At 41.2% G+C, this 144,179-nt stretch overlaps 1 protein-coding gene across 3 annotated transcripts; it reads left to right on the forward strand.

Annotated features, from left to right (window-relative positions):
* Nucleotides 1-5,628: 5,628 nt before the first annotated feature.
* MET (MET proto-oncogene, receptor tyrosine kinase) lies at nt 5,629-120,543 on the forward strand. 3 transcript variants are annotated; one of them, XM_067564245.1, is made up of 21 exons: nt 5,629-5,777; nt 28,025-29,239; nt 47,417-47,608; nt 63,100-63,234; nt 64,492-64,665; nt 71,299-71,459; nt 72,713-72,815; nt 73,057-73,193; nt 75,578-75,742; nt 76,716-76,815; nt 90,418-90,636; nt 102,941-103,087; nt 104,404-104,560; nt 105,148-105,288; nt 107,676-107,906; nt 110,459-110,539; nt 111,457-111,638; nt 114,278-114,387; nt 116,750-116,915; nt 117,843-117,979; nt 118,091-120,543. In XM_067564245.1, the coding sequence occupies exons 2-21, from the start codon at nt 28,040-28,042 to the stop codon at nt 118,299-118,301; spliced, it is 4,149 nt and encodes a 1,382-aa protein (XP_067420346.1). In that variant the 5' UTR covers nt 5,629-5,777; nt 28,025-28,039; the 3' UTR covers nt 118,302-120,543. The 3 variants fall into 3 exon arrangements, with proteins under 3 accessions (XP_067420346.1, XP_067420347.1, XP_067420348.1); XM_067564246.1 differs by lacking the exon at nt 5,629-5,777 and adding an exon at nt 6,237-6,569; XM_067564247.1 differs by lacking the exon at nt 5,629-5,777 and adding an exon at nt 15,419-15,456.
* The last annotated feature ends 23,636 nt before the right edge of the window (nt 120,544-144,179 follow it).

The raw sequence follows: 144,179 nt of genomic DNA on the forward strand, positions 1-144,179 counted from the left end.
ACTTTTTTGCCAGCAGCATTTTAAAACTGCCGTCTTGCTAGCTTTTAACTGGAGAATTTATGTGCCTGTGCTGTTCAGCTCTAATTCTCCCAGTTCTGACTTATTTATTGTTCCCTTTTCTTTCTTTTTCGTTTTCTTGTAGACAATTAAATTGATGATATTGGTAAAAAAGCAAGTGTTACAAAAACAGAAATTTTAACATGGTATTTTGCCTCCAGGCTATTGGCATGTTAGTTCGAAGTCCGAACACCTTAACATGACAGACATAAAAAAGTGAAAACATAAAATTACATTGCAAGATTAACAACCAATAATCTGGCTTTAATATTATCTAGAAAGGGTTAAACATTTTCCATAATACTGTTTGACTTGAAAAAGTTCACATGCACGAAGTTAAACAATAAACCTTTCTGAGCCCCAACTAGTTTGTTAAGCCTAGGTCTTTAATGAACACTATGCTGCAATGTTTTTGACTGCAAGACAGACTAGCACAAGTGAAATGTTAACAAACAGAACTAAGGCAACTATCTTTGAAACTATCTTAATGTGTAAAAAAATATATTGCTATTAGTATGTTAAGGGAACAAATGCTTCCTGCATGCCAGTTCTACAATATGGGTGTGATCTTGGCTCATTGAAATCAATGGGAGTTCACTCGCAGAATTACATCCATTATCAGCGCGTCTAATAAAACTATGCAAGTTATTGAAAGGAAAAGTTTCCAACCAAGATTCCTATGACTAGTTTATATCCTAAACCTGCCTGATGAAAGAAAGCTTTTGGCAAATATTCTGTAGATCCATCTGTGCAGAATCAATAATGTTGTTTTAAAGGTTAATCCAAATGGTGTAGACACTTAAAAGATAATGAGCCAAAACCAGCCTCACACTTCATTGGCTTCATTCTGAATATGTCTCTTTATCTTTTAAACTGAATCAAAATAGGTAATGTAAAGAACACACTCTGAATTACATTTGGGAAATATGTAGTATTTATGATGTAAAGTAAAAAGCTAGTAACCTTCAGAGTTGTTTTCTTCTGACATGCATGAATGTGTTGAAATATATTTTATATACAGATTAGTATCTCAAGAGTCAGATTTTACAGACAAACAAAGAACTTTTTGATGCAAGAGCATAAAAGTGAAAAAAGTCTGTGAAACTTCTTTACGGCTCCCAAAAACTGGGTATGCCAGGCAGGTCCTCAGCATAAATTTGAGCAGCCCAAAGGCTGCTTCAATCTATGCTGGTTGCCTTCAGGGGCCACATTAATAGCTAGGGATTACTTGGAGATAAGGTCCTGATCATGTAAACACATATGCATGTGCTTAACTTTACTAGGAGTATTCCCATACCTTTTCTCCATCATCTAGTCTAGTGGGTGGAGTACTCACCCAGGATATGGGACACCCTGATTCAAGTCCTACTTCTCACCCTCCTCAGTGAGTGCCCTGAGCACTAAGCTACAGAGTCATTCTAACTCTTTCACTCTTCCAATTAATATTTAATTATTCAATTATTTAATTAAAATGGAACAACTTCAATAGAAGAGATTAAGGGAGTCACCGACTCTGCCGTGGACTTGCTGTGTGATCTTTGGCAAGTCACATAAACACATGCTAGTACCTTAGTCCCCTTTACATCCACTTTGCACAGGTGTAAATGATGGTACAGAGGCTCAGGCCCTCTATCTGTCAGAGATACAGCATGATATGTTCTTATACAAATGTTCGTAACCAATTTCTAATACTGCATACCAAATTAGGCAAGAAAAACCCTCAGGACCCAATTCTGCCAGCTATGCTTATGTTAAATAATACCTTATTCTGTGACTACCACTCAGAATGAATAAGGGTGGCTGATTTGGGCCCTTATATGTGTTATGGGTACAGTAGTAGTAACTCACAGAAATACGTTTTTGCATTTTCATTCTCCATCTTTGACACTAGAGGGATCAGCTTGAAAACTCATATTTTGTGAGTCATTCATCTAATCATAAAATCCTGTTCTTTGGTCAGTGTTTGTGCTTATTCATCCTACCTCTGTCCTGAAACAAGTAAGAGTGGAAAGCATGTAGCCAGGACACTCGGTACAATTGGTACATTCCACTTCTTCTATTTGAACTGTTTTTCAGCTGAGGCCTGCTTCCAAAATGCTCCACACCATCGTATCTATGCCAGCCTTCTTTACAAAGTGCAGCTGTGGACAGATGGCAAAAGTGAAGTCATGAGAAGAACTTGAAATAAATAGAAATCAAGCTCAGGTCCTGCTTAGCCAATGTTTGCTGCTGAAAGAGGTTTCAACCTCCAGCTGAAGTGTTTATAAATCATCTCTCTGCTTTTAGGATCAATAACATATCTGAGGACTGCTGATATCCTACTATTCTGCAGCTTGTCTCATACTGCTAACCTAAAATAACCTGGCATCAGCATGATCAAAAATGGAAAGGAAACATCTGTTTCTCCTTTTTATGTTGGATGACAATCCATTTGTTAACTTTAGAATAGCACTGACTATAACATTGATGACAGTTTTGGTGCTGGCTATTATTCAGCCAAAGCAGGGGCATCAGGAACTAGAGAGCAGATGAAGAGAGTATGACTTGCTTTCTTGATCAGGGCTATCCTTACATGGGAATGATTGGTAGATTGAACCCTTTTTCTTTACCATTTCCTTTTAAAAATAATAATCAGGATGTATCCAAGCCTGCTGTAGCTATTCATACTTCTGCATGGGAGCACAAGGGTAATTGTGAGAGGGGAAGAGCCTTTCACACTGGTTGTCAGAGAGGCACACATACTACACCTGCACAAAGGAGTAGAGGGCACCTCTGAACATGTTCTCCACTACTTCTGGAAGCATTGTGTCTGCCTGGGAGTATTACAGAATGCCTCTGGGGACTGGTACTTGTGTGTTTTACCTCCATATCCTCTTTTGAAGGCTGTCCCCTGTACTGAGGCAATAGAGCCTTTCATTTGTATTAATATTTTGATGACTAATGAACGGCCTTATGAGATTCTTTTTACAATATAAAGGCCTGATAGAAGCCCATTGAAATCAATGGAAAGATTCCCACTGACTGCAAAACAAATTATATCCGGCCCTAACTCAATCAAAATAGTATTTTTAATGTTGATTTTGTTTTGCGGGGCAGAGGCTGTTTTTATTTTTGTTTTACACAACACCACACTTTGTCAGCCACACACTTTGTCAGCACTTATCAAATAACGAGACAACAAATAAAAATTCTTTAGTTGTCCTGTAGCCATAGTACTATATATTTTCCTCATTAAAATAATACAATTCCTTTATGTTAATTTGTGGAAGTGTGAGACTTTAGAGTATGTGATTCCACCAATTAAGCAGATTTTTAAAAAGGGTAAAATTCTGGTTTAATGATACATTTGCTTTTGGCAATGAATCATTTTCCAACTAGGTTAGATGTCTCTATCACTAAAGCCAACAAGTTAGTATGAAACACGGATACACAAACAAATCTGTGAAAGTGCTGTTGATGCATATTAGTGGCAGGTTGGCTGACTGCTTTTTAAAAATGAGTAATAATCACTGGGCTAAAGGTTATGAGGGAGTGCTTCTAGGCTTTGTGAATCAGAATGTTATTCCAGTGATTTTGTAGGCACCTAAAAGTTAGATGCCGGAAGGGAACGTTTAAGTCCCTTTGCAAAGCTGGACCTTAATTTCTCAGGGTATGTCTACACCACTATGTAAGCTCAGGACTAGTAGAACTCAAGTTAACAGATCCTGAGTTTATTAACAGAGGGCTCGAGCATCCACAACCATTCATAACTCCAGGTTAGGAATTGTTAAACCCTGGATCCCTATTTGGGACTACAGCACTATGCAGGCCTCAGTCCAACCACCCATACCTCAGACTTTCTAGTGCCTTCCCAAACTGTGGTCACTCTAGCTCTTTATTCGTAGTGCAATATGGGAAAACTTGACCGTCCACCAAACGTGACTGTCAAGAGGACAAAGAAAGTCAGCCCACAGGAGTGTGGAATGCTTTTGGTGGACTCCCAGAGCACAAGTCCAGTAGGGCTATGTTTATACTGCAAAGCAATAAAGCTTGGGTCCTGGCTTGACTCAAGCTCAGACCCTCCACTCCTGTGAGGTTCTGGGACCCAGGGTCTGAGCCCTGTGTTAGTGCAATGTGTGTGTAGATGAAAAGGGGGCTTAGGCTTGAGACTGAGTTTGAATCCTAGGCTTACGTTGTTGTGTAGACATACCCTCATTGCCTCAGCATCTGTAAAAATGGAGAAGATACCTATTTTACAGAGATGTTGTGAAGATAAATCCCCACTGAGCACTTAATATCCCTTGTGATTCACAAAGGCACCTTTACTGATAGATGGCTATTTGATTACCTATACAGCATGATTTAAGTCCATTTCCCAGGGGACAGATGTTCATAATACAATTCACACTTTTGACACTCTCAGCAGAGAAACTATGGACTGATTCTGTTCTCAGGACTATCTCGTTTATGCTATTGGTGTGGCTGCATGCCAGGAGCACTGAGTTGACAGATGAGATGTTAACATTTTTTCAGGAACCAATACTCTCAGGTAGTAACAGAGGGAAGGGGATGTGCTTTTAAGTCTGGTGTTTTTTTAAAGGCAGCATAAATAGCACATCTCTGTCTGAACACATTTTACCTTCCGGCCTTAGAGGGACCATCTAAGGGCTGGATCCTTCAAGGTTCTCAGGATGGGCCTACAGGATCCAGATCAATGAGTTCAGTGGGGATCTGTGGGTGCCGGGGTCCACTAGCCCGGAGCTCATTGGGATGAGGAGAAGGGGATGCAGTTTTGCTCTTTCCGGTGTATTTGGTGCAGTGCCTGGCACTTGGGGGAAATCAGGGTCTCTTGGGTTTGTTTGGGGGCAGTAACACAACAGGGGAGAGACACAGCAGAAAGGGCGGGTGGGAAATCGAGATGGGTCTGGTGCTTGGGAGGAAGCAGATGAAACTACTTTTAACTCTCTCCTGGTTTGTTTGTTTTTTTAAACCAGACCAATTCAACGTGGCCGTGGCCCTTTAACTCACCGGCTCAGCCCCAAAAGGCCACTGGGGGCAGTGGGGCTGGCCACTTTGGCTCCCCTCTGTCTGCTCCCCGAGCCGGGGTCTTGTCCCAGCTGAGTCACGCTCGTCCCTGCCCGGCTCAGCAGCCCAGCCAGCGGGAACCTGCTCTCCACTGGGCCGAGCGATCAGCCCGCTGCTTCGGCCCGTCCCCCGGACGCAGCTGCGGTCCCTCCCTGGTAGTAGCCGGGGCTCGCGGGGCCTGAGTCCCCAGGCGGTTGGGGGAGAGGGTCCCCAGGAAATCCCCCCCTCACCGGGAAAGTTGGGGTGGGGGTCACCCCTCTGCGCGCGGGGACATGGGGATGGAGCGGGGGGGGGGTGGAGGAGAAGGGGGTCTCCACGTGGGCAGTGCAGCCCGCCCCGCCGGGGAGGAGGGGAGCCGCCCCCTCCGCTCTCCGCGTTCCCAGCCCCTGCGAGGCCGTGAGTCACGGGCAGGTCAGGCCCGCGCGGCGCGAGGCTGGGCGGGGCCGGCGGGAGCCGCGGCCACCAGCTGATTTACCGCTGGGAGCCGCCACGGGCGCAGGAGAGGCGCCGGCGCTTCTACCTCCAGGTGATTCGGGGAGCGGGGCTGCACCCACCGCCTCCCCCTCGGCAGCGGCGTTGCCCCAGGCGGCGGGAGTGAGGGACCCCGCTGCGGAGCGCCCGCGGAACAGCTGCCTCGGCTTCCCCGCCCGCGCAAGGTAGGAGCCGAGCGGGGCCCCCGCCTGCGCCTGCTGCGCGCCCGCGCAGGGTCCGGCTTCTCCTGCCACCCGGAGCCTGGCTCAGTGTGAGAAGGGAGCGGGCTTTCCCCCTGCCCGGCTCTGCGCACTGGACCCGCAGCGCCCTCAAGGCGTGGGGGCTTGGAAGGGGCCAGACCCGGCAGTTCTCCGGCGGGGGCGGGGGCTTTGGCCGGAGTGAGGACTGGAGGATCTGGCCCCAAACCAGTGCGAAATCGAAGGGATCCCGTTCGCTGTGGCACTGGAACCGAGCCGGCGGCGGGCGGGTGGTCAGTGCACTTGTAGCTGTCAGTAAGCCCTGGGATCGGTGCAGGAGGACGGGCAGCACGCTGCCGGGCTGAGGTCAGGGTGAGAGGCAGGGAAAGAAAGGCTGGTCTGAGCCCGCATGATTCAGGAGCCGCGCTCCGCCGAGGGCGGAAGGTGAAAGAAAGGGAGGGAGGCACAATCGAGTCTGTAATAACCGCGATCTGACTCAGCCTGACGGCAGCAACGGGGAAGCATCCAAGTGCCCCGCCGCGCGCAGTGGCCGCGAGGAATGGAGCCCCCGCGGAAGGGGCATTGCCTCACCCTGCCTGCAGGTGCAATGCACGTGCATCTCTGCTGGTGTCCTTAGCGCCGCGCTTCCTGGGCGGCTTCTGTCCTCGCTCATGCCTAATGAGATGACCCCGCTGGGGAATGGAGCGGGAGGCGCTGGTGGCCTGCTAGGAACCCCTACAGCAGCCCCTTGCTGGAGTACCGCCTTGTTGGCTTTAGCAGGTGAGAGAGGTACCGTATGCATGTTGCACCGCCATGGCTTGGGAGTCAGCTAACAGGCTCAGATGAATTCCGACCAAGGGAAACGTTAACTCCGCTCTAGTGTTTTCTGCATTCCTGATCCTGCTTTATTTTAAAGCAATCGGTGATTGAGCAGGTGGAAACTTTCTGGGTGTGAGATGTAATAATACCACCCTTTACCATCCTCTTGTGAGTGAGGAGTGTCGTAGTGTGATTTTGACAGAATCATGTCAGTTATTCTAAACTTTGGTCGCATGATAATCTACATCCTTTTCCATTTTAAGGTATCATAGTCCGTTACTACTAGAGTAATTGTTCCAAATGACATTAGAAAGAAAATGCCACACGTATGATGCACTCTCTCCAGAAATGCTGGAAGAATCATCATGTTGTAAAACACTGTATTCAGGTTTGTATTTCAGTTCCTAGCAGCCAGCCACCTACCGTACATACGTTGCTATTGAAATGCATCTTGTAGTGTATTTTTCTTGTCAGTTATTACACTTTCTCATTGTGACTATTTTGTATGAGCATATGGATCCTTATTTGTGCTGTCTGGGCACTAGTAGTGCAGAAATGCAAATAAGGTCAAAGGCTTCTGGTTATTCAGACAGTTTTGTCAAATTTAGCTTGAAAGTTCAATTTAGAAAAAATGTGTTTTAAATATTTGGCTATTGATAAATTCTTGCATAGTCTATCAGGCACATCAAGTTAAATGCTTTTATTTAAAAAACAATTTATACTATCTTCTAATTCACCAGATTATGTACTTTACAGATCTGCAGTATTTAAAATATTTCTTACTTTTGTATTGTAACTTTATTATATTAAAGATGAAATTTGTCCAAAATTAGGAGTAATTTATACTGTGTAATGAAACTCTATTAGTGTGCCTATATTAACGTTAAATTAGATATCTAAATATTTATAAAGAAGAGGCTATATTCTAAAAATTGTAAGTATTTAGGTTATTCCTTACCCCCCAAAATGTTGAATAATATTTAAATAATACAAACATTTCAATAACGATGCAGTTCTATGGGATTTGTTGCATTTATAATCTACAGGATTTGCTTTGAAAAACTGCAGTGTATGGTTGCTTTGAGTTTTCCCAAGAACCCTTTTTATAGCGTGATAATTCATTTGCTTTTGATATACCTCATGCAAAATGTCCTTTTGCATTGCTGGCAAGTAGGAAATAGGTGGGAATCACTTTTGAGATTTGAAAGGCACAAAATCATATTTAGGCAAGGTACAAAATGTCGCACTTCTCTATAAGAGCTGCTTAAATGTTTGTAGCTAATATTTACACTGTGTGTTAAGAGTCACACATTAAAAACAAAATAACCTGAGAGAATAACTACCTCATTGTCCTTTGCACCCATTACCTCTCTAAACTGTCTATAGCCAGAGATAATTCTTTTAATACACAATTGATAATTTGAAGAAAAGTAAATCCACCAAATTAGTTATGTAAAACAATTCCTTTTAAATTCACATCAAAATCTATTTCCAGAGGGTTGCAGAAGTTTTGTCTTGTTTGGGGTATTTTGTCTTAGTGTTTTTCAGAATTTGTGACCATTCCATAGCACTCTTTTTCTTGACACACAACTGCAGATGTTCTTGTTTTACAAAGGTGCTCTGTAGCCAGCCTAGGAGCCCAAAATTTAGCACAGGTTCATTGAGAGGTTCATGAACAAAGAATTGATGGCAAATTTTGGCCCCTTTCCTCACCAAGTCTACAAGTCCCTGGTGTCCCCCTACCATATCCCTACTGGTTTTGAGACCCCTCTCTCCTTTATAATCTTCTGGGAGTTTGCCCCTCTTCTGCTGTGTCCAGTGCTGTTGGGGGCCCAGGGAGACTTATCCTCATCCTTCTGTGATCTGCCAAGTGGCTGCTGCATATTGTTTGTCTCAGAGGGGAAGGGGATGGCCTTTTTGGCCTGCTGGACCCCGGATTTGGGTAAAGACATTCTGGACATCACTCCACCCACCTGGCAGCAGTGTAAACACTTTTGAATCCACAGCAGCAGAGGGAACTTGGTGCCTGAAAGATACCTCAGAAATCTGGGCTTCTCTAGCTACAATTCAAGCTCCAGGGCAGTGCCCAACAAGGAATATTGAGGTCTCTCTCAGGACCAGCACCCCTTTGTAGTAGACAGCTATCTTAACTCTGCTGACTTAAACGAGCACGTTGGGACAGACACCGTGTCTCCAAATGTTTGTACAGTGCCTAGCACAATGGGATCCTGACTGCGATCTCTGAAATACACATCATAAATACTAATAATGCCAATGATAAAATGGGGAGATGAAAGACCAGTCACCTGGTATCCTCTGAAGATCCCAGGGTCAAGACTGAAAACACTGAATCCATGAAGACTTAAGAATCCCAGTTCCAAGGTCTGTTGGTGGGGATGGGGTGGAAGAGCAGGGAATTCTCAGGTATATTTGCCTCCTGATGCTCTGAACAAATGCATATGGGTTTGTAGTCTGTAAACCAGCTCTCCTAGCTTTCGTTCATGAAACCCATGTGACCAGGTTTCCCACACTTGTGGTTGTTACCTCCTTGGGCTGCATTTGAAGCACTGGCACAGAAACTGAAAGTTTCACAGCCCATGACCAGTTGGTGTGGACCTATCATCTTGCGTATCATGTCTGTAATTGCTATAGTCTATGATTGCCTCCCTCATGGAGTTTGTAGTAGACATTGAATCCACCCAATTTGCAGACTTTAGCCATGCTCTTGCCCAGTTCCCTAGTCTACCCAAGCCCCTCCACTCCCACATACTCCCGTGAAGCGAGCGGCTGTGGAGACAAGCTGATCACAGTGTTTGTCTATCTGCATGGCCTGCCCATCCCCCACTGTTCAGCCAAACCATCAGGATTCTGTTGTGTGGGGCTTTCCTTCTAAAGAATGTATTTATCTTTTTGTCTTAGCAATGGTTTTAACAAATCTCTACCTCATCCACAGCAGCTGACACAAGCATGTTGGTAGAAACCATTTTTTAAAGCAGTTTCCTCACCCAGGGGAAATGTAGTATAGACAAGGCCTTAAAGAAAGGAATAATTAGGTGACCTCTTTTCCCCAGAAAAATTGGATCTGTTTTATGTAGAGCTGTTGAAATCCCAGAAATTCTCATTACTCTTAGAATCTCTAATCTTGTGTTGCTTTCCTTGTTTCAAATACCTTTTAGGAAATCAAATCAGTGTTGCAATCTAATTTCTAAAGGCATTCACACACATGGTATGTGTGCTAACTTGTTTCCTTGAGCATTAACAAATTTCCCAAATTGCCAAGCTATTTGCCTTCAGGAATGCTATTATGTTTCACAGGAAGATAGAGTATTTTTCCTGCAATTTTAAATATGAAAGAAATAAAGAATAGGTAAAGTTATTGGGCCAGATTCATCCAGGGTGTAACACCTGTGAAGAAAAAGGTGTTGCTTTAAGGATGTATATTGCTGAAGGAGATGGATGGCCAGTTCTTGTTTTGTTTTTAAACTACACTATGATATTGTTGTGCCACCTGATGTGATCAGGTAGAGCCTGATCCAAAGCCCATTGCAGTCTATTCTGTTGACTCCAATGGGCTTTGAATCAGACGGGAACTTGTTGCACCAAATATTTGAGTTGAGATATGGAACTGAAGCGAGAAAATTTGGGACACTTGGTAGTGTATAATTTTGCAAGAAGATTTCAGTAACAATGGTTTTCATAACATACAGATATATAATAGTCACAGAACAACTTCAACAAAGAGCCTTTGCAGCATGTTTTACAGTTGCATGATACAGCTTCTTCTACTAGTCCTAGGGAAATCAACATGAAATAGATTGATGAATTCAAGGATTGCCTCCCCTACCAAAAAAATCAAATTCAAATGAAACCTTATGTGAAATGAAAAATACTTAAATGCTTTGCCTTCAAATAATTCTATTCAGGTTCTTATACCATGTCCATCACTGTGGTATTTGATTCCCAGAAGCATCCTGTTCTGTATGCCATAGCTGCAATTCTTGTCTTATGAGCTATGTCTACATACTTTTTCTTCCTATATGGTAAGAACCTCATGGTAAGGTACAAATAAGGGTTCATATCTTAGTCACTCTTCTCTACAATAGTCCCTTCATATTAATGCCTATCCTACTAAACAGTATCCAACTCCTTTTGACATGTGCTGGCATACTTTCTGTTAAGGAGCAATGATCTAGCATGATAAATTTAAAAAATAAGGCATATAACTAAATATATGACATTTATTGAAATTCATTTTTTGCCACAGAGCTACTTCCTTTAAAAAATACTGAGAATAGTAAAGGATTGCAGATGTAATTTGATTAAATCTGCAGTTGTTACCATTTGCCTTCTGAAAATTGATTTCCCCCCCCCCCCAAAGCTTGACATGCTTTGTGATTAAAAACCATGCACAGACTAAGACAGGTTACCTTTGTTTGTATTTGTATGCCATCCATGCAAGTTCTAACAGGTTTGGAAATGTAAGTCTGGCATACTCATAACCTAATGGAAAGGGTGAACTTACTAAGCAATAGCTGTTTTTGTTTTAAACTACATGATGACACATCTTTAAATTCTATTGTGTAAAGAAAAACACCTTGCTGTGCAGAGATTTCCTGTTTGTGTGTGTGTTTGCTGGAACTAAACCTTCCCTTGTGTGTTGACCAAACTTTTCTTCTAATCCAAAATGGTAGTTATAAACTATCCCATGAGCTTACTTTTTTGGACAGGATATAGTACTTATTTTTACAGAATAACTGTGCATTTGGAGCTGATGACAAAGCATAGGGGCCAAATTATGCTCTGGGTTACAATCCTGCAACCTGACTGAGCTCACTGAGGTTGCACACGTATATGAAGACAGATTTAGGTGACTATCTTTTATTGCTATAATAACACAATGTAAGTTTCTCATTTCCCACACATGTAGCTTTTGCATGAAAACAAATGCTAATGATCCATAGTGTGTTCTTCCAGTGTTTCACTACGGTTGCCAATATTGTAATTGTTCAAAAAAAATAAATAGCTGTAACCATAACTTTTGCTGTGACTAGAAAGTTGCTTGAAAAAAATAGAGAAACCGTTCACTTTTTTCATATATATTATACTTCTTTTTATTTATTAAATACATTTCATGGGCATTTGGTTTCCTTCAAACAACTAACTGTCTGGTAGTGGGAGAACCAAGACTGATGGATGGGTTCTGTGCTCATTGTGCACCATGACTGTTTATAAAAGCTAATGGTCATATTATCCAAAGTGGGAGGTTCCTGTGCATGGCTGAGTCCAGAGTAGAGCCCTGCAGTGGGACTGGGATCCCACCTGTCCTGCAGGACCTGCTGCCATAGTAGTGGGAGTGGATAAAATGTACTTTGTTGGGTGGGATTGGGTGGTCAAAATAAACCAGACTGTGGTAATTTGCAGGAAAACATTAAATCTCTTGTCAGTTTGTCAGATATAGAATTTCAGCAATGTAAAGCAAGTTTTTTTTTCTTGTTTTTTTTTTAAATAAAGGTTTTAATATTTAAATTTAAGCAATGGATAGAAAGAGATTTGATGTCTTATACCAGGAGTCAAGGTATATTTTTATATGGGTTAAGAAAGATTTGTTTTATTCTTTTAGTGGTAAAAATTGTGTCTGAATTCTATCTATCTAATAACCAATCGTTGTTGTGTTATTTTTTTAGTAGCACAGGGGAATCTGTCTCTCTTGCGGGATTTGTGGGATCCAAGGTTTTTGCAAGTGGAAGTGGGGTAAAAATGCAAGAAACAATGCAGGAATGGAGGGGAGTGGGTTTTGCAGTGCAGGAGAGGAGCAGAAGTAGAAAAATAGTCCCGTGCAGGGCTCCAATCCAGAGTCTGTCGTCTTGGTCTGCTTTCTCCTCACCACAGTTCTACCCTAATGATGCGTTGACTCTGTTAGATCACGAAGGTTGAAACTTGACTTTTACTCATTGATTTTTGCTCACTAGGAAGTGGTTTGCAGGATTGGGCCCATCTGTAACATGGCCACGGGGACTTACTTCCCCTTGCGGCCCTATGTGGCCCCTATTAGGAGCCAAGCACAATCTTACCTTGTATTGTAACTTTGTGGCACAGGAGTCATGAGTGAAATTGGGCCCCATTGAAGTCAATGTGAGCCTTGCCATTGACTTGAATGGACTCTGGCTTTTCCCCCAAGGCTTTGTGCGTGTTTGTACAGTACCTAGAACAATGGGGCTGCAATTCTGCAGTATAAATAGCAGAGCTGGATGAATTTTTTTTCATTTGGAATACTTCTCTGATGAGAAGGGAAAAAAATCATCTTTTTTTTGTTGTCAAAATGGAAACTTCCATGGGAAATGGCTGTTTTCTCAAAAAAGTTTGTGGAAACAAAACATTTTCTGCACAGATCTAATAAACAGTCAATAATAACATACTTTGTTACAATCAGCATTCCAGATTGATCTCTGTGGATATTTGAAAAGATTTTATTTTTTTCTCTTTTGGTTTGAGCCAGATGCTCTATTTTGGCCCTACATGCACTGTCTAAAATGTAAGTTAAAGTATTCTGGAAATCATGACTTTAGACCCAGTATAGACAAGGCCCTTACACAGTATAAATTACTTTAGGCAGTATTGTTTATTATTTTGATTGTCTTTAGCTTCATGCCATGAATGATTTTACCAATGATTGGCCCAAAACAAATCACCAGAATTTGCCTGAACTTCAGGAATACTCGGAGATGAATCAGGATCAGAAGTCTGATATTGACATTTATTTTTATGGTGAAACTATGGAAAAGCCTAAGTCTAAATATCCTCCTCTGGATCTGAAGTTTGTGGCTCGGCCTAATTGTACATTTTACAATAAGTATAATAAAATCCTATCATTGTACAGGAACAAATTTTGCACTCGCACTAGGGTAAATCTGGAGTAATTTCACAATCTTCAGTTCATTCCAGATTTATGCTGTTGTAGATGAGAGCAGAATTTACCCCCATCTATTTAACACTTGATATTTATCTGAAGCAGAACTAGAATTTCTGCTTTTAATCACTGTTACCATATATATTTTTAAATCACCTGTATTCCCCTGTCCCCCCAAAAAATCAGTTTCTGTAAATCAGTTTAGAGAAAGTATGATAAAAACCAGAGGGAGAGTTTAATTAAAGACAATAAAAGGTGGCAGTCCTTGAATACATGTCATAAACTGATTAATTGCCTCTCCGGAATGTTATTGAAAATGATAAAATTCCTGGCAACTTCTAAATGGATTTTAATTATAAATACTACATAATACTGTGATGTGAATGCCTTGTTTAAAATCTTTAGGTTCTTTGCATTTTTCCTGAAAGCCAGAGCTCCGTATCTTGTTGGAAAAATGTTGCTTGTAGTTAATGCTTTGTGTTTGATTGGTGCCCTAAGAATCATCCTTGCAGATGTCTCAAGAACTGGTTTAAAAGTCACACAATCACACACCAATATTCTTTATGTAGGTTTAGTGCTTCCAAAATTGGGCCCTAATCTTTTAATGGGCCCTTCAAGGGATTTCCCAAAGATGCCCGGGGTCTTTCTATCTAAAGCTCAGTGCAACATTGGGGCCTTTCAAATCCAATAGACTTCCTACTACCAGAGAATATAAGGCCAAGTTTTGCCTTGGACATGTGCTTAGCTCCCACTGAAATCACTGGGAAATGTCTGTGTGCATTTAAGGACAGAACTTGGCCCAGTTATCTTGACTATTGGTTAGCCCCTCTGATGAAGGCAAATTTGCTTACGTGTTCTGCCACTATCTTTGGGCAAATGCGCAAGGACAGAGTGTTGCATCAGAATACATTTTGTTCTTGTTTGCATATGCACTGCTCCAGTTTACTAAATCCTCATGCTCAGCTTACTGTATATGGGCTACATCTGCCCAATTTAGGACCCCATCTGCACTCCAAACTCAGGTAAAACTCCCACCAACTGCAATGGGGAGTGGGTGCATGTGTACTGAGAACAAGCTGGAGCCCTCATTTACCCTTTGACTCCATTTACCATGGTTTTTTCTAATCCCAGTGTTTAGTGTTTACCATGCAGTTTCAAATCTGAATACAAATGTCCCTGTGACACTTTTGCCTAGTGTTGCTGGCATTTGCCCTACAAGTAAGATGGGCAGGGGAATGCAGCACAGTGACATTGGAGCTTGGTTGTACCCTCCACTTCTGTGAGCAGGGGGTATAAGGCTCAAGCAGCTCCTTGCCCGAGGAGGCCCAGCTCTGCAACATGGCTCCTCCCTTTTTCTGACCCCACCAAAGTCCCTCTTTGAGATCTCCCACCAGGTTCCCTTATGCAAAAATCCTATAAAGTTTACTATTAAATGCAAACCTTTCTATAGGTGTTTTGAGTGGTCCTTATAGAACTTAATAGGAAATTATGTTTTTGCTATAGAATTCTGTAGATTAAAAAACAAAAAAACAAACAGACCAAAAAAACCAAAACAAAACAAACAAAAACAAACAAACAAACAAACAAAAAAAATGCTCACTATACTATGGTTAACATTTCCTATTCGATTCCATGGAACCGTAAGGGTTTCATGTTTCTCAAACTCTATAGAATTACTCCATCAGGGTCGGGATCTTCTGTGCGCGAAGGTGGCAGATTGCTGGGTATGTGTCAGGGTGAGGAGAGGGAAGACTATGGAAGCAGCGTTGTTCCCACCTCCCCAATCAACCCCTTGGAACTTTTATGGGGGTAAGTTAATTCAGCCCCTGCCGGCAGTAACTTACTCTGTTTTCTCCTCCATTCTGTAGAACCCTAAGTAGGAGGAGGTTCTGTAGGAGTCATACAGAGAGGAATCTGGAAAGCTGGAAGTCAGCATGGAAGGTATATAACCATCACCCTGATCTCCACAAATCACATGTAAATCCAAATTCTTCAGAGATTCTGCTCCTTTGTGGGGCTGACCCCTGTTTTTTCTGCAGGGTGGAAAAGTGATAATAGAGTGCTTGGTCATCATCTGTCTGAAGGACTACTAACTCCTCGTGAATCTTTTTTTGTTTTGTTTTTGTAATTTTAGTTTTTCTGAGAACGCATTTAGAAAATTAAGCACATGATTTTGTTTCATAATCCTTAAGATGTTATGATAAAATCTGCTTGTGAGTAGTTCAGTGTCACGTTTGCTGCTTCCAGAGAAAATAACTCTTTTTTAAAAATTGAGTGGTTTTTTGCTTACCTTGCTTTCAACAATGTATTTTTCTGAAAGTAACACCACATTCCTTTCAAGCTAAATATAAGTTGGGTCAAACTGTCTTCAGATAAGCACACACAATTTCCATTGGCTTCAGTGGGAGTTCTTCCTGCTTATCTGAGAGCCATGTTTCGCTTGAAGTTCCTTCTGGCTACAACAGAAGTTAATACAACCAGTGAATTGTATCTACAGTACAAAACCTCTTTCAAGAAACAACATTGAACAGTAAGAGAGAGCTGAAGAATAAGAGATGTGTTTCCCTACTAGATTATTGGTGGATCTTTAGCATTTGTTATATTAAATTCTGAACATAAGTTATTGATTGAGAAATACATGCATGTTATTAATGGTGCTAAAAGCCAATCAGTCAAGTCTCTGACCAGTCAATGTATTTATAGGGAATTCAAAGATATCTGAAAAGATAATGCCTGTGTCCATTAATTAATGTTACCTGGAAATGCAGTATGTTTTTCACTCATTCTTTAGAGAATAATGATTTTCTTCATTAAACAATATGTAAGATTTTTTTTCAAGATTTATTCTTCCACGCTCTGTCATCCTTTTAATTTATGCCCTGTACATCTCATTGTTTGCCATGTATCGTGTCTTGTTCGTTTTAATGATGCAATATTGAGATTTTATTATCTTAAAAGTTCTTCTGCCTCTTAGGATCTTGAGGGCCCAATTTTCCAGTCCTTACTCAACTAAATTCTCAGTGGAATCAATGAGAATGAGTAAGGACTGCAGGACGGGGCTTTTATTCCTTGAAAAAAATGGCACATTCACAAGAAAGGCATGTCACTTGCCCAGACAGGCATGTTGTTTACTCACTTCCAAACCCAGGCTTTTGTACAAATATCCAGGTGCGTAGTAACTTCGACCTGGCTCCCAGGTAGCTGTATGCTGTGCAAGTTAAAGGCCAATTTCTGAACCCTTATTCTAGTGAGTAATTCTTAGTCACACAAGCAGCACACCTTGGGATCAGGATCTGATACATGGGAATGCAGGCAAGAAACTTCAGTTTGACTTCCTGAGCCCAGTTACACGATCTGGGTATGGGATCTAAAAGTCAGTACTCTTGTTAGGATACCAGGGGCTGCTATTTAAGCCTTGAATTTAGTGACGTTATTGAATTTGAGGAAGCATTACTTATGGGAGTAAGCATTGCAGGATCAGGCCTAAATGATGCACATATACCAAATAAGCATCTGCCAGTTCTACCCCTGCCACTTTATTTTGCTTTCAAGTTAGCTGGTCAAGTTAAAGACTAAGGGCTGAAAACTTACATCTCTCTTACATGTGTCTCTGCAGACAGTGCTAGGTTGACCAAAGAATTCTTCTATCAACCCAGCTATCACCTCTCAGGGAGGAGAATTAACTAAAGAGATGAGGGAGCCCATCTCATCGCTGTAGTGAGTGTCTACACTGAAGCACTACAGCAGTGCTGCTGCAACTATGCTGCTGTGGCATTTTAAGTATCTTGATTTCATTAGGATTTTGCTTTCAAGTTAGTTAAACCCTTTTTTTTTTTTCCGCATAGTAAAGATGCAGCTATAGAGACTGACCTTATTTTATGAAAGCTGGAGCACAAGTTAGCAGTCTGTGGTAGGTGCTATTATGCTGGCATGTCACGTACTAACCCATTCCAAGCCCTGTTTGTTTTCCTTATTTGGGACTCACCTCTACTTTTTTGTAATCTGTTTATATAAATGCAAAATCATGGCAGATTCCTGTGGTTTGTAGTACTCTGTCAATCAATAACCACTTGTATGCCTGTGGCAGGTTTGAAGCATGCATTAGTTCATTGTTTGTTTGTTGTTCCCAGATAGAGAACAGACTACATAATTAATGAATTTATGTAAATAGCCTCCTCATCAAGACTAACAGCAACAGAAAAACATCACACACATATCTAAGTGCAATCCACGCCCGGTATAAATTAGGTCCTTACCGCTTAAGAGAATACCTCTTGTTCTGTCCCAGCAGCTGAGAAGCAGCCCCTTGCTGAAAGTAGGGCACTCTTGGTAGAAAGCCAAAGCCCTCATCCTTGGAATGTTTCCTTCCTTAATTCAGCAGGGCCAGAGTTTATTAGACCTTCAGCCAACACTGCAAGTCATACCTGTTCATGCTTGTAGGGATGTGTAGAATCAAGGCCTTGATGAGCAAGTTTTTAAATTGATTGTACATGCAATTTTTTTTATATATAGAAACCATACTTAAGGCCAATCTCTGCCATCTGATCCAAGTCTACTCTCTGGTTTTTACTTTTTATGGTAATTCTTAGCATGATATATTTTCAGAGCACTTTGCAAGCATGAACTAACTTATCCTCATGTCACCCTTGTGAGAAAGATAAAATATCTGAAGTCTCCTTATCTTACAAACTCCAGGCATGTTTTGTCCTAAGGAGTCAGTCTGAAATTAAGTGAAAATCATTTTGCAAATGACCCTTAGGACTATTGGTTGTGCATTTTAGCCTTCCCAGATGTAGGGTGACCAGATGTCCCGATTTTATAGGGACAGTCCCAATCTTTGGGGCTTTTTCTTATATGGGTGCCTGTTACCTCTCACCCTCTGTCCTGATTTTTCACACTTGCTATCTGGTCACCCTATCCAGATGTCTAGCCAATGGACCTCTCTGGCTTCAAGTCTTACTGATTGAGCTGTGAAGAATCAGGGGCAAGTATTTTATTTATTTCAGTTTTGCTACTTATCCCTAATGCTAGACACTCAGACAGGCGCTTTAAACTGATCCAAAATGGAGGGGAAAGCATAAACAAAATGGCAGTAGATCCTATCCAACACAAAGCCAGCCAGTTAGCATGAAAACAAACCCATCCCTGCACTCCAACCACTCAGCATCCCACAACCCTGCCCCAAAGATATGGGCTTTTAGGCATGTTTTGAAGGTCAGCGGAGGATGGGTCTTTCAGAATAAGAGTGGGAATGAATTCTGTAATTGACAGACCCTCGAGAGAAAGCCCTGCCAACAAGAGCCAAGTTAGCTCCAGCTCAGCCATCTCCACTGATTGCAACAGGAGAGAGCTGGCCCATCAGATAGGCTGGTCCCAGGCAAGTCAGGGATTTATAGGTCATCAGCAATACTGTACATTCCTGCAAAACAGATCAGTCAGCACCTGTGTCATGCTCACAGCGAGTTACTTTGCTTAACAAATGGGTCTGCAGTAGCTCAGCTTCTAAACTGAGTTAAGGTATGTGGCCCTGTCTAGAGTACTTTGTAATAATCTAATCTTGTTGTGAGAAAGGGAAGGTTAGCATTCAGAAAAGATCACAACCCCTAACCTAAACACAGATGGAAAAATCTCACCCTGGTCATTGCACCTATTTGATCATCCAAAAACTGCTGGGAATCTACCTGGACACTCAAATTATTAATTTTGGTAACATATGATGAGTGTACACTGCCAATCAAAGATGCGCAGAAGACGATAGTTCCGTTTTCATGAAGGATTTAGCGATTTCAGCATTTGGCTTTATTCTGAATCAAAACAAAAACTGAAAATTTTGAAGTTTTCTGAAGGAAAATTTTTGGGGGGGGGGGGGGGAATCGTATTGGGTCAAAAAGGTTTTGTTTCCACAAAGTGTTTTTTTATTTCAATTTTGTTTTGTATTATACAAAATTGAAATATATTCAAAACAGAAAGTTGTTTCCAAGTGAAAAATTGAAATATTTAATTAAAAAAATGTCAAAATGAGATGTTTCACCATTGTCAGAACTCTTTTTCCTGCTTATCTTCCCCCCCCCCCCCCCCCAAAAAAAATCTGGCAAAATCAACCCAATTTCACAAATCATTTTGATTTCAATGGAACTGCATATTCTGACAGAATATGAGCTATCAGCATTTCTCCAGCCAGCTCTAGTACTAACACAGGCATTGCCATTTCCTCTGCTTGCTTCCCCCAGCCCACCATTATTACCTTAGGCCTTGTTTACACTGGCCGCAGATTTTGGCGGCAGTCGGTGGGAGATACGCAAGCTATGTACAGTAATTTGTGTATCTCCCATTGACTTCCTAACGTCTACTTACCGCAGCATCTCCACTGAGCTGCGCTGATGGGAAATGCTCTCCCATCAATGCAGCGCTATGCTACTTGCCGGGGTGGATTTACAGAGTTGACTTCCGGGTTTGATTGAGCGAGTCTTTACTGCCAAAGCAAGCCATAAGCCTGCATGCTTGCGCAGACAACTTCCTGGGGCACTCCTCAGGGTTAAATAGTAAATATGGACCAATCAGAAGAACACAGGGTGTTGTTGCTCTGGCCCCTTGGAGTGGTACTTCTTGTGCCACTTAATCACCAATCTCTCCTTGAAGGTGACTTTGCATAGCCTCACGTTGGTGATGTGGGAACATCAGCTGCCCTATTCTCTGCAGAGATGGGTTCTAGTCCTGGGGGTCCTTATGCTCACCTAGGTAACTGGCTCTAATGCTTAACTCTCCTTATAATTAGTTTTTCCTCATATCTAATCTTAATCTCCCTTGCTGCAAACTCATATGATTACTTCTTGTCCTACCTTCAGTGGACATGGAGAACTAATGATCACCGTCTTTTTTAGTGACCACCTTTTACATATTGGAAGGCTGTTATCATGTCCCCATTCAGCCTTAGCTTTATCTTCTCTAGACTAAACATGCCCAGTTCTTTCAACCTTTCCTCACAGGTCACATTTTCTAAACCTGTTGTTACATTCTTGTTGTCTCCTCTGGACTCTGTCCAGTTTGTTCACATCTTTCTACAAGTGTGGTGTAACACATCTGGGAGGTAGGTAGACAAGTAGTATCATTTTTATTTTATAGACAGAGAAAAAAGAAACACAGAGAGGTGAAGGGTTGCAATACTAAGGTTGACCTCACCCCCACACCAAGCTCCTAGTGCAGTTTTTAGGACATAGGGCCCAGAATGAAACCCTTAGTTGAATAACGCTGACCTATCTGTGTTGTCCCACTGAATTATTTGCTGCAGAGGCTGGTCTTGAGCCTGTGGTATAATTGGATTAATTTCAGTGTTCCTGGTGGTGAAGAGTTACAGGAGCACCGCAGGTTCTCTCATAACAAACCTCTGCAAACGCTGACTTGTATATTCCAAATTAATGTTGTCCAAAGTCTACATTCTATTTTCCTGCTGTGGTTAGCTAATAACAGCTTTAAAAAGAAAAGCTATGCCCTTGTACATCTGGATGTGGAAAACACTACTGTATTGACAAATCCCAATCCATCTGAAAATGTTAGTGGTACCACAGATTAACAATATGGACTAGGCATTCTTGTGTATTTGTCTTGCTTTTCAAGTATTGTTTTAATACTTTCAGCATCGTTCTGGTCTTTTCTCATTATAGGTTTGGCTTTGTGCAGCCCTTACACTGAGTAGCACTTCCTCACGTGAGTAGTCCCACTAAACCTCGGCAAACGCTGAATTCCAAATTAGTCCTTTTTGAACAACGTAACACTATTGATCTGCTCCATTCACTTGCAGTGTACCAATCAGTTTCCCCTAGGGTTCATTATGAGAGCACCTGTACTGCCATTGTAGACTGTCACTAGCAGACCAATTAAAAAAACCCACAATTGTGCCACAGACTCAAGACCTGCCTTGTCTTTAGGATGTTAAGCACTGCGGGAGGTTTCAAAAGAAATGCCGGAATTTGTATTGCACTGCAATATACTTACAGTAAATTAATGTAAAACAAGTAAAAGACTCTTTTTTTTTCTCAGCAAAGGATAAATTGATTGTCTTCTGTTCTAATGCATGTTAAAAGAAACCTGGCAAAACAATGAACACTCTTTACTGTAAACAACTGTAAATTACAATAATATATTGGACCTGTTAATGGACAGTGCATATTAATGAATATATTTTATGCACCGAGTTTATACATTTTTCTGATTTCTCCTGTACTAGTCTTTTCATGTTAGAATGAATACAGTAAAAAGCTTTCAGATCAGCTCAACAGGCTAATGAATTCATCTCTTGGAAAGCCATTACACATACTGTCAGCATTGTTCAGATTAGCCTTTCATTTTTAACATAAAGCAGGACACTGATTGATTCCCTATACTTTTATTTTCTTTCAATGTATATAATGTGCCTATCCAGTGTTCTGGACACTTGCTCATCAACTATATAAGCAATAGTTGTCCAATGTCCAGCAAACTAAGCCTTTCCAAATCTTTGCAATGAAATAAAACTAGCTAATGGTTTTCTATGCCTCAAAAGTAGCCAGTAGAAAACCCTGGTCCCAATTTTGCCTGCTTCTGACCAATTATTTATGAAAAAAATCACAAGCAATTTGTTCCCACAGTCTGAAACGGAAGCAAATGCCATACCTGTGTCAATATAGACAGGAGCGGCAGAACACATCTTCATTTTATTGCCTTCACTTGAGTCTACACTTGCTTCATTTATGAAGCAAGATTTGACAAAAGTGGGACCTCACTAATTTGCACTGATTACTCAGACACGTTGAAAACTATTTCATTTTGAAAATTGGTGAGTAAGGAGTGAAGTCCAAAACCATCTCCCATTAAAGTCAATGGAGAGTTGCATCGGGCCATAGTGTCTCATTCAAGCAGCTTGGGCCGGAAGCTGTATAGATATGCAGTGGGAAAGGGGGAAGCATCCTCCTCCTTCCCTAAGTTCAAGAAGTTCCACAGCCGTACCCGGTAGACTACGTCACTCTAATGAGGGAAGTAAACCTGCACTTTTCTAATGTGCTCTCCCTGCCACATACACCCCAGGGGAGGACTAGATGATTCATTTAGCAGGCCCATCCTCTGCCCAGTGCACCTTTGCTCCATCACCCCATTTATTCTGCCATTTATGGAGCTTGCACACACAAAAACCTGCCCTAACCAGCTCCCACCTTACCACAGAACCAGTTCCATTGGTAACTGATGCCCACCGTTGGGGTAGAAGGGCTGTATTTGTCCTGAGAGCAGGGCTACATTGGAAAAATGTATCATGTTAGAAAGCAGGTTACCACACCTGCCTAACACATTCCTTAATGACTGTGCTTAGCCACGTCAGGCATGTATGTCCTCACTATACTTTTATACTTCAAATTAATTGGCAATCAAGGTACAGAAGTCAGTGAAGATGAGCCCACTGAAAGCTAAGTCCCGTTTAACATTCTGTTGGTTAACATATGTTCTAGCACAGTGTACTTTCCCCATGTGAATAAACAATATAAAAAGCAAGAACGTTGCAGCACAAAACATTCTTTGTAACTTGCCAGGGTGTATCTCAATCATTTCTCTGCTATTCCAGAGACCTCTAGCACGGGTGCATCTCGGTCCCTCCTATTCTCTGCCTGTGGTACAGAATTGTCTAATCTGTGGGCCATAGTGCTTTGGTCTAATTTTAATTGTTTGGTTTGGCGTGCAGGTCCTGGGTGATGTTAGTGGCCTTTGATGTGCAGGGAGATGGACTGAATGATCCAGTGGCTGCAAACTCTTATGACTGTATGTCTCTAATTTATTTGCCAAGTGCAGTTTTGCTGTGATTAGTTATGACAGGACTTTACCATGCTTTCTATCAACTGCCCTGCACTGTATTTTGTAGAAATCATGGTGTCTTAGTAATGTGAGATACAACTAAGACCTACAATCTCATAATTAATAACTGTAGTGCTCTGCTATTAAATCTTTGCTACATATGGGAAGAAGCCATCATTTTTGTGTGCTAATCATAGGGTTTGCAGATTAGTGAAGTGTGAATTACCATAGCCCTGCTATACACAACCTGAAAGGATGTATTTTAAGAGTGTGTTTTCTTGTATAAACTTGCCATTAACAGCATAAGAACGGCCATACTGGGTCAGACCAATGGTCCATCTAGCCCAGGATCCTGTCTTTTGGCAATGGCTGGGACCAGTTGTTTCAGAGGGAATGAACAGAACAGAACAGTGATCCATCCCCTGTCATCCAGTTCCAACTTGTGTACTACTATGTTTGCATATGACACACACAGGCCCCTATTATTTCTTCTCATGTAATAAAGCAATGAAAATTGAGAGAGGTGCCAAATTACAGGTAAAAACCTGGAATTGTAAGTTAAACAGTATCATTCTCTCAGAGGTTTCATGAAGTGCACTGTGACCAAACCAAAAAGGAAAAAATTTATTAACATTAATGCCAGAAGACCAAACACAGCTATGGCTTTTGACTTCCTCCAATGCTGCAGACTTGACATTACCTAGCAACCAGCATAGGTTTGGAATATGACTGCAATAAAAGCAACAGCCGCATGACAACCAGGAAAAGGTATTTGTACTCTTACAAATGATGACACAGTGTGAATGAGGCTTGTCAATGGGAAAAAAGCTATTATGATCCCACTGATGGATGTTAGTCAGTAGCACACAAACTCCTCATACCAAATATGAATGGGAAGCATCAACCACAGCACTTATATTGCCAGCACCACTGACTGACCAAAACTCAATTTCTCATGGGTTATATGAGCTAGTGTCTGCTGAGAAATGGAAAAATGGGGGCATTGTGATACAAGATTTGAAAATATCCACTCACAAAAGACAGAATCCATCCACAGAATTAGTTTAATAGGAAGCACCACAGGTCAAAAAAAGTTACAAGATTCATCTATTCTAAACAGATGACACAGATGGGAATAAACTGATCAAAGGGAGGTCACAAAAATACAACATAGAAACGAACAGATTAGGTTTTCCCCTTAGCAACAGAAAGGTACTAATTAATACCTTGACCTGCACCAAAAAGAGAAAATCTAGCAAGTCCATAGCCTGGGTATTATGGCACTGATTCAACAAAGCACCTAAGCATGTGCTAAAAAGTCCCATTGAAATCAAGTTAAAGTTAGGCACGTGTTTAAGTGCTTTGTTGAATTATGGTGCACATGGTCAAACAGCTCAACTTCTCAAGAGATGAGCTGCTGCATTTTTTGCTAGCTGGAGATACCCTTGGAAAGTATTTGAGAGCTTCAAGTAAAGCATTTTGCAGTCTTGGGGTCACGACAAGATGTCTCATTGTGCTGAAGTCTGCAAAAGAGGACTAGTGACAATCTCCAGGCCAAACATTCGATGAAAAGAGGCATAGCTTGCCATCAGTGACTCCTTGAGATCCAAACCGCAACGGAGAGGATGTAACCCAAGACTGAAATGCCAGATATGCACCTCCTACACCCATTCCTGTAGATGTGTCCCCCTGCCTATCAGCATCACTCCTGTCTTAGCAAAGTTGAGTGTACGGCACTTTGCTTCTGCCTCCCACTCTTAGAAACTGTGATGCAGGGAATCCATAGTGCGTGGGTTTGTCAAAAAGCCAATGCGCATTGTGGGGAGCCATCTCCTTTAGCAGCTGTACACATGTATTGACCTTGAGGGTTGTATGGATGGAATTCTGCAGGAGTTTGCATCTGAGACTTCTTGGTACATGTCACAACCACACAGAAAGGCAAGGTATTAACTTGAGGGTAGGGCTCAGACCACAAAGCCTGGATGAAGTTTGGTTCTTGTGTTGTTCATGTTTTCCTTCCTTGCTCATGTAATTGAGTGTTGTACATATTATTAGTGACGTCTGTTGCATGACACTGAATTAAGGGAGCTTTTTAGCTCTGCATTGTGGGTCTGATTCTGTAAACTTCAGCAGGAGTTTGTCTGCTCCAGACTGCAGGGTCAAGGCTGGAACTTGAACTCCAGCAAGATTAGTTAGCACCTGTGCATTAGCAGCTCTCCAAGAGTACACGGCAACTGGGGAGCTGGGCAAAACTTCTTCCAGGGTAGGACCAGCTCTCGGCAGGAGCTACACAATTGTTAGTAGCAGCCAGTGCTGTCCCACCTATGGGGCAGGCAGGACAGTGATGCAGCTAGGGCTCTTCCCTTACCTGTATGACCTGAACACTTGTTGGGCATAGGAAAAGAACAGCCCACTCTGTCTTTACAACTTCTGGGTCCCTGTGTCATCATTAAAAGCTGGGTATTTCCCCATTTTGCTCTTGAACACTCAGGACAATCTCTGCAGCGGTTCCCTGCATGTCTCAGATATCCGAGGGACCGGGGCTGGGGTTTGGGTGAGGGAACTGTGTTCTCTAGGGAGATTTTAGGGAACTCAGTGGTGTGGGGGAGAAAAGGTTTTGCACATATTTTCTAATACATTGGAACAAGATGAGTGTGTAGCAATCAAGTAACCTTGTGACTTTATTTTTGAAACTTTCATCTACCCACCCTTCAATTTCTCAACCTCTTGTTTTCAGCTCTCAATTCTTGTGCCATGTCCAACATGGAACTTAAGCTCATTAGGGTAAGGAACGTGTCTGTCTATATGTTCTGCCAGGAGTCAGCACTCTGTAGAGACTACAGATAAATATTAAATCAAATTATGATTATTTTATAATTATAACATCCCTGCTCTTTTTTTCCCAGATCAAATTTTTGTCTTCTCAGTATTCTGCTATTGCTAATTAATAGCAGAAAATCCCAGCTGCTGTAAAAAAAAATACTCTCATTACTCACCACCACATGAGTAGATTGTCTTTCTTAGCACTTTTTAAGATATTGTTGCTGATAGTTTTTGATTTTTTTTCTCCATTCTTGATCATGATTCTTGTCAGACTGTTGAGAGGTTTTTGGACAGAGGACAATTCTTTTGTTTGTAAAGCCTACTATGTGTAAAGACTAATGATGTGAGCCACAGAAAGAATGCAATATATATTGAAATAAAGTATCCGAAAGGATACAGCAGTATTACTGTCTTGTTTAAACCAATCTAATGAAAATACAAGTTATATATCTGCACATAAACAATTCTGACTTGCAATATTCTGTCATTTTAGCCAAAATCTTGCTGTATTTTTTTTTAAAAAATGTCAGTACTGAACTCCTGATTATTATATTTTGTATTTTCAAGCCTGTATATTTAGGTCTCTAGAGATTCAATGTGCTTGTGAGCATTTGTCTATCGGTAACAATTGTTTAACGATAGCCAAACAATAAACACTTTTTTTCATAAAATCCTCTAAACAGCATGTAATCATATTTCTTTTAGAAAATATAACTGTTTTCTCCATAATGAAGCCAAATTTAGCTTAGCAACTGTGGCATGATATTAAGAGAACAATGTCTGGTGTGATTTAGGGTATAATGTAGACATTTGACCAAATACACTCCAACCACATTTCATTTACTTGGTCAAATGAGAGAGTTTTAAATATCACACTAGTCATGGACTTTTGATTTTTAAAGCCACATCAAATAAATGGGGAAAAATAAGTAAGAAAGAAATGTGCTAGGTTTGTTGATTTCATCACTTCATGGCTCTAATTCACATGATATCTCTTTGTTTACAACACAGTGCTTTGCCTGTATCTTCTAAAGGTTCTCCCAAATGACTTACTGCTGTGGTACAGGGCCTAAAATTAAACTTGCACATGTCAAGAACCACAAAATACATAAAATGTCTTAAGGATATATTATAATGCCTTGTCTACACACTAGAGAAAATGACCATTCCAAGAACTAGAACTGGCTGAATTCTTTTCAAAACAAAACATATTTTGTCCAAAAGTGGCCTTTTATGGAAAGCTTTTTTTTTTTTTCGCGGGGGAAAACAGAATGGTTTTCTGGTAGTGAAAAATATCAATAACCATTTCAATAATGATAATTTTAAAAATGTTGTGAAATATTAACAAAGAACAAAATGAGTTCACTTAAATGCAAACATCAACATTTTTTGTGATAAGAACCATTCCAACCCCTGTTGTAGAACATCTCCCTTCTGTACAAAAAGCCCCGGGCACTTTATTTGTATCTCAAGAACTGCTCTGATCAGAATTGCTTTCAAAATATCTAAGGTCTGACTTGATCTAAACCATTTCAGTCTAAACTGTTTTAGCATCAGAGTGGAAATAGAGTAGCTGATATTATCAACTTCCCATTACTACCCCATAATGCATCAGTGGTCTTTCCAAATCCATCATAACCCATTGCTTCTGGGAACTGTGCAGGGAACCATGGGATAGGTACCCATTATACATTGTAATGGCAACAGTTTAGAAGAGCCCTAGTGGACACAGAACAAAACTACAACTGTTCTCAAGCTGAATTAGAATGGCTAATACACATACAGCCTAGAAGCAGATCTCTGCTAATGGATAAACTTGAGCTTTACTATATGAAATATAAACAGTCTTTCCTTAAATATATTTTGACAGGTTAAATCTACAACAATGAAGACTATTGCTGTGTTTACTTCTGGGATTATTGTATTCCTGGTTTTTTTGGTGCAAAGGACCAGTGGACAATGTAAAGAAGCAGCTGCAAAGTCAGAGATGAATGTGAGCATCAAGTATCATCTCCCTTATTTCATCACAGAAACACCAATACAGAATATAGTTTTATATAAGCATCATATCTATATCGGAGCAGTCAACGAGATCTATGTCTTAAATGAAAACCTCCAGAACATTTCTGTGTACAAGACTGGACCTGTGCTGGAGAATCCTGATTGTGCACCATGTGAAGATTGCAAAGAGAGAGCCAACTTATCCAATAGTGTTTGGAAGGATAATGTCAACATGGCTCTGCTCCTAGAAACATACTATGATGATCAGCTCATCAGCTGTGGTAGTGTAACTCGAGGTGTGTGTCAACGTCACGTCATTCACCCCAACAACCCTGCAGACATCAAAAGCGAAGTGCACTGCATGTACTCAAAGCAGATGGATGGAGAGTCAGACAGCTGCCCTGACTGTGTTGTAAGCACTTTAGGAACCAAAGTTTTGGTGACAGAAAAGGACAGATTTGTAAACTTCTTTGTTGGGAACAGTGTGAAGTCTTCATTTCAACCACAGCATGCACTACATTCAGTATCAGTTAGAAGGTTAAAAGAAACCCAGGATGGATTTGAGTTTCTCACAGATCACTCTTATATAGACGTTCTCCCACAGTTCAGGGACTCTTATCCCATTAAGTACGTCCACGCCTTTGAAAATAACCACTTTGTCTACTTCCTGACAGTCCAGCGTGAATCTCTTGACTCTCAGGCTTTTCACACAAGAATCATCCGTTTCTGCTCTTTTGATTCCGAGTTGCGTTCTTACATGGAAATGCCTCTTGAGTGCATTTTCACTGAAAAGCGGAGGAAGAGGTCAATTCGGAGTGAGGTATTTAATGTTCTGCAGGCTGCGTATGTCAGTAAGCCAGGTGCAGTTCTGGCCCATGAAATGGGTCTTAGCGTGAACGATGACATTTTGTATGGTGTCTTTGCACAAAGCAAGCCAGACTCTTCAGAACCGACAAACAGATCTGCTGTCTGTGCAGTCTCTGTCCGAACAATCAATGAATTCTTCAACAAGATTGTAGACAAGCAAAACATGAAATGTCTTCAGCACTTTTATGGGAAGGATAGCAAATACTGTTTAAACAGGGTAAGTGAAAATTACTTTATCACATATAAATTTGGTATTGGATTCTGCCATCCTTTATTCACATTGACTATTCCATTACTATATGATTGTGCCATTGATTGCAGTAGTGAGATGCAAGTCTTTGTTGGCTAAGGCCCCAATCATTTACAGGTTATTTGAGTTGTCCATTTAAATAAGCAATGATTTGCACTAGTTACAGTCATCTTTGCCAATGATTCATCTTTGCAAAAAGCAGTTACTGTAAATCAACTGCGGGAGTCAATGAGGAGCTTAAGGAGATAAAATAAGTATTAAAAGGATTGAAAAACTCTTTAAAAACAGCTAATTAGTTTTGTTTTTGTTTTGGTGTTCTTTTGTCTCTAAGGGTCTATTAGGCCATTGATGGAACAAGGAAGGAATTATATCTTCTGCTGTCATTAAAAGGGGTTCAATATCAGTCCCTTTATGCATTCAGATGTCCCCTAAAACTAACATAGAGCATGTTAAAGGTGAATTAAAAGCTTTTTGAGAAAAAAAATCTGTTTCAGAACATAAATCTTTAAGAACCGAATTGTGATACCCTTATTCATGTTTCATAGCACAAGTTGTCCCACTGAAATCAGTTTAGTGAATTCAATCAGTGGGATTTCTTGTGGAGTGAGGTGCTAAGCACTGTGGAAAAAAAAACTACCTGAATCTCACCCTACCAGAATAAAGTCCCAGTCCTGTAGTGAGAACTAAGCAAATGTACCCTTGGCTCTGCAGATTTCTCTGTGAAGGATTGGGTCCTAAACAAGTAACCTAGAAGCTCACTTTTTCTGAATGCAATATAGAGTTTATTAGCTAAATGTGAATCTGGGTAAGAGAAGGCTTTTTGTGGTAACTGTTGCCTGCCAAGAGATACAGCCTGAATTCAGATAATGAAGGGTTCCATATCTTTACATCTGTTCTTTCATAAATCTGCTACATGTTGAGGGTTTTTCCCCTGTGATGCTGATAGCAACCCAAACAATTAGAATAAAAAAGAGGAAGTATAAAAGAAAAAAAGCCCTCCTTCCTCTCTATTAAGTGGTTTGTGGTGATGTCAGCAATTGTAATGGAAATATGGATTCCTGTATTCAGGGTTGGACAAGGAAGAAGGATTTTCCAAACAAATTATTTTAAATGTAAACATATTTGTAACTCATTCTGTTGAGGAGATGAGACCTCACAGCTTTGCGGGCTCCCTCCCGAATGGCAGCAGATGTTAGGTGTTCAGGACCAGGACAGGGCAAATGTCACATTAGGGATCTACCACTACACAGATCCTCTGGCATTTCGTCTGTGGTGGAGGCATGCTGAACTGTGGAGACCAGCCCAGCCATTAGGCTAGAATAGCCTCTAAATAGGCTCCATTGTGATTCTACAGCCTCCAGTGGAGGATTCCTTACCAGAGATTCCCAGGGCTCAGCTGAGATTCTGGAGTTGCCACTTAGTGCTGGGACTGTGAACATGTCTCACACTACATTTTTACCCTTTTTCTTCCTAATTTTCAGGAAAATAAATACAATTTAGAAAATTCTTAATATAGTAGCTTCTGTTCTCTTTCTCTAGTGCTTTGTCCTCATCTTAATCGTTATTTTTCTCAGATCTTAATATTCTTTCTTTGTTTTTCATTTTGTATTTTCACTCCGAGCATCAATTTTTATTCTCTGAAAATAGTTTTCTTCCTTCTTCTCGAATTATTTATTTGTGTGTGGGTTTTTTAAGTTCCTTATGGCCTTTAACTTATCTCATTCTCCTGTTACCCAGCCAGACCTCTTTAATAAGATGGTCTTTTCACAGCAAAGTATCCCATTAATATATTGATGGAATAGTCTGTGAGTTTTCACAGACTGAGAAATTCTTTCCTGTTTCAAAATGCTTTCCAGGCTCTGCCACTGTTTTGCATATCAGAGTTGAATGTATTATGGCTACAGAGGATTTATTACAGTTCCACGTTTCCAAGAAATGTCATCAGAATTGCAGATTTCTGCTCTTACTTTAACTATATTACATTGATAAAGGTGTGCTGCAAAGGAAAGAAAATGGGTCTGTGTCTTTTGTGAACCTTTATTTTGTATAAAGAAGGCTTGCATGTACTTCTCCTGAAAGTTTTTTTTACCATGGAAATATCAAGACTGTTAAGATTGATATTCTTTTTTTAGATGGAGAACTCATTGGAAGGTTTAGATATGTACTGTGAGCTTTCTCAGTCCTTGGCTGAAGGGGTGGGTGATTGGCAAAGGATTCTAAAAAACTGTGTGTGTGCCCTTTAATTACTCCATTATGCTGTTTAAAGAAGACATAAAATGCTTTGGTTTTAGTTTGGGGGTTTTTTGGGGTGGTGGGGCTGGAGGGAGTAAATGTCTTTTTATTTTAATCTTAGAAATATCAAGAATGTCAGATCTCTGGTTTTGCTGGAGAACCATTGGGTGGTCTTAGGGATGCTTACTGTGAGTTTCAACACCTTAATTGAAGCGATTGAGAGTTTGAATATTTAACTCACGGTTACCTTTATTCAGAGCATTCTTTAATCACCAGAGTTAAATAGGTAATAAAAACAAACATCAATCAGAGTTTTAAACAGTCTGACTGAAAATCTCTTTTGTCAATTACTGAGCTTTCGTTTTCTTGACTCTTGTAATGTTACCATTTCACTGGTTTGCAAGTCATAGATAGTTTTCCAGCTGAGACAGGCAGGGCTCAAGCATAATTGTTTCGGGTCCAGTACAAACTTGTAACACGGGCCCCCTCCCACACACATACCACAATCCCTTGTCCCATACATAAAATCTCATGAGCCATGAAAAAAGTTTGAATTCTGAAATTACTGTTACATATTCTACATTTCTGAAAAATGCCCCCCCTTTGCTATTTTTGTTTAACATAACACCCCGCCTGAAAGTCCTACAAGTCTGCTGACTATTTTGTAACTTTTTGGTCATTATAAAGGTATTATATCCTGTCAATGTCTTGATTTTTTTATTCCAATGAACCAATGTGACTGCAAACATTTTATAATTAGGCCAATTAACTTTATAGCTTTATTTTTCCGGCCTTTTTCATTGCAAAATCACGAATTAGCCCCCCACAGCTATAATCTCATGAGCTCCAAGAAAGTTACTGTTGTGTGGGTCACCTAGCAGATGATTATCTCCTTGGAATGCTAAACCTCGTGAAGCCAGAAATAAGGTAACATCCAACAACCTTTCCAATATTCCTTTCCATCTTGTAGCTTCTGTTAATATTTGTTTTTGAATCTCACTGTCCACTCCATGTCCACCAGACAGTGACTGCTGTAATTGTTTCCACTGGCAATAGCACCAGCTGTCCCACCCTCCTGTCCCTCCCTCCTGCCTATGCACTGGGACTGGTAGTTCTTGATCTTGAAATGATAGACACAGAGATTTGTGCTCTTCTCTGTGACATGGTCTCAGTCTCAAACTACAAGTCCTAATTTAACTGCACAAGCACACACACTCTATTCTGGAGAAGGGCCTGGGCTGGGCCAGCAGGCCCAGCAACTCACTGTTCAGGATGTTGCTTGAGACTGCTCTAAGATTTGCTGGAACCAGCCAGAAGCAATCTCACAAGATCTGGACAATAGATATAGATACAGGGAAATAAGTTTCTATAAATATCCTCAGGCATGATCTACAATTTAGCCTCAATTTTTTCCTCATGGTAATGGGGATTGCAGCCTGGACTGGGCCCCAATAAAGTGTACCCCCCCCCCTCCCCCCAATGTGGTGGCCTTGGAGACAGGATGTGAATTTCGAATGTAAAAAACAAGCAGGGAAAAAATTCCTTTTAAAAACTGATGAAATAAACAAAAGCACTTTTTAGACCGTCTTTATACATCACAGAGAAGTAAAAAAGGCCACAACCCAACTTGTTTCCGTTTGTAGGTCACCTTTAATTTGATATAAAACTGTCTGTAAACCATGACAATTTGTCATAGCTTATTTTGGCATAATCAGAGTGTTTTGTGTAATTTAGCCAAGATGATGTCTCTTTTTAATGTTATGAGAGATGCAAACCACAGTCCTCTGATGTAAGAGAAAATGTGCTGACTTCTACAGGATTAAGTAACGAGAGTTAGTTCAACAGTAGTGCAGTAGTGAAAGTATCATGTTATTCCCTTCGTCCCCCGCCCCCCAAAACAAAAACCCCAACCATAAGATTTTGGCACAGTTTTCAAGGCAATCCTGTAATATTTGATCACTTATAGTCAAATGCTGATAGGTGAAGGACAAATCACATTAGCAGAAAGAGTTGCAAGATCGTATTGCCTTTGTTTCTATTACACTAATAAATAACCCTTTGAGTGACTATTCCTTAGTGCTTTTGTTGTTTGGTGTGGAGCAGCTGCAGCTATAAATGGGCCAAAATAAGAACAAATTATCTGAAACTTTCCCTCTACCTTTTTCAGATGTTTGGATAAAAATGCTTCAATTCACTTCAGTTTGGTTGACAAAACTGGCTTTGGTTTTAAAACTTGTCAGTTTTTACAAAACCAGAATCAAAACTGGCTCCCGTTTTCCCTGTTTTTAAGGGAAGCTCTTAAAAGCCCCAGGCCTACACCCGTTAAAGTCAGGGGGATAGATCCACAGCTGGTATAAATTGCCATAGCCCCATTTCAATCAACAGAGATATGACAGTTTACACCAGCTGAGGATCTGTCCCCGTTTTGACATTGACTTCAATGGGAACAGGACAGGCATCGGAATCAGCTTTGAATCAGAAGAAAAAAAAGTGGAGTAAAACTAAGGGTTTTCTAGTCAGGGCAAAAAGAGTGATGTGGAGTAGTTGCAAATCTTTCCTGGAGGATTTCGAATCATTGCTCTGGCATCTCCTCACCCACATCTACTGTGGAAACTGGGTGTCGGTTTTAGTGGATTGAGCCTTAGTCACTGATTCAAAATTAGTCATGTTCAGATACTAAAATAGATGAAGATTCAGATTAAGAGCCAAGTGCTACTTGCCTTTCCTCACTGATGCACATAGTCCTAAGGTGCCCATCTAAGTCCTGTTTTCAATGGGACTCCTTAGGTGAGTGAGAGAGCAGGGTTTGGGCTCAGCAGTTACAGATATATACAATATTTTAATATTTTTACTTAGCAGTAAGCTTAGCCTTTTTTTATTTAGAGTTTTTCCACGTTGATTTTTTTTAACGTAGTAAACAATTGTGTGTCAATTTTGGCTCTCTGTTACGTGGATCCAATTCCCAAGGACTTCAGTGGAAGAATTCAGCTCTAGATTTCCTGTGACACAGGGATTTCTTTTGTTTTGTTTCTCCTGTAAGTTTTCACATCCAACCCAAAGTTTTTCCATACAGTGTCTTTGATCCAAAGCATGGGAAAGCACTCTGCAACCAGAGTAAACATAGGCTGTTCTTTGCCACCAAGTACCCTGGGATGTGGCCAGGCAAACTGGTCACCTCTCCTGTCAAATGAAAAGCACAAGCAGATACAAATTATTTTGAAGGAAGGTGAAATGAAAACAAAGTGAAAAAGAAAGAGACTAAAATAAACACACACTGATGTTTCTTTATTACTGTTCAAAGATGATAGATGAGTAAAATTGGGTTATGCTCATATTATAATGGAAGAAAATAATTGCAGCCTTCCATCAGGAAACCACAAAGACCCTTATTGATCTGTCATCCTCAGGGTATGTCTAGTAATATTTAATAAAATAAACAGAGGCAAATAACTTTTTGGAGGAGTTGTAATCTTCCCCCCCCCCCCCATTTGGATTACACATTTTTGGTAGGATTAAAAATAGCCCCACATCTCTGTGATTATAAAGGCTTGATGCAGCTCATTTAAACACTCTCGCACAATAAAGGAAAAATGCATTTTCTATTACAAGGAGGATATAGTATGGACTGAAATATTTCTTCTAAGAATCAGGCACTCGAATCCATCTGATTTTTTTCAGTCATTGATGCTTTTGGAAATGCTATATATAAAAAAGCATAAAAATATCATTTGAGATCCTCACTCATGGTGCTAAAAAGAACTTTGAGTATGCAGTCTTCCTTAAGGTTGATATGCCATAGAAATCCAAATGAAAAATATGTAAAAGTTAAGGGCCTGATTGTACCCACTATATTTATGCAGAGAAGGGACCTTCTACTGACAAATCTTACCTTTCTGTGCACAGTACCAGCATATGCTGCATGATCACCTCCCATCTTTACAATATCTGCAGCGGGTTCTCCATAAGTCATCTGTTGGATGCATAAACAGGTCGTGACAAGGCAGTGCGTAATGTGCATTGTCCTCTAGAAAAACGTTCTTAGCTCACAACAGAAGGATAATACAGTCTAGGGGTATATTATCTCTGTGTGATCATTCTCCCTGGATGCCATTAGAAGGAAGATCCAGGGAAGGAACCAGGTATAAAAGCCCTGTCACTCCATTGGACTGGGAGGTGACTATTGTTGACCCAGATGTAATGCAGAAACATGGTCCTCCTGCTGATCCCTAAAATCTATAGAGTTTAGGGCTGCCATTTGCTCCCCAGTAGGGAGAAAGCTCTGCAAAGAGAACCTTGCAGAATTTCCTCCTCGTTAGCTCCCTGATGGGGGCTTGTCTCTTTTTATCTCCTACTCTGTAGTTCAGTGTGATGACAATTTTTTTATAATTTTCTTTCTGAAAATCAGGTTATTCTGTGACACTGACATTTGTTCTTCTATCATCTTTTGGTAAAGGCACTGCTTCATCAGGAAGGCCTACTAATAACATTCACCTCCAGACTTTTAAATCAAATCCCTTGTTCCTAGTGTGGCAAGAGCACGTCCTGCATACTCTGAAAAAGCACAGTCCAAACTTCAATTAGCTCAATGAACAGTTTTTAGATGTTGAACCATGGATTGAAAAAAATCATAGTTCTTTTATTTCTCAGATTTGTAAAATGCCTTTAAATGTCTCTTAGCACATGAACATTAATTGAATAACAAAATAAAAGACTTTCATATCAAGCGGAAGCTGCACATCCTTGTTTTCAAGGCCCTGCATCACTCAGCCTCAGCCAGTCTCCACCTTGCCTCCTTCAGAGTTCTTTCCCTATCCTTTCATTCCACAAATGATGCCAACCTTTGCCCCACTGCTGCCTCTGGCCCTTATTCCATCCCACCCCTTATGCCTGGGACACTCTCTCTAGGGCTGTTCGTAAAGTCGCCTCCTTCTCCTCATTCACATCCCTCTTAAAAACTCACTTTTGCTGGGGCACCTATGTGAAGCAAAATGAACAAACAAAATAATGCACTGCATTGTGCAAAAGTGCACGTGTGCCTTACTGCATAACGACATTGTCTGAGTATAGAGTCATGGAGTGTAAGGCCAGAAAGGACCACCCGGTCATCTAGTCTGACCTCTTGTACATCACAGGGCACCGAAACCAACCAGCACCTTTGCACTAAACCCAACAACCAAAATTAGACCCAAATATTACAGCCCCTGGGAAACTAAACTATTACATGCCACAGGAAGAGAATAGGAGGGTTCAAGGTGCATCAGTGCCCAAGGACCCTGCAATGGCAAGGAAATGATTACGTGAAATATAGGCAGATAATCCTGGCAAGTGACCAGCACCTGCACACTGCAGAGGAAGATGGAAACCCCCCTCCCCCCCAAAGTTCACTGCAAATCTGACTTAGGAGAAAATTCCTTCCCACAGATGGTGATCAGGTAGACACTGAACCCGTGAGCAAGAACCAGCCAACTGAGAGAGAATGCTCACTCTCACCTCAGAGCCCTGGCCCTCCCCATCCAGTGTCTCCAGCCGTGGCTGTCCCCTCCAGCCGTGGCTACAGAGGAAGGAGATTTAAAAAACCCTCCCAGAATACACGGGGAGGGGAATCCCTTCCTGACCCCAAGTGGCCAGCAAAGACCCAGAAGCATGAGCTTTTAGGAACATAATTTATGGAGTGAGCCCAGCACCCACCCATCACAAACAACCCCATCATACAATTGCATTCATAATTGTCCAGCTTCCTCTTAAAACTAACTGTTGTTTGCCCCTACAATTCCTAAAGGGAGGCTGCTCCAGAACATCCCTTCTCTGATGGTTGCTGTTATAACCCATGTCCCTCCACTCCCATTTCTCCCTTTTCCTCAGGTCAGAACCGAGGGTCCAAATCCTGCAAACACGTGTGTATGGCACTTCAACTCATTCAGTACCTATCCTGCTTCGGCTATCCTCAGCATCGCTTCTTGGCTTCCAGTCAGGCCCTGTGCACTTTGATTTGTAATTGTATTTGACTTGGTGACCCCATAGCACTTTCACAATTGCCAGCCACAGAGCAGCAATAGGAAATTGGGCTCTGGCATTAGGAGGCTTAGGAGGAACCTCAGTTCTTTGGACCCAGGTCTGTCTTCTGGACCTTCTCAGTTAAACGTATTGGCTTGTCACGGGAAGTAAGCAATTGTGTAAAGTGCCCTTTGGGACAGATTCTGTGCACACAGTGGTTTTGCATCAGTGTAACTCCATTACTCTTGATTTACACTGATGTCAGTGAAACCAGAATCAGATCCTGTATTTGATAAAGGATACCATTACTGTAAACACTGGGCCATATTTATTGGTAACTTAAACAGTGACATAAATGGAGTAGAAGACAAGTGCCGCTGGCAAAGCAAGGCAAGTTGCACAATTTAACTTGCAGCAGGTGAGCAGAATGAACAGTCGTAGCAAGCAAAGCACTGAGGGAACAGAAGAACAGATTCTGCTCTGCCTCCTCTGTGTGTATGTTATTCTGCTTTTTCACACTTACTGAATGGAAACAAGTACAAATTATACTACTTTACCCTTACATTCATGCCCATTTTCTCACCTACTTTCATCCCACGTCTCGTACACTACTGTCTAAGGGCTCGTCTACATATGGAGTTATTCCACAATAGCTATTCCATTGTAAATTCACACCCTACCTTTCTCTTGCATAACTTTCATAGACAAACCCTAAGTCACAAATGAATGTGTCCTAGGGACTTCCATGGGAGATGCACTGGCTGACACCAAGGTTGTATTTGGCTCAGTGATTCTCAGATATTTCAGCAACATCCTCTGTGTCTTATTTTTAATTCTTTAAACTGAATAATGAACCAACACCTCCTCAGTGGTAATTTGTATGCTGAGTGAAATGTCATACAATCAGTATAAAGGAAATGGACGAAATTCAAAGATTTGATAGGTCCGTTATATCTGACTCAATCAATAGTATTTACTTAGTGCTAACGCACTAACCAGATTACAGGAACTAATGCATCAGTGGTCAATGACAAAAACAAATAACCGTTTGAATGATCTTGACAATAGAATGTGCAATGTTTTTAATTTGTATTAACTAATTATGTTAACGTGTGTCTTTTCTACCTTGTTACCTTAAGTAAAGTAACCAGTCTCACCTATTTTTTCCTGTTATTCAGGAGTGAAATAGACCAAAGCAACAGGTATTAACAGTTGACTGCAGTGATGCTGTGTGAAATGTACACCAGTGACTTTTTTCACAGAACTACTTTATTTGGGGCCTGATTCATTTAACCCTCTGTATTGACTTCAGAGGGTTTGGGGTCAGGTCTTTAAAGTGCAAAGTGTGTGTTACATGTAATGTTTCCTTCCAAACTTGGGGGGCGGGAGTGCCAGAAGGTGCTAGTTCCATGTGACTTTTTGCATGTGTAGTTGAATTATAGGCATCACATGTAGCATCACCTTTCATTGGTTCATAGAAACTCGGATTTGAGTTGTCCAAAGACAGTGGAAGATGCATGTGCTTATACCAGGGATGAATTTAGCCAATGGATTTGCCCAGGTGAATGAGGACAAAATCTGTCCCATTCTGCATATTTCTCTCTGTTTCACTATCTCATTTGTCACAAGGAGCAGGGCTGGGAATGGGAGGCAAAAGGGACTGTTTGCCCAAGCCTTCCATTTGAGAGGATCTCCAAAATTACGGAAGTGGGAGGGGCCAAATATGAGGAAGTGGCATTGCAACCTGGCACACGGGGTGGAGTGCCATTCAGGTCTGGCTTCTGCCATCGATAGTGCATGGAGTGACTCACTCACCCCAGGCGGGCCCAGATCCCACCATAGCCACTGCTGGTATCATCACGCCAGGCCTGACACAACCCGCCAGACCAGAAGCCTAGAATAAGGAGCAAGGTCAGGGGATACCAGTCCAACCAGCAGTGGGGCCAGAGCTCAGGGACAACTGTCCTGGCCAAATGCAGGGTAGACTCTCACTCATCCCCCTGAGGAGGGCAGCAACTCCACAGGCCTGGGCCCTCTCTGGCTCCCCTTCTTTCTTTCCTCTTTCATCTCCATGGGAAATTTTTGGAAGGGTGGGGAAGCTTCAATTTCAAATTTTGACCCAGGCCTCTGAAAATCCTCTGTGCAGCCCTGACAAAGCAGCATGGGACCTGATGCTGCTCCATGGAAGCCAAAGGAAAACATTCCACGTGGTTTGATCCATGTTTTGAAAATGGATGTTTCTCTAGTCCCGAGACTCTTTAGTGATGGCCACTGCACTAATCCCAACCGATCACAAATAAATTCCTCTTTGGTGGAATTCCCCTATGATGGGGACACATGCAAGGCCTGGCAGAACAATCAAGCCCTGGATTATAGTCTGGTGGCAAAAAGTCTGTCTGGCCGAGGGTGAGTACTACATGGCACAAGGCACCACAACTCCTACTTCACCATGGGAATGAGCAACCATCCTGTGCTATCCAAAACTGGGCAGCAGCATTAGGTGATGTACTAACTCATATATCCCCCAGACAGTCTATACTGGATAGGCTTCTATGAAGTCTCTGTTGCGAATTAAATCTGCTGGGATACCCAGGGAGCATAGTGCCTGCCCTCCTTGATGTTTAACCCCCCCAGTACACAGTAGCTGATCAATGCAAGGAGGCACAATGTATCAATGGAAGTGAATCAGTGCCTTTATTCATAATGTTTTGTCGAGAAAGCCAGATGGGAGGATATCTTATGTACCAACAAGTTACATTGTTCTTTTCATGAGCATTTACTCTGTGGATCAGTAAAGAACAAACTAAGCCTAAGTATTGTGTGTATGGCATTTCCTGCTTGTTTACATGCAGCACCTTCTCTTGGGAACACACCAGCCTGTTCTGAGAACATACTTACCTTGTTGTGCAATGTTTTACTAAGGGGCAGATCCAGCCATGAAGTTAGCACCAGCAATAGCAATCATGGGGGACTGTTTTGCAGCAGCACCAAATTGATTATTGGGTTGCGTTAGTAGGAGCATTGCCAGCAGATCGAGAGAAGTGATTATTCCCCTCTATTCAGCAGTGGTGAGGCCTCATTTGGAGTATTGTGTCCAGTTTTGGGCCCCCCACTACAGGAAGGATGTGGACAAATTGGAGAGTCCAGCGGAGGGTAACGAAAATTATTAAGGGGCTAGAGCACATGACTTATGAGGAGAGGCTGAGGGAACTAGGCTTATTTAGTCTACAGAAGAGGAAAATGAGGGGAGATTTGATAGTGGCCTTCAACTACCTGAAGGGAGGATGGAGCTAAGCTGTTCTCAGTGATGGCAGATGACAGACCAAGGAGCAATGGTCTCAAGTTGCAGTGCGGGAGGTCTAGGTTGGATATTAGGAAAAGCTTTTTCACTAGGAGGGTGGTGAAGCACTGGAATGGGTTACCTAGGGAGGTGGTGGAATCTCCATCCTTGGAGATTTTTAAGATGCAGCTTGACAGAGCCCTGGCTGGGATGATTTAGTTGGGGTTTGAGCAGGAGGTTAGACTAGATGACCTCCTGAGGTCCCTTCCAAGCCTAATGTTCTGTGATTCTATGATTACACTATTGGATGGGGGGGGGAGTCTGCACAGGGCATGTGCCCTGTGCATGACATAGATGATGATTCATCATGAGTCCTTTCCATATGATATGGAGGGAAGTGCAAGGGATAAGGGATCAGGTCATCCAGCGACTCAGGGATCCTCCTGTCAGCATAGGTTGCCCCCAGAGGTTACATCAGCAGTTTGCAACTCCTATATGGCATGGGTAAGAAAATTTCTTATCTCATTCCCCAGTGCATTCGCCCAGCTCTTTGGACTGGGTGCTGGATCTGGATGTGCCCCAGGTGAGGATTTACATACATTCTAGAAGAGAACCTTGCAAATGCCTCTGTTGTTATAGAATTTGCATTTCTCATTTATTTACTGTACTTCTACTTGCGGTTTGGCCTGTAGTACTGTAAATGTTTGTTCTATTGAGATTTCTTCTGATCTACTTTGCTCCAAAGCAAATCATGTGAGTTAGTCATGTGAGTAACCTGAAAGGAATTCAGACTGTGAGTGCCAGTTTATGTACCCACAGACGTAGGAAATCATCAAAATTTTAAATAACATTTTATCCGATTTCACAAACATTCTGTACCACTTAATCATGCAGAAAAAATTCACCCTTCTGCTTTTGAGGGTTGAAAGGGGAAATCCATGTACATATCTGCCTCACCTTTTTCCTTGCATTTTATTCATTTTGTCTAGCTATGCCATGAAACCACTTGGGACATGAGACAGGAGATTGTCCAAGTTGTCCTTTGTTAAGGAAATAGGCCAAAGAAGGGTGAAGCAAATACAGTTTGTAATTGTGCTAGAAACAGGAAAATTTGGCATCATTGTTTTCCCCCCTCTTTTCATTTGGTTGCAGAGTTATAGAACCGAGTAGTTATCTTTAACTGATTAAATTAAACAGATTGGTATGTGACAAAAAAGGGGAGATTTATGAGTTATGTGAAACTTCAGGAATAATTCCTTCCAAAGCTAGTAATGACTGAAAGTCCAGTTCTTTTGGGCACTTTTATAATGGGTTTTGTGTTTTGCACAGGACTGGAAACTGGGAGGAATGGGTTCTGTTCCCAGCCTTCCAGCAGATTTTCAAGTGTGACATTGGTCAAGTGACGTAAGCTCTCTGGGTGAAATCCTGGCCTCTCTGAAGTCTATGGGACCAGGGTTTCATCCTTTGTGTCTCGGTTTCATCATGAAACACGGGAGTAAAAATACTTATCTACCTCACAGGAGGGTCATGAAATTAAACTAACTAAGCAGTTTGTGAACTGCCTTGAAATCTCAGATAGAAGGCACTATAGGGATGCAAAGTATTTGCATTTTATTAAAAATATGCAAGACAGTTAGAGAGTGGAACTGCCATGGTTGCCCTATTTTCCCCTTATTTGCTTTTCTCTCTTGAGATTGTGTTGATACATCTAAGATGGCTACTTTTTCTTAACCACATTCCAGTAGAGCAGATGCTCTTGAAAATTGTGTTCTATGGTGACAATACTATTTATTTATCGCTATTCCTAATTCCTTGACCCCTACAACTGTACAGACAAAACATTGTTTGGGAGAGTTTTCTCTACAGAAACCATGTCTTTCTCCCTTCCAAATAGGCTAGGAAATCAGTCCAATATCTAAGACTATATATTCAGTGCACTTTACACCAAATTTATTTTTTGAATATTTATCACATCATTGACAAATTTTCCAAACCCACTAAATTCTGGTGGTCCCTTCTACTCTCTCTATGGATGGATATGCCTGATCATGAAGATATTATTGTGGGACTGCACTTGTGTTGATATATATTGCAAATGTATTCTTGCCTTTTCTTTGTTAAAAATATAGGCTACGATTCAGCAAAGTGCTTAGGCACATTTATTTATTTGTATTACCATAGTGTCTAGGAGGCTCAGTCATGGACCAGGATCCCATTGTGCTAGGAGTTGTACAAACAGAGAACAAAAAGGCAGTCCTTGCCCGAAGAGCACATGTTTAAGTCTGTCCCTAATCAAGAAAGCGCTTGAGCCTATGCTTAATTGTAACTTTGACTTCAATGAGACATAAAGAACATGCTTTTCTGCATTGGGGCCTTAAAAAGAGTTAACAAAATGTTTAATTGTTTAGATCTTCAAAGACTAAAATATCATTTGGGCTTGATGAAGTTGACCTCAGGCTGTATACTTTTACTGCACAAATATGCCACATAACTGATTGGCTTCATAATTCTAACTAATTTTAGTTAGATACATAGAAACATAATATCTTCATATCTGCCAGATTCTACATATGGTTTTTGCCTCTTTTAAAAATGTTAATTCATTTCTCTCTATCGATTTAAAAGCCCGGAGATCCACTCATTCATACCTAAAATTCCTCATTAGAGAGCTCCAGATTTCTCTGACTCAAGTTTTACTCTATGGAGATGCCTAAATATCCATTTTTTTTCTGATTTACTTGATGAAAAAGGCCATGCTTCCCTGCCCAATCCTATGCTCATCTTGCACCTCAGTTCAGCTTCCCCAAACCTGCTAGTACTGCTACCTGCACATTTATTATTTTACTTTTGTATTGAAAAGTAAATGTGCTTTTTTTTTTTCAAACACATTCACCATTCACTGAATCATGAGAAGTGCTGCCATGATTAAGTCATTCATTTCTAGTTAATTCAAGACATTAAATATTATGTCTTTTTCTGTTTGAGAAACGCACATAATTTGGGAGCAGGATTTTGAACCGCAGAGTCAGAGGCCTAGAGGGATCCTTACTGAACTGTTACTTCAACTTGCCAGCTCTGGAGCTATCAGAGAGACTTAATAGAAATCCTTAGCTAACGCCTTTATTTCTCCCAGTCTGGTTAATATTGGATATTTTGAATTCTGATACTTGCTTAATTGGGTAGCTTTGTAAAAAAAAAAAAAAAAAAAGGCACTGGGGAAGGAGGCTGTTCAGGTGTGTGAGAGAGAAGTTGGCAAATATTTGGAGACCACCACACATTGGACTTTTGGTTTGAAATGTGCAACTTTATGGGAAGAAATTTTAATTTTATGTCATCTGAACTGAATGTAAAAGCACCAGTTAATCTTCAAGCAGTGACAATTCCTGCTAACCTAGCTCAGAAATCTTTTTGACCAACTGGCAACATGTATTTTGTAGACTGGATCCAGGGTAAATTTTAAGTAGTTACAATTTCCCCTTTCCGCAAATAGGATTATTCCCTCATGTCCATACTGATATGGGCAGAATTCAACACTTCCCTATTACACCTCATCACATTCCAATGACACACCTCCATCAAATTAACATTTTTCTTTCTGAGTCATATACATCACTGGCACTCCTAGTCATACATAAGGAACAATGTAACTAAAGCCTAACACATCCCTGGTTATTTCAATATTTGTGTGATTTGTCACTAGGATTTGGCATAACATTGTAAATGTGTAACCCAGAGATCAGTTATTTTTCATTTTACTACCGAATACTTGGCAGAGTATTTGTGTAGGGAAGGGACTCAGCCTTTTCAGGGTCAAAGGGTTAAACAGCAGCACCTCCTTTTCCCAACTGTATTCTGTGTTAGCTCAAACAATGATTTAGTTTAGGTTGCCTAGCAAGAGCTAAGATAAATGAGTGTGATCACTTAAAACTTGGAGTCCTTGCTACAATTTTTGCGGTGGCCTTTTAGCCTCTCTGCTCCGTCCAAAGAGCAGCTTTGTGTATAACTACTTGTATGTTATGTTTATCCTGTGCGGAGCCAGGATTTGTGGAAAGGCCTTGCGTACAGTAAAATGCAGGTCCTTCGGTAGACGTCCAAACCAGGACATCTGGGAGGAGGGTCAGTCTGCTCACATCTGTCTTTAGGAGGATACAGGAAGGGGTCATTTGTTAGGAGCAGGAGGGAAAATCTAGGACACTTGCTACTTAATAAGGATTGAAAATGTTTAATGAGGACTGGCAGGGTGTTCAAATCACACAAGATGACATTTTGATGCACATTTTGTGCCCCGAGAAGGTAAATTTTCAAAGGAGGTCAGCAGCACAGATGCAGCGGAGTCCAAAGTTCCTCTCTCATTATGGGGAGGGAGGTTATCGCAAGGGAACAGCGGATGAGGTGGTTACGTGCTCAGAGAGGGTACAGATGAGAGCTGTGCCCCAAAAGCTCAAGGGTTGTGTTTGCATCCTTCTATGCTGGAACTGTTTGTGCTCACTGCATCTCTGTGCAGATGTTTGGCAGACACTGCTAGACTGGCCAGACTTGAACTGCAAAATAACCCTGCTTTGGAGGACAGAAGTGAAGAGGGGCTAGATTTGTTACATCTTAATCGAACACTAGTTGTAGTGGAAGTGAGCATAGAGGTAGTTACCTAAAGTCACTACCCTCTGATGATTATTGGGTGGCCTATATGTAATGAGCTTGTTGTCCTACATCAGTTCCTAGTGGGCAGGTGTCCACATCACAATAACAATCGGCTCAAAACTGATCCAGGAAAGCACTTCAAATATACAAGCAGTCCCACTGAAATCAGTGCTGGACCACATGGGAGGAATCAACTGCCTGGAACCTGGACCCACATGTCCTCAGGCAGTGCTCAGACCATGGTCACCTGAATGACTGGAGAAGGGGGCCAGCAAGCTCTAGTTTGCAAAGGGCCCTGCCCACAAAGCCCTTGACTGGGGGAGTCATCCAGCGCCATTGATTGGCTGGAAAGCGCTACTTAAACCAGAAAGAGGCACAGGAGGAAGTTGCCTGAGCAACTAGAGTAGTCTTTGACTAGTAGCTACTATAGACCCTGCCTATTTACCTGAGCCCTGCCTCCCAACCAGGGGAAGCTGTTACTGCTACAGCTTGTGCTAGAATTGTTAACTTCTGAGGACCAAGAGAGACGTAACTTTCTAGTGCTGCCAGTGGGTATCTTCTCATAAATACCACAATTAATAATAAAACATTGAACAAACTCTTTATTGAGGTCAGAAAGGGGCTTTCAATGCCTTTGACCATTTCTCCAGCATTGACTGACTGACAAGCCTTCAAGGAAATACTTCATTTATGTGTTTGGTTGCCTTCTCTTTGAAGATATTCTGTTCAGAAGTAATATGTGATAAATCATTTGCACCAGGAGAATTAGAATAACTATGTTGTAGTAAAAAAGCTTATTCTGTTTTGCTAGATGTCTCTGAAGTAAATGGAAATATCCTCATTGAAGGCAAAGAATTATGGATCAAACTTTAATATCCCCTTCAAAAATTGCTTGTTAAAAAAATCAATAAACAGAAATTGAAAGAAAAAAACACAAGCTCAAAACTGGTTTCAAAAGAGAGATCCAAGATATTTTGCTTTCTTTGTAGGTGTAGTCATAGAACATGTTACAGTAGAAACATGCTAGACTATTTCCAATTTTAAAGTGGTTATAGATCTTTTAGAGGCTCTCTCTTTATTATCTGTATTATTTCACAAAAATGGAAGATGAAGCATCGATAGTAATGGAATTATCAGTTAATAGATTACTATTGAATTGTCAATACAGCATAGTTATGTTCTTTTCTAAAGATTAACCTAAAGTATATTGTTCAAGAAATATTTCCAATGAAAAGAAAAAGCCATGTATTCTCCATTAATGAATCAGAAGAGAAGTTTTAAAAAAGCCTGCAAATGCAGCATCTATTATAATAATGTTGATGATAAATATAAAAAGAGATTGAAAAGAATAATCTATGAGCAAACGAGCAGATGATCAAAATAATCTCAGCCTAAGTAATTATATTGACCTGGTTTTATTTTTAATCAGAATCAGTGCACAGGTTTTCCCCATTTTATCTTCCTCGCTTCCTCCCCTGCCCTTTTTTTCCCTTTTACTTTTTCTCACTGAAAAAAGGTGAAGAATAAAAATGGAGAGAGAGAGAAGGAAAAAATCAGGTTGCTGTTTTGATATTTCTTTGGTCAAAAATTTCAAACTTTTTCTGTATATTTTTGCAAAATATGGTATATTTTGGGCAGCTGTAGGTTAGAAGCATTTTGAGACATTCTGATGAAAAGCATTGTAAAATATATTATATATATTATACTATATCTTACTGTAAATGTTTGCATACCTGCTTGTTCAACGGAAAAACTATAATTATCTTCTGGGCATACAGACAAAACAAATTAAAACAAATGGGAAATATTCCTGTCATGTTAAGAAACCATTGTCTTCCTCATAGAATGTAATAACTGATGTAACAATTACAGTTGGAAACCCTAAGTATTTCTGATCAAATGCATTTGTGCCCACCTGTCAAATGACTTCTTTCTGACAAATTCCTGTGCCTGTGCCTTGCTACAGAGAAACTATTCACATCTACTTTATTTTCTGACAGATATTTTCAAGAAATGCCTCGTACTGTGAAGCGCAAGATGATGAGTATCGTCTAGAGGTTACAACTCCTTTGCAGCGGATCGACTTGTTTATGGGGCAATTCAACAGTGTCCTGCTAACTTCAATATCCATCTTCACCAAAGGGAATCTGACTGTTGCTAATCTGGGAACATCAGAGGGTCGCTTATTGCAGGTAAATATGACTGTGGCGTTAGCGCACTTTAACCTGCATGGGAAGAGTCAGCAAGATAAATTAGAACCATAAAAAACCAACTATAGATAAATGGGGCCGGGAAGAGAGTGGGAACAACATAGCCAGAGATTAGTGCAAAACCAAGAGAGCTAAGTAAATTGCAGCATCTGTAAGGAAAGGTAAGCCAGAAAACCCGATACAGCATCTCTGAAGGAGGTCGGTTTTGAGTTCGTCCCGACTCAAGGGTTCTATGACTCTCTTAATTTTAGCCCTGTAACTATGGCAGTAAGGTTAGTCTGTCTCCTTTCTGGTCTCACTGAGTGCATCCCCTCAGGTCTTAGGCCTCTTGTTCTTACCAGTCTCTGGGTGGAATATTACGATTCTCCCACTCTTAAACTGGGACCAGGATCAGGTTATTCCATGTCTACTAATCACTTAACACTCTGCGGGACTGACTCAGTTTTGGGCACTTGAGTTTCCTCCCTCTGGGATCTGGGATCAATATTATAGTGCTGATAGCTTTCTTAAAACAAAATATTCTTATTTAGCAGTTGGGACAGCATTAAAGGAAAAAAGAATGTTAAAGCAAGAGACAACCTGTAAGCCTGTCTCTCTTACCTGAAATACTACCACTCCATACTGGCAACCTAGACAGGTGTAGCTATTTCAGACACCCCTGCAGTTTCCTGTGTCTCAGCCAGGTTTCCCCACCCCCTCCTTATGCCCCAGAAAAAATGTCCTTTTAAACCCTGCCAGTGTTCTTTGTCCTCCAGGAGGATTCTTCAAGTGTTGGAGGACTTAGGTCCCTACTGGTCAAAATAGTTCCATAGGCTGTCTGGGGACTGAACTGAATCATCAGAGCTAATAGTTCTGCCATTGTCTTTTTACCATCTTTAAGTGGAAGCTGCTCAGAGGACCATCTTGAGCCATTTTCTTCCTCCAGCCTGACCCATCCCAACCAGTCCCCTGATTGGGAAGCATTTAATCAAAGATATTTATTCAGAAAAAAAAACATGCCAGAGCCAGGTCACATACAGTATTAACAAATTGTTACAGGGTATCCCTGTACATTTCAGACTTGCTGTCCCACCCCCTCATGGGCTGACGGAATCCCACCACCCTACCAATGTCTCCCTCAGGTGTGAATGCTGCTGCTGCTTCCTCCTCTTTGCCCTATAGGGAAATGAATAGATGGCACACCCTGATGCCCTTGTAAGGCAGCAAAGTTGTTCCTGCTGGCCATCCTTTAAAGAGGAGTCAGGAACGGAGGTCTAGGAAATAACCTACCTGAAAGGACACGTGGGAAATTGTAGAGAGAATCAGTGTGAATTTTAAATGTGAATTTAGCAAACTATGAAGTGATTACTCTTTAATTTTTGTTAAAAGTTCCTATGATGTATTCACTGCCTTAAGGATGAAGATTGCTTTCATACAAGGATTGCTAGTGGTTAGAGCAGAGTCCTGAGAGCCACGGATCCTAAATTCTATCCCTGAATTTAACCACTGACTCACTGTGTAATCCTGAGCAAGTAACTTAACCTCTCTGCCTCACATTCCCATCTGTAAGCGTGGGCAATAGTGCTTACTGCCTTCTTTGTAAGATTCTCTGTGAGACTTCAATGGGCTTTGGGTAAAGCCCTTGGAGATCTTTGGAGGAAAGTACAAAGCAGTATTTTTATTTATTATATTTTTATTATACATTCATGCCTTGAACCAGATTTTTTTATTCAGGATTTTGTCCATCTCACAAAACAATAAAATATAACAATTAAAATACTTCCAGTCTACATTTCTCATTCTAGGGCCAGCCAGAGACGAAAAGAAAGGCTATTGTGTGAGCTGCATATTGCCATTAACAGAAATATTCACATCATTGAATTAGATTGGCTTGAGTTACAGAGGAAAGTTATCTTGAACATCGTACTGTAATAACACTCTAAGCCTTCCTTTATCCTTAACAGCCTTAGGGTCTAGTACATCCAGCAGCAGAGTGAACACTCAAACAGCCTTTAATGACTGGTAACAGCATATCTATATAACCAAACTTAATATTTCTTGTCTTGAAAAAAGGTACCATGTCTCCAGGATACAGGAATTACAGCATTTTCCAGAATGTAATATACACACAAGTTAAATCTTTTTTATCCCATTAATAGTTGTCTGGGTAATATTTTCAAACATGTTCATTAGCAAATTTTCAACTAAAGCAGAATTGCAATGGAGTTTCTATGGTAATCTGTCCAGTATCTGCAATGAATAGAAATAAATTCATAGAGACTGGACCACTTATATTAGCGTTGCTGAGATGTAACTGCTAAAAATCAGGATAACTTCATAATGAAATAATTCAGTGTATCTCACAACCTCCCAAACGTGTCCAAATTGTACTGGAAAAAGCCACATTTCAGAATGATGATTTTATTTACTATATCTACCTTATGGGCCAAATTTGCAAAGGGCTTCAACTTGCCCTATCTTTGTATACAACCAAATTTGCACTTGCAAGTCATTTTTCACTCACAGGTTTAGTGCACTAGTGTTTGTGTATGCAAATGATTGAATTTACATGCTCAAAATCTGTTTGCGGTCAAGCAAATGGATTCTGCATATCAGGACCTGGATTCTGCAATTGACTGTGATCAAGCACAGCCACTTGAACTTCAGTGGGCAGTCAGCTGCAGGTTCAAGGTCTAAAATTCTACCCTTTGGGTGCACGCAAACACAGGCCACACATTGAAAATATGTCCCTATATAATATTCCACCAAAATACATGGTCAAGACAACTATTAAAGGCACAAAGCAAACATTTTCAAATATAGATCCCTAAAGTTAGGCCCCAATCCACAAAGGGACTTAGGCACCTAAACCCCAGATTTCAGCTCTACTGGATCCACAAAACCCAGCTAGGCTGCCGCCTAACCTATAGGTGCTTCAACTCGCTACATGCCTACATTTTCACTGTAAAGATTCCTACGTGCCTAAGTTTCTGCCTCTGGTTATATGCACTGCTGCCTCAGGCTAGTAATCCCAACACCAGTCTTCCTAAAACCCAGTGCAATCTGCAAACCACCAGCACATAGGCATTAGCCTGCCTGTCTTGGCTGCAGGGCCCTATCTGGTAGGCGTGCTCAGAGCCCCATTCAAAATCAAGGTGGAGGAGGTGCTCACCTTTTAACCTAGTCATCAAAGCACTCACCTGCGATGTGAGAGATTCCAGGTTCCATTGCCTCCTCTGTCTAATGGAGAGAAAGGGGTCTGCCACCTCTCAGGTGAGTGCTCTAACCCCCAGGCTATGGGATATTCTGATGTGGGGGGAATGGTCTTCCTCAGTCTCTCCTGTAGAAACTGTTCAACTTTGGATAAATATTAAAGAGTCACTGGGTGAGAGAGAGAGAGAGAGTGAGAATGACTCTGGTCCAGCGATTAGAGCACTCACATGGGAGATGCAGGGTCCAATCCCGCTGCTCCAATGGTTGTTTAATTGTTTATCCAAAGCAGAACAGCTTCAACAAGAGAGACTGAGTGAGCACCCAGCATTGTATCAGAATAGCTCATTGCCCAGTGATCAGACCACTCTCCTCAGAGGTAGAAGACCCCTGTTCAAATCCTTTCTCCCTAGCGATGGGGGAGAAATTGAATCTGGGTCTCCCAGATCCTGGGTGAGCATGTTAGCCATTGGGCTAAAAGACATAAGGGAGGCAGCTCCACCTCCTTCTCCAGTGTTCTTACAAGAAACCGTTTAGGTGCCTAGGCTGCCTGACTCCAAGAGAGGAATTTCTGGCTATGGATCACAAGCAGAGACACGTGCCTCCCTGCAGCCTGGATTTAGGTGCCTAACTTCATGAGAGGGGTGGGATTTAGTACACATCCCTCTCATTGGCATCTCCCACTGGCTATCTTAGGTGATGCGCTACCTATTGCGCTGGCTTTTATGCATCCCATTCTTAGGTGCCTATCTCTCCCCATTCATTGCATAAAGTCACCTAACTGAGGCCATGGCTATACTGATGGCGGCAAATTCGCCACTGCCAGATCGATCTTTCCAGATCGATTGAGCAGTCAGTGTAGATCCGCTCAATCAATCAGGAAGTCGACGGAGTAAAACCACCCCGTCAAGTAGAATAGCGCTGCGTCGACGGGAATGCTGTTCCCGTTGGCACAGCGCAGTGTAGACAGCGTGCAGAAGGGAAGCAGAGCAGTTGACATGAGTTACGCAAGCTACTCTGCGTAGTTTGCGTAACTCCCATCGACTGCCACTGAATCTCCAGGTAAGTGTAGACCAGCCCTGAGGCTTCATGGTTCACATCGTTTTCCCCATAATTTTCTACATGCCTAAAAGGTGTTTAAATGTCACAGTCTCTTTGTGGTTCCGAGCCTTAAATCCATATTTAGGCACCAAATAGATGGCCTAAATTTCAGACCTGCTTAGCACCCACAGTTCCCACTGAAGTCAATAGGAATTGTAGCTATGTAGCTCCACTGAAAATCAGGCCTTAATATTGCAGCTGGTCAAAAACCAGGGGAAATTTTAGTGAACATTTTTGTTAATGTTTTTTTCTGTTTTTATTTCTTTTTGAAATTTTAATGAAAATTGTCATCAAAATTTGACAGACATTGACCAGCACTACTAACAAGGATGGAGGTTCAGATCCTGCACCATAAAAGTCATTGGGGGCAGGATCAAGCCCAGAGGTGCTTAACTTTAAGTACCTGCATTTGAAACTGTTTCCATCAGTCTCTGAATTTTACTGGCTTGGTAACCAACTATGTGATTCTCATTCTCCTCTCTCTCAGCCCTTCACTTTTTCCTGTTTCGTCTGCTTGCTCACTCCTGCCTTCATATGTATCCTGTCTCTCTATCTCTCTTCTCTCTGATTCTCCATTTCTATCTCCATCCACCTTCCCTCTGCTCTCCAGAAAATTGTAGTAGAGCACTACTATAAAACAAATGTAATCTCTAACACATTGATTTTGTGACCAGAATTATTCCTTCTCCCTGTGGTAGTGATGGTTGCTTCTTGTATTTATTTAGTGCCAGAATCTGATACCCTTACTCACAGTGTACAGTACCTTAGTTCATGAGTGGTCCCCTTGATGTAAATGGGATTACTCATGGAATAAAGCGCTACTAAACCAGAGAAAGGGTATCAAAATGTAGCCCATATTTTGTTTGATTAAAAATGTACCTGAAGAAAGGACATTTGTGGCCCACAAGCTTGTATATTTTATTGAGCCAGTAAAAGGTATCCCGTTCTTTACTTTCTGTGATTTTATGTGAGGATTAATTGGTTGAAAAGGAGATACATTCACCTACACTAAATGTAGAAAGTTATGCATTTTTCCTCAGCCTAGCTAAGATTCATTAAATTGATCTATATGGTCCAGATTCAGAAAACTCACAAGTTCTTTTAAAGCAAATAATTGGAGAGGGTGGGAATTTCACATTCTCCAACAGAGAAATCGCAGCCCATTGATGCACTGATAATGTTTTGACTGCATCAAAAGTATTAAATGTGTGTTGGGCCACGAGTAGTTTGGAGTTCATAGTTTACTAAATACTGTGGAGTTTCTGTTACAAAACAGAACAGTAATAATTTTTCTGAGACAGCTGCCACGCATGAGAAAGAAAAGAAAAATGGTTTGACTTCCTTCCTAAGCTAGAGTCTGACAACAAGTTTTTTTAAACAGGTTTTTTTTTTCTTCTGAGAGCTTGCAGCTGTTTCTGCCTTTCCTATTGTGCTTGTTTTGAGTGTGTGGCTGGGAACACAGGCCATAAGTACAGCTGTTGGGTGCAAAGTGAATCAGGTATTTCACAGTGGTTATTTGATTAGAAAGCCGTATACTGTCACACTGGAGATGCTATAGTTATGGAGCCAGATTCTTACCTGGTGTAAATCAGCATAGCTCCACTGAAGTCAGAAGAGCTACACCATCTTTCACCACCTGTAGATCTGGCCCATGACTGAAACGAAACTTTCGTTATAAATAAGCTTGGCAGAATTTGATTTTTTTTTTTTTTTTTTTTTTTTTTTTAAATAATTTCAATGGATGATATCCAATGTTTATTTTTAGGCATTTTTTTTCTATTTTTATCTATTTAAATTTTCAGTTGTGGGAAATTATGGGGGGAGTCTCAGACAATAATTCAATGTCAGTAAATGTTGAGATTCAAAAAGTTAAAGCTTTATAATCATTAAAACACAAACTGTCAACATCAATCAAACTCTAAGAAATTCTCAAGCAGCATTTTTCTTACTTTGCCTAGCTGTAAATTATGACTAGCTTTGATAGAAATACTTTTTTGTCGGTTTGTGTGTGTATGGTGAAGTTTACCAACATTTACCAATAAAAATCTAATCTTTCCAAGCCTAATTATAAGCTTCTGTTTTCAGGCAGTTAGAGCTTGTCACGAAAGTTACCATTATAAATTAGGCTGAAATTTCCAGAGCTTGTTCTCTGCCCAAAGATGAAACTTTTTTCCCTCAAGTTTGGTCATGTTCCATTTGGCCAATTTTGAGCTCTCAGTGTGAACAGTACATTTCACTGATTGGAGATTTTTGGGAGGTGAAGGTCTATTAAAATGACTTATTTTTAAATACTCAGTGTAGGCAGCTGGCCTCTTTCCCCAGCCCAGGAAGGATTGACACCTTGTCCTCAGTCTAGTTCTCTAAATAACACAAATTCAGTACATCAACCATCTTGCTGATTAGACTCAGCTGGAAGGTGGCTCATCCATCACAGGTGAAGAACCAATCTTCACTTAAAGGGCCAGCCACCCTGTGATGTTCAAATTTAGGCTGGGTTTAATAGTCAGTGAAAGGAAAATGTCTTTGATGTGCCTGAGGAAATTTGTTTTGGAAACAAAGAGGTTCCCAGTGTTTGGAAACCACATGCCTACCATGCTCCCTGTGAGTGAAATTGACCTCGCCGGTGCGAAGCCCAGGAATATGAGATGCACTACATGCGGAAACCCAGATCAGGAAGCCTCTCCTTACAATTCATACAGCCACTCAGGGCAGTAGGAATCTCTGCGGTTCCCTATCCTCCCGCTGCGTGGGACTTTGGCCGGGCAGCCATGTCATTTGCAGATCTACTGACGTGCTGACAAACTTAGTTCTATAGCGCTGTAGAGAAAACCACCGCAGAACCTGCCCTGTGGTGCTCAGGGAACATAGAGCTCCCACATGCAGTCTGCCTGCGACCTGCCTGCTTGCTGCAGAAGAACAGTGGCAGTTGCCACTGCACTATAAACTCTCTGGGGCAAGGAACACATGCCACACCCAGCATGCTGGTGTCTTGACCCTCACGTGGGCCTCTCTGCACTACTAATAATGGGTCCTGGGCAAGGGGATTCACTGTTTTCTGGAAAAGTTCCAAGGGGGTAGCCGTGTTAGTCTGTATAAAGCAAAAACAAGGAGAGTCCTGTAGCACTTTAAAGACTAACAAATTTAATTTCTGCAGGCATAAACTTTCGTGCGTGGCAACCCACTTCGTCAGATGCATGAAATAGAAATCAGATAGGTGGTATATATATACATCCAAGGGTAAGGAACAACAATGGGGAGGGGAGGTGTAAACAAAGCCCATTCAGTTAGAGTAGATGAGGCCTATTCACAACCATTGATCAGAAGGTGAGAATGTGTGAACAGTGGCAATTACTTCTTGTAATGAGATAATCATTCCAAGTCTCTATTCAGACCCAGTTTGATTGTATCAAGTTTGCATATAAGTTCCAGCTCTGCAGTTTCTCGCTGAAGTCTGTTTTTGAAGTTTTTTTTTGTAGAAGTATGGCAACTTTCAAGTCAGCTACAGAGTGTCCGGGGAGGTTGAAGTGCTCTCCAACTGGTTTATGGATGTTACCATTTTTTATGTCTGATTTGTGTTCATTTATTCTTTTGCGTAGTGACAGTCCAGTTTGGCCAATGCACATGGCAGAGGGGCATTGCTGGCACATGATGGCATATATTACATTAGTAGATGTGCAGGTGAATGAGCTCCTTATGGTGTGGCTGATGTGGTTAGGACCTGTGATGGTGTCACTAGAGTCGATGTGCGGGCAGAGCTGGCAACGGGGTTTGTTGCAGGGATAGGTTCCTGGGTTAGTGTTTTTGTTGTACGGTGTACGGCTGCTGGTGAGTATTTGCTTCAGGTTGGGGGGCTGTCTGTAAGCAAGGATAGGTCTGCCTCCCACGGCAGGGATCATCTGCTAGGATCATCTGCTAGGATAGGTTGTAGATCCTTAACGATGTGTTGGAGAGATTTTAGCTGGGGGCTGTATGTGATGGCAAGTGGTGTTCTGTTGTTTTCTTTGTTGGGTCTGTCCTGTAGTAGGTGACTTCTGGGTACCCGTCTGGCTCTATCAATTTGTTTCTTCACCTCTTCAGGTGGGTATTGTAGTTTTAAGAATGTTTTATGGAGATCCTGTAGGTGTTTGTCTCTGTCTGAGGGATCGGAGCAAATCCGGTTGTATCTTAGGGCTTGGCTGTAGACAATGGATTGTGTCCAGGGTGGAAGCTGGAGGCATGAAGATATGTATTGCAGTCAGTTGGTTTTCGGTATAGGGTGGTATTAATGTGACCATCCTTTATTTGTATTGTAGTGTCCAGGAAGTGGATTTCTTGTGTGGACTGGTCCAGGCTGAGGTCGATGGTGGGGTGGAAATTATTGAAATCCTGGTGGAATTCTTCGAGGGACTCTTTCCCATGGGTCCATATGATGAAAATGTCATCAATGTAGAGTAGGTAAAGGAGAGGTGCTTGGGGACGAGTTTTGAGGAAGCGATGTTCTAGGTCAGCCATAAAAATGTTGGCATATTGTGGGGCCATGCAGGTGCCCATAGCTGTGCCACTGACTTGAAGGTATAGATTGCCTCCAAATCTGAAGTAGTCGTGGGTCAGGACAAAGTCACAAAGTTCAGCTACCAGGTGTACCAGGTGTTTTCTGGTGTATGCTTTCCACCACATTTGTGACAGCCAAGTGAGGGGTGGAATTTGCACACGCTAATCCCAAACCTGTTGGTTTTCAGATCAAAATTAGTGGCACTCTTGTTTGACAAAGCCTTTTCCCATGACAACACCCCGGGTTAAAAACCAGCAAACAGAAACGCCTGGCACATGCCGGTCTTGCCCTCCATACTTGAGGAGCAGAGAACTGGTCTGGACCCTGCATAATTGGTTTCAGTACTTAGATACCAACATGCATAATAGATACTTCAGTGGGAAAGCTAGATAGAAATAATCGCAGCTGTGCTTAGTTCAGGGATTACAGTTGGGGCCTGGCCATGTATCCACCAAGTCAAGAATTGCCACAGAATTCAACGGGAGCAGAATGGGGCCTTCAATACTTAGAATCTCACAAGTAGAGACCTGCTTGCATAGAAGTAAGTCAGTAGCACAACTCCCATTACTTCAGTGGTGCAGGGTCAGGCCCATGGTGTATATTCATAAAAGGCAATGGCTCAGAGTGGTGATGTACAGGCTTTTCATCTTTAGGTCAGTCATTCAAATCCAATGCAGATCTAAAGTCCCTGGAAGTCATTACCATCTTTTGGCTGATCAGTGGCCTTTGAGTTGGTAGTCTACATTCATTTCCTACTGCCATGGGTAGTTGTACTCATAACAAAATCCACCAGCATGAATGGCAACCCTTGTTGGAAGTGTTGGCAAAGAGGCCAAGGAGTGAATGAACACACAACTTAACACTGGCATCCCTAGAAGTGGTCCCTCCAGAAAGTGGTTAAGGCAGATTGGTAGAGCCTTGGAAAAACCTCCCTTTGCCCAAGGCCTGCTTCCTATGTTATACTTGTTTTTATACCTTGTTATAGTGGTCTTGACTTTCCAGCACAGGCAATCTGGCACATTAAAGGATAAATATAAAACAGACATATATGCATTTATGTGAATGTGTGATCAACCACAGTGCTTCTTTTCTTTCTCTGTTTTTAAACCAATGAAATTAAATGCCATAATCTATATTAGTAAAGAGTTATTAATATTTTTAACTTAATTTTTAAATATTTAACAGGTTTTTGAAGAGTAGTTCTTGTTTCTATGGTGGATAGCATGCTCAAGTAAACTCAAATAGTAAAGGAAAGGGGAGGAAATCTTTATACTGAAGTTTAAAATTAACACCTGGAACCAAGTTACTGTTTTGAGAGAGCACATGTTTTAATGTTCAGTTCCAGTAGAAAAGCTTATGCCCTTCAAAGTGGATCCATTATACTCAATGGATTACAATGATATATTTACAGCATCCAGAGAGCTACATGTGTGCCCTTTACAAGGCTATGCTGCATATCCTGGGGCGCATAATAACATTAACCCTGAGCCTATCTCTGCTGGATAATGGCCCACACCTGCCAGACATCTAGGAAAAACTAACAATATGATACTGAGACTGGCTTGTTTTAAGTAGGCCTCTGATTTTTGCAAAAGATATTCTGACATGCATACAGTAACATTTGTAACTCAATCCTACTGACTAGCAGGCCTGATCATCAGAATGAGTAAAATATATATTGCATGCATGTTTTTGTACTGAAGTTATTATGGTCTCAGTATGCAAAGTTGTGTATAAATTAACCAAAAGTCAAGGCTTCTGATTAAACATTGTGCTAATGAAATAGAGTTTAAAAGAATGCATCTGATATCCATGGACATAAAAATGATCATTCATTTCCAGTATAAAGAAGACATTAATTAATCTATTGACCTCCTGTCTTCAAAACTTATCTCCAAAGTCAGCATCAATGAAATACTCTGAACTGTACTGGAAGGCTGCTACATATATTTTCAGTGCCTATGACTTCTTTTGTGTGTGCCTTTTTAAGTGTTGGAAGTAAAACATATGCCAGCTTCCAAGCTAGCAGGGTAAATTCAAGTCTACAGTTCAGTCAGTGAACTGGTGAATTATCCATGTCCTTCAAGGATGGAGGCGGTAAAATGTTGTTATACTTGTATTTGTCTTTAGAGGGATGCCAAGAATTGCAGTACTTATTGTCCATGAATGTGCTGCTCTGGAAGGTAGCTGGCACATGTGTTCTTCTGCTCTTTGTGTGTTCTGGAGAGATGTTTGATTTCTTATGAAAATGTTATACATGCCCCAGTAGATAGACAATCAAATTAGTTATTTTTAGGGAGAAATCCTACTATTCCACTAGCCCACTTCCATAGGTGCGCAAGGTCATACCACAGCTGCCCCACCTCATCCCACAGCATAGGGAAGATAGGTGCTGAGTAACTACAGATGAATGCCATGCAACCCAGCTGCATGCTGCAGAGCATGTCTTAAAAGTCTCTCTCTCTGAGGGATTATGGTAGGACAAGGCTTAGGCAGGCCAGGGAGTTGCTGTCAGGTGGGTGCACAAACGGTTGAAAGAGAGTTATCAGTGCTTTACTGTCAAACTGGGAGTGTGTATCCAGTGCTGTCTCCCACGGGTCAGTCCTGGGTCCACTGCTATTCAATATTTTCATTAATGACTTGGATAATGGAGTGGAGAGTATGCATATAAAATTTGCAGATGATTCCAAGCTGGAAGGGGATGCAAGAACTTCAGAGGGCAGGATTAGAATTCAAAACAGCCTTGACAAATTACAGAATTGGTCTGAACTCGACAAGATGAAATTCAGTAAAGTGCAAAATACTTCACTTAAGAAGGAAAAATCAAATCCCCAGCTACAAAATTGGGAATAATTGGCTAGATGGCAGGACTGCTGAAAAGGATCAGGGCATTAAAGTGGATCACAACAGAATACAAGTCAACAATGTGATGCTCTTGTGTAAAGGCTGATATCATTCTGGGTGTAGTAACATGAGTGTTGCACGTAAGACATGGGAGGTAATTATCACTCTCTGCTTGGCACTGCTAAGGACTCAGCTGGAGTACTGCATCCAATTCTGATGTCACACTTTAGGAAAGATGTGGACAAAATGGAGAGAGTCCAAAGGAGAGCAACACAGATTATATAAGATTTAGAAAACCTGACCTATGAATAAAGATTAAAAAAAACCCAGAGATGCTTAGTCTTGAGAAAACAAGAATGGTGGGGGGACCTAACAACAGTCTTCAGATAGGTTAAGGGGTGTTATAAAGAGTACTATGATCTGTTCTCCTCTTCACTGAAGGTAGGACAAGAAGTAATGGGCTTAATCTCCTGCAAGGGAGAATTAGGTTAGGTATTAGGAAATACTTTCTAACTATAAACGTACTTAAGCTCTGGAATAGACTTCTAAAGGAATTTGTGGAATCCCCATCATTGGAGGTTTTTAAGAACAGGTTGCATAATGCCTGTCCTGGATGGTCAAGGTTTACTTGGTCCTGCCTCAGCACGGGGAGCTGGATTAGGTGACCTCTCAAGGTGATTAGGTGACCTCTCCCTTCCAGACCTATATTTCTCTGATACTATGTACTTGGCCAGTGGGATCACAAACTACACAGATATGTTTGCCCCAATTATTATTATTTTTATTTTATTTTGCATCTCTTGGCTACTCCTATAGTTCTTTAATTACAGGCTTGGTCTACACTTAAAAGATACATCAGCATAGCTACAATTGGTGAGGAGTTTGGGGGAAAAACCACACCCCTGACTAACATAACTCTGCCAACAAAACCCCCAGTGTAGATGCAGCTATGCCAATAAAAGAGTGCATCTGTTGACGCAGCTAATGTCATTCAGGTAGGTGATATTCCTGCACCAGCAGAAAACTCCTGTGTATTTTTATCTATACTAGAGCCTGTGGTGGCATAGTTGTACCAACATAGGCTTTGTAGTATAGACATAGTCATCGTGTTGGCTGTAGATCAGTTGCATGTAGCCCTAAGATGGGGTTGTAATTCTGTTCCTCCAATCTCAGGTCTCATCACCAGGTAGAAAACTATTTTACTTATGTAAATTTTATCTGTGGTGAATGATAGATAATTCAGTGTTTTAAGTACCAAACAGTTCTCTAAAAACATAGAAATAGGATATTAACTTTATTTAGGATATGTCTACATTTTGAACTGGGGGTATAATTTCCAGCTGAAGGAAACATATCTGCACTAGCTCTGATTGAATTAGCATGCTAAAAATAGAGTGCAGCCATGGCAACACAAGTGGTGAGAAGGGTTAGCCACCCGAGTACATACCTAGCGTATCAGACAGGATCATTCTTGGGGCAGCTAGCCCCTCCTGCTGCTCGCACTGCCGCTCCTCAAACTGGAAGTTACACCTGCAGCTCAAAGTGTAGACGTACCCTTAGATTGTAAGCCCTTGAGGCAGTATTGTCTTTTTGTAGTTTCTGTATAGGGCACAGCTAGCACAAACGGATCCTATTCTATGACTAAGATTCCTAGGTGCTATTACAACACAGATTTTTAATTACAGTAATAATAATATCATTTTTATATTGTTCTTTGGCTGTAACCCAGAAGTATTTAAGGGTTAACATTGTTGCTCAATCAGAAAGAATGTTTGGCAATAAGAAGAAGCCTGGATTAATGATAGAAAAGAATTCTTAGCATTTTATAGCAGTGGGTATTCGAGAGGAGACATGGCTAATGATCAACTAAAAAGGTATTTGCAGCTGTGGTGTTACCTCTCCTCGTATAATACTAACATTAATCAAGCTTTTCCATGCAGCTTTGCAAATCATTCCATTTTTCACTCTGTCCTGCATATAAAAACAGAGCTCATCCTCTAGTATGTTGTGCCAAAGATCATAGCTGTGTGTCACAGCAAACCATAAAAACGTATTGATTTCTTAAAACTGAATTTTTTCATGCTGTGAATCAAGCCAGAACGGCAATTCTTTACCAAAAATAGGTTTACCTTAAAGAAAAACTGCCCCTATTACTTGCTTCCACCCAAGAATCTAAACATCCACAGAGTGTGAAACACTTATCACCATGAATTAACTGGGCATGTATTGTATTTAAGTTTTGAATTACAGCAAAGTGGGCATTTCTAAGCCTAGTTCTGGAGCCATCTTGCTGAAAGACATTGGCAGTGTGAAAGGCCAATGAAATCCTTGAAACCAATGTGCTAGCTGATTTAGTATTAGCTTAACAGTCAGGTGAAAAACTTTATTATATAATATATAATATATTATAATATTATTATATTAAACTGCTCTAAATAATGAAATCCAGTGAGTCTCATTTTCACATCAAATGCTGATATTCTAAATTCCTCAGATAAATAACATGAGGAATAGCTTTTGGAAACAGGTACCCTTGTAATCTTTGGTTAAATGATCCTCTGCCCTTGTTGCATGACGTTTTCACCTTCCAGCTCATGCCATATATAATTATGGGCTTAGTCCTGCACATTCTTGCTCTTCAGACATAGTGATTGAAATCAGTGGGGCTACTCATGGTAATAAAGTTAGGCATGTGCCTATGTCTTCGTAGGATCAGGACCATAGACCCAGACTGTGAAAGGTATTTAGACACCTAAATGTGCAGCTAGGCACCTAGTGGGATTTTCAAAAGCACCTAGGCATCTAGAACTCGTTGAAATCCCCTGGGGGTTTACTCAGGGTAATCAGCATGCACTCAGACAGGAGAATACACTGCACTGTAGCAACCTGTCACCAGATAGTTGTGACAAATGGACATGGAGTTCAGACCTCAGACATGTGTAGCCCTGTCCTGGGAGGATCTTACCTACCTCTTCTAGATACCCAGGAAGGTATTTTTCTTTTTTACACTGTATTGGCATGAGTCTCACTGAACTAAATGATCCTATAAAGTGCTCAGATCATTGACTTTCTTATTCCTTCTGGTGCTATGCACATCTCTGGCACCATATAGAAATGTTAAATAAGGATAATGCAATTCTTGCTCTTCTTTTTCTTTTCTTTTACTACTTTAATGTTCTTTTTAAGTGCAACATGTTTATGTAGTAAAATATGTACCAATCTAAACCACAGGTTAGAAGTTCAGTGGGTGTTCAGTATTCAATACATATTTTTTTAAATATACAATAAATAGAGCAAAGCTTAATTTTCAAAGCAAAGGATTAAAAGGAAAACAAATAAACATGTCTTTAACCTTCTATGGCACAGAGGGGAGAAACTCACTGGTTTAATATTCTTTTAAATAGATCTTGCTGGCAAAATGCCTTTATTTTTCTCTTAAATTCAGGGAGGCTAATTAAATAGACAGAATTTTTTACAATTAATTTATAAACACTTGAAATTTAAGGATTATAAAGCAAGGGATGATTCCTTGTTACAAATGTTACAAATCCCATGTTACAAATGGGATATATTATGAAGGTCTTTCAGGCAGCCATGACATTGCTATGTTTAAACAAAGCATATGTTATAAAGGGGTGGCTTTCTTTTTGCATAACATATTTCAAAAAGGTTAGTGCAACAGCACTGGTTAGCACTGACTCTTTAACTATATCAGATGGAGAAAATAGTGGGAATGTGGGATCACTGTTCACTATGCACACAAGTCACATGCAGCCTGTTGATTTTGGGAGGTTTTTTTTTTTTTTAGATAGTGATTTCCCGTTCAGAACCTACTCCACCACATGTGAATTTTCTCCTGGACTCCCACCCAGTCTCCCCACAAGTTATTATTGAGCATTCATTAACAGCAGATGGCTATACTTTGGTTGTCACTGGAACGAAGGTGAGTGGTTCATAATCTAATCATGTTTTATACTATGTAAACCTGCATTCATAGTATCAGCTGTACATAAGAGTGGTTACTCTGTTATTGTAAGTTCTTATAACATGCAACCTTTGCAGACTGTCCAGTCTCTCGGGTATGTTGTTTGATTCCTTAAATGCTTTTTTTCCTCTATTAAACCAACCAGCAAATTAACATTGAGAAATGTGTAAATAATGTGAGACTTGTGATAGAAACCAACAAAAGCAAGGAAATGCAAATTTAAAAGGCTGACACCCTGCCCTTAATTCAAGCTCTTGTGAAGAAAAATACACAATAGCTTGAGTAAAGAATAGTGTTTAGAATTTCCTGGCCTTTGTCGATTGGTATCCGAACATTACAACATTATTTAAAGGGAAGTTCTGTGGGTGTTTAAAATCGGGGTCACAATTTATAACAAAATCACATTTAGTAATAGTTTATTAAAGGTTAATGAATGATTGATTAATAGATGTTATAAGTATGTTAAAGGCATGAACACTATGTGTTAAAAACAGTTGTAAGCACATCAGTAGATGTTATAGATTATTAGAATCCAGAGTTACAGGCAACCTCTTGATCTGTTGAATTCTCTAACTATCTATAAGAATTGATTAACCATTTATTAAAATATCTATTAATCATTTACTAACTCTGTAAGAATTAGTTATAAATTTAACCTTAAAATAAAGTACGACCAAAATAGATTTAAATGTGGCATGGAAGTATGGTGAAGTAACTGTATATTAGTGGAAGTCATAAAAAGACAAGCACTTGCAGAGCATCTTTGCTCTAAAGCTCTTAATGCGAGTTACAGATAATAAGCTTCATGACATACCTGTGAAGTAGGTATTATGTCCATTTTACAAATGAGTAAACTGAGTTACATTCATTGATTTTTCCAGTGAGTTAATGCAGATCTGGGAGAAGAAACCAAGAGCTCTCCTGCTGCTCTGTCCTGCTCTAATCACAAGACAATACTCCCTCTTTGTAAGCAACAGCTGTTTGTTGTGACTTTAGATATTATCAGCATGGCTTTAGGGTTTAAGAGTGAGTTGAGGAATGCACCAAATAAATTACTTATCAGATCTTCTAATTGCTGAACTAAACTACAGTAGAAAAGTAATTTTCACATTTAAACCCAGAGTAATCTCATGATACTTTGCATAAATAAGGAGTTTCTCCTTGCCAGTTAAGGTATTTTTTGTAAAGGTCTGTGTATAATTCTCTTATCAACAGATAACCAAGATTCCCTTGAATGGACCAGGCTGTGATCACTTTAAGTCCTGCAGTCACTGTCTTTCAGCACCTCCTTTCATGCAGTGTGGCTGGTGTAGTAATCGGTGTGTGAGGTCCCGGGAGTGTGTTAAAGAGATGTGGACCCAGGAGACATGTTTGCCCAGAATTTATGAGGTAAAATTATTTCTTTTCTGAAATTTATCTCAGAGTTAAGACAGCACACGCTATTTCAAACATACCTATCCAACAAAATGTACCTCCAGCCCCTTGAGGCTTCTGAGCCCTGGAAGTCTGCAGATGCTAGCTTTACAGCAACCTGCCTTTTCCCCCTACAAAATCTCACAGCTTTTCAAGCCCAAGGAGTCACAGAGCAGTGTGTAATGAGGAGAACTTGTGTTAATATAATTGTTTGTTCCTGTTTATGCTGCATTCCAACGGTATCAGGATTAGTGGCTCCATCACGTTAGGAGCTATATAAACATATAGGAAGACATAGTCCTGCCCCAAAGAACATAGTGTATGAATGCAAATTTCACATAGATGGTGAGGGGAGAGGACTACAACCAAATCAATACAATTTTAATATACATTTGGTTTTTAAGTTTTTTATAATTTTGGTAAATAAAATGTCCACTGTCTTTACTTTCCCCTCAGTCTAGATACCCTTGACTGGCCTCATGCAAATAAATTCCACTCATTGTGTGCTCCACAGCTTTCCATTCCGGACTTGCCTCTCTGTCCCCAGCTAGGAATCTGTGGAAGAAGCCTCGGTCTTCAATAACTTCCATTTACTACCTCAGATGTGGTACTGGGACAGGGTTTCAGCTGATCTGTTTGTGGTTTTAAAAAAGGAAATTGGGTCACCTGATGGAGAGAACGGAGGGCAAGTCACCTCTCAAAGCCTTCCTCATAGGGAGAGTGGGTAGGAAGAAGCTTCCTGCTCAAAGCTGCTGGAGATGACCCGGAGGAGTTCCCCATCCCCTATCACGATCTGATGGATGGCTCCATCTCTTCTTTCCTCCCCCCACTCTTGTCACTTTTTGGTTTGCAGCACTGATGGGAAAGAAAGGGAACACATTTGACCTGATGGTGTGCTCTTTTTTCCTTACCTAAGCTCTTTCCAGAGATGCTAGGGAGACATCTTTAGGCCATGTGCTTTTTCAAATGTCTCCCCAGCTTTGACAGTTTCTTGAGTATCATTCTCATAGGCCTGGCTGGCATGTGCATGGCCCTGGGGCGGGGCAGGGCAGAGTCTGTGGCCCTGTCCCTGGGAAAGGGGGCAATTGAAACCTGCTTTCAGCTGGAGGAGACCCACAAATGTTAAAAAGTGCACAAGAGCAAAATTACACAGATAATCAGAGTCCACTAGCTCGTTGCTGTTTTCATTTAGCTATGGTTAATGCAAGATTGTACTGGCTGACTGTGCATTTAACCAAATCATTTGTGTTAAGTGTGACACAATTATGAAGGCCTTGTTTCATGGAGCAGTTAATATACTAGTAAATGGAGGCGAAAACAATTATAAAACCTTCTTAAAGCATTTATAGCTATTCATTTTTACTGATGTATTCAGACTACATTGTACAGCGTTAAATTCTTATTCCTTTTGCACATCTGAAATTATCAATAGGAATGAAACTTAGAAACTTGGAAGACTAAGCTCAGAGAGAGAGACGCTTTTTAAAATAATTAATATTTTACTAAAACCAGAGCTGCATGATTCCACATGCTGCAACTGTTTGAACATAATATCCAAGTAAAGCTGCTGAAAGAAGTTTGAAGTGATGTTAATAACCTATGAAAATATTATTAAATAGTTGTTTTCCTTTTCTACATTCGTGTTTCAAATACGAAGTCTGGGGGGTAAAGTAGGCAAACCCCAGTCAAAAAACAATGACATTTTAATAGGGACCAAATTCACAAAAGTCTTATTTATGTTGTTGTTAGGGTTGTGAATACCAAGCGATTATGGCACCACTTTTCCATTGTCTTTTGCAGTCATTGACACATGTGCAAAGGGCTGTAAAATAAGAATGGGTATGTTTTACATTCACTTTGTACGAGTGCACAGAATTCTATGGCCTGTGTTATATATCAGGCCCCCTAAAGAGAGAGAGAGTCTCCACTGCCATTATAATTAAACATACATATGATGTGTCTACAAGACCAAACAGTTCAAAGTTACATAGCGGTGGTCCCTACACTGTGGGGCATGGAAGAACGTGCAGGGGGGCATGGCAGGGCCCAGGCCAGTCCCCATGTGGGGCACAGAGGAAGCACCACTCAGCCCCGCTCTGCCTTCAACCCGGCTCCCAGCCCCATTCTCAATCCTGGCCGCACTCTCAACCCACTCCTGCCCGTGGCCACGCTCTAGGCCCCCAGCTCTGGTCGCACTCCCAGCCACCAGCAACACTCTGGCCCCCAGCTGTGCAGCCCCTGACCGTGCTCCTCATTCCACTCCTGCTCCTGGCCCTGACCCCGACCCTGGCCCTCTGCTGTGCTGCACCTGGCCTCTGCCTGCCTCTCCTCACCCCGCTCCTGGCCCCCGGCCTCACTCCCGGCCTTCAGCCGCAGCTCCTGGGGGGACACAGAATGGTTAAGGCAGGGTGCAGAGCAAAAACATTTGGGGACAACTGACATATAGTATAGCCTGTTTTGTTTTTCCCAGCGCTCAGATAGAAGTAACACATCTTAATATTATATAGAGATACATTTTTCATGGCTGTTACTATATGTTTCCATATATTCTAAAAGATTTTAAAAGCTCTGCACTGCCTAGGTTCTGATTTTCAGGTATGCTGAGCATGCACATTGACTTCAATCCGAGTTGTGTGTGCTGAGCCAATCTTAAAATCCGTCCTGTGAAGCTCAGTTCTGCAAAGTTTATATTGAGTAGCGCTGAATCATGAGGGTTAATCCTTCTGAGTTCAATGGAACAACTCCTCTCAGTAAGTATTTCTCAGTACAAGTGGGGGTTGCAGGATTGGATCCCTAGAACTTGAAAGCGAGCAAGATCTCAGAACCTTTTTCATACTAATTTACAGTTTAGTGCCTTGTGTTCAAGTGTGTGTGTGTGTATATTTTAAATTGCAATAAATATGTGTCTGTGGCCGTGATTTATCTTTAAAGTGACTCTCCTAAAGGTTTGAATTACAGCATGCACAAGTTTGTGAAACTTGTTTCTAGAAGGCTTGGAAGGAAAATAATGCAGCTAAGTACTTAATTCCCTTTGGATTGCTAGCAGCTAAGGCAAATTTCTTGCTCTGTTTGACCATGACATTTAACATTATTACTGAAAAAATATTTTAAACAGATTATTAATCTTTTTCTGCTCTATCTTTAAACCCACGTGCATAAAATACAAGAGACAAGCATGTTTTGTTCCTAACAAATGGAGGATAACCTGCTTTGCATGATATTTGAAGTTCAATCCTAAAACCCCACAAAATATAAGCGAGATTTCAGGGGGCAGAGGGTTTAAAATATGTTATATGATATCTTTCACCTGAAGCAGATGCAAGAGATGCTTTGAGGGCCTGATCCAAAGCCCACTGAAGTCAATGGTAAGACTCTTGTTGGCTTCAGTGGGATTTGGAACAGGCTCTGAAACACTCTCTTTCCCGGTGTATTCCACAGACTTGTATTCTGTGAAAAATCTGTTAGGGGATTTTCTCCCTGTGCAGAGGAGGAAAGGAGTCCAACTTTTTTCCACTGGAGCCCTGTAGATGTCCCACTTGTTGCCTTTGCTTCAAATATCCCAGCCCTTTACTTGAAGCTTTGGTCCAGTGACCATTCTCCCAGCTGGACAGGTCTCAGCAGGATTCTTGCACTCCAAACTGCTTCTTTCCAAACATTTTCTAAAAGCTAAAAACAGACGGAATCCCTCCATTGTGCCATATAGAAAAGTACGGCTAGCTGTTGGTGAGACAAACAGCTCCAATTCTCTGAGGTTTCTTTGAATACTCAACAGTGTTTGGCACAGTACACCTATCAACATGCCTTGCAATGATTGCTTATGTCAGCAAAGAAGTGTGTTTTCTAAGCCTGGACAGACAGTGCTAAATCAAAGCTGGGAGTCTGGGATGGGTCTCATCAGAGATAATTTGGTAATGGAACAAATTGCAATGCTCCATTTGTGGAATTCAAGTCCCTGTGACAGGTGAACTGCACAGGAGAAAAAAATAGTGATGTGTCCATTCTTGCATGTTTACTGTGTATAAAGAAGTCCTGAGAGGTTTTGTTGTTTTTTAAAGGGGGTTTGGGAGGGTTGCTTTTTCTCTTAGAAATATCAGGAATGTCAGGCCTTTTGTTCTCTGTTTAATAGGAGGACTCGTCTGAGGTTTCAGATGTGCATTGTGAGCTTTCTTGGCCCTTAATTGAAGGAATAGAGTTGTTGAATCTTTGACATCTTTTCTTCCAACAGTTTATAGGGCATTTGAGTTAAACGTGGTGGCAGTTAACAAAACCAAATGAAAAAACTGAGTTTTAAATCATGTCTGCTCTCATTTAAGGCCTGAGCCAAAGTTCAGGAAAGATGATGATGGAAAGACCAGACCCCCTTTGACTTCAAAGGTCTTTGGATCAATCCCTGAACCAGGTTTCATTGCCTGCTATCTGTGATGTCTTCTTACTCCTTCTAGTTCTCCAGTCATTCCATAAACTTTTCTAATTAAAATTAGTAGACCAGTCCTGAATTTTAGAGTGTTCAGAATGGTTTGGTTTTTGTTTATTTTTGTTAACACCTAATTAGTGCAAATGCACTATAAAAGAGTTTGCAGGAAAGACCTGTTTGTTAAACATCCTTCAGAAGCTTAGAAGACTTACAATTCAGTTTCAGCGAGTCCTCCAAGAAAAGGTATGGAAAACCAGGCTGTGGACCCTTTTGATATATTTAATGGAACAAAACAAATAGAATAAAAATAAATGAATTTTAAATCCTTTCAGGCCTTTTTTATTCAACATAAAGAAACATAAAAGATCAGAAACTTTCTTTTTTTATCCTTCACCCTCCACTTCTAAGACTTACCTTTTAAACTTCTTTTGCAGGATGTAATGGCTAGATTTGTTCTCTCTTGATTCATGTGATCCCCCAGCATACACTATATGGCTGATGTCACACCCTACCTTTGAGGAGTAAGGCCATTTGAGAGGGGATAGGTGAGTCCCTTAGCTTACAATATTGCATAGTTTTGTAAAGATTGCTTTTAATTTCCTTATTTGATAGCTGACTGGCTACAAATAGGGATAGTCAAATGCTACGGAGCTGTGCATTATTGTTCAGACAATGGGATTTACCTGACCCCTATAAAACAATTTTGTTCTCCAGTAGGGCTCCAAAAGGCAGAGTGCATGATATGAAGTTACTTAGAACAGGGGGCAGTGAATGATCCAAAGTCATTCTCAAATTTGAGGACCTAGAAACAGAACACAAATAAGGAAAAGGTAAATTTTGGGAACTGCTGAACACAAACCCCTTATTTGGGGTTTTTTATGGGCTAGTGCTCTATATACCATAGACGGTGTAATACGGGCTGTAGTATAATGTGCTAAGTGGCTATGTGTGCATCTCTGCTTTGCTCTAACTCCATTCCCCCAACCCTTGGATTGGTGCCCTGCGCTTTGCTCAATCACAACTTGATCCAACTTGATGAAAAGATTCCCACCGACTTCAATGAGCTTCTTCTGGTTTTTGCTGAGAGTAGTAAATGTCACTGTATAGAATATATGGTATAATTCTTGTGAAGTATTTCTCAACAACTTTTTACCTACTGTTTCATTTGTGAGTTTTTTCATGTATAGCTACTAGGAGAGTTTAAAGGAAATGAGCCTGTCTTACTGGATTTCCAGATGAAATAATAGCCGCACAGTTCTTAAGCAGTTTTCTTTTAGCTTAAGAGTGCAAAAGCAGAGCTTATGAAAGACACAACTGTATTGGAGTTTAAGAGCAAATTTCCTATCATTAGAGCATTAAGCCAAAGACATTTAAGTACTTGATCACAAGTGTAAGTTAAATCTTATGTTCCCTGTTGATTATCTGGTAGTGACTGGAATGTGCAAACTAAGGCAGTATTGTTAAAAGCCCACACCAACCCTAAGCCTATGTCTTTTAGACTTTTATTGGCAGTCTTTGCTGAATACCTTAGCTGAGATTTGTACAACTTCTATAGTGTTCCTACATTTTTCCCACCATTGTTCTATTTTACAGCACAATTTACAATATACTGAAAAAAAGCATTTCCTTTCTAGATTGTCAGTACGTTGCTGAGAGGTAGTTTATTTTTAACTCGGAATTAGAAGTAACCAAATGCAACAGATTTTAGTCAAAGAATAGTAGAAGTCTTATTAACTTTATAACTGCCAAGGCAACATCTGATTAAAATGTCATTGAAGCTGCACCACTGTGCATACCTGCCCTTTCATCAAGCTAACCAAAAAAATTACATGGTCATTTTTGGACTGTTTTGTATTCAGCATTCAGCTTGTAATAAAATACATCCATTGTATGTCTAACATACTAGAAATAGGATGTAAAAGGCAAGATCAGGATGATTAAAAATGCACAGCTTGTTCAATGCTCCTAAACGCTATCCCTCAAAGCGTTCTAGCAAAGGTATTATTATTTATTGCTGCTGTCTGAGGAAGCTCATAATGTGATGAATGAAAGGTGAAGAACAATTAAGATAAATGATAGAATACAGTCTACTAGAAGATATGCTTCTATAAAACTATTCTTTTCCTTTGCACATTTTGCAAAATCCATCTGAAGTTCTAGCAAAATTGATACAACAGTATATTTTTTTCTTATAGATTCTCCCAAGCAGCGCTCCATTAGAAGGCGGAACAAGACTTACAGTGTGTGGCTGGGACTTTGGATTCAGCAAAAATAATAGATTCGACTTAAAAAATACAGCAGTTCTCATAGGAGGAAAGCCTTGTGCTCTGGAAATAAAAGTTAGCAACAAAAACAAGTAAGATGCCCTCCAAAGTAAATCCGATATAGTCTTCACTTGTTGGATTGTAGCCCTCCAGTAGCATCTGGACATCCTCCAGTTCTCAGGTTCAGACCAAACAATAGTACAGAAACAATATCATCCTTAGTTGACAATCTCCTCAGGAAAGGGGAATCCATTGAGGACCTCCATGTTGGAGGTTTGATATCCTAGCTAATGCTGATCATTCTTTCAGTAGTCTTTACTACAATTGGCCATGAGCTGCTCTTCCACATTTGTGGGACCTGGCAAAGGTGAAAGGTCTTAGGAAAGTTCTGCTTGTTCCTGTTAGTGAGATCCAATCAGATGGTAACAGGTAACTGCTCTTCATCCCTAAGATGCTTTAGTCAAGGTCCACAGGGCTCGGTTTTGTCATCTCTTTCTTTTAAATTTGTGACGCAGCTGGGGAGATGTCAATCATCAGTGGTCTGATGACTCTCAGGTGTGCATCTTCTCCGCCTCAGACACTAACAAAACTGTTTCTGTATTTTCCTGATGTCTGGCAGAGGAACCAGGATGAAAGGCTTGAGCTCACTATGGATAAGACAGAGGTGATGTTGGCTGGCATCTTGAGGAACTGGCAAATTCTATGAATATTCTCTTTCAGCTGATGGCATCTGCCAATGTATTGATAAAGCAATCTGCCATCTCAGGGTCTTGCTAGATACATCATTATCCATCTAGTCCCAGATAGCAACAGTGGCTATAGACATCACTCTTTCTATCTTAAACTGGGCAAAGGACTGTGCTCTTTCCTTTCTAATAGAAATGTCACTGCTATGTCATGATAACTCTCCTGAATAGTTTATCATGGCAAATAAAACAATTTAAGGAAAGGAAATGGACCAAAGATATCTATAATTCATTGATACATATTGTCATCACATTCCAGTTTATTTTTTCAGTAAGGTTTAAGTTAAAACAAGAAGCCAATAGTTGTACATCTTTGCTGTCTGACAAAATGCAGATATAAAGGGAAATTATATATATATATACACCACCCTAACTTTCCCTGGCTAAATACAAACACTATAGTGATGTGTGACTTAATATGATACTAAAGAACAACAGCTCATTAGATTGTTATTTCTAAAGTGTCCATCGCTCAGATGGATTTGTGATTTTTGTTTAGTATGGATGTTGTATTATTATGAGTTGATGTGACTCATTTTCATACAAAATAGTCAATCCGGGGAAAAAATAAAAACCATCTTAATCTTTATTTTTCAAAGGCTGGAATGCACTGTTGCTGCTGCAAAGAACTCCAGTTTTAATATAACCAGCAGTGTTTCAAGTGAACATGGCATATCTCCCTTCAATACCTTCTCCTATGTGGTAAGCACTATAATTCAAATTTTAGTGCTAAAATTAATTAAATTATTCATTAAGACTGAAAACAAGATACTGGACTAGATGGATCATGGATCTGATCCAGCATGGCGATTCCTATATTCCTATTTGCTTCACTGTGGCCTCATTAAAGTGCTATGAATATTATGATTGTATATCTTAATATACTTTTTAAAAGATATTAAAGCACAATTTAACAGGCAAATTATTGTTTTTACCCCTTCAGAATCCTGTAATAACAAGTTTCTCTCCCACGTATGGTCCCAAGTCTGGTGGAACGTTATTAACTTTATCAGGGAAATACTTGAAAAGTGGAAAATCCAGAGAGATTCATGTTGGTGGGAAACCATGCACCTTAAAAAGGTATTATAATCACAAGAGTGTGTTTGCTTTTTATTGTGAACTGGATTTGATTAAATGTTTTGGACATACAAAGTAAATGAACCTGTCCCCTCAATATGTAGAAGTGGCGCTGTAGTACATGTGCAGAGTATCTGAATGTGCTAGTTTTCACTTCTGGTGTAGTCTCTGTTCCTCACAGGTCAGTAGAAGACACACCCCTTCTGTAATGCATACATTTGGTACAGCCTGAGAAGTAGAAAGGTAATGACAAGTTGTGATGACAGTTCCTGACTAGCTAAGAATTGCTTCTCCACACCCCCGCCAACCCATTTGTTCCTCTGGTCCATCTGTTATATCTTGTCTTTAAGATTGAAAGAGCTTTGAGGTATTTTCCATATGTTTGTACAGCACCTAGAACAATGGGGTCCTGACCTGGTTGAGGCCTCTAACGCCTCTCCCCCTCGCCAAGTCTTAATGTCCAGGCTCCAGCCCAAGCTTGAATGTTTACAAAGTCTCTCCCGCCCCTCACCAGGTCTCAGTTGACCTGGGCTATGAGACCGGCTGCTGCAGGTTTGGTTTTGCTGTGTCGACATAACCCTAAATGCTATCTCGGTATAAACATTAAATAGCAATAGCTATAGGTTTTGTGCAGAGAAATGTTGTGAAGTTGCTGGCTATTTTGCTAATCTACAATAGTAATATTTATATTATTGTAGTGCTTAACCCCACTCATGGACCAGGACAAGGACCCTATTGTGCTAGGTGCTGTACAAACACAGACGTTGCATTTATTGTTACATACATTGTGCCCAGCCCTATCCTTGGTTAAATGGGTGTGATGTATACTTAAGTTAATGGAAGTTTTTCCCATTTGCTTTAGGGCAGAATAAGTCTAAATTTTGAGTTTTTCACATGGTTACGGAGAAACCTAAAGGCAAAATGTCTCACTTGTGGGATGCATGAGGGAGCCAATGGTCTGTGAGTTAAAGTACAGGAATTAGAGTCAGGAGGGCTGTATTTCATTCCTGGCTCTGACACAGATTTATGTTCTTGACCAAGTCTTTTGAGGTCTCTGCAATTCACATTTCCCAGTCCATAAAATGGAGATACTTATTTATCTTGCAGGGAAAAAATTGGATATAAGGTGCAAAGTATTGTATCATATATATACAATATATATATTTTAAGCTATGAAACTTGCTCATGCAAAATGATGGAATAAATTCTTTGCAAATGTGACTGCTGGTTTTGTGTAAAACCCTTCAAAATAATAAAAATATTGTTGCCCATTGAGAGCCTGTTTCAATTTGTTAAGGCCAGGAGTTTGATTCTCCTTGCACGCATACTTGTTTTACACCAGTGTAACTCCAATGACTAGTTAAATTACTCCTGAGTTACATTGTGTAAGCAAAAGTGATGAGCCTTCCATCCACTGGTCTCCCAAACTACTAAACACATAAAGGCACAAGTTGACTCTCACCTCCTCCCAAGACAGCCGACAAACTCAGACAGACTTCACTGCAGCTAAATCCCCACCATAATACCATATGGTCTTTTGTCCTTATTTCTTTCAGTATTTACTTTTGTTCATTCTTTCTTCACCTTTTGAAAGGTCCTGTGCTGGGTGACAAACAATCATCTTAGGCCACTTCCACATGTACAGTATTAGGTGACTTTCAAAGCCTACTCAGTAAAATCCCTTTGCCTCATTATTAAAGGCCATGGGCCAAATCCTCAACTGATGTAAATCAGCATAGCTCCATCAGCTTCAGTGGAGCTAAACCCTTTACTACAGCTAAAGATCTGGCCTGGAATGGCCAAATATAGTAAAACCTGCCTTAAGGACCACCTCGAAAGAGAACCATCTGTCACCAACGACTACTTGCAGGGGCCATGGAACACCACCACTCTCTGGTGGGCAGACCTTTGAAGAGAGACCACTTCTTGCAAGAGATCACTTTTGCTAATTCCCATGAGTGGTCGCTGTTTGCAGGTTTTAATGTATATGCAAGGTAGTTGGAATAGAAGGCTTAAATTGCTGACATTCTCCAAGACCAAAATCCCAGTTTAACTTCACAGAGCCAGTTTTTGGATGGCCAGGATCATTGTAGAGATTGTACAATGTCAGTCTCTTCTCATCAGAGCACGACTGGGCAGACAAGGAAACCTCATTTTAAAGACTGTTTAGCATAAAAGACATTATTGTCTCATCCTCATCTCATGTTTACTTTTGAAACACTGATCCTTCAGTGTGACCTCAGTGGCAATGTGGATCCTGGTGGCAATTTGTGCTAGTGGATCCTCCTGCAAGATCAGGGCTAATTTAGGATTGTGTTTTAAACAGATTGCATGTTTTGTGATTATTACAAGGCAAGTTCCCTTATTCTTCTGTATTTTCCTTTCAGTGTCTCTGATAGCACTGTAGAGTGTTACACACCTGCACAAAGAACTCCATCGGCATATGCTGTTACAATGAAGATTGACTTAGCTACTCGAGAAGCCAAGGGTCATTTTACTTATAGGGAGGACCCTACTGTTTTTAAAATTCATCCAGCCAAATCTTTTCTTAGGTGAGTAAAAGTGTCACATAGACATAGGAAAGTAATGAATGAGAGAATAACACCACAGGGCAAAAATCTATCAAGAGAAATTGGATTTTTTATCTCTAGCTGTCATGCCAGTTGCTTCTATTATGGTCTGGTTGCAGAGTACAGATCATTTCCTTTCAAAGGTGAAGGGGAGAGTTGTTCTGACAATTTTTTAACAAGATTTAACTTCACTGCTGCTGAGTGTACCTTCAATATCCAGTTGAGCTACACCTACTGTACTGCCAAATCCAGCTACTATGTTCAGACGTTCCATTGCTTACAATGGTAAATAATGTCAACATGACAACTCAGTAGGGTGCAAAGAAGTAAAGGGATTCTAAGACTGCACAATTCATACATACATATGTAATATATATATATATGTATTCTAACAATTAATACAATTTTGTGTGTGCATATATAGATATATATATTTGTTTGCAGACAGATGGTTTGTGTTCAAGATAGATAATAAGATATATATATATATATATATAGATATATATAGATATAGATATAGATATATCTTGAACACAAACCATCTGTCTGCAAACAAATCAGCAGTGAAAAGGACAGCCTTTTTTAAGCAATGCTTTGAAAGCAGTGTGTGAAATACGCTAGCAAATACTTAGGACTTTTTTCAGTCTTCCTTTAAAATGCACATTTCCTTTTTGTGTTCTGGTGTATCAGAAATTAAATACATTTATTCCGTTTTTTAAGTTATTTTTCTTTTTTCTCTTTTGTTCCTGTTTGGTTTTTTTATATTGAGTGTGAAAGAAACTTAATTCCCAGAAATAAATATCACTACTATAAGCTATATTTCTGCTTGTATTTTCTATTCAGTTTGTACGTCTTTAATTTTGTTTCCATACAGCAATTTGATGTAAAATATGTTTGATTATATTAATTTTTCTAGAAAATACAATTGTAATGATTAATTTTTAATTTTTACCAGTGGTGGGAGCACAATCACAGCTCATGGAATCAACTTGAATTCAGTGTGTTTTCCTCAGATGGTGATCACTGTACCTAAACGAGGAAAGAACTTCACTGTGGTGAGTCAGCCTCCTGGATGATTAAATATCATGTCATCATCATAACCTGAATGGCTGTTCTCTTTGGTCTTCCTGGCTTGTTTGTATCTTGTACCTTGTGGGCTTGATTCTGCCCCCCCACTGGAGTCAACAGGAGTGTCACAAGGGATTTGGTCTTTGTGAATTGAACTGGGTCCCAGTGCTCATGTGTCAGAGCAGGGGAGCCCAATCCATCTAATTCAAGGCGGCTGGGCTGCAGACAGGCCTATAAAGGGCTGGCAGAGGGCAGGAAATGGAATGTGGAAGAGAATGGGTGGGACAGGCAGTGCCGGGGGAAGGGAAGCCAAGCAGAGTGGAACTAATTTCTGTGGTGGGTCCCTGGAGGAAGGGGTCAGGTGCTCAGGGAAGCAGCCGTGGGTCTACTGCCCCAGAAAGGGAGCAGAGGACACTCAAATTGGGAAGCAGCCAGGAGAAGAAGGGCCAGAGACCAATGGCCCTGAAGCCTGGGAGGAAAAGGAGTGAGTTAAGACTCTGTTTTCTATTACTGTATTTGTTGGGTTGGAAAATGAAGCTTGCTAGAGAAGACTGGGTGTGGCAGTAAGTGTTTTTGGAAGCTAGGGAGAAGCCCTTCCTTGTTACAGGGAGTTTTTCCATTGACTCTGTTGGGAACAGGATCAGACGCCGATTTCATTATCTGCATAATTTTGATTGATTCCGCTACATGCAACAAAGCTCAATGATCATTTGAAAATTAGATATTTTTGGTATCTATTTAGCACTAATAATAATAATACCTTATAAAGGATGCCCTAGGGGAGTTTCGCAATTTGAGAGCGATAAAATAGTGCAAAGTAAATAATTAACGACATTATAGGGACAGATTATGCTCTTATTCAAACCAACTGCCAAATTGCCTTTGATTTTAATGGTGTGGGACTGGACTTGTGCTTGAGACATGAGTGATGATTCAACCCAAGTTAAATTGCAAAGCGCAGTTCAAAAAAGCAGACTTCAAGATAAGCACAAATAAGAAATCACATCACACTCTTTTTTACATTTTAATTAAATCATTGTTGAAGAATAAAACGTTGGAGTGTTTGGCTTCGGTAAGGAATCCAAATGTGGTTTCTAACTAATGTAATTACTAATATGCAGTAGACCGGCACATGGATTCATGATCGCGATATTCTTAGCCAGTCACAATACTACTAAACCTGGCCTCTAATGTTGTGAATGCAATTTGCACCCACAAATAACTGCACCTTCAATTCACTGTGGATGCACAATCGCAGGTCCAATTATTTGTAGGTACAAAATTGCACCTGTAAAGTTAAAGATCAGTGCTGAAATTAGCTCCTTCATCATATGCTGTGTCAAAGGTTTGGGGTTTCTTTCCTTCAAAGTGAAGTAATACCATTCACATTCCTTTCAGAATTCCTCCATTTCAGGGCCTGATCTTAAATACCTTGCATAGTCAAAATTCCTATTGCTTTCAGTGAGAATTTGGGGTGTGCTAGGAATTCAGGATCGGTCCCTAGTTTAGCTTTTTATGACCATGTAGATGAAACATATAATCAAATTCTACTCTTCAAAATGAGTGAGATGAATAGGATGTCTTTAGAGAGATGCCTCCCTGGTTTTAACCTGCCTTTGAAAAATAAAGGGGACAAGGATAATCACAATTATTCTTTTTGTTCATTGTCATTTGGTGGTTTTTGTTTTTTATTTATTTGTATAGACTCATAGGGTGTGTGTAACGCTTTGTTGACACAAGTTCTTATGAAGGAGAAGGTCTATCCCCCTACCCTGCAAATAGCTGTGTCCCCTAAAATTGTGGATCTTTTCAGATTTGTGTCGATCTAGAGATCCACTGGAGTCCAAAGGCATCCATGCAGAGGTCCTATCCCTCTGTATTGGCTCTGGAGCTCCTTGGGTTTCTATGCTTCTGTGCCAGCCTGCCTCCTGTTGAATTTCACTGCCAGTCACTCCACCACCAGTCTCTGCCCCCAGATTATTCTTCAAGGCAGGTTCCACATTGCAAAGAGAGAGGGGGGCAGTTAATATTGACCTGGTCAGCACTAACCTGCAGGGATTGGTGGTGCAGAGTGGGCTTGGCTGCGAACTCCCTATCCCATATTGTGAACTTTGAGCCCTAAAATATGAGGAACACCCACAGAGGAGCTACTATAGAGAGGAGGAGGAGATATTACTCTTCCTTCCATATCCCTCAACTAGGATCCAGAGCATCCCGGTGGCCTGTATGTATGTGATATAGAGCCAAAGCCCCATGATGGGGAATGTGTGTGTGAACAAGTAGATTTCCCCTATGGGAGCTGCAGGAGGTGCTGGGCACCGTGAAGCAGTAGAGAACACAGCAATTAGCCAGCTTTAGAGAAAGTTTGCTCTACTCTGCCTGTTCTCCTTAGAGCTCGTCAAAAAAATCAGTGAAATAATTCTCCATCAGAAAATGCAGTTTCCTCAAAATCAAAATGTTTCACGACAAAATTTTTTACAGGAATCATTTAGACTTTCTCGTTTTATTTTGAGGTCAAAACATTTCATTTCAACTTTATCATTTGATTTGTCATTTAGACTTCAATATAATAAATTGTTCATTTTAATATATATTGTATTTACTATTTTATCTTAAATATTATAACTGCTCGACATTATCACAATAAGAGAAAAATGTTTTGTTTTAACAAAATAATTTAGTATTATTGAAACGAAACATTCTGATCTTTCAAAATTGATTTTTTTCAGAATTTCAGTTCTGTGATGTTGAAATTTTGACCCTTCATAGAATCATAGAAGATTGGGGTTGGAAGGGACCTGAAAAGGTCATCTAGTCCAACCCCCTGCTCAAAGCAGGACCAACCTTAATTAAATCATCCCAGCCAGGGCTTACTCAAGCAGCGCCTTAAAAACCTCTAAGGACAGAGATTCCACCACCTCCTTCAATAACCCATTCCGGTGCTTCACCATCTTCCTAATGAAAAATGTTTTTCCTAATAACTAATCTAGACCTCCCCCACTGCAACTTGAGACCATTTCTCCTAGTTCTGTCATCTCTGAGAACAGCCTAGCTCCATCCTATTTTGAACCCCCCCCTTCAGGTAGTTGAAAGATGCTATCAAACCCCCTCCCCCCATCTTCTCTTCTGCAGACTAAATAAGCCCAGTTCCCTCAGCCTCTCATAAGTCATGTGCCCCAGCCCCCTAATCATTTTTGTTGCCCTCCGCTGGATTCTCTCCAATTTGTCCATATCCTTTCTGTAATGGAGGGTGCAAAACTGGACACAATACTTCAGATGTGGCCTCACCAGGGCCCAGGCAGGCTGGCTAACCTAGTGAGGAGGGCTTTAAAATACGTTTGCCAGGGGACGGGGACCTTAGACCAGAGGTAAGTGGGACACCAGGAGAAAGTGCAAGGAGGAGTGGACAACAGGGGAGGCTTCCTGATGTGCACTGAGAAAGTAGGGCAATCAGCTAGTTATCTTAGGTGCCTGTACACGAATGCAAGAATCCTGGGAAACAAGCAGGAGGAATTAGAAGTCCTGGCACAGTGAAGGAACTATGATGTGATTGGAATAACTGAGACTTGGGGGGGTAATTCACACAACTGGAGCACTGTCATGGATGGGTATAAACTGTTCAGGAAGGACAGGCAGGGGAGAAAAGGGGGAGGAGTTGCACTGTATGTAAGAGAGCAATATGATTACTCAGAGCTCCAGTATGAAACTGGAGAAAAGCCTGTTGAGAGTCTCTGGGTCAAGTTTAGAGGTGGGAGCAACAAGGTGATGTAATCTGTGGGCATCTGTTATAGACCACCAGACCAGGAGGATGAGGTAGATGGTGCTTTCTTCAGACAACTAGTGAAAGTTTTCAGATCACAGGACCTGGTTCTCCTGGGGGACTTCAACCACCCTGACATTTGCTGGGAGAGCAATACAGCAGAGCACAGACAATCCAGGAAGTTTTTGAAGAGTGTTGCAGACAACTTCCTGTTGCAAGTGCTGGAGGAACCTACTAGGGGCCATGCTTCTCTTGACCTGCTTCTCACAAAGCAGAATTGGTAGGGGAAGTAGAGGTAGGTGGTAACCTGAGCAGCAGTGATCATGAGATGGTTGAGTTCAGGATCCTGACAAAAGGAAGAAAGGAGAACAGCAGGATATGGATCCTGGACTTCAGAAAAGCAGACTTTGACTCCCCTTCAGGGAGCTGATGTGCAGGATCCCCTGGGAGGTTAACATGAGGGGGAAAGGAGTCCAAGAGAGCTGTCTTTATTTTAAAGAAACCTTATTGAGGGTGCACTGCAGGAACAAACCACACCAATGCGCAGAAAGAATAGCAAATATGGCAGACAACCATCTTGGCTTAACAAAGAAGTCTTCGGTGAGCTTAAACACAAAAAGGAAGCTTACAAGAAGTGGATGCTTGGACAGGTGACTTAGGAAGGAGTATAAAAATACTGATCGAGCATGCAGGAATGAAATCAGGAAGTCACAATTGGCATTACAACTAGCAAGGAACGTGAAGGGTAACAAGAAGGGTTTCTGTAGGTATGTTAGTAACAAGAAGAAGGTCAGGAAAAGTGTGGGCCCCTTACAGAATGGGGGAGACAACCTGGTGACAGATGATGTGGAAAAAGCTGAAGTACTTTTTTTGCCTCATGTCTTCACAGACAAGGTCAGCTCCCAGACTACTGCACTGGGCAGCACAGAATGGGGAGGAGGTGAGCAGCCCTCAGTGCTAAAAGAACAGGTTCAGGACTATTTAGAAAAGCTAGACATGCACAAGTCCTTGGGGCCAGATGCAATGCATCCGAGAGTGCTGAGGGAGTTGGCTGATGTGATTGCAGAGCAATTAGCCATTATCTTTGAAAACTCGTGGCAATTGGGGGAGGTCCCAGATGATTGGAAAAAGGCAAATATAGTGCCCATCTTCAAAAAAATGGGAAGAAGGAGGATCCAGAGAACTACAGACTTGTCAGCCTGATCTCAGTCCCCAGAAATATCATGGAGCAGGTCCTCAAGGAATCCATTTTGAGACACTTGGAAGAGAGGAAGGTGATCAGGAACAGTCAGCATGGATTCACCAAGGGCAAGTCATGTCTGACCAACCTGATTGCCTTGTATGATAAGATGACTGACTCTGTGGATGTGGAGAAAGCAGTGGATGTGATATACCTTGACTTTAGCAAAGCTTTTGATATGGTCTCCCACAGTATTCTTATCAGCAAGTTAAAGAAGTATGAGTTGGATGAATGGACTATAAGATGGGTAGAAAGCTGACTAGATCATCAGGCTGAACGGGTAGTGATCAATGGCTGGATGTCTAGTTGGCAGCCAGTAACAAGCAGAGTGCCCCAGGGGTCAGTGCTGGGGCCGGTTTTGTTCAACATCTTCATTAATGATCTGGAGGATCGGGTGGATTGCACCCTCAGCAAGTTTGCAGATGACACTAAGCTGGGGGAGTGGTAGATACCAGATTTTACTGTAAAGATGTGGCCCACCCTCATCCCCATCCATTGATTTGGACATATATTCATACTCTTAACTTCTTCTATAAAGAAATGTCCCAAGATGTCTGAGGTTGTACTTAGATTTTTAGACAAAGCCGCCTCTACCTCGACAGCCTCTAAGATATAGTCAGTTGTCTCATCTATGATCCAGTATGGATTTTTCCTGCTATCACATCAGGTATTTTGTGACTTTGGCACTGTAACAGCATAAAATCATCTCTTTTCTTATTATGATTATTTCATTTCAAGCCTTTACAAAACTGGTCCCACAATATCTAGCCCCTTACATCGGGTAGCCTTGAGCACTTTTTAATTGCTCCGCTGTGATGCTGCTCTCTCTTTTATTCCCAGTTTATTTAAACCTTCCATGAGATTAAAGGAATTGTACAAAAGCTTTCTCTGATTGGGGATATCCAAATCTATCCCTGTTTGCGGAACTTGTCAAACCCTAACATCTGGGGTCATGAGGTTCTAGGGTAGCTATATAAGATAAAGTTGGAGGTAACTTTGTTGGTTTGTTCCATTCCTTAGCAATCACAGAAGCTCATCATTTCTTCTCTTGAAAAACTTTCTGCCTGCCCCTGCCTGACACTGAGGATCAGATTCTGTAGCTAGGTTACCTCAGTCATACAAAGCAGCTGTAAACCTGCCACAAATGCCCAGCAGAAAATTCCCTTGTTAGAAGGGAACTCCCTGCAGATGCTCAATGGGCCCTGCATCTCTTTTGGTGTATGGACTGTACATGGGGGGCAAAAGAGGGGAATGCTGAAATTACACCAATCCTCCAGTGATGTAGAGTCCATTAAAGACCCTCTGATAGTGGGGAACTGGTAGCAGCTGAAATGTATATTGAGGCTAGGTTTGGCCCTCAGAATCAGGAAGCCAGAATCAGGTGAGGGTCTAGCACTATCAGTTGTTCGGCCCAGAGATCTAACAGCTTGGAGTATGTACCATCTGTGTTTTCATCCAGTGAGATGACTAGAAGAGAAATGGGCAGATGCCACTGAATCATTAATACCCACTGGTGCACGAGCCTAAACAGCAGCATCTGTCTTTCCAAAGGCTGGTGCATTCCGTGACAAATTTTCATGATCAACAGACCAAGTAAGGTGGCCTCTGACGTTCCCACCAAGAGAGAAAATCCTTTTGAGATTGGAGACTGCACTCCCAAGCCAACCATTGAATTCCTATCCCTACCTCTCATTTTGTTGTCCTTTTGTTGTCCACCAGATTACAGAGAAATCACCCTTTGGACTCTGAGATACAGATATCTGAAGGACCAGAGACAATATAAAAGTCTCCCAAATAGCTGTTGATCTCATCTATTTTTCATTCATCATTGGAAAACTCCAAAATTTTAGACTCTGTATCAAAGATGAAGTTCTCCTCTCTGCCCCTTCTGACTGCTTCAAATTCTGTAACATGCAGCACATTTGCCCTGTGTTATCTGGGTCAGCTGCTGGGTGACCTCTTAAAGTGGAGAAATCTTCCTCCACATTTATCCTGTTGTTGAAAAAATCAAACTCAGCTTCTGTAAATCAAACTTTAAATAATTGCCTCAAGGGTCACGTTTTATGAATGATGCAAAAATACATACCTTTAAGTGGTGAGTCAAATGCCTTAAGTGAAGGGTCATTATTCTCTGCTAGTATACTTATTTATCATATGCTTGTGAAACACTCCACATTTTTAGCATCTTTTCTTCCTTATTTTCTTCTGATGCCGATTAGAGTCACAAGCAGAACACAGGTTCAGCTTTTAAAGTAAATGTATTTTAAAGACTAATTAAATAAAAGTTAAAGGTGCTGCCTGATAGGCAGTATCTTAATTGAGAAGGCAATTGATTGAATTATAATTCTTTCCTTATAGATTCTCAATCCAATATTTCTTAAAAACTAAACCATCATATTCTTCAACTGCTAAAACCAATTTCAAGGTAAAAATGTCATGTCAAATCACGTAACAATAAGGGCATTGCAAATAAGATTTATCTTGACCCTTACCAATCAGTCACATTGCATCACCTCTAAAGAGTATTATTAGATTTTTATCAATCTCTGAGAGCATCCCCTTCAGAGACCAGCCTGATAAAGTAGATGGCTTCAGAACCAATTCCAACAGATAGCCACAAACAAAGTTATGAATACCACTGCTATTAATTTAAAAGACATCACTACTGTACAGTAGATAAGATGTGTAATGAATTCACATTAATCAAATAAGTGTAATGATTACTTAAGATGTATTTGCTTGTATAAACATATGTATTTTAGTGATGACTTGCTGACCAGCACAATACTATAAGGATCTTTAAAAAGGATAGTCATAAATAAGAAAAAAATAGTTTGATTCTTTATTTTCATCTTACATTTGTTATTAACACATTGACTCAAACTATCTTGATGATATAGCTGAGGTTAGTCCTGCTTTGAGCAGGGGGTTGGACTAGATGACCTCCTGATGTCCCTTCCAACTCTAATATTCTATGATTCTATGATCTTCTAGGACCATTAGACACAGTAAAGCTTGAACTACAGCATATGGCACATCACTCAACATTCAGAAGTAAACATACCAGGGCACATCCTCAACTGGAGTAAATTGCCATGACAATTTACACCCACTCAGGATTTGACCCCACCTTGTTTAACAGTTATTTTTAACAATTCATTCATACTAGGCTAGTCAGTTTAATATATTAAGATGAGTTAGATGTGAGTTCATAGACTTGAGTTAAGAAGAGAATCCCATAAACGTGTCATTGGGCCAAAGGAACTTAGTTATGTTGCAGGGAATGAATGAGTGGAACTTGATGGGGACCAGACAGAGATGGTAACCACTGGTACAATCTACCAAGGGTCATAGTGGATTCTCCATCACTGACAATTTTTAAATCAAGATTGGAAGTTTTCCTAAAAGGAATTCTTCTGCAGCCTGTGAAGCACTGGAATGGGTTACCTATGGAGGTGGTGGAATCTCCATCCTTAGAGGTTTTTAAGGCCCGGCTTGACAAAGCCCCAGTTGGGATGATTTAGTTGGGGTTGGTCCTACTTTGAACAGGGGATTGTACTACATGACTTCCTGAGGTCCCTTCCAACCCTAATATTCTATGATACAGGTGGTCAGACTAGATTATCATAATGGTCCCTCCTGGCCTCGGAATCGATGAATTATTAACTCTCTGAATGCTCCTTGCCAGCTGAGTTTGAAGAGACATTACAGGAAGCAAGGCACCTGCATGTAGTTAGGTCCAGAGTGTTGTCAGTACTGACTTTTGGACCTGCTCCTGCTCCCATTGAAGTCAATGAGAATTTTGCAGGCCCTTCAGTTAGAGCTTGACATGGCAAAGGGAAAGGCCCACACCTACATATCTAAAGGGAGGCCCACAATAGGAACAAGAGAGAGAGAAGCACCCATTTAGACTATGCTCCTGTTAGGTGTGTTCACATTCCTCTTCAGCATCCCAGATTGTGTTAGCAGCAAGAAAAGCTATCTCCTTTGTCCCTACAGCATGCACACAAATTTAGTTTTGAAATTCTGCTCTACCTTGGATTGATCCATAAATCAGAAAGAAGGGGGTCTGAGCAAGATTTAAAACTCAAATCTTCATACACAGGAAAAGGGGCAATATAGCAAAACATGGTCAAAAAATTAGGGGAAATTTAAAATGTATCCTGTTAAATTCTGACCACTTGTCGCTGGGATATTTCTGCCACCTGTTGATTTTTCAGAAGGACACTGGGATAGTTTTAAAAAAAAAATCAAACAAACCCATGACCAGGTCATTTCATTGTGGAACTGAAGTCCAATAAGACATTATACTGTTGGTTAAGATACAGTTTTCACTCCAACAACAGTAGGTCACCTTGTGACCAGGGAGTCAAGTAACAAATGCAACTAAAAAGAACATAATTAAGTGTAGTATAAAAATATGGAACCCAATTTTACCTTCTGTTGCACCCCAGATACCACACTGGTGTCAACAGGAATGCGTAAGTATATCTGAAGGCAGAATATTGTCATAAAACCAAATAGCTCTTAGTTACATGGGTGCAACTCTCATTATTTTCAGTGAGAGCTGCAACCATTTAACATACAGCAGAACTGGGCCCATAGTCTGTAGCTAAGTAAAACTTGTAGGACAGATTTAAAACTCCAATGTTCCTTTCCAGATCCTTAAAAAAATGTTTTACTTGGCAGAGCTAAGATTTCACACTATTATGTATGAAAACAAGAATTTTTGTGGTGATAAGAAAAAGTGCTGATCTGTAGACAGATAATTTAATTCCAGTTTTCAAGATAATGTGAGTAAATCGTTTTAACCGTTATTATACTTTATATACAGCTAAATTGTATTCCATTAACTTGATATAAAAGAAACAAATGGAAGTTAATTTCAAGGCAACATTCAATCTGGATTTTATAATAAGAACCAATATACCTAAGAAGGAGTATTTTGGCTCTATTTATATATACAAAGTTATTCAACAGTAATATTGGTTTTCTAGGGATTTTGGGACAAAAGAGTACAGAATACTAGGGGTGGCGTAGCTGGTCAATAGTGGCTGGTAGTACTAACCATCATTAATGCCCCAACGCTCAGACATGCTATTAGGGTTGCCAACTTTCCAATTTTTCAAAACCAGACACTACAGGACCTCCTGTCACTCACTTCCTCCTCCTACCAGGACTCACCTGCCACCTACAAAGGTGGGCTGAGAGGAGTTGATGCAGAGCCAGCCTGCCTGTCCAAACAGGGGGCGGGAATGGGGGAAGTCCCTGGAGTGAGGGGCCAGGGGCAATCGGGGCAAAGTGGGATAGAAGTGGGATGGTCCCCAGAGAGGTGGGTTGGGGGCAATTGGGGCAGGGCAAAGGGGTGTCAGTCCCCAGAGAGAGAGTCCAGGGGCAGTCGAGGCATGGTGGGGTGTGGGGGAGAGGGGGTGGTCCCCAGAGCGAAGTGCCGGAGAGAGCCTGGGCCCCAGGAGGCTGAGAAGGCTGGCCGGGCCATCACAGGCTGGGAGCTCAGCCGCTAGTCCCGCTCCTCAAACTCTGCGCATTGTCAAGATCCCTCCCCGGGCGCCGCCGGTACCTACCTCACTGCCAGATCCAGGAGACAGTTCCTCAGGGCAGATCTACACTACAGACTTAAGTCAATCTAACATAGGTCAATTTACAGCCCCCGCAGTAATTACTGGGAGTTTTCATGTCCACATTACCTGCCTTCCAGGAGTGCTGGAACCTCGGTAGAAAAGGGGGGGGGGGGCACGAGGCCATGCCTGCTCAGTGGCTCTGCTCCCCACTCCTCCTTTTCCTCCCAAGGCCCCACCCCTGGCCAGGCTAGAAGCCAGAGCAGGGCTGTGGGAAGAGCCAGCCAGGGCTGCTGTGGGGATCCCCAGATCTTCCACCTGCCCTGGGCAGGGGGCCGGGGTGCCCAAGAGAAGTCCCCAGCTCTTGTCCCCACCCTCCAGGGCATGCCACTCAGGGCAGGTGGAAGGTCCAGAGCTCTCCCTGGACAGTAGTCCGGCTCCGGCTCCCGACCTGCCAGGAACCCAGTAGCAGCCAGGAACTCAGCAGCAGCCTGGGCTCCAGGCTCAGAGCTCCACACTAGAAGCCCAGGGGGCAGCCTGGCTGGGAGTGGGGAGCCTGGGGGACAATCCAAATGGGAGCCTGGGGGGCCGGGAGCCCAGGGGTGACAGCCTAAGCTGTAAGCCAGACTCCAAGTTCACAGAAGGGAGCCTACCAGCCTTTCAGCCAACAGTGATCTTCTCTCCATCAGCTGAGCTCCTTCAGCAGCAGCTGCTCTTCCCACCCTCCCAGCAGCAGAGGCCAATTGCAGTTACTGCGGTAACCGGACTTTTGCTTTCCGGTCAGTAGTACTCACTGGGCACTGCACAGGTCCCCTTTCGACTGGACTCGCCTATCTTTGGAGGACTTCTTGTGGCACTGAAGCAATCCCATCTGCAGATGATCTGCAGGCAGCAGAGGGAGCAGGCTAAGAGTAGGGAGTACAGGTCTCTATAGGACTGATTCATATTAGAGCCTCATAGACAGTTCATGTGCCCCCCTAAACATGCTTATTGTAAATACAGGCCTTCCTTGCTTCCTCTGCCCCTTGACTAGGCCAAGCAAAAGCTGAAGGTGCTGAACTAAGGGGGTGCTATGGGAGATGGGGGGGTTGTTTTGAATCAAGATCAGAGGGGTGGGTTTTGTGTGCATAGCACGGCATTAGCCAAGGTGAGGGTTTAAGGGAAGGAGAAGATTTCTAAGAAGTGAGTTGGGTTGCTTGGAGGGAGTAGAGGGGGAAAGTTTGGCAGAGTTGAGATGGGGGGAATAAGGGTGGGAATGAGGGAATTGTTGAATGATGGTGAGTGTGGAAGAGCCAGTGGTGTACGGTAGGGAGGAAGAAGGCAGAAGTACAAGCAGTCCCAGGGGATAAATGCTCCTTTCTCTGTACCCTGCCCTGTACTGTAATGTGCCCTATGTTTTCATTCTGGAATGAGGAGGATACAAGGGGGGGAAGAGAGGGCTCCTTTCTTTCTGTTTTCCAGTCAACCTCCCTCATCCTCCACCAAACGCCTCCTTGTAACACTCACCACCAGTGTCCTAGTTTAAAAATCTGGTCAACATGTAGGAGGAAGCACTACCTATTTTGGGCAGCAAATGTTAAAATAAATATTAAGTGCTGTGCTTTTGGTATTTATATATTTCCTACCCTTGGTTTAGCTGATGCCAGTTACACCTCATTGGGATGCACCGTCAAGGAATGGAGGCAAAAAGATAGGAATAATGGAGATAATGGTGAAAAAAAAAAATTGGTTTTCATCCCATATTGGGAAAAAAACTGTGACCTTTCAAAAAATATTTGAGCGAAAGATCCATCCCAGAATAGCCAATAGCTGCATGGTTAGGGCACTCACTCAGACCCAGGTTTAAGTCTGCTCTGAACCTATGAGCTATCATGGGGTCCGAGGTTTTTCTCTCTCTCTCTCTCTCTCTCTCTCTCTCTCTTTTTGACCAGAAAATTCCACCCTGACCCTGGGCCTGAGAAACCTTCCCAATAAATCAGAATGTTTTGATGAAAAAAGATGTAGTCAAAATATTCTTGCTCAGCTTCAGTGACAGCTCTGTCATCTTCTCTAATCAATTTTTTTTTTTTTTTAAAAGGAAGGAAAGAAAGAAAAAGAAGGCATAATCAAAGACATAACCCTTCAATAGCTAATCGTGGGATCATTTTGTCTCAGCTGCTGTCAGGAAATACAGCTTGAAATGTATCCTGCAGCATACAATACATGGGCAGACTGCAGTCATGCTTTGTATGGCCATATTAGACCACTTGAGCATTTTGTGTTGCAGGACTGGGGCCTTAACTATATAATTTTAAAAGAAAATTTGTCTCTTTCTGATTTTGTGGCACAGATTCTCATAGCATTTTTGGCAGCCATGTTCTGGTCTCTTTATGTCAGTTTGGCAATATAAAAGGAATGGAACTCCAGCAGATCTCCACACGGGAGTCCCTCTGACAGTGGTTAACCTAGGTTTTGGCTGTATTGTGTCATTGAAGCAGTAACAGAGCAGCCAGCATATCCTTGGCTTTGAAATTTACTTTCCATTAATTATCTGCAAAATATTTGCCTAAAATGTGCATATTGATGCCAGGAAATACATTTGTTAATGTAGTTCCAGAGGGGTAGCCGTGTTAGTCTGTTTGCAGCAAAACAACGAGTTTTGTGGCACCTTAAAGACTAACAAATTTATTTGGGCATAATACATTTGTTAGTCTTTAAGGTGCCACAGAACTCTTGTTGATTTGTTAATATACTTCCTCAAAAAAGTGTGGAAACGCCATCAAATTGAAGTTTTTGTACTGATCACTCAGGTCTAAGAAAAATGCTGCATAAGATGCATGAGAATTTTACTTTGATTTTTTTTTTTTAATAGCAAGATTCCTACTGCTCTGCAGCTTTGCTAAACTATTTTAAAAAATAGTTGGGAATTGAAGAACGTATTTTAATATAAGTATTTGTATGGTGTTTGAAAAAGATTATGCACCTCCACTCTATTAAATATCTCTCTCTCATCTTTATCCCTTTCTTATTACAGACATGTAGCCATCGTTCTAACACAGAGATAATCTGTTACACAACTCCTTCACTGGAATCTTTCAATCTGCAACTTCCCTTTGTAACAAAAGTGTTTTTCATTTTTGATGGAGTCACCTCCTTATACTTTGATTTTGATTATGTGAATAATCCTGTATTTAAGCCTTTTCAAAAGCCAATGGTGATCTCAAAGGGCAACCAAAATATACTGGAAATTAAGGTAAGAAATATCTAGATAGCCTTTTAAATCATTGGTTTTGATCTAATGGACTGTACAGTAGTTAAACTGAAGTGAAAATGTTCTGTAATAATATTGTAGCTTACACCAGCAAAGGTACTAAAGCACAAATCACCTGTCATAACATTTACATGTAATAAAGGGCTAAAGTTTAATGAAAGTTTGAAGAAAAGATCTAAAGGAGCTCTACAGAAACATGTTCAGCAGTGAATAGCTTGAGAGCATTATCGTATATATGTACCATATTCTTTTGAAGTCCCAGTTGTCATGAACTATAGATAAAGAACCGATTCCACAGATATACCAGGAGACCACTTGGCATATGGGTGGGAATGCAAAGGTGACTTTCCTGGTCCTCAAGGGAGCCAATGACTAATTCAGCCCCAGTACAAATTAGAGCAGCCTCAGGGCTGTTCTAACTTGCACTAGCTTTTAACAGCCTTTTATGAGCTTGTTATACCAGAAGGGATAACCCAGAGCATAGCATGCTTCAGCAATATCTCCTTTCACCCATGAGCCACAGAGTACTTGGGGAATCAACAGCTGCCCACTTAAGAATTAGCAGGAGCAAGGATCTAGATAAGAATTTGAAATGGTTGGTCTGTAGAGTCATCCTTTCCTGTTCTGTGGTTTTGTGTCCATTCCACTGAAGGAAATTGGAACTGCTTTTGTAGCATTGGGACTCTAGAGCTTGGAAGCAGGAATTAATGGGGGAATTCTGTGGCCTGTGTGATGCACAAGGTGAAAAAAGATTATCTTAATGGTCCCTTCTGACCTTAATGTTTATGAAGAGTACTAACTTGGTTATGAGTGCATGTTCTGAGTAATCAGGCTCTGTGCACTGAGGAATGGAATTCTCTGTTCCAACCCAGCATATAGGTTTACTGCAGGGTGTGGGTGTACTAGCTGACCCAGTTCACTGTGTCCAGGCTGCATGCTTGAAACTAGAGCTGGGCAAAGAAAGGTAATCCCACTGTTCGGAGGATTTTGATAGATCAAAATCTGGTTTTGTTCTGATTCAGAATGAAAACCAAACATTTTAAAATTCTCCACAAAAGGAAAAGGAGCCTGAGCTGTGAGGCAGCCCACCTGCCAGGCTGCCCGGGAGCCACGATTCCTGGGGTCCCTGACTCCTTGGCAGTCGAGCAAGTAGGCAGCCAAGGAGCTGTGTGAAGAACCTGCCAAAAAATCAGGCAGGGTTCTGTCAGACCCATGCCTGGGTTCTACTGGAACCTCATCAAAATTGAACCATCTCTGCCACATGTTTCAATTTCAACAAAGCAGCAAATTTCACTGGAATTTTCCCAACCAGCTACACATGCCCACACAATCTTTTCTCCCTCGGTTGGCCCACAAACTGATATTATGGAGAGAACCTCTGCAGAGTTCAGCTATGCAATGTACAGAGAGAGCATGGAGTGTCTATCTCGACCCAGCTTCTTCATGCTTTGCCATTGCATTCCAGATCTTACACATGCACAGTATGGGGGACAAGCTGCTATTGTAGGTGAAGATTTGGGATTTGGTCCTTCCCATTCATTCATTCATTCATTCCTTGCTTTCTTTTGCCCACCAAGCTTAGTACCCACAAAGGTCCTATATTTACATTTCCTCCTCCAAGAGGGTGTCTGCTTCTGCTTAGTTGGGAGCAGTGATGATGGTGGAGGAGATTGGTTGAGGACTGGCTTATTGGCAAGTGACTGCAATGATACTTTAGCTATGTTGTTTACCTTGTAGTCATGGTGCCCTCAGCAGCTGCCTACTGAAACCTAATGCTGGCTTGATTTCCTAGCAACCAACTAGAGAATGATGTTAGTTGAAGTTGGTTTCCTAGAATAAAGCATGAACAGACAGCAATTTAACATCTTCCTCCAAATAAAATTATTTATAGTGAGATGCTTCCGTCTAAACACTGAGGCGACTTTTAGAATTTATGTTCAGAAGCCAAATGATCATTACAAGCCATGCTGGCAATACTTTCCCTTCACCCATACACATACACAAAAATCACACAGACATAAGTTTACATGCCTCATGATCTTATTTTGAGCAATAATTAAGCAAGCACAGCATGAAATTAAATGGCAACTTGCTTCAGTGAGCAAACTGTTCTACCAAACCCAAGTTCTTTTATCTTCTTCTTAATTAGTTTCAGAGGAGTGAGGGGAACTTTTATCATGAGTTTTTCAATCAGACTAATCTAGTGTGACACATTTGGCTTTCAACAAATGACTGGATACTGACTGAAAGGTTCTCTCTCGTTTCCCTTGATGAACACAAGATGTTTTATAAGAAAATATTGCTCAGAAAAAACTATATTTATTCAACTGCTTTATCTAGGACTTTGTCCATCTGAGCATTGTGATCCTTCAGTGCCAGACATTTTTTGTCTTCAGTGGAGGGCTTCCAAAACTTCATATTACACTCTGTCTCAAGGTCCCTCATCACAGCCATCTTCCTTTGCCAAATATGTGACTCTCTTTGCAGTCTGTCAATGCCACTCATAGCCTGGTCAGAGCGGTCATGGCAGAGTGACACGAGGCACTCTCTTCCTCAATTCCCACCCAATGAGCTGAGCGTGCTGCTTCTGAAATGCTCCTGTCTCTTGCCAACTGGCAAAGCACACAAGTTAGGACAAATCTTATTGTCTCACAATCTAGGACAACCAAAAACTCGGTCTGGGCAAGAAAATGTAATTACTTACTGCCTGCCAAAAGAAGTCAGAGACCTGTTCTTATGAACTCTGGGCCTGCTGACTGCCCAGTGCCTCCTTGCTGAAAATGAAAAATGACCTCCTGGCTCAGTTTACTTGTAAACACCACCAAACTGGAGAAGGAATGGATGATTTGCCCACATGACCTCCTCCTTTTTTGAATTCCTCCTATTGCACTATTCAACCAGTTGCCCCTGTACCTTGCTTACAGGCTAATTATACAATTCTTCCAACCTCCGAAGCCTAATAGCAGTCTGTCTGTTCTTGAGGATTTCTATCATCCATTATCATAGTGCATAACTGCAGTCCAGTTACATTCACAAGGAAGCCACAGGAACAGACTAGTGTTTGTTTTAAGCCTCTGGTTGTACATGCCAGGCAATCACGGCAACCAGGAATTTTAACAGCAGATCAGATCAGGTCAGCAGCTTGTCCCAGAGTGTAGGAACTGATAGGCAAATACTTAGAAGTACAGTAGAAGAAACAGCAGCTACTGATTCCGTGGCAGATCAGAATTGTCAGTGAGACACTTCAACTTGTCGTAGCTCTGCATGCGGCCATTACTTAAGATTCTCTTGAAAATACCCATCAATGCTGTCCTGAGTCAGAGGCAGGCTATTCAATTAAGTGCTACTGCATCTGAGCCCCTACAAGATTGTGAGCAAGTGCACTGTACTGTCTGGGCCCTTGGAGCAGCTGTTCTACAAGGGTCCTTCAGCTTAAAGAACTAGACCATTAAATTAACAGTGCAAATGGGACAGAGAACTGGGTCGAAGGTAATTTCTGTTGTATCTCATTTTTCTGTAGGGCAAGTTCCGCAGATTCCAGAGTGTTGTCTGAGTCGGTTGTCCTCACCACCAATATGGATCCCTCTCTGGCTCTTACTGCAGTTTAGATCAACTTCAATCCCCATTTCCATTCAATTTCTAAGCAGGGACTGAGCAACAGGCTCAAGACTTTGCCTGATCAGAGATCATACTCGCATACCAAACCAGAGAGAGACGACAAGTATTACTTACATATAGCAGGACTTGATTTTTAAACAGAACTCATCCTGGCCATGGAAAATATTGGAACCATCATCATTTCATGTCAATCAAACTTGACAAGTCTGCGCTAGAAAGTAAAGATGGAAATGATCTGTTAAGCCACCTTGTCCATTCCCAGTACAGTGTCACATGTCCTGGTAATCTTAAGTGTCATTGCCTCTTGATGTGGTCTTTCTAGGGGTCTCAGATTCTCCTGACTGGTGTCAGTTCCTGGATCCCCACATCCAATTAAGTCTATCAGCCCTTCAGTTTTAGGGCTTGCAGTCTCCTTCAGTTTCCTGGATGTTTTCCTGTAGGCAGCCTGTCACCCCTTTGCTAACTCAGGCCTTTCTGCCTCCCTTCCCTTCTCTGTGTTCTCCCTTTTATAGCAGCTTATGTCTTCTCTATTAGTTGTAGCTGTGGGTGCCTGCCTCCAGCATTGGCAGTTCTGGCAGCTACATGAGGGTGTGATCGAGCTTGGTCAGATGACTATGGAGGATTATAAAAATACTGCTCGAATGTGCAGGAATGAAATCAGGAAGGCCAAAGCACAATTAGAGTTGCAGCTAGCAAGGGACGTGAAGGGGAACAAGAAGGGTTTCTACAGGTATGTTACCAACAAGAGGAAGATTAGGGAAAGTGTGGGCCCTTACGGAATGGGGGAGGCAACCTGGTGACAGATGTGGAGAAAGCTGAGGTACTCAATGCCTTTTTTGCCTCTGTCTTCACAGACAAGGTCAGCTCTCAGACTACTGCAATGGGTGGCACAGTATGGGAAGGAGGTGAACATCCTGCAGTGCTGAAGGAACAGGTCCAAGACTATTTAGAAAGATTGGACATACACAAGTCCATGGGGCCGGATGCAATGCACCCGAGGGTGCTGAGGGAGTTGGCTGATGTGATTTCAGAGCCATTGGCTATTATCTTTGAAAGCTCGTGGCAATTGGGGGAGGTCCCTGATGACTGGAAAAAAGCAAATATAGTGCCCATCTTCAAGAAAGGGAGGAAAGAGGAGCTGGGGAACTACAGACCGGTCAGCCTTACCTCAATCCCTGGAAAAATCATGGAGCAGGTCCTCAAGAAATCCATTTTAAGGCACTTGGAAGAGAGGAAGGTGATCAGGAACAGTCAACATGGATTCACCAAGGGAAAGTAATGCCTGACCAACCTGATTGCTTTCTATGAAGAGGTGACTGGCTCTGTGGATGTGGGGAAAGTGGTGGACATAATATACCTTGACTTTAGCAAAGCTTTTGATACAGTCTCTCACAGTATTCTTATCAGCAAGTTGAAAAAGTATGGGTTGGATGAATGGACTATAAAATGGATCGAGAACTGGCTAGAGCATAGGGCTCAACGAGTAGTGATCAATGGCTCCATGTCTAGCTGGCAGCTGGTCACAAGTGGAGTGCCCCAGGGGTCGGTCCTGGGGCCGGTTTTGTTCAACATCTTCATTAATGATCTGGAAGATGGGGTAGATTGCACCCTCAGCAAGTTTGCAGATGACACTAAGATGAGGGGAGTGGATAGGATAAGATGGAAGGTAGGGATAGGATACAGAAGGACATAAACAAACTGGAGGATTGGGCCAAAAGAAATCTGATGAGGTTCAACAAGGACAAGTGCAGAGTCCTGCACTTAGGATGGAAGAATCCCATGCACAGCTACAGACTGAGGACCGATGAGCTAGGCAGCAGTTCTGCAGAAAAGGACCTGGGGGTTACAGTGGATAAAAAGCTGGATATGAGTCAGCAGTGTGCCCTGGTTGCCAAAAAGGCTAATAGCATATTGGGCTGCATTAGTAGGAGCATTGCCAGCAGATCGCGGTAAGTGATTATTCCCCTCTACTCAGCATTGGTGAGGCCGCATTTGGAGTATTGTGTCCAGTTTTGGGATCCCCACTACAAAAAGGATGTGGAGAAGTTGGAGAGAGTCCAGCGGAAGGCAACAAAAATGATTAGGGGGCTGGAGCACAAGACGTATGAGGAAAGGCTCAGGGAACTAGGCTTGTTTAGCCTGAAAAAGAGAAAAATGAGGGGGGATTTGGTAGCAGCCTTTAACTACCTGAAAGGGGATTCCAGGAGGATGGACCTAAGCTGTTTTCAGTGGTACTAGATGGCAGAACTAGGAGCAATGGTCTCAAGTTGCAGTGGGGGAGGTCTAGGTTGGACATTAGGAAAACGTTTTTCACTGGGAGGGTGGTGAAGCACTGGAATGGGTTACCTAGGGAGGTGGTGGAATCTCCATCTTTAGAGGTTTTTATGCTACGGCTTGACAAAACCCTCGCTGGGATTATTTAACTAAGGTTAGTCCTGCTTTGATTAGGGGGTTGGACTAGATGACCTCCTGAGGTCCCTTCCAACTCTATGATTCTATGCTTGCTTGTAAACCGGAGAGACTCTCCTCCCAGCTCTGTCTGTGCTCAGTAGGGGTTTGCAGACACCATTACATTAAGAAACTTGTCCCGCCCATTTTTAAATGACTTTATTGATCAACTTCCTTGCATGTCCTTTAGCAGGTTGTTAGAGTCTTGGATCTCACCATTAGGAATTATTCTGCTCTTAAGCCTAAATCTTCCATTTCTTAAATTGCATGCCATTATTCCTACATATGATCTGTAGGACCATTCTAATCCTTCTGTGCTGTTCAATATCCTTCAGATATTCATAGTTGTGGGGGCAGATGGTATATGGATTTGGTCTGTGATGGTTACTCCAAGCAGTAACTAAGTGCTCCATCTGGCTTGAGGAGGCACCAACGGTTAAAAACAGGGTGGGGTTGAGAGACAGATTTTTTTAAAAACCAAAAGAACTAACATGAAAGGGAATCTTATTTCCCTCTCCCTGGTAGTAATCAAGAGGCACTCCCTTCTGTCCCTAAAATATATGCCACATTCTGTGGTCTTTAACTGAGCGGAATTCCCATTGAATAAGAGGCAATATTTGATTAAGGCTCTTAGAATGTAGTCCTTCAAATCTAACCTCTGCATGGGTACAGGGATCTGCTCACATGGAACTCATTACGGGGTTGGAACTATGTGTTCTTCAGCACTCTTTTCTCAGGGGAAAAAAATTAATAATAATAATTAATAAATCCATAGCTAGCCAGTGTAAAGTGTGTTCTTATTACTGTTACCCTCTGCCTGCTTCCCCCACTTCCCTCCTATTATCTGTTAAAATTACTCTTCTGCATTTTGTCTTAAATTAGATTGTAAGCTCTTCAGGGTGAGAGCTGTATCTTCGTAAATATTTGTATCTACCCAGCACCAAGGGGGTGCTAATCCTAGGCAGGCTATTTTAAGCTGGACAGCCCTGTTTTTACATGGTTTGTCCCTGTCCGGTACTGCGACAACACCGGACATGGTTTTGTTTGCACTTGTAGATGAGGGACTGTGACAGGACGCAGTCCTGATCCTGAGATTGAAGTCCAGGACCTCCATGGTAGCTTCCAGTTCTAGGCACGGGATCAGTTAGACAGGCAGAACTGCAGGGTCTCAATGCGTGGATGAGACGATGGTGTAGGGAGGAGGGGTTTAGATTCATTAGGAACTGGGAAACCTTTTGGGAAAGGGGGTGCCTATATAGGAAGGATGGGCTCCACCTAAACCAAAATGGAACCGGATTGCTGACACGTAAAATTAAAAAGGTCATAGAGCAATTTTAGACTAAGGGCTAAAGGAGAGCCACCAGGTGCAAAGGAGCATGTGATTCGGACAGAGATATCCCTTGGGGATGATCTATTATTGGAGATTCTCTATATCCTAATAAGGAGGAGAAAATGGAAGATGATAAAATATGGGTAGGATCTGATGAAAAGTCAAATGAAAAGAGCCCCATTCAATTACATCATATAATGATAGCTAAAAAGTGACAATTTTTTAAAGTGCTTATATACAAATTCTAGAAGTCTGAATACTAGAATGGGTGAACTTGAGTGCCTCGTATTAAATGAGGATATTGATATAATAGGCATCACAGAAACTTGGTGGAATGAGGATAATCAATGGGACACAATAATAGCAGGGTACAAAATATTTTGGAAGGACAGAATAGGTCGTATTGGTGGGGGAGTGGCACTATATGTGAAAGAAAGCATAGAGTCAAAAGAAATAAAAACCTTAAATTAATCAATCTGTACCATAGAGGCTCTATGGATAGTAATTCCATGCTTGAAAAATAAGAATATAGCAATAGGGATATACTAGCGGCCACCTGATCAGGATGGTGATTGTGATTGTGAAATGCTCAGGTAGATTAGAGAAGCAATAAAAATAAAATACTTAGTAATAATGGAGGATTTAAACTGTCCCCATATTGACTGGGTACATGTCACCTCAGGACGAGATGCACAGATAAAGTTTCTGGACATCTCAAATGACTGCTTCTTGGAGCAGCTAGTCCTGGATTCACAAAAGGAGAGGCAGTTCTTGATTTAGTCCTAAGTAGAGCACAGGATTTGGTCCAAGAGGTGAATATAGCTGAACCACTTGGTAATAGTGACCATAACATAATAAAATTTAACATCCTTGTGGGAGAAGGGGACATCAAAGCAGCCAACCACTATAGCATTTAATTTCAGAAAGGAGAACTACACAAAAATGAGGAAGTTAGTTACATAGATATTAAAAGGTACAGTGCCAAAAGTGAAATCCCTGTAAGCTGTAAGGAAATTTTTTAAAGACACCATTATAGAGGCTCAATTTAAAGTATACCCCAAATTAAAAAAACATAGTAAAAGGACCAAAAGAGTGCCGCTGTGGCTAAACAACAAAGTAAAAGTAGTTAGAGGCAAAAAGGCATCCTTTTAAAAAGTGAAAGTTAAATCTTAATGAGGGAAATAGAAAGGAGAAAAAAAACTCTGGCAAGAGAAGTGTAAAAATATAATTAGGAAGGCCAAAAAAGAATTTGAAGAACAGCTAGCTCAAAAAGTAACAGCAAAAAAAAAAAACAAATTTAAGTACATCAGAAGCAGGAAGCCTGCCAAACAACTAGTGGGGCCACTGGATGATTGAGATGCTAAAGGAGCATTCAAGGAAGATAAGGCTATTGTGGATAAACTAAATGAATTCTTTGCATTAGTCTTCATGGCTGAGGATGTGAGGGAGATTCCCAAATCTGAGCCATTCTTTTTAGGTGACAAATCTGAGGAACTGTCCCAGATTAAGGTGTCATTAGAGGAGATTTTGAAACAATTTGATAAATTAAACAATAAGAAGTCACCAGGACCAGATGGTATCTACCCAAGAGTTCTGAAGGAACTCAAATGTGAAATTGCAGAACTAACTGTGGCATGTAACCTATCATTTAAATCAGCTTCTGTATCAGATGACTGGAGAATAGCTAATGTGATGTCAATTTTTTTTAAAAGCTCCAGAGGCAATCCTGGCAATTACAGGTCACTAAGCCTAACTTCAGTACCAGGCAAATTAGTTGAAACTATAGTAAAAACAGAATTATTAGCTACATTGGACTAACTATTTGTTGGGGAAGAGTCAACCTGATTTTTGTAAAGGGAAATCTTGCCTTCTTTGATGGGGTCAACAAGTATGTGGACAAGGGTGATCCAGTGGATATAGTGTACTCAGATTTTCAGAAAGCCTTTGACAAGGTCCCTCAGCAAAGGCTCTTAAGCAAAGTAAACAGTCATAAGATAAGAGGAAAGGTCCTCTCCTGGATCAGTAACTGGTTAAAAGACAGGAAACAAAAGGTAGGAATAAATGGTCATTTTTCAGAATGACGAGAGGGAAATAGTGGTGTTCCCCAGGGGTCTACACTGGGACCAGTACTATTCAACATAGTCATAAATTATATGGAAAAAGGGGTAAACAATGAGGTGGCAAAATTTGCCGTTAGTACAAAACTACTCATGATAGTTAAGTCCAAAGCAGACTGTGAAGAGTTACAAAGGAATTCCACAAAACTGGGTGACTGGGCAACAAAATGGCAGATGAAATTCAGTGTTGATAAATACAAAGTAATGCACATTGGAAAACATAATCCCAACTATACATATAAAATGATGGGGTCTAAATTAGCTGTTACCACTCAAGAAAAGATCTTGGAGTCATTGTGGATAATTCTCTGAAAAACATCCACTCAACGTGCAGCAGCAGTCAAAAAAGCTAACAAAATGTCAGGAATCATTAGGAAAGGGATAGATAATTAGACAGAAAATATCATATTGCTTCTTTATAAATCCATGGTACACCCACATCTTAAATACTGCATGCAGATCTGTTCACCCCATCGCAAAAAAGATATATTGGAATTGGAAAAGGTGCAGAAAAGTGCAACAAAAATTAGGGGTATGGAGACGCTTCCAGAGGAGGAGAGTTTAATAAGACTGGGACTTTTCATCTTGGAAATGAGATGACTAAGGGGAACAAGAACTAGGCATCACCAAATGAAATTAATAGGCAGTAGATTTAAAAACAAACAAAAGGAAGTATTTCTTACAAAACACACAGTCAACCTGTGGAACTCCTTGCCAGAGGATGTTGTGAAGACCAAGACTATAACCGGGTTCAAAAAAGAACTAGATAAGTTCATGGAGGATAGGTCCATCAGTGGCTATTAACCAGATGGGCAGGGATTGCTGTTTGCCAGAAGCTGGGAATGGGCAACAGGATGGATCACGTGATGATTACCTGTTCTGTTCATTCCCTCTGAGGCATCTGGCATTGACCACTATCTGAAGACAGGATACTGGGCTAGATGAACCATTGGTCTGACCCAATAAGGCTGTTCTTATGTCTCTTTTCTAGTCACAAACTTCCCGGAGATCTTCTTCTGGTCAAAGACCTTTTCAATTTATTTAATGTTCTCCCCACCAACCTTACAAACTTGCACAGCTCTGTATTTATGATGGCATACTCTCCTTAGTTCACTCAGCAAAAGAAGGGAAAACAGAAGGTATCATCCACCTGAGAGATCTCTCCTAGCTGTGACTTAGCAAAGCCTACCAATCTCTCTCTTGCCCCATGGGCACTTCCTTCCTGTGCCCTTCTACCTTCTGGGCTAATGGGCCAGAGCTAATGAGCTAATGCAGCTCTCTCCAGCCCATCCCAATCTATCAATTAGGCACAGCTTTGCCACTCAAGTTCACTCCGAGGCAATTTAATCACTGATCTGGCGATCAGAGTACTGGTACGGCTGCCCTTGACTACACATTCCAGACTAAGATGAATCATTATTATTGCTACTTGTATTGTGTTAGCGCCCAAAGGCCCTGTTCAGGATTAGGGAGGGTGATCATTTATGTATCCCCAGAATACCGGACGCTCACAGGGATGCCATTTGAAGGGTGAGCCTCTCTGCCCCCACCATCATGACCTTACACACACTGTACATGCCAGGTCATGCTGCCACGGGTGGGGTCACACAGGCGGGGGTGGGTCCATGCCGTTCCCAGAAGTACGGGGATGTCTGGTATTCTGGGGATGCATAAATGGTCAAAATCCCTAATCCTGAGCAGGGCCTTTGAGTGCTAATACAATACAAGTAGCCATAATAATAATGATTCATCTGAGTCTGGGATGTGTAATCAAGGGCAGTTTTCCTGGGTAAGGAGTGCAGAATGGAGTCCTTTTAATGCTGTCATTTTCCTAGTGAATGCTGATCTTTGGCATGTACAACATGTTTCTTTTTATCCAATTTACCATATTTCCCAAACTGAAAATGGAACACCATTCAGGGCTGGCCTGAGTCCCCCTCCCCTCGCATGGGGCTGATCCAAGCCGCCTGGCGTCACCACTCATCCGAGCCCCACCACACAGGGCTGACAGCCTAAGCCCCAGTGCCTGGTGTCGCCACACATTCCCTCTGCCAAATGTTCCTTTGGGTTTCTCTAGGGAGGCGTGCCCTACTTTTTCGGCAAAACTGGGCATTTGTCCTGTTTGCTCTTGCCAACTGATGAGAGCAAATGGAACAAATGCTCAGTTTTGCTAAAGAAGTCAGGATGTCCGGGCTTAAAAAGGGGACTGTCCCGGCCAAAACAGAACGTATGATCACCCAACAATTTGCCCATTCTATGAGAGCAATTCACTGTCACATTTCACCCTCTTTGTAAGTATAATGTATCCCCCTTGTCATTTACAAAACAAAATGTTTGAGATGCCTGCAATGTAGTGCATAACAGAATGCCAGTTTTGTATAAATAGGGCTACATAATGCTTCCTTTCTCGTGTGAATTATGCAAAAATGTGAGAGACAGTAAAAAAAAAAAAAAAAAACCAGCAGAATATGTTCCTTGGATGTTTACATTTTTAAAAATCCATGTGGGTTGCATGAGTGTAACTGAGAGCAGAGTTTGGCCTTAAACATTTTGCTTTCCTTTTTGTTTTTCTGCCAAACTGCCATTTACATTAACAAAAATTATGTGTGCATTGACAGGGCAATAAAAGACTAATTTTACCATGTTTTGTTTGATTTCATAATTGTTGCTTTTGCTGCTTTAAAATAACATTTTTTGAGTCAATAGTAGAGCATCTCCTTAAGAGTTATCAGTGATTGTTGATGTAGTAATTTTTTTTAAACATTTTTTCTAGGGAAATTACATTGACTCAGAAGCTGTTAAAGGCGAGGTGCTGAAAGTTGGAAATAAAAGCTGCGAGAATATCCTCTTACAATCTGAATCAATTTTCTGCACGGTTCCCAGAGACCTGCTGAAATCCCACAGTGAGCTAAATATAGAGGTGGGATATCCACACTGCATAGATGATGTAGCTAATAATGATGCCATTGGAATTAAGGCGCCTGCAAACTTTAAAAACGCCGCTCTAATCCCCATGTTGGTACTGGTTTCAGTTCATGAACTTTCCTTCTCTCTCTTTTTTTTTTTTTTTTTTAAATGTGTGTTGGTCTTAATATTTCTAAGTTCAAGCTTACTTCAGAAAAATGTGAATTCTTTTACATGAAATATTATTATTATTATTATTATTATTAGCATTGTGGTGGCACCTAGGAGCCCCAGCCATGGAGCAGGACTCTGTTGTGGTAGGTGCTGTCCAGACACATACACTTTTATACATATATAGTTGGTTATGTAACTTATTTAATTGGTTTTATTATGTCATATTTCCTTACTCCTTTAACTCCTAAGAACTACATGTGTGGCACCTTCTACGTGTGGAAGCAAAGGGTTCAGTAGTGAAGGGGTTAAACAGGTTCTCTACTTGTTTACTGGCAAAAAGGCCTGGAAATTGCTGTCTGCCAAGCAAAGGAGAAATGTTGCACTTTGGATGGACAAATCCATCATTACAGTCCCCAAAGGACTGAATTCCACACAAGGAAGAAAAAGGATTGTCAAATGCATTCCAATTGACTGAGATAGTGCCATGTGACCTCAAATAATTTTGCCTTGGTAGGTGGTCAGTGTTTGTTTGGTGCTGGGTTTTTTTAAACTTGTTGACTAGCTAAGAATTGGCAAGGATAGAATCACATGACCTTGGGAACTATACTACAGGTCCTGAAGCATATTTCAGCCAGAAGGACATGTACGAGGGCTGTTTTAAGATCAGATACAGGGGGTTTTCCTATAAACCCCCACTTTTGCTGGTGCAATTTGAGTATAAAAAGGTGATTAACACAAAATGGCAGTTTAGATTATAAACACTTTAGAACTGGGACTGTCATCTTTATGCAGCGCCCTATCACAATGAGCTTCTGGTCAAGGCCTGGGGCTCCTATGGACTATAGTAATACAAACAACAAAGTAATTGTGTGTGCAAATGCTGGGTTTCACATGCACGATACCATTTTATGCTACTGGGCTTCTTGAAAGGATGTGATGAACCGCAGAGGACCAGATTTCAATTTCACCTCCACCAGTGTAAATCCACTTCACCACTCCAAACTTCTCTCCATGGTTGGGCCTCTCAGGCCAGGATTTAGCCCATAAAGGGTATTTTAGACTCACTGTTTCAGTGCTAATATGTGTGATATATTTTTGGTGGATTTTTAATTTTAAATCTTCACAGTATTACAATATCTTTTTCTTTGTTTCTGTTAGTGGAAGCAAGAAGTTTTGTCAACAGTTATTGGGAAAGTGATGGTTCTGCAAGATCAGAATTTCACAGGACTGATTGCTGGAGTTGTCTCAACATCAGTGTTGTTTTTATTGTTGTTGGGGGTTTTTCTGTGGATGAAGAAGAAAAAACAAATTAAAGGTGCATCATTGCTAACTTCACGAAGTACTTAAAAATGTGGGGGGTGGAGGGGGTTGTAAAGCTTAAATTATTTAATGCTATACCTGCATGTAATGCAATATCCTTCTCATACATGCTGCCAGTAGAAATTGCACAACATAGGTCCAATCTTTGGTTGCATTTCAGCTCCTTTTGGTGCCAAGGCTGAGTGAAGGGCCAGAAAGCAAATCTGGCCAGCTGAGAATTCCCCTAAGGTGGGGAAGCTCTCAGATGGTGTAGAACCCTAGCCACTTATCTCTCTCCCAGGCAGTGTTAGCATAAGGGGTGGGAATGTATGGCATGGCTGTAGTGAACTGTACTTCATCTATATTCAGCTCTTGTGTGGTCCCTTAGGGACTATAGCCAGCTAGTATAAGTTAGAACAGCCCCTAAGCTGCTTTATCTTTTGTTGAGGCTCAGGATAGCATATATCCCCTTTAAGAATTTCCCTGGTGGCCCCCCTCCTTCTCAGCACAGCCAGAAATCTGGCCCTACATGTGGTCCTAAATTAGGACTGACACCCACTGCACGTGAGTGTTTGACCCTGTTTCTTTCATACCTACTTTCAGATCTGGGTAGCGAGTTAGTTCGTTATGATGGAAGAGTACACACTCCTCATTTGGACAGGCTTGTGAGCGCAAGGAGTGTAAGTCCAACTACAGAAATGGTTTCTAGTGAATCTGTAGACTACAGATCGACCTTTCTAGAAGGTATGTCTCTGTTGTTAACCTGATCAGACATTGCCATATTTTAACTTTCTTGTTTTTCAGCTCTCTTCATCTGACCACCAATTTGGAACTGTATCTTCATGTTCAATTTTTCATCGGACCTGTCTGTCTTTTGTTAGGCACCTTCATCTTATTTTTTATAGAACGTAGACTTCAAGGGCATTTCCCAAAGTTAAACTGAATTATTTTTATTTTTACTGTAGTCTGAGTGGTAAAATGAGATTAGTGAACACATTGTAAAATCATTGTTAAAAAAATTAAAGAAAAAATACCATATTCCAAACCTTAATGAGAAGCTGTGGATTAATTAATTTTTCACTCTTATGTGTTTATGAAGGTCTACCAGATAAAGATGCAATTCTACTCCAAAAGGAGCCTGAAAGGATGACATCCATTGTGTCTCAATGACTCCTGCGTTAATTATGCTCACTTAAAAATGAAATGAAATGTATATTCTAACTGCCCAACACTGCAACTCAACTAAGGATTCAAAAATCCAGCTGTACGATTAGGTCTGCTTATGTAGGTCTTCCTCAGTCTCTCTCCTGTCAAAGCTGTTCCACTTTGCATAAAATGCTTGACTAGTCACTGGGCTGGAGGCTAGTCTGGTGGTTAGGGCAGAGAGGGAGACCCAAGCTCAAATCCTTGTGCCAATGAGTATTCAGTTATTTATACAGAGTGGACTAGCTTCAACAGGAGAAATTGAGAAGTCCCCCTTAGCCTAATGACTATGGCACTCTCCCTGTAATGTGGGAGACTGAAGTTCAGATCCCTGCTCTACATCAGAGGGGTGAACTGAACCAGGGTCTCCCATCTGCTTGGTGAGTGCCCTAACCACTGGGCTAAAGGTATCACCATCTTCTCTGCCAACCGTGTGGTGAAGCTAGCCCTTAATTTCCTTTGGTTTTGTTTTAAAAATGTCCGGAAACAACACCAAACATTTCATTACGGGTCTAGGGAAATGTTTTGTTCAACCAGAAAATACATTTTGTGGACTTTTTTTGTTTGCTGAAATGTTTCAGAATTTTCTAATTTGGCTTGGGTCAAACTGATATTTCCCCCTCCCCCAATTTTTTTGGAACAGCCATCAAACCAAAAAATAAGTTATTCACCTAGCTCTGTCCAGGACATGTTTGCTTTGCTCTCCTGCATGGCTCCTTATCTTCTTGATATAAAAGAAAGCTATAGTTTATTCCTAGAAAATCACAAGAACTAAATTAATACTGACTATGCCTTTGATATGCACATCAGTTACTCTAAGAAATAAAATTAAAAGAACATTGGAAAATTTAGAGGTATATTGATAACAGCTATTAACATTATTTTACAAAACTGGAAAGACTCTTTGCAGTTACATAGTGATAATTGGATACATTCCCTTGTTGTGCAGCATAAATGTGAGGGGATTTCTGTTTCTAAACATAACAACATGGAGTTAGTGCTAAAATTATTCATTAGATTCCAGATGCTATCTGCATCTATAATTTTATGTAACAAAGCTATGTCCAATCCCTTTTTTCTCTCTGATAAAATAGTCTGTTAGGGGCTTTTCTTTGACTGTGGGCAAAATTTTGCTCTTGGACACCGCTGTAGTCATTCCATATGTAACTGAAAGCAAAATTTGGCTTTTTGATTCAATTATACAAAATGGTAGCAAAATGTTTAAGAAAAAATACAAAAAAACCTGAACATTATATTGATTTAAACTATTCCCAAATTATTTACTATGCTTAACTGAAACATTGCAATTGCTGTAATTTAAAATCTGTTGGCAAATTGTTGTTGGGGTTTTTTTTATGTTACAACAACTGAATTATCTTTGGAAGCTACAGGAAATGAATCACTTCTAGGCATTTCCCTGGTTGAATATTGACCATTACATAAATATAGCTTAGTCACAGGCAGTTTGGGTGCACTCATAAAATTTAACGTTGCCTACTAAATTATAATTTGACAATAACCCAATGTTCTGTATTTTGAATCTTTTCCTACTTCCTACCTACATCTGTGTTCTTTTCCAATTTTACTCCTATGACTAAATATTCTAGATAAACTATACACCATATTTTTTTTAACCTTGACTAGAAGTAGAAGGGCCTGTTACTGTTCCCTCTGACGTAAGTGGCAGTTTTGCCATTTACTTCAGAAGAACCTGGGTTGGGCCCAGAGTAAATCTCTGTCTTTGATGACGTAGTTGACGTGAACTTTGGCAAGGCAGCAACGCCTATTTTCCTTTTCCCTTTTGTGACTAAGAGTGTTGTAAAGCAGGCTAACTTCCAAACTGATAGAGTATAACTGACTGTGCACAAGTACAAGTGAGCACAGCAGGAAGCTTAAAAGAATTAAAATAATTTCTGTTCATCTTGCAGATCAGTTTCCAAATTTGTCTCAGAATGGCTCATGCAGACCAGCACAGTATCCTCACACAGACCTATTCCCCATTCCAAACAGTGGGGACTCCGATTTAGCCAGTCCACTGCTGCAAACTAACGTCCGCATTGACATCAGTGCCTTAAATCCAGACCTGGTCAAAGAAGTTCAGCATGTGGTCATTGGTGCTGATAGCCTGATTGTGCATTTTAGTGAAATAATAGGAAGAGGTAGGTATTTCAATTCTTATCTTGCTAAATAACATTTTTGCCTAGCCATTCATCACATTCCTCTATGAAGGTGGCATCTTACATATCATTGAAAGATACTACAATCATTTAATTAGAGGCTTGCACACTTGGTTGCTTTTATAGGCTGAACACATTGCTCATACCAGGAACATCTTGCATCCCTCCATGTGCATCCCACCCTAACCTCTGTGTTCGCCACCCACCATCCCCCTCTATTTCAGGGATTCCCTTCATTATCCGCCAGGCCAGGGGCTCTGTCGTACTCCCTCATTCCCCCATCTGCCACATGGCATGGCCTCTGTGTCCACCATGTCCCTCTTGCTTCCTTCCCCCACCCCAATGCCAGGGACTTCGTGTGCCCCTAATTCTCCCTTCCCCCTATACTAATGCCCCTGTTCTCCCCCTCAATGCCAGAGATTCTGTAGGCCCCCAATGCCTAGGTCTCTTATGGGCCCTCTATGGGCCTTTGTGTGCCTGACCACCCCCATCTCCTGCTTTCTCCCACATACCAGGGTCCCCCATTCTTCCTGACCCCCATGCCAAGGTCAACATCTTTAGAGGTGTACACAAATTTTGTGCACTTCAGTATACGTGGATATATATTATATTCACTTAAGTGAAAGTTTTGGGTTTTCAGCACCTCTCAAAATCAGGCATAAAATGTCTCCACTTGAGCACCCAAAAATGGAGGGGCAGAAAATCAATAAACAGTGATGAAAACTTGGCTATAAATCATTCGTCCAATTTCTGTTCTGCAGGAAAATAGTCACAAATCAAATAAAGAGGCACTGTATCCACTTCAGTGCATTATGGTTAGGTTTGAAAGTACTGGATTTTTAACTGGTAAATGTTGATTTCACCGTACTCTCACACTATTTCCATTAATAATAATCAAAATTTACCAACAGACAAAGTAAGAAAAATGCTGCTTGAGAACTTAATAGAGTTTGAGTCAAGGATGTTTACTTTGTATATTTTGGCTTGTGATGTTGACAATTTGTATTTTAACAGCTATATATCTTTAACTTTTTGAATCTCAGGGTCTCTCCTTAAGTTATTCTCTGATGCCCCCATAATTTTTCACAACTGTGAAAATGTAAATTGATTAAAAAAATTTAAAATACATAAAATAAAAATTGATATCTGTTAAAATTATTTAAAAAAAATAAAAATTGAATTATGTCAACCCTAATTATAGATGATCTTTCCCATAGCAAGAGTAGGGCTTTATTTTTCCCTCAAAAAAACCCAAAAAATTCCCTACATTTTAATATTGGAAAAGTGCCAGGAAATGTCACCAATGTCATTTGCTATGCCTCCTCTTCCCTGCTTTTAAATTGCCCCTTTTCCATAGGTAGAAATGGACCAAAAGTAGAAAAAATTAATTGACCCAAACTTGAAGGTTTACATAAAATGTGCCCCAGCTTCAAGCAACCCAAGGGTTTGGGAAATTTTGGTGTTTTTTGCAAAACAGACTCCTGGCCAATTCCAGTTTGCAGAACCAAAGCCACCTTTGGTTTTTCCCAGAACTTGTGACTCTGGATCCAAAATAAAATTCCTCTGCCTTATTTTCTGCAGTGTCAATGCTTGAAAAACTGCTTCAGCTCTGTGACTGCAAATGTTAATTTTAATTTACAATCCTTTACTTCTCGTGCCCAATGAATATGCATTCATGATGTTGGCATGTAAATCCTATCGTTAGACCTATTTAAGAACATGCGACCTCACTGATTGGGATCCTCCAGGGTATCTATTTTTGTTAATTGCGATAAGTAAGTGTTCTTGGAATATGCACAGCCCTAGAGCTCTAAGTTTTCTGTTGAGCCACAGAGCAAGTTAGCACAGGCTGTAACAGCCTATGCTTCTCCACACTGCCCATTCCTTAACCCCAAAGCCTCTCTCTAGGGATGAGGGATGTTTTCATTTCTCTGTTGAGACGACCAGCAAGAAGGCTGTTATAGTTTTTTGGTGACACACCATCTAGAAACTAGCGCCATGTTCCAAAGCTCGTTGATGTCAATGAGCAGACTCCAATTGACTTCAGAAAGCTTTCAATCTGACCCTATGCAAGACACCCAACTTATTTCACAGAGATCTCTGAACATGCCTTCCTGACTGGATTTTTAACTGATGAAATGCTAGTGAAAAACTCAGTTCTCCCTTATCACTCCCTTGTGCCATTCATTCCCCTCCTCCAAAGTACATCAAATAGCAGATTATGGGGGGAGAAGGAATGCTGTTTTTTTTTTTTTAAATAGTCATTGCAAGAATACTAGGCAGTTGTGCAGATAGCCTTGTGTCATTTATTTATTCTACCCATTTAAATCAAGAAATATCAATTATTCTGGAAACAGAGTTTTAGCTTCATATATTTGCAGCTTTGTGTATTATAAAGTATACATTGCAAAGATCTGAAATAAGAGTCTGTAATGACTTTTTATAGCATAATTGCTAGACAATAAAGTAAAAAGTAATATAAAACTAATCTTACTTATGGAAATTGAGGCTAACATTGCTCATTCTTCACGCAGGGCATTTTGGGTGTGTGTACCATGGGACTTTGCTGGATAACGATGGCAGGAAAATTCATTGTGCTGTGAAGTCCTTGAACAGTGAGTTACATTTTTTAATAGTGAGACATCATCATAGCGCCTAAGGCAGTCAGAGTAACCCATAATAGTAAATTGCACAGCGGAGTTCCACTTTCACCTATATAAGATTGACTTCAGCTGCAATGACTGTGAGCCAAATTCATCCCTGGGGTAATTTCCACTGCTTTCAGTGCAGCTACAGAAGGGATAAATTGGGCTCTGTACATTTGTTTGTCAAAGAGAATATTCACATCTTCCCCAAATACAAACATTGGTGTAGGGGGAAGGGGAAGGGCAATAGCATTTTGCACACTATTAACTTGGCTTAGGTTTGGTTTTTATAAATGAAATTGTTGAAAACCGGCAAAAGGAAATTGGCTTATAGTGTAGTAATGATTCATTCCTAGCTTTATATTCAGGCATTACTTTAAAAAAAATACTGTAAAAAAGGGATAGAGAATTAAAAAATAATAAATATTTAAGAGAAACAAATATATCCAGATGATGGATTATTGAATATGTTCTATAACACAGCTTGCTTTGAACCTGATAATGTTGAAAACTTACTGGACCATACTCTGAATATAAATATTAATATGTATTGAGCCCAGCCTGAAAAGACTCTTACATGTGAGTGACTTTAGTCATGTGAATAGCTTCAATGAGGTCAGTGTGGCTGTTGAGATGAGTAAAGTCATGCTTTATGGAACCAGGCCCACTGACTTCAGTGTGAACCATGTATAGAAACTCCACAACCAGATTTGGATCATTGTATCAACTATTCCTCCCTGGCTGGGGAGAAGGAGAAAATCTCCAGTTTTCAAGATTATATCTATTCCCTTTAGTTTCTGATAAGTTAGAATTTATTGGACCTGAGATGTACTGTAGTTTGATTTCTCTCTCTCCCCCTGCACTCCTCCTACTGCCGGATCTCTCAGGAATTACAGACCTGGAAGAAGTAGCTCAGTTTCTCAAAGAAGGGATCATAATGAAAGATTTCACTCATCCCAATGTCCTGTCACTGCTGGGAATTTGCTTGCCCAGTGAAGGGTCTCCTTTGGTGGTGCTCCCATATATGAAACATGGAGATCTTCGAAACTTCATTAGGAATGAGACTCACGTAAGTATGTTATCAGATCTATTAAATGATGATGTGAGCTTAGGCACTCCCTATAACAGTATTATTGGTTACATTCTGTTTATAAAATGGTGTTATTTCTGTACCTTAACCAGTGTCCTGAGAGTCCTACGTTCCTTTCCAGAATATATTCCCAGAACTCATTGACAATAAAGATTTACCATTTCCATCCATAAACCCCTTTTATAAACAAATTTTGCTTCTTAGATTAAAGTTGGTGGGCAAGGCCATTTGCTAGTGCAAATTGGCAGTTCCATTGACTTCTAGGATGCTGTGTCAGTTTACATCAACTGCAGATCTGGCCCTGTGTTTTATGCAAAGGGACTATCATATCCAGCTGCTGTTCTCAGTGCCACTCACAACAAAGTCTATGCAATTTTTTTTTTTTTAAAGAAATGAGAAAAAGAGCAGTGCTTGGTACAAGTTCCTTTCTCACAAATTTGCACTTAAAGTACAAGTTAGTAGAATGTGTTTTAGTGCTTTTACCGAGTATAAGATTGTGAACCCGATTCTTTGTTCTGTAAAGGCCCTTTATGCGGCTCTGGCACATTTTCGCCACTTTATGGCTCATTTTCAGTGTTATAGCAGTGTAAAGGAGCCTTTGGCTAACTGAAGCTGTATATGTATAGCAAAATACACTTAATAAATATTCAGATTAACAAATTACATATGCTAGAAAGGTAAGTTCTTTTGGGCAGACACTGTCTTGTTGTTCTGTGTTTATACAGAACCTTGCACAGTGCTCTCCTGGTCTCTGACTGTTGCTTTTAGGGGATGTAGTAATACAAATGATAATATAAGAAAAAAATAAAAGCCCAAAACAGTATTGTTTCACAGAAAGAACTGAGCAGAGTAAACTCCACCTCATAGAAACCTGGAGGGTCTTATAATTGTATGGCAAATAGTCATACAGCCGGATACAGAATTTACACATTTGTATTAAATTTCTGAGTCTTATTAAACTTATTTCTGCTGGATTGCTGGCCTTGGGCATCAGGTCTACCTAGGCAATATGTCCAGACTGGACTGAAAATAATGACTGTGACAGTTCCGGCTGAGTCCCCCAGCGGATGGTCTCCAGTCTGCTGCATTGATCCCAACCCTTGGATCCCACATACTTCCAGGCCAGATGGGTCTGGGCAGTGTCCAGATGTTGTTTCTAGGTCTGGTCTTCAAGGCACACTCCCAGAGTGCAAACTCTCCATCTGGCACCTTCCTTGGGATGTGGGACCCTGCAATCATAACTGCCATAGGCCCAGAAACCAGTGCTGAACCTCCCAAGCCTTACTTGTAATTTATGCACACTCTTCTTCCATGGGCACTCTGTTTTATAGTTTAATTCTTTGTGGGCTCATGGCAGGTAAAGTAAGAAACACAGGCTTTGCAGAGGAATTTCTTGAACACACACACTTTACTCTTAGACAGCACACAGATCTAGGCAAACAACAACATCTTGATTGCAATTCCCACTCAGAGCCCTTATCCATTCCTGCATGTCGATGGGATTTGGTCAGTGTCATTGGGGAAATGCCAGTCACTACTGCCCCCACTCCTCCAGCTATGTCATGTTTTTCAGGTTGGAATGGCTCTCCTTGCTTGGAGAGCATACCACTTTAAAAGCTGTGTCTGAAGTTTTTTCTCTTTCTGCCCTTCCACTGCGGATTTTCCATGCTCCAACCCCCACTGGAATTGCTGTGGCAGAGAGTCATTAAAAGGCAGCGATTCTGTCAGAGCAACCTCATTGTTCTGGCAGGATTGAACTATTCAGTTGTCGATGGGCCTGTTTCAGTCTCCCAGCCATAGTCTGTCCCTGCCCCCAAAATGGAGGTTCTAATCCATAGAGAAGGTTGCAATCATAATTGTTGTTCATAAAACAGAAAGGAATTCATAAACTGACCTAGTCACTGTGACAGGGAACAAAAATTGCAATGACTGCATGGGCAATATTATAAGTGAATATTTAAAGAGAATGGGCCAAATGCGGTTCTCTTACTGATGTGAATTTTAAATTTAAATATCTGTGGGTTCCTGGTATGCAGCAGGCATAGTAACTACATGTGACCCCAGTTCCTAGCCCCAGCACTGAGTCTGGTGAGGCCAGGAGTGAGTCCCCCGCACTCTGGTTACCGTGAGTTGCTGAGATGATCCTTTGAGGCCATGCAACCAGGTATAACTTAGCGCAGCCCAAAGGCTACTTGAAATTATTTTGGGGGTCAAACTGGTACCCTGCTGCCTTTGCCTAACCCATGTCCTTGGTACTGCACCTGAGCATACCTTGACTAGCCCAGGGGTTCTGGTCCATTATATTATATAATTTATAAACCCACAGACCAGATGTTTTGCTGGTTTCACTTTCCTCTTCATATGTTGTCTTCCTATCAAGATAAAAGTTGTGTTTAGCTGCTATTAGCCAGAACCTGATCTAAACTTGTACCTGGTTTCATTGCCAACTTCTGCCTCTCACTGGGAGTTTGTATTAAAAATTGAAGGCAGGATGCAGATCCCCAAGTCATTAAAGTCACAGCAAAAAGTAACAGTCTATATGGCCAATTCATTCACAATCACTACTCCCCAAAATTTACTATCTCCTTTTAATTATTGTAAATGTCCATGTTTTACAGAACCCAACGGTTAAAGATTTAATTGGATTTGGTCTTCAAGTAGCAAAAGGTATGAAATACCTTGCAAGCAAAAAGTTTGTCCATAGAGATTTGGCTGCAAGAAATTGTATGTAAGTACAATAATTTAATTCCATGCCACATTTTCACATTATTGTGTGGTAAATATAAAGTTTGGACTATATATTGCAGTAGAAATGTATGTGTCGTATTATACTGATACTATTCGTCTCATGTACAAATGAGCTGCGTTAGCCTGCTAAAGATTTAAGGTTACACATGAGCATGTTGAGGAGGAAGGAAAAGGAAAGGGAGGATGGCAGTTCTCAAAGTTGATCTGTCAGAAAATTAAAAAGGAATCTCCTGGGGGAAATTAAACTGCAGTTGTCTCAACTTGCCTTTTTTAATGCAGTACTTTCACCCAAACTATCCATAAATTGCCTTTCTATTCTGCCTCACCTGGCAGTAAGAAGGTAAATGTGGTGAAACTTTGTGGAAAACAAAAGAGAGAAAACCAAGCAACAGTAACAATGAGACTGCTTGACAGTGAGTCTTTCATTGCATGGATTTGACATTATTTTGGCTTGACTCTGCACAAAAGTGCATGAAACAAAATTATGCAAAGAATCTTATTAGTGTCTGGCTGACCACACAGCTTAGTTTGCACAATGACTGATTAACATAGTACTTGCTCATATTATGCTGTTTCATCACTTACAGTAGAAATTAATGTGCTACAGTATTAATCATTAGAATTTACTTTCTGTACGTGTGAGGACTTGGAGCCCTGGTAGCAAAAGGGTTATTCACCCTTGCGATATAATATTTTTAAATGTGCCTGCTGTGGAAAGCATCTCATAATTCAATTACCCTGCAGATCCAATGATTTGTAATGCATCATGAGGGGTTACATATTTTTCAGGATTTTTTATGAACATGGGAAATGCCAGACTGGATCAGACCCATTGTCCATCTAGTACAGTACTCTGTCTCTGACAGTAGCCAGCCCCAGATGCTTCAGAGGAAGGTGCAAGAAACCCCACTTCAGGCAGATATGGGATAATCTGCCCCATGAAGGTCTCATCCCAATCCCTGATAGTTAGAGATTGGTTCAAGCACTGAGAATGAGGTTTAATATCCCTTCCAATACCCCGTTTTTAGCATTATATATTAGAACTCTGGATGTTTTTGTTATCCCTTTAAATGTTCAATCCCTTTTTGAATCTTTCTAGCACGATCCCTGAATGATATCATATGGCAATGAGTCCCAATGTCTAAGTAATCATGTATTGTGTGAAAAAGAATTTCTCTTTATTAGTTTTTTACTTGCCATCCATTCAGTTTTATTGAATGTTCCCTTGTTCTTTATGAGGAAGGAAGAACAGAACTTCCTCTATTACATGCACTGGTTTATATACTTCTATTGTGTTCCCTCTTATAGGTGTCTCCTTTGGCAAACAATCTCAAGTTTACTCCAGAAAGTGATTTTTAGTTACAGTATAAGGGCTAAATGTCTCCCCTCATCCAGGTGGCCAGGTGTGGTGTAGGATTGTCCTACTCGGGTTTGGGTGAAAACATCTTTCTCCCTCAGATGCAACATGACTGTTATTGTAGCCTTGGGATTGTGCTAGTTACTGCAATACATTCACCTCCATTCCATACAAAGTAGTGGCCAGTGACTCTTCTCAGCAGCTGGCAGGTCCACTCTCATCCCAAATCCTTCCCTACCCAATCCCTACTGTGTGGATGATAGAGGAGCCCATACAGAGCTGAACTTCACAGCATGCAGGAGATGGGAACCCCCTGTGTGGGCTCCCCAAATCCTGCCTTCCCACTGCAATAAAACCACACCAATAATATTGTGTCTGTGACTCTCCACAGCCAGGAAGGAAGGGGACAGGATTTGCTCTATAGACCTTCTGCCAGCTAGTATTACTTTATCTATTTAAATAACAAAAATACACCAACCAATGGATCAACTCTGTGTATTTCAATATGTACACCTACCGTCTTCTTTGCTAAGAGACTATCTCAAAATCTGAGCAATTAGTCTGATAAAGAGGAGTTGTCTTGTCTAAACTATGAGTGAATGGGAAAGGAGGCATGTCAATATGAAAACTAGTGGATTTCTAGATATATGGAAGAAAAAGTGGATATAGAAGAAATGGTGCAGCATTCACTGTCTGGATGTATAGGGCAGTAGTAGAGACCTTTTTTACAACTATTTTAAAAGAATTGTAATTTGAATGATCAGAGCAACAGCAGTAATTTTCCTGAGTTCATTCAATTTGTTAAAGGGATATCACATGTCTTTTGTTTCAATTTAGCATGAGTTAATAGATGCAAGAGAGAGTGATGGCTTCAGATGTTACAGTCTCAAACACACAAGCCACTCATTACAATCTTGAGAATATTCATGGTCATTGTAAATCCTGTCTACTCAGCTTCAGATAATAATTTTTGTCATTTTCATAGGCTGGATGAAAAATTTACTGTCAAGGTTGCTGATTTTGGTCTTGCTAGAGATGTCTATGATAAAGAATACTACAGTGTGCACAATAAAACAGGAGCTAAACTGCCAGTGAAATGGATGGCTTTAGAAAGTTTGCAAACTCAGAAGTTCACTACAAAATCAGATGTGGTAATGTACAAACTATTTATGTCTATTTACTAAATTTCCTCATTTAAAAACATCCTTAGAAATACCCCCAAAGGCATCTTTGACTAATGCACATGGACTATGGCATTTGACTAATGCACTAGGATTATATCTCCAAGCCAAGACTAGGGCTGGAATCCTACTCCAGCTCACAAAAGAAAATGAGATTGGTGTTATCCAAGTGCCCAGAGGACATGTGCGCTCCTCACAAAGCGACAGTAGTTTGGCATGGTTGTCAATTGCTGCTCAGGAAAGAAACAGAAGCCTAATCCCATTCCCAGTGAAACAGAGGATAAATCTCTCGCTGATTTCACTGAGAGCAGAATTGCATCCTAAGGTTGCAGTTGTAGAAAGCACAAAGTTGACTTTCACATTCTTAAAAGGCAACAGCTCTTGAAAAGGCTTTATTTGCTTTATAAATACTTTGACCATTGCAATCAAATGCTACTGTCTACCTCTGAGGAAAAAAGTTACTAGCTGAAGTCACTAATGGGCTCCATCACTCTGTATTTTAGCCCTACATTCAGATTCAGATTAGTCTGATGTATAGAATTTCAGCCATTTGTATTCTCCAATGTGTATTTACATAGCATTAGCCCTGTCCTCAACTGGTGTAAATTGGTGGACCTCCACTGACCTCAAAGGAGCTCTGCCAGTTTCACCAGCTGAATAGCTGACCCATAGTCTTTTATTTTTCTTTAATTTACTTAGTTCAGTTTCTCTGGTGCTAGTTTAAGTGGTTCAAGCCTTTGCAGCATTTATTACTTTAATTTAAAAGAAAGCTGCATGCAGTAAAATAGCTTGTTTCAAAGGGAAAATGAATATGATCAAATCTGTCAGAGCATATTTTAAAAGTGGATTTCAAAGCTCTTCCTACCCTGTGATTTACTATTGGTTTGTTTTTATTAGTGGTCCTTTGGTGTGTTGTTGTGGGAACTTATGACGAGAGGAGCACCGCCTTACCCTGACGTGAATTCTTTTGATATAACTGTTTACTTATTACAAGGAAGAAGGCTCTTGCAGCCAGAATACTGCCCTGATCCACTGTAAGTAAATACTTTGCAACATACCCTGCAAATGTGATTGATTCTGGGTTGTTGGGTTCATTTTACTTATTCCATAGATGAGCACTTATTGTCTCTTCATTTCAATGGCAGGTATGAAGTCATGCTAAAGTGTTGGCATCCAAAACCTGAAATGCGCCCAGCATTTTCTGAACTGGTTTCAAAAATATCGACAATCTTCTCCACTTTTATTGGAGAGCATTATGTTGATGTCAATGCTACATATGTCAACGTGAAATGCGGTGCTCCCTATCCTTCTCTTTTGTCATCACAAGATAACATAGACAGGGATGTGGATACATGACCAGGTTTGTCTACAGTACAGTGCCAGAGAGAAATCTATTCATAGTAGTATGAACAAAAGTAAATGTTTTGTCCACTACTTTTTCACTGCCCAGTTTTTGTGAAAACACTGTTGCACGTGTTTGATGTTGTCCAAATTGCACTGCTGATGAGACGATATGTTGTTTATAGCCATGAGATTCTACACACTACAGTGCTAAATCCCAAATGTTTGGGGCAACTGTATCAATTTACCAGATTACAGCCCTCATCTACTAGCACCTACTGCTAGTACCTACCAGCTCATTAATTTGTGAAATGAATTTGCTCACCATTCGCAGCCTGGGTTCTTTTGTAGTTTTAGAGCATGTACAACAGAATGAGAGGTGAGCCGCAGGGATGTACAGAGACTCATCATTCATGCAAAGAAGGGAAAACCTGGAGTACCAGTCACTCAAGCTTGAAGTACCATTCCTGTTGTATGTACTGTTGGTCAATGGGCAGTGCAGTAAGGGTTTTCACACAAAGACCAGGCCAAATAATGAGAACTCCAAGTCTGTAAAATGTCTCCAGTTGTGTAAAGTAGACTCTACCTTTGTTCTTCGTTTGTCCATTATATCAATAAGGTTCCTTAGAGCCAGTCTCATGGCAAGTTTCTAAAATGATATAGTCAACATTCCAAAATCACATGAAATAAAATGAGCATGTCAGCTTTTGAAGAGCAGTATATTTATGCTGTATGGAAAATGAAAGGGAACACACCTGGAATAAAGCGGTCTCAATGTTAATGTCTCTGTCATTCCAAAATTCAATCACTACTTTGAGAACTAATTTGTATGTACAGATTTCTTAATGAAAATTGTGAGTCGACTACTCTGTCAATAAAGTATTAACTGTTCCATGGGAATAAAAATTTAAGGCATCCATATTAACCAGTAGGCTAATGCATAGGATGCAGCAGTTTTGGAAGCACCATTTTGGAGAGGTAGTCAAGTAGACAGTAGAGCAGTAACAGTGCGAGTAGCCAAGTAACCCTGAGGAGCTGCTGGCTGAGATGAACACATGTTTAGTAGCTGCAATTATGCTAGGCAGCAATGCAAAGAAGCTGCAGTGTACGGTGAATGCAGGGTTAAGAGGAGCAGCTGAGGAAAGCCAACTCTGAATCAAAAAGGCTGCAGCATAGTGGGATTGCTGCTAATCTTTGCATGCCAGTACTGAAGGATTAAGAAAATTGAAAAAAAGAAACATTTTTAGGGTCCATAGTTGCTCCTTGAGTTAATCGAGCTCAGTGAGCTGTGATACATAGTACATTGCTAAATCATGACCAGAAGTGATTTTGAAAAGAGATACTAATGAAAGTTTTTGTTCTGTAGAGAAGAGTACTGTAGCTTTAGGGCAAGCATCATGTGTCAATTCTGTTCCTGTGGAATTCTGTGCGTATTACTGTATAGCTTGTTTGGTGTAGGATATAACTGGCTTTGTTAGAGTAAACACTTAAAGTATTCTATTTTTATAAAAAATGTTTATTTTTAATGACATATACCAGGTTTGGTCAGGCCACAAAATACTGCACTGTGAACATTTCAGAAAATGTATGTCAATGTTTGAGTCATACATTGTAGCGAGGTTAAGAATGACTGTGTAAAATTAAGGAGGAAAAGAACTGATTAATACTCCACCCCAACTATATCATCACTATTGCTGGAAGTCAAACACTTGAACGTATTCAAGGAGAGGTAGTGTTTAGCATGGAGCTAATTATAAGAGAGATTTATTGCTCTTGGGGGAGAGGTGTTACAACTGAAAGATTTCTAATGAGGGTAGGGAGAGTGGGCAAACTATGAACTGACAACATTGTATTGTACAACTGCACCACTTTTATTTGAGCTGCAGATATTTCATGTGTGCTGAGAGCAATGCTAACTGTAAATTGCTAAAGGACAAAAGGCTGTACTGCAGGAAAAAAATCATCTCTACAGTCATTACAACACCTAAGACAGTTTATGAAACAAAGATTTGGGGAAGATACTCCAAAGCCGTACATACATGCTTGAGGAAGGCTGCAATGTGAAAAAAACATTTTTACTATTTATGAATTTTGCTTAATATAGTTCATGTGTCTGGGACACCTGTAAGAGTATGTGATTCTAGTAAGGATTTGATGTTTGTCAATTCATACATTTGCAAATGAGCTGAATGGTACTTATGTTGATAGTTAGTTGTTGGTGTGACCTAATAAAAGTTATTAAAATGAAGTATTGTAACGGTTTGTGTGTGCTGATCATTCATGTTACTATTATTTGTATTTGACTGTGAAGTTGACATAGCCCTGCACATTTCCTTCCACTTACACAAGCAGGGGGATCATAAACTTGTGGAATTGGACTGAGGGAGCAGAAAGAAGAGAAGAGTTTAGAAACATAAAAACACAGGGATTGCCAGAATGGATCAGACAAGTAGTCCGTCTAGTCCAGTATCCTGTCCCTGGGAATGGCTAGTACTAGTTGCTTCAGAGGAAGGTGCAAGATCCCCTATAATGGACAGTTGTGGCACAGCCTGACCATTAATAAGTCTCTTCCAGACAACAGGCATTTGGTGCTCAGCTTCCATCCTGGAGCAAGATGGTTTGTATCCTTTTATGTTTTTGTCCTGATTAATGTAACTAGTTTTCTGTAATCCTGAATCGTTCTAACATCCTGGTCTCAATGACAGTTTGTGTCAGGTTAATTATGCATGATTGTAGATAGGGAGAGAGGATTTCTCCTCGTGCATTTCCCCCCTCTTGCTCCCTGAGCCCACAGAAACTCTCCATCCCAAGTCAATGAGAGGTCTGTGAAGTGGGAAGAGGGTGGTGGCAGAGGGAGGGTCTCTTTCTAGCATGCTTCTCTCTAAGCCAAGTGGCTATTTGCATGGGAGTTAATTCTGCTTTAAGATGGGTGGATTCAGCTAAAGCACTGTCAGATGCACAAAGCAGAGTAACAAAGTGTTTTTCCTTAGATTTTTCCCAGTTACAGGAATCTCCAGGGTGATTAGGAGCAGAGGCAGGAATGCAATATTCAGAGAAAGCGAAGTGCCTTAGTCACTGATTGTTTTGATTCTGGTTCAGATCTCACTTATGCTGTAGTTACACTGCTGTAAACTACATTAATTCTGGGGAGCTACTCCTGACTTACACCACTGTGAGAGGGGAATCAGATCCATGGATTTTGCCTTTAACCAAGGGTTTTCCTACAGTTATTTCTCTAAAGCTTCCCACAATTTTTAGCACCAGTTCAACTCCCCCAGTGGTGTAAAATGCTAGTACAGACAAGACACCAGTGGCTGTCAGCATTCTAACCTCTTTTATTGTGTAGACCTGACACAACAGTGACTAAGATGCCACTAGATGTTAGTGTCAGGTCTAAACAACGAAGCCTAAACCTTGCAGCTCTGTCTATTCTATGCTGCGTCTACCGGTGCTGGAGCTGAGCTGGTGATAGCGTTGGTGGGAAATGTTTGACAAAAAAATAAAGGCTGGGATTGAGACATTCAAAGGAGAGAAGTTAGGCTGCTGTTTAAGTGCTATGTGGCTTGCACTGAAGGGGCAAAGTTCACATGAGAATTGCAGAATCCATATTTACCTCCACAACCACAGAGTCCTCACAGGCTGAAAATGGTGTCAAGGCCAGGATTTAGCCCTATAACCTGCAAAACTGGATATATAAACTGAATCTGATAAATACTGAATAAGACAGCGAGGAAAAGAACATAGGGTGTGTGGTGCTGCGCACTGATTTCATTTCTTAATACACTCCTTATTTCGAAGACATTCCTCCTATCTAGCACTGTCATTAGTATTTACATGGCCCCGTTACCATAGGATCTGAACTCACAATCTTTAGTATGTACCCCTGTGAGGTAAGGAATTACTATTACAGTACTAGATACCATTGTACAAGTGGGAAACTGAGGCACAGAGAGACTAAGGACTAGACTAAACTGCAAAGCAGTGCAACGCAGACTGAGGCTCACAAGCCACAAGTGGGTCTTTAATGTTTCTCCTGCGGTTTTGTAGCACATGATAGTAAAACACTGTGGGATTTAATTATTAACCAATCTAAGTTATTAACCAATCAGGATGCATTTACTATGTTATTAAGCAATTGTAGAATGCTTGGTCAGTCATTTTGCTGTGAGAATAGTGTGTATATATATATGAATAGTAAATGAAACAATAAATTCACACTACTGTGGCTCTTTTCGGTAATATTAATCGCTAAGTTTGGCTCCTAAACCACTGAGATCTAAGTAGCACTGCTGCAAAGTTTTGTTATACTGTTATATCTATACTGGCAAAGCCCCCTAGTGGAGATGCAGCATATACTGGCCAGAGGAATGCTTTGGCTAATATAGTTAAACCATAAATCACCTTCCTAAACGACATAAGGTATACTAGCAAAAGGCTTTTTTGCCTGTATACACTGCATCTACATGGAAGTTTTGCCACATAGTTATTTCTCTTAGATGTATGCTTTTTTCCACACCATTTACCAACATAGATATTCTGGCAGAACTTTGTAGTGTAGGCCTGGCCTAACTGATTTACCTAAGTTTTGAATCCAAACCATTGTTGAGTTAACTAAGTGTGGGGGGGAATCAGTGTCTAATTGGTTGAAAACAACATTTTTATGCTCTGCTAACTCAGAAATATCTGAAGAGTTTGTTTGGAGAAAATAAGACTAGTTGACTGGGAACAAAAATGAGCAACTTCAACCCAAAAGGTAATTTTGGGAGAAAGTTATTGAAAATAAGGGCTTAGAATGAAAGTGAACTTTTGTCATGTCATAAGCCCAATACAGCTAATAACGTTGCCATTTTTAATATCAGTGTATTATTCTGCGTTAGTACATCTTACATGTTGGGATTGAAGACTGCACTTGAAAAGTCACCTAAACCTTCTTGCAGTCAAAAATCAGTTGCAGTATCATCAGTCTGTTGCATTACATTATATACCAGAAATAAGTACTTAGCTGAAATACCAGATTTGTAATGCATTCCTCTGCTTCCTTCCCATGATTTGTTAAGGCTTGCACTATTCTGCTCTGCTAAAAGGACACCAGAATCACAAGACTAATGCACTTGGTTATGTGCTGTAGTAACTTTCTTTATATAATGCACATAACATAGTGGGGGCAAATCTTCAGCTGGCCTAAATTGGCATAGCGCCATTAAAGTTAATATCATCTGCAGTTCTGGCACAGCAGTGCAAAAACTAACATAAAAGCAACTCTAAGGTTTGAGAAATCAAGCCCCCAAAAGCCAAGAGGTTAGATATTAAGGGGTAATATCCTGACCGCACTGAAGTTTTGTCACGAACTTTAATGGTGCTTATTTAATGGTGCGGTTTTTAATGTAATGTGAACTCAGTCATTTTCCACAGCTTTTATATTTTACAGTAGGCAGTTAATAAACTAAATAAAAATACAATAAACTTTAAACAAGGAAAACTACAATACTCTACCACCACACTGAGCTGGCTAGGTGCTGCACTTTGGTATTCCTCTCCCTGCCCCGGCACTCTAGCAGATTAGTTATTGTTGAAATATTAATCTGATAATAGCGCTCTAATTGCCTTATATAACTTAATTTATGTGTATTTATATTTCTATCACAATTTCTGTTATAGTTTCCCAGAATAGTAAGGCAGAGGGATTATTTAAACTAGCTGCAAAAGAATTTAATCTATATACCAAATTCTGCTTTCAGAACTCAATAGAGATTGCACATGAGTAGCGCAGGGTGAAATTTGGTCCAATCTCTGTAAATCAGGAAAAGATAAAATCAGAGGTTAAAAGCTCCTAATGCTCCTTATAGATCATTAAATAAAGAACCTATTCCTGAGAAATTCTAATTTCCATGATTTCTTGAGGTCAGATCCTGAAAATATTACGAATGTAATTTATTCTGGGACAGTAAAGAAGGATCCAGAAGATCTAACAAATCTGACTGTTCTGCCTGATTTGTTAGTAAAGGTGTTTGCACATATAGTGGTGCAAGTTTGGAGTAATCCAATTAATTTAGCGTCACTAGTGTAAATGCTCCAGAGTTGTAAATACATGCCCTGTGTGAAAAATGAATTTGTCTTTGAAATTCTGGTGCACTTGCTGATGTTAAAGGTGTAATCACTTATAATGGGAACATTGAAAGACTGTTTTCTGATTAAGGTTGAGTATTTATTGCCTCTCTGAGGAAGACAGAAGAATTCTATTGAAATTTTAAAGCATTAATACAGTTATGTATTCTTTCACTATGTGTCTGCATTATCTCTTAGGTTTTCCCCTCCACAGTTTGAAACCTCCCTGTGATAGAGTGTGCCATAGGGGAAACCCTCAGTTGAGCAGGGAAGGGGTTTGGTTTCGAGTTATATCCTAGCCAAGGTTTCAAGGTCTGCCTAGGGAGACACTCTGAGTTGATAAGTGATCAGATGCAGCTGAACCTGGCCAGGCTTGGAAGTTAGAACCTTAAAAAGAGGTTGAGCTACTTTTCAAGCAAGGAAAAAGGGTTTTGCTGATTAAAAATCAGAACAGGAAACTTCAAAGATACCAGTACAACCTTTTGTATATTGTTTTGACCTTACAGATAATTCTAGGGTTGTGGGGGAGAGATAGTTGTGTTCAAGGAGTTAAGCTACATGAGGGAAATATGGACAGAAACTGAGTTTGTGGTTGGATTTAGCATGGTCTTGGATGCAAGACTAATCCCATAACCATATGTGCTGCTGCACCTCCTGGCTTGAAATGGTTTCCATCATATACAGGATTTACAGTTTGGTTCAATGGCTCTCCGTACCCCCACTATACAAATTGTTCCAGCACCCTGTGTGAAACCCCAGAGAAGGAGTTTTTTTAACCTGCATCTCCTATGAAGTTTCTCTTTAGCAGCACAGACTCTGCCCGTGCCAGAGTCTTTCCGGGAAAGTCAGTGGGTCTAAAAGGTCATGTGGAGTCAGGTGTAAGCCTTGCACACCAGACTACTGTGCAGCGATTCTGGCTTCAGTGACGTGTGAGGGATGTGTGGCTTCTTTGACCTGAACCCCCTATCAAATCCAGGATGGGAGGCAGCTTCCAATAGAATGATATGCAGGAAACTCCATGAGTGGAATAACCTAGATAGGGGGGATTTGACCTTAAATCCCTGCCTCCTGAAACCAAGGAGTAGAGCTAATATATATTTAATTATGACAACTTGCCAAGCAATTCAAATTTGCCAGGGTTTTAATGACCCTGTACATTTTGAACGCCTCCTCAGAATAAATGAGATTTGAAAACACTCCCCTAGGATGTAGTAAGTGCTACTGCCTTAAAACTTAAGGATGCAGGGCCTGTGCCAAAAATGGACTTTCCTGCTGCTCTGTGTTAGCGACATACTGTAGCTATTGGAATGCTTTGCACAGATTGACAGTGGCGCTTACTGGCTTATTAAGCCCCCAAAAATATATCAGACCAGAGGGAGGACTCTACTCGCTCATTGCACTTATGGCTGAAACCGTAGCACAATTTAAATGAGAAAGCTGAGTTGCAGCCTGTTGACGCTTGTCATATTAGTATGGAGACAGTGTGAGATTAATGGAAAATAGACGTGTACATTATTATAAACATATAGCCACTCGCAGCAAAACAGAAGTTGTAATGGAAGTCGCATCAAGTTCCAGCAAACTGGTAGGTCCCTCTTCAGTGGCTCATCTTGGGGTTCCTTTGTCTTTGTAAATCCTCAGATCTGTACCTGGTCCAGACAGCAAACATAACCTGTCTCCAAGTACACCGTTGTTTTTTATGCTGATTGCGTTGGCCTGGAGACTCTCAATACACAACAGTCTGCCAGAGAGATAAGCGTTTACTGCCTGCCTAGAATCTGTTTTTCACCTTCAGGTGACCTGTCTTAATCTACCTACTTTAAGAACATAATTTTCAGTAGACATACATAACTCCTTACACATTATCTGCACAACCACTCCACAATGATTATAATAACCGGGGTGACACATGCTTTAAAGAAAGACTTTACATGACCCCTTCTGGTGCACCCAGGGGATCCTTGTTCCCCTGTGCCCTCTGCCAGTTGGCACTGAGAGGTTTCTGGATCACAATTATTAATTATTAATCCTTGCCTGCCCCTTCATACGTACAAATCCCCAGCCCTGCATAGGAGTTATCTCTCAATCCATGGCTCTCCTTCTGGGATCCACAGGATTTTATCCCTCTCTGTAGATATTTGGTCCTATATTTTGCAGAATAAAACCCCAAGGAGGTTAAAATAATAATAACAACTTCATCCCATGGAAAATGAGTGACCATTAGGAGTTCATGGCCCACGGTAAAAAAAAAACAAAAAAACACTAGGAAATTCCCAGGCTTTATGAAATGCTTAGTTTAGATCATATCTGTAATATTTATGTGCCTGTTCTGCTGAGAAGATATTATAAAACAGACTCATTCATAAATGTGGCATATGCTGACAATGTGATCACTGTAATATTTTTCAGCATGTAAAGTTGTTTCATCTGAGTGAAAACTAGCACCGCACCCTTTATTTTAAATGCCTCAATGTTGATACAGAATCTTTGTTCATTGTTCACACATTCAGCCACGATCAGGAAATTACAGCGGAAGATGAGATCAGAGTTTTCACTGCTTGATATATCCAATATCATCTTTTTTAGTTTAATATTGTTGCTTTTTTCTATTATGTATTTATTTATTTACCATCACTAATGTTTAGGTCTCTCAGTGGTCCCATACTGCCACAGTATAAAAGCTGCTGGAGGAACATTCTCTGTAAGGGATCCTTTCCTTTGGAATGCTCTGCTTCCCTAAGATCTGAATAACTCTCTTCCTCTCTCCCCTTAATCCCCCTCTCCCATCCAGTTTTTTGACCTTCTGGATACATTGCAAATTCCACATGTCTGAGCATGAAGTGATGTACTTAGGCGGTTGAGAGTGAGATTTCTGTCTGATGGGAAAGTGCAGGTTTAAGCTGTATTGGTCACATGAATGGTAAGTAAACGATGGGTGATAAGAAGGAAAAGCACTGTTGCATTGGATGTTTTATGTGTTGTAATGCCTATGCTATGGTGCTTTAAAATGTACATCAAAGGCACTCAGTGTTTTGGATCGGTGCAAGTAGTGTAGAGTGTCTATTAGCATTCCCATCAATATCTGAATAAATAAATAAAGCTTCTTCAGGAGCAGAGCACTATTGGTTCTGTCAATAATCTTATGCTGTAGCAGAGTGGCTCTCTGCAGGTGTCTTTGCTCTATAGCCAATCACAGACCTCACTGAGGCTGAGGGGAATGCTAGCCACCATTCAGTCAAGATAATGGATCAAGGAGGACTACATTTCGCTGGGTGGGACACTTAAAGAAGTGGAATCTCAGGTGATTTTCAGTGGACTACTTCCAGTCCCTAAAGAAGGTAAGTGAAAGCATGATAAGATAATGAAGATCAACAGATGGCTCCAGGATTGGTGCTATGAGGAAGGTTTTAGGATGATCGATCATTGGGAGGAAGAAGACTTTTCTCAACTGATACCCTCAGGCACTCAAGTGGAGTCTATTAATCTTCTGGGATCAAGGCTGACACCATTGATAAGAAAGGCTTTAAACTAGGAGATGAGGGAAGAAGATTGGGAGAGACGCATGAACTCTTCGCTCCGTGCCACCAATCCACAGGAGGAGGAAAATCAGCTAAATAAAGCTATGGCAAGAGACAATGGAACATCACAAAAGTAAGAGTATGGACAGCATGGAGAAAGAAAATACAAATATTGATTTGACAGGTAGTCACAGTTCATGAAAGGACTACATTTAACCAGGTTAGCAGGGGGGCACACATGAATAAAAATGTGACATCTATGCTGCTGCCACAGCCTGAGGGCTGGAGGAGCTCCTTGTCCCCCCACGGCCCAACTGGGAACCCTGTGCTTCCCCCTCCTCTGCACCCCCACCACAGGGGGATCCTATGCTTCCACCACTGGGGACTCTGTGCTCCCTCCTCGACTGATATCTTTCTTGCTTGCCCCACCCCCAGTGAGGACTGAGGGAAACAACTGAAATGCTTGTACATGAATGCAAAGAGTCTGGGGAATAAAATAGAGGACTGGAAGAACTGATTCAGGAAGTCAAACCTGATATTATAGGGATTACAGAAACATGGTGGAATAGCATACCTGGAATACAGGTATTGAATAGTATGTGTTGTTTAGGAGAGAGAGAAATAAAGGTAAAGGTGGTAGAGTGATGTACATCAATGATACAGTAAACTGCAAAGAAATAAGCAATAGTATGGACAAAACGGTCCATCTGTTTGGGTCAAAATCACTTTAGCGAAGGATGTAAAAGATGTTCTATTGCGCTAATGTTAAAGGTCTGCTATAGATCCCAAGGATCAGACTCCAATATGGATAGAGATCTCTTTAGTGTTATTAGAGAGAGAAGTACTACTGGGAATTGTGTCATAATGGGAGACTTTAACTTCCCATCTATAGATTGGAGACTAAATGCCGCTAATACTGATAGGGCCCAGTTATTCTTGGATGTGACAGATGACAGTTTTCTTCATAAAATTGTCCCTAACCCAACAAGAGATGATGTAATTTTAGACTTGGTTTTGATAAGTAGTGAGGACATCATAGATGAGTCGGTAGTAGGAAATAACCTTTGATCGCGTAATCACAAGTTGATTCAGTTCAAATTAAATGGAAGGATAATCAAAACTAAGTCATCAACTATGATATTTTAATTCAAAATGGCAGACTTTGGAAAATTCAGGGAATTAGTTAAAGAATAAACTGGACTGAAAAGCTAAAGGAAAAATGCAGAGGAGGCTTTGAATTTCTTAAAATCAACTACACTAAAACTATCTGAAATTTGCATCCAAGCAAGGGGAAAAAAATTGTAGAGACAGGCTCCAGACCTAGCTGGATAAATAACCATTTGAAAAGGCTTACTCGAAGTAGGCAAAGAGCCTACAGGGAATGGAAAAAGACGCTGATCAGCAAAGAATGTTACATCGTGAAGGTTAGAAAATGTAGGAATAAGGTGAGAGTTGCTAAAAGTCAAACTGAATTAGCACTTCCCAAGGAAATTAAAATAAATAAGAGGTTTATTAGTTATATAAATAAAAAGAGAATAAGGAAGGATGAGGTTGGCCATTCTGTAATGTGGATGGGAAGGAGATTAAATATAATCTAGGTATGGCCCAAAAACTAAATGAATATTTTGCCTGTTTTCTATCAGGATGATTCATAGATTCCAAGGCCAGAAGGCATCACTGTAATCATCTAATCTGATCTCCTCTATAACACAGGCCAGTTCTGGTCACCCAAGATTAATTTAAACTGGAACAGGTGCAGAGAAACACCTATGATGATTAGATGAATGGAGGGCCTATTTTATGAATGGAGACTGGAAGAGCTTTGCTTGTTTAATCTGGCAAAAAGAAGGCTGAGAGAGGATATGATTGTTCTCTATAAAAACATTAGGAGGTAAATACCAGGGATGGCGAAAGACTATTTAAGCTAAAGGGACAATGTAGACTCAAGAGCAAATGAATATAAACTGACCATGAACAAATTCAGGCTGGAAGAAGGTTTCTAACCATCAGAAGGATGAGGTTCTGGAAGAGCCTCCCAATAGGAGTTATGCAGGCAAATGACTTAGTTGTGATGGTAGTGGGCAGTTCTCAGCAGCTGTAAGGCTCACTTTTGGTTTAGGGATAAAGTTCCTAAAAGCTCACACTTCAGGGTTTCAGCTGGCCACCTGCAGGGGTCAGGAAGGGAATTCTCCCCCCACCTAACATAATCCAGGGATTTTGTTTTTGTATCTCTTTCCTCTGAAGCATCAGGGATGGCCACGTCTGGAGATGGGTGTTATACCAGGCACTGCTGCCTGTTGGTTCTGGATACCAGGTAAGGAATAAAAACACGCCCCACTGGTTAGGTACACTTATCTTTAATCACATCTTACGCTCCAAACAGCAGAGGGAGACCCTAGGGCTCTGCAAAGCGGCTGCAGGGGAATGCTGGACACTCCTGGTGAGTTCATGGCAGAGTCTCTGGCATTACTCGCATTTCAAGCTCTTATACAGCATATCATATTTACTCTAAGGCACAGTGGGGATTGGCTTATTTGCAGCAGGTGGCTTGATTAACACTTTCACTTTCCTTGGCACAGAACACAACTAGATAACGGGAGGAAAAACAGGTTAAATAATTGTGCTCTACTCAACCGGTCCTGACCAGACCCGCCGCGTCACTATCTCAAACGCATCACAACATCTTCCGCAGCCTACACTACAATGGGACATTGGGTGGGGTGGGCCAGAGCTGTAAGCTGGCACCGAGCATTCTCTCTCTTAGGTGTTTGTCTGGCTGGTTCATGCTCACATGCTCAGGGTCTAACTGATTGCTATATGTGGAGTCAGGAAGGAAATTTCATCCAGGTCAGATTGTATTCTGTAGCATGTACAGGGTACAGGTCACTGGTGAAGATTATCTGGGTATATCTCAATCACTGCAGGGACCTTGGGCACTGGTGCACCTTGATCCCTCCTAGCCTCTGCCTGTGACATGTAATAATCTAGTATAGTGTGGGCTGTAATACTTTGGTCTAATTTTGGTTGCTGGGTTTAGTGTGTGGGTGCTGAGTGGTGTTGATGGCCAGTGGCATACAGAATGTCAAAGTAGATGATCTGCTGGTCCCTGCTGACCTCAAACTCTATGAAGTAATTAAACTCCTTTATGGAATAAGATAACTGAAACAACAGACATCACTGCTCAAGGAATTAGGCTGCATGCAACGCTAATCAGAAGCTGTGCTCTGTGGTCAGAGAGGTTTCCCTGGGAACTGATTGCAAACACGGCAGCTGTGTGTGAAAGAAGCAGAAAGCCAACAGAAAAACAACCAGAGAAGACAGTGACAGAAGCACTGGTAATTTGGCACTGAAAGGAAGTTAAGAGAGAGAGAGAGAGAGAAAAAAAGAATGAGATTCTTTTAGACAGAGTGCTGGTTGGAAACAGGTTTGGATTTCTGAACAAGGAAACTGCATCCTTTTGTTTGTTCCTGCTGTGTCAAGGAAACAGAACTTTGTATACATTTTTGGTAAACAAGCACCCAAGAAATAATCTGATTCCATCATCAGTTTCTCCTCCTAACAGAAACCATCAACAAGGTCTCAAATATTGGTTAGCTGCTCAGGTCCAAAGAGGCAACAATAATTTATATTTATTGATGAGGGGAAATTGATGAGAATGTTTTAAAAGCGGCAAAGCCAGGCTATGTATGTGATCAGCTAGGATCACATGAACACATCCAGCATGAAGGCATGATCCAAGAACAATGGACATGCAAATCAAAAGTCAATCTCCTTGACTGGTGAGGCATGGCTAAGGAAGTGGACATCAAAATTGACTGTGAAATGCTGGATTTGGAGAAAGGAAGGTGGGGAACGTCTTAAGGGACATCAAGGTAATATGATGAACAAAGACTTTTCTATTTCCTCCAGTTGATACTCCTGATCAAACTCTCCTTTGTGTAAAGGTTGATGCAACTGTAACAGGTATGGCAATTTCCCGCAATATCCTGGACAAACCTTATTGAATTAAGTTAACGTATCATTGTGGGTCAGGGATTATATGTAATTCCATAGGGAAGGGTAACCACAGACCCTTCAGAAACTAAGAACAGTGGGTGTGATTAGGCAAGTTCATTCAGGTTGTAACAACTCCAGAGAGATGTTACCCCTTAGGGATAAGCACCCAAATTGGTTCAAATTGGATTCTTCAGAGGCCAACTGACAAATAAAGGACTTTTGGATGAATAGCCTGAGGCCTGGGCTACACTATGGAGTTAGAATGACGTAAGGCAGCTTACATCAACCTAACTCTGTAGGTGTCTACTCTAAATGTAGATCCCATCAAGGTAACTTGCCCACTACACCGATCTAGTAACTCCACCTCCATGTGATGTAGCGCTTAAGTCGATGTAGTTAGGTTGACACAGAGTCAGTGTGTAGACAACTGAGTTGCTTACATCGATTGTTGCTGCCTTTCAGAAACCATCCCACAATACCCCACACTGGCAGTTAAATCAGTGCAAGCACTCCTGGTGAGGACATGCACCACCAACACAAAGAGCATAGTGTGGATGTATAAAACTGATTTAATTACTGTGGTGGCTGTATGTTGACATAACTTATGCCGACTTAATTTTGTAGTGTAGACTTGTTCTGAGTTTAAACTGACTCAAGGCCTTCTTTCTTATCCAGCAAACAGGATCTTCTCTCCAAAGGGAAAGTCCCAATCCTTAAGAAAGGGTTGGAAGAACTCACTCCTACCAGAGCACTTATCACAATTGGAGTGATCTCTGGTAAGCTTATTAGCATGCATATAAGGTTCTTTTATTGGTTTTAATATGTTTTTTCTGTAATGCTTTTACCATAAGAATAAATGTGCTGGCTTAGAATGAGCTGTGTGGTAACTTGTGGCAATTCTGCTGTTTACAGCCTCTGAGGAGAAGACAAAGCAAGCCAGCTTAGACAGTCTGACTTTCTAGGGAGTTATGCAATGTTGTTGTAGCCCTGTCGTTCCGGGATATTGGAGAGACAAGGTGGGTGAGATAATATCTTTTACTGGACCAACTTCTGTTGGTGAGAGAGAGAGATGCTTCTGAGCTTACACAGAGCTCTTCTTCAGGTCTGGGACGTTTCAGTGTAGATGCTTAAAGACTTAGGTCGACATAAGGCAGTTTACATCATCCTAACTCTAAGCATCTACACTAAAATGCAGCTGTCACTGATGTAACTCGCCCACTACACGGACTTAATAACTTCACCTCTGCGAGAGACGAGGCACTTGAGTCAACATAGTTAGGTCAATGCAGCGGCAGTGTAGACACTGCATTGCTTACATCAAAGCCATCCCACATTGCCCCACACTGGGAGTTCAATCTGTGCAGTGTTCCTGGTAAGGATGCACACCACAAATGCAAGGAGTGTAGTGCGAACATGCAAAAGCAGTTTAATTACTGTGGTGGCTGTAAATTGACGTAATGTCTGTCAACTTAATTTTGTAGTGTAGACTTGCCCTGAGTAAGTTTCCCAGACCTGAAGAAGAGCTATCTGTAAGCTTGTCTCTCTCACCAACAGAGGCTGGTCCAATAAAATATATTACCTCACCCACCTTCTCTCTCTTATTGGGGAATTTACAGTGGAGGAAATACCCCAGGCCAGGGGAAAGAGATGTGTGTCTCCTCCCAAGAGAGGTAATGGCCGGAGAGCCAGAAGCCTGAGAGTAGGGGTCCTTGGTGGAGGAGAAATACCAGTGCAGTTGCCCTGACCTGTGACAACATCCTGCTATTATAATGATCTGTAACCCCTGGGATGCAATAAGTAGGTTAGGTTAAGGATATTGAGGACTTGCATTGGAGCAGAGTGGGGAGGGTGCCCCGCAGCTAGTCAGGGAACAATTAGAGAAGGAAGTGAAGGTTATCTACATTTGAAAAGCTGCAGCAGTAACACTTCAGTGACGATTCTACCTACGCCAATGGGAGAGCTTCTCCGGTCGGCCGAGGTAATCCACCTCCTCAAGAGGCGGTCGCTATGTTGACGGGAGAAGCCCTCCCATTGACATAGCGCCACCTATACTGGGAATTAGGTCAGTATAACTGAATCACTCAGGGCTGTGAAAAATCCCTGAGTGATGTAGTTATACCAACATGAGTTGTTAGTGTAGACCAAGCCCAATGTCTAGAGATGTAAGATTCTTTTCTTTGTAACTATGCTAAGAATAATATTATTAATAACTATTATGAAATACCTAGCTCTTAAATAGTGCTTTTCATCCATGGATCTCAAAGCACTTTACAAAGAAAGTATCATTCTCCTCATTTTATAAATGCAGAAACTGAGGCACAGAGAAGGGAGCTAACTTGCCCAAGGTCAACCAGCAGACCAGTGGTAGCACCTGGAATAAAAACCAGGTCTCCTGAGTCCTAGGCCAGTACTCTATAGCCATTAGGCCACACTGCCTATCTAATTTATCTTATGAGAAAGGTAAATGTTTTGTAAACCGTTTCTGTTGTTTTACTATTATTTCTTTTCTATTTACTGTTGTATGGGTATGTAACAGGAGGCTTGCAGAGTCCGTTGGTCTAGTGGTTGGAGTACTTGACTTCCTGCCCCCTGCTACTGTGGTCGAGGTGTCTCAGCCTTTCAGGCAGATGGATGGGAGACCCAGCCCTCCCACTCCACTGGGTCCCAGCCCAGGGCCCTGTGTAAGTCAACCCCTGAATAGGGGACCCCCAAGAGGGAACTCTGTCTACTGCCTGGTGTGCTTCCTGCCATTGCCCCTTCAGTTTGGGGCTTGGTCCCTATAGTGTAAGTTCTTGTGGTGGCTTGTCTCTCGTAGTGCCCCCTCATGGACCCTGAACAGCATTCTGCTGTGATCCCAGGTTCTTCCAGGCAGGGCAGCTGAAAGTTTGGCAGGATTGGAACCCCCCTCAAGATCTCTGTGCTTCAGTCACCCAGGTTCCTCTAAGGCAGGGTGCCCCTAAACTTCTTTCTCCATCTCCTTTGGCCAGGAAGATGGTGCTTGGTTCCTGGTGGCTGCCTTGGATGGCAAACTAGTGATGCTTCCTTCAGATAAGGAGGCAGCTAGCTCCTGCCTCTTCGCCAGTCAGCCCCAAACTGAGGCTGGCTCCCTCCTTTACTCTCCGCTCCAGGCCTGGCCATGGCAGGTAAAACAGGCTGGGGCTAGCTGAGCCCAAAGGCTCTCCTTAACTCCTTCCATGCTGCTGGGTGGTTTCTCTGCTTCCCCACAGGGTAAATTCATGCAGGTGGCACCAGGCAGATGAGAATCCCGCAATCTCTCAGAAATGGTGCTGGAGATTATGGGAGTTTCTGGAGCACACTCCTGCTCACGATTTCGGTCAGATGGGGGCACAGACAGAGGCGTCCTCTCCCATTAATGTCTATGGCAAAAGGCACAAACCAGTGAACACGGGGGAGATGCCTAAATATCAAAGAGAAGATGTGAGTGAAGGTAAAAAGAAGGTGTCGGCTTGGTGGTGGTATACCAGAAACAATGGGGACGTGTGCTGATCATCAGGATTCTGCTACACTGTACAAACAGCTGTTGTTAATATCCGCTGCATGGGAGGCAAGGTTCAGACCCTGCCCTTATCCCTGCAAGGCCACTAGGGGTACGTCTGCACTGCAATTGGACTCCCACGACTGGCCTATGCCAGCTGACTCCGGCTTACAGCATTTGGGGTATGGGGCCGTTGAATTGCGATGCAGAGGTTTGAACTCAGGCTGCAGCCCGAGCTCTGGGACCCTCCCACCACCCCAGGGTCCTAGAGGCCAAGCTCCAGCCCGAGCCTAAAGTCTACACCACAATTAAACAGCCCGATCTCCGTGAGCCAGACTTAGCTGGCATGGGCCAGCAGCAGGTTTTTAATTGCAGTGTAGACATAATCTGGTACTGGGAGCAACACTGGCTAGCTTCTACCCCCACCCTGCACTCCCTAGGCCTGCAGCACAATTAGGACTACCACCAGTGTGAATGTGTCCAGGCAGGGGACAAAGGAAAGGCCTTGGCCCCTCTTCCCACAAGTGCCCATGAAATGGAGCAGTCAGAATTTGTTCCTTTTTGCTTACACATTTCCAATGATAACTGGTTGGTTATCACTGCTGCAGGACCGAGTACAGTCAATGAGCGTCAGCTCCCTCTCGTGTAAATACATTGTCCTGATATATACTGATCAGCTCATTGCATGCATTTTCATACATCCAAACGCAGTGACATATTTCATTTCAAGGGGTATTATAATGAACCGTTACCAAGAAAAATAGCCATACGTGTTCTGAGCTTCTGTGAAGGTTTTTTAATCCTTGTTGTCACAGTGTGGAGTATTTCTCTCTATGGCAAATATTCACCTCTAGTTCGGATCACAACTATTGTGAGTTTGGTGGTCTCAGTCCAACTCCTTATGGACATTTGCCAGCATCATAAAAATCACGCCACTCCAACCAATGAAAGTGAGTCACTTCCATTAATAATAATATTAACTCGCCCCTCACAAAGAAAATGGCCCCTGCTCTACCCTCTTTGGGCTGCTCTTGCTGCATGAAGGGGGTGGAAAGTTGGTGTGAACGGTCAGCTGGGGATCACTCCTGGTTTGGGCCTCAGTATAAGTTACAGCAGCTTAGTGGGCTGGCAATAATGGCCCCAGGGTGAAGCATGCTTTGGTTATGGCTGCTCCCTCTCTTCAGTTGTGCCAAGCATTTTTGTCGCATAAAAATGAAGATTTTCCCACATTGTCCCGGTGCGCACTTCTCAGTATAGCTAAGGTGCTAGACCAGTTTATCCATTTGTCTCTAAGAAATTTTGGGATTTATCTGAAGGAGATATTTTCTAAGGTGCCTGGGGACAAGGTGAAGAGTGAGAAAAGGAGAGAGCCATATGGGATGCCAGAAGGCATAAGAGGAGGGAGGGGCCAAGGAAGAGTCACCACAGAGATGATGAAAAAGCAGTCAGAGAAGATAGGAGCATAAGAATAACAGGAGGACAATTTCTGCGGAAAAGGGTGTGTTCAAAGTATCAAAGGTAGCTGAGAGATCAAATACGATCAGGGATGATCAGTATGATGAAGGGAGGCCCTGACAGAAAATAGACTGTTGGAGCCCTTAGCGTGGGTAGTTTCAATGTAATGGAGAGGAGATCCAGAGCCAGCTAGAAGAGAAGTCAGTAGCCCATTCGTTGTTAACTCACTGCCAGTGTACGCCGTTGTGTCAGGGTGTGATGCTGCAGCTGTTTTCATCTGTGGTTCTCCTGGCAGGCCATCTGTCTTTGTGCTTCACTCAGTCCTCTAGCTGGGAAGCAGCTAGTTGAAACCTCTTCCAGGCTAACAAATGTCCAGGTATAGTCCAAAGACCCAAGGAATCACCCTGTCCTCTGAGTAATGTGCTCAAAGCTTTCCTGGGGTTCCACTGCCTTCCCCTAGCTCTGGTATCAAGAATTGTCCTGTCCAACCAAAGTCTTCCCTCAGCCTTTCACAGAAGCAAGCAAGCAAACAAACCTGTCTGCTTCTCCCTTCGGACTGAATTCTCTCCCCTTTTATGGGGCCCAGGTGTCCATTAAGTTACACTTGATCCTTCCTTAATCCCTGTGGCTAATTTCGGTACACCTATTGCACCTATGCCATAATTACTTTGTAATCACTTTCCTGCCCATGATGGGTCTGACCCCATCACACATCCCCCCCCCACCTCCAGACAGTACCCAACTTCAGAGGTTACTGTGCTGTGGTCTAAAACACCATTCCACATAATCCATGCATCTTTTTTCTTCCAGGATCTCTTGATAGTATTCCTCCAGCCATTCTTTTTCTTGTGTGACCTAACTGGCAGACACCAATCTTTTTTGCAGTTTCTCAATCTGTGTACTCTGAGCCTTTCCCTCAATCTTCTCTGATTTCTCCCATGATTAAGAATCAGATTCTACGGTTAGTGAAGCCTCCTTTGCCCTCTCACAGAGAACATCCTTTTCCCAAATGTCTGCCCAATTTTCTTCCCCTTTGATGCCCACATAGGCTTGTCCCTGGCTTCCTGGGTCTGACCTCTGATTAGGCCCTGTTGTACTGCTGCCCTGTTGTGCAGCTATCTCCTCTCCCAGCAGCTGATGAATAAACGTCTCATAGTCCAATTCCGTCTTGGTTTGGATCAATTCCTCTTCCCCTTTCTCTGCTCCCGACATAATCTTCCTGCTGGGGAGCTTTCAATTCCTCTATCTCCGGCCCTCACCTCTTGTAATTGCACTCCCAGGCTTTGAAGATACTTTAATCCTTTTTTGGCCCTTTCAGCATCTCCTGCATGGACCATCTCCTCCCTGTCTTCACTTCTCATCTCTTCAGCAGGGCGAAGTAGCCCCAAGTCTGGTTCCTGGGCCAGGGTTGACTTGTCACCTATCAACTCAGGAGACACTATGTGTTGCCTTAGGGTTGGAAAACCCCAGCAGTCTCAGCCCACAATCACGGGCCAGTGAGGTCCCTTACCACCCCAACCCTCAGCCAGCACCGCTGACCTTGTACTTCAATATTTGCCTCTGCTGTCCAGTGCACATGGGTCTTCCCATGCACACAAGAAATGTGTATCAGCAAGTGTCTGTCCACCTTTATTAACAGAAGGCTGTTCCCCTACATTGATGTCTGTCCAGAGCCCAAGCTGACCAGGTGTGAAAGTTCCCCGGAGTACCTAGGTCTGTGAGGCACCTCGCTACCACCTGCCTTTGGCGTGAGAAAGCCTTGCCTGTGTCTGCTGTGAGTCAGCTCCCTGACTCCACCAGCCACAGAGCTCACAAGCAGTCCTGTCTCAGCTCATGCATGTTCTGCTGTTAGCAATAGATTAGCAATTGCAGGTTAGCAATAGATGCACTCTATCCCCTGAGCCCTCCGAATGTCTCCCTGGAGTGTCCAGCCTCTGTTCCACTGGACACTCACAGTATTCACAGACTGGCTGCTCCTAAAGGAACAGTACACCCCAGCCTACTTGTGACACCGCAGATCACAGCCCCGCTTAACACACACCACTTTGATATGTTTACAGTGAAAACAAGCACAAGTTTATTCAACCAAGTATAGAGATTCAAGTGACAGCAAGTAGAAATATTAGAAACAAATTATTATGTATAAAGTAAAATCATAACACATATTCTAGACCCTCGATTCATTTAGCTAGATATTTGCATGTCTTAATGAGCAGAGCTCACTCAAAATCCATCCAGCGTTTTTCAGCCAGGCGTGGCTGTGACCTATTCATGAGACAAGTCAAGCTGTCAGCTTGCTTCCTAGGTGAAAGATCCAGGGTGTTTTCTGGTACATTTAGATATATCAGAGCAGTCCTTTTTCATAAACAGGACAACCCTACTGCTTTTTTCTTTTTCCTGTGGCCTTCCTCTCCCATTGATTTTGCAACCTTTTAACCAGCATCTGGTTCCATATGCAAATAGACAAACATAGCAGACAGAGAAATTAACATCTACTACTCCCTGCCGGAACAGAACCCATCCAAGGCAGCCTTTAACTTCAAAGCTTTAAGAACGTAGCTTTCAATATAGATACATAACTTCTTATATATTATCTGTACATACATTAGGCAATGATTGTGATCACCAGTGGGCTATTGACTCTTGTTAGAGACCTTACATGCCAGCCTTTGGTGAATTGTCATACATATACTTGGCCCAGGGGATCCCTGTAAAACTCTATGCCCCTCTGTGCCCCTGCCACTTGGCACAAAATGGTTCCTGGGTCACACCAGGCCCTGGTCACCTATCTGGTCACCTAGTCTAATGGGTACTATACATGGTGGCGTTTGACCCCCTATTTCGGGAGCCTCCCAGTCCACAAACTTGACTATAATAGCAGCCCAGAGAGCTGCATTCCATAAGGCAACTGTCTGTTTTTATATGGCCAGGCTGACAACAGCAGAAACAGACCATATAGTGTTTCTTATTGCCCTCTGATGGTCCTTCGCAGGTCTGTGGGAACTGCTGGGGATTTTTTTAGCATCTCTTATCCCTACTACTTAGAAATCTAGAAGTGTCTCTCCTTATCCATCTCTCTTACCCTCTGGAGCTTGGGATTCTCCTTCATCCCACCTCCCTTAGTAAGATATCCTTAATTTAGCCATTGCTCAGGCTGTTTGATGCCATTGGCTTCTAGATAGGCCTCTGTCCTCTCTACAGCCTCTTTGGTGGACTGTGGCTGAAACCTTCAGACCCAACTTTAGGCTGCAGCTGGCAGAATCCTTAAAAACTGTTCTAAGACCACAAAATCCAGCATTTTCCCAATGATTTCATTTCTGGACACAACCACTGTTTTATCAGGCATTGAGCCACCACGTGGGGATCTCCTCCCCACGGGAAAGGCTCTACTCTCAAGCAGTGTTTGTGGCCTTCCACAGTTAGTCCTAACTTATCTAAGACTGTCTCCTTTCTGATAACATGTGATTTTGCTTGTTCATCTGACAGGGCACAGTAAGTGGCTTGTGCCTCTCCTGAGAGGAACGTGGCCAACCAGGCTTCCACTATTCTTAGACTCAATCTGCTGCTGCTGTCACTTATTTGAAAGCATGTAAAAATGTCTCTCTGTCATGTCCAGAGGCTACTTTTGATGGGACTGGGACCAGCCTACCAGAGCCTCTTCCCACAGAACCACCCATCTGTCAGGGCCCCATAGCTAAAGGCACTGGAGCAAATGTTCTTGCTGTAACTGTTGGGCCTCTTGCTGCTTCTGCTGCCTTTGTGAAAGTCGTAGCAACATGTGAGTCTGCATCTGTTGTGCAGCCAACATGCATATAACGTTCTCCATTTGGCTGGCTACCTCTGACAATAGTAATAATAATAATGACTAGATAATAAAACCCTCACTCTGTCTCTTGTTCCTCCTTTCCCCGAGGGGGTTGTGGTTAATCCCACTTTTGGTATCATTTGTTACATAGCACATTGCCACCAGTGCACCCCGTTGCGTTAGGGTGTGATGTGGCAGAGGTTTTGTCTCTGGCACCCTCTGCAGACGGTCTCTCTTTGCCTGCTAGTCAGCCCTCTGGCTGAGGAGCAGCTAAACCAAACCCCTTCCAGGCTAACAAATGTCCAGGTATAGTCCAAAGTCCCAAGGAATCACCCTGTCCTCTGGGCACTGAGCTCAGCACTTTCCTAGGGTTCCACTGCCTTTCCCTGGCTCTGGTATCATCAAGCACTGTCCTGTCCAATCAAAGTCTTTCTGGGGCCTCCAACTGTCTCTGACTCTTCAGCCCTTCACAGGAGCCAGACAGCCGGCCTGCCTGTGCCCTATGGCTTCTTCCTCCAAACTGAATTCTCTCCCCTTCTATGAGGCTCAGGTGTCAGTTATGTTACTACCTGATTTTTCTTTAGTCCCCATGACCTACTGCACCTATGTTATCACTAACTAACTATTAACCCCTTTCCAGCCCATGAGGGGTTTTACCCCATCACAGGCCCCTTCATTCATCTTAGAGGTGGAGGGGGAAAGGGATAAAAGGTAATTGGATAAACATGTGGAGTTGAGGATTATGGGATTTTTGTTTGTTTGTTTCATGATGCGGAATGTTGGGGCATGCCGGAATGCTGAAGAAAAGGAGCCAGGGGAATGGAAGAGGTTAAGGATGAAGATGAGAAGGGGGATGAGAATAGGAGCAAGAGAGATCAACAAAAAGGACAAGACAAAGTCAAGGAGACAGATGGGACAGGAAGGAGCAGGGAATAATCAAGATACCTCAAAATAAGAGACTGGATGACAGAGTATTGGGAAAGAAAGAGTGAAAGGGAGAGGAGGGGGGATTGATTAAGTTAAGGTAGCATAGTATTTTCGTGGCATTCCATCACTATAGTGACCATTATAGTCAAAGGAACTGAAGCTGTTTAAAAGTTCCAGAAAATATTTTTGGAGAGGAAGACCTATAGCAGATATACTACAGTAACTTTATCAGTATTGCAGTACCCAATCATTAATCTGACTCAGTTCTAATAATGTTATTTTAAGATTAGCACCACTATTTCAAAGCGCAAGGTCTTGTGTAACCCTAACTACTAACTACAAACGTCTATTTCAGCTAATCAGTATCTTTGTTTCAAAAGAAATTAAACTGTCTCCACCCAGTGACTCCACTGGCATTTGATCTCCAATTGGATTTAAGTTAAAAATTAATTATTTTTCCAACATATTGATTACATGACAATAAACATAAAAGCAGCAGCCCAGAACTATGTACACTGACCTTCTGTTGAAACACCATGTTTATTTTCAAAAGGAAGCTAATTAGGGTTTCAGAGATCAATTCTTTCTAGCAGAGGAGAAAGTAGTAGTTAAACTAAAACCAACAGTGCCATCTAGTGCATCAACATGTTCTTAAATAACATACAAAACTATGGATTAGAATTTCAGATGGTGCTCCTAACACTAAATTGAAATGGCTATTGACTGATAAATGAAAATAACTCAATGGGTTTAAGGTCCCCCAAGTCCTTCCAGCATAAAATACATGACTTCTAGAGTAACAAAATTATTGTTTTTGTATTATTTAAAATAGTTGTTATAAGAATATAAAGACTGGTATATTTGATTATTAGGGCAGCTGTGAATTAGCTCCTATAGATAACAACTCTACATTAACAATAATTTTTCAGCCAATTAGATTACATCTTTACATAAAACTTAAATTGAACTACTCCTTGCTGTCTTTTTAGATAGTATAATTATATAACACTGAGTTATTTATACTGTACCACAGTACTGTCCACTGGAGTTTTATGATTGGTGTCCCACGCTGACTCTTATGATATGGAGATGTGCATCTTAAGAGGCTATCCCAGGGAGTAGAAATAGGAAGGAAAAAAGGAAGACACCATTTCCTAATCTGTAGTTCAGTGGATAATGGGATCATTTAGATAGATTTGACCTTTGATTCTTTCCTCTAGCTATTGTCATAAGCGTTTTATGGACCAATTCTATACCAAGCAAAATTAAGTAATTAAATAAAATGATTTTATTTTATATAAAGTAAATTGTATAGATTTCATAGAGTTTAAGGCCAGAAGGAACCATTAGATCATCTAATCTGAACTCCCCTATACCACAGGCTATTAAATTTCACCCAGATACCTCTAAATTGAGCCCAATAGCTTTAGTTAAACCAAATTTACCGTGCTGATAAAACTGTTAGTGTGTAGCACCATTGACTGACTCACGTGAAGGACTATATGCATGACTCAGTAGCAGGGTTGCAGGACTGAACTCTTGTCTTTTGCTGTTGTTTTCTTTTATGCTTCATTTAAAATGTATTGTACATATGACTAATTTAAGGTATCTCCTATTATAAAAACTCTGCCTTTCAAGAACACTGGACACTAGTTTTGCTTCCTTTTCCCAACGTTCTGCAGTTTTCTTGAAGCACTACGTGGCGATTATATTTGGCACCTGACGCTAGCCTAATGATGTATATTTATTGTCTATTGTTAACTTAGAGTGACTGTACCATAAGAAGGAGCCAAGGTAAAGGTTGTAAATCCTGTAACAGGAAGAGAAAAATTATAATCTTGATGCCAATTGTCTCGATTCCTTTCTACTGTGAGGATTCATATTTCACAGTGTTTTTTATAACTCATCTTGACTTTACTAATCTCATGCCCATAGGCATGGTGTAAAATAAGACTCAAATGACACCAAGTATATTGCTGTATATAACAACTGACAAAAAGAAGAGTCAATTATGCATTATTTAGATTTCATATTTTATTCTCTAGGCAAGACTGCAGTTCAAGTATCCCAAGACTTGTGTCTCTAAGGCTATGTCTACACTTATGGCAGAATGTAGAATACAGACACTCCACACCTACCTAGCACTCCAGAACCTTAAGATATATATCCCACACGGCCTTCTGCATGCCCGAGCAGTGCTTCCCTCATCTCCGCTGCTATTTTTACACTGCATTGATCTAAATCTATTTAACAGAGCATTGAAAAGAAGTCACTACTTGCTCCCAAAGTGTGAGGACATACTGCCTGATCTAACCAGGGCAAAAGTATTCACTGTTTGTAAAAGCAAGAATGGCTTCTAGTATATTGAACTAAACAAACAGGTACTGCTGGGTACAAATGCTTTTGGGCATCAGCCTGGCTGCAGAGGTGTTCCGGTGGAAACTGAACCAGGCACTAGAGGGAGTCAAAGGCATCAAAATTGTAACCGATGACATTCTTATTGTAGGACAGGGGTCAGCAGCTTATGGCACACGTGCCAAACATGGCACGCAAGATGATTTTGGGGGCACTCTCACTGCCATTGGTGCCAG

Source organism: Emydura macquarii, unplaced genomic scaffold (genome assembly GCF_026122565.2).
Source record: "Emydura macquarii macquarii isolate MOO-44397 ecotype Brisbane River unplaced genomic scaffold, CSIRO-AGI_Emac_v2 contig_2636, whole genome shotgun sequence".
NCBI lineage: Eukaryota > Metazoa > Chordata > Testudines > Chelidae > Emydura > Emydura macquarii.

What these genes read in the sequence shown, in the direction of transcription:
- MET (XM_067564245.1), top strand. Translation starts at nt 28,040, where the DNA reads ATGAAGACTATTGCTGTGTTTACTTCTGGGATTATTGTATTCCTGGTT. An exon ending in GAGGAAAGAACTTCACTGTG is followed by an intron (nt 76,816 to 90,417) that starts GTGAGTCAGCCT and finishes TTCTTATTACAG; the next exon opens with ACATGTAGCCATCGTTCTAA. An exon ending in GAATACTGCCCTGATCCACT is followed by an intron (nt 117,980 to 118,090) that starts GTAAGTAAATAC and finishes TTTCAATGGCAG; the next exon opens with GTATGAAGTCATGCTAAAGT.